The 144,179-nt window shown below is 43.5% G+C and overlaps 3 protein-coding genes across 11 annotated transcripts; all 3 read right to left on the reverse strand.

Annotated features, from left to right (window-relative positions):
- Nucleotides 1-537: 537 nt before the first annotated feature.
- Nucleotides 538-8,580, reverse strand: adamts1 (ADAM metallopeptidase with thrombospondin type 1 motif, 1). The gene is made up of 8 exons (XM_020482714.2): nt 7,026-8,580; nt 5,519-5,862; nt 5,140-5,272; nt 4,530-4,987; nt 3,863-4,049; nt 3,385-3,563; nt 2,938-3,113; nt 538-2,673 (listed from the first exon to the last, which is right to left on the reverse strand). The coding sequence occupies exons 1-8, from the start codon at nt 7,648-7,650 to the stop codon at nt 1,935-1,937; spliced, it is 2,841 nt and encodes a 946-aa protein (XP_020338303.1). The 5' UTR covers nt 7,651-8,580; the 3' UTR covers nt 538-1,934.
- A 4,517-nt stretch (nt 8,581-13,097) lies between these two features.
- adamts5 (ADAM metallopeptidase with thrombospondin type 1 motif, 5 (aggrecanase-2)) lies at nt 13,098-36,480 on the reverse strand. The gene is made up of 8 exons (XM_031824585.1): nt 35,008-36,480; nt 26,911-27,043; nt 26,135-26,302; nt 25,521-25,804; nt 20,921-21,104; nt 20,473-20,648; nt 18,342-18,517; nt 13,098-16,569 (listed from the first exon to the last, which is right to left on the reverse strand). Exons 1-8 carry the CDS (start codon nt 36,100-36,102, stop codon nt 15,897-15,899), a joined length of 2,889 nt encoding a protein of 962 aa, XP_031680445.1. The 5' UTR covers nt 36,103-36,480; the 3' UTR covers nt 13,098-15,896.
- A 9,063-nt stretch (nt 36,481-45,543) lies between these two features.
- LOC109890716 (sodium- and chloride-dependent GABA transporter 2) lies at nt 45,544-97,577 on the reverse strand. 9 transcript variants are annotated; one of them, XM_031824595.1, is made up of 16 exons: nt 97,244-97,574; nt 96,082-96,204; nt 93,113-93,360; nt 90,718-90,852; nt 83,365-83,505; nt 76,663-76,750; nt 76,172-76,304; nt 69,686-69,820; nt 55,851-55,954; nt 54,687-54,811; nt 52,506-52,618; nt 52,148-52,285; nt 51,357-51,459; nt 48,278-48,378; nt 47,836-48,006; nt 45,544-47,483 (listed from the first exon to the last, which is right to left on the reverse strand). In XM_031824595.1, the coding sequence occupies exons 3-16, from the start codon at nt 93,327-93,329 to the stop codon at nt 47,355-47,357; spliced, it is 1,833 nt and encodes a 610-aa protein (XP_031680455.1). In that variant the 5' UTR covers nt 93,330-93,360; nt 96,082-96,204; nt 97,244-97,574; the 3' UTR covers nt 45,544-47,354. The 9 variants fall into 9 exon arrangements, with proteins under 9 accessions (XP_031680455.1, XP_031680454.1, XP_031680448.1 ...); XM_031824594.1 differs by having other exon boundaries at nt 96,035-96,204; XM_031824588.1 differs by lacking the exon at nt 96,082-96,204 and having other exon boundaries at nt 90,695-90,852; nt 97,261-97,577.
- Nucleotides 97,578-144,179: the final 46,602 nt, after the last annotated feature.

Here is a 144,179-nt window from a genome sequence, read left to right on the forward strand (position 1 = left end):
TGCAAATCCTACATCAGGGGCCGTATTCATAAAGCTTCTCAGAATAAGTGTACTGATCTAGGATCAGGTTCCTGCTGTCTATGTTATCTATTAATTCATTATTGACTAAAAGGCTAAACTGATAATACATCAGAGCCTGAATAGGAGTGCTGAGATCATAATGCATAAGATTACATGGACAGGGGGTACTGATTTGAGATCAGCATTCCTATCCTGAGACCCAGCGGAAGTCCGGAGGGGCCATTGAAACACTGCCACCCAGTGGAACAAATGTTTATTACACATTGTCCATAAGGGAGACATGACCAGACATATGAGTATATAAGGGGATTATGTTTATTACACAAATCCCACCATATATTTGCTGACGAAGGCCATGTTTGTGAGTATGTTTGTGCGTGTGTGAGTGTGTGTGTGTGTGTGCACGCGCATAGAGTGGAATAGATTGAGGTGTATGTATAGAGTCGAATCTATTGAGCTGTGTGTGTGTAGGGATGCATAAGAGTACCAAGACACACCACACTTGTGACAACAGTGTATAGGTCAACGTGATACTTTATTCATAAACCTAGGACCATATATATAATACTGTATAAATACTCTATATACTCTACATCCTTCTGTTATTTCAATATAATAACAAATAAAAAATACAACAATAATAATAAAAAAGCAACAAGATTATATTTAACAAAAATAAATTATGTTTGGATATTCTGTACAAAACGTCATCATCATCAAAAAAAAAAAAAAAACCTTCTCGGAAGGCAGGAGAGACTTACTTATGAAGTAGTAGCAGGAGAGAAGCCACACACACGCGCGGTCGCTTGCTCACACACCTCTTTGGTCTGGGGCGGGGCCGAGTGATATGGCTTTGAAATTGGTTTTGTTCAGTCCGGGATGCATTTTGAATAATACGTCTATTGGAACGAGTCTATTGGGAGATTCTACTGGAATGTTAGCAGCACATACCAACTTGTTCAGGAATGACCCGAAGTTGATTGAAATGAACTGTATTGAGTTAGTTTGGTTGCGTACAAAGTTGTATGGATTAGGAGGGACAATTCGGATTGTCTTTTGTTCTGCAACCTTTGAAACAGGGAGTGCCTCCAACCGATACAGGGAGTGGAATGTGTGGCAGTGAGACCATTCATTTGTTTCTAATACATATACATACATCCTCACCCCAAGGTAGCCAATTCTGTACAGTGATACATCTGGCATATAAAGTCCCCCCAAGATGTCTGTCCAGTCCAGCTAGGACAGACAGCCCACACACGCACGCACGCACGCACGCACGCACGCACACACACACACACACACACACACACACACACACACACACACACACACACACACACACACACACACACACACACACACACACACACACACACACACACACACACACACACACACACACACACACACCACCACCGCACACACAAACACAAGCATGTCATTGGCACCTAAAGCAGCATGCTTTTTCGAAAGAGAAGTGTCCACTTAAACTCTTCCTCCATCTCAGCTCCACTGACATGGGTGTAGAGGGAGGGAGAAGGTCCCAGTGTGCCTGCATTGTGCCCCCATGCCAGCCCAGTGGGCAGCTGCACCAATTCTGTGTGGTGTTCTAGGGGTGGCAGTGGCACGGAGCAGACCCAAACAATACTAAAGTAGCTGGAGGGAGTTGAGAGAGAGGTTGTTGGCTCTGCAGTGTCAGTCAATCAGTCGGCCACATTGGACCCATTAGACCCCCCGAAAACACCCCGAAAGCACTCTGCTTGGGATGTAAACATTCTCATGATTGGTCAATGTATTATCAGGCGCAAAGTTCATGATGATATGGTTGTTTTAGTCCTTTTCATTCTATCTTTCTTTCTTTCTTTCATGAGCTGTTCTTCAGGGACGTAATAATGAGGTGAGTCCCGACAGTCTTAGCAGGTGCTCTGGTTGCACAAGTCCAGCAGAGGTCGAGGCCTGTCTTTGGGGTCGCAGCTCTCGTGGGCGAGCGTACGCCCGTTGTGTCCCACGCAGCGTAGCGGGCGCTTGCGGAACCCACGGCCACAGCTCTTAGAGCACGCCGACCATTCCCCCAGGAACCATGAAGGACAGGGTTGTGTGGCACAAGGGCGTGAAGCCAACGGGCGCAGCTCCTCCGGGCACTCCCGCGATGGCCGCCCCTGGGGATCCAGGCACAGCACCTCCCTCTGTTGAGTACCGCCCCCACAGCTCTGCGAGCATGGGCCCCACTCCCGCAGGGTCCACTCAGCGTCCCCCAGCTCCCGGATGGCATTGATGGACTGGCGGCGTGCCACCGTTCCACCACTAGGTGACGCCAAAGCGGGCCTCGGGGCAAAGTAGCTGTATTTGACACGGGGACGGGGCGAGTCGCCTACAGACAATACCTGGATGGTCAGGGCCTCGGGGAGGGGCGAGAAGCTGCGTAGACGCTCCAGGGAGGCGGAGCTACCGCTGTATCGTAGCAACGCCCCCTTGAGGGCGATGTCTGTTTCGAGAGTCATCAGCTTGTAGTCGCCGTTCAAGAGGTAGGTGCCGTCCTGGCGCAACACTGCCAGGTAGCTGTTGTCATGGCGACCACCACCGGGGGCACGTTGCTTCACGTCCAGGTGAGTGGCGCCAGCGGGGATGGTCACGACGTTCTGGTAACCAGGCCTGAGGGGCAGAAAAACACAAGGGTCAAACATAGCCAATGATAAAAAGTTATACATAAGTGTAAGAGTTAAGTTAATTGTAAGAGTAAGACACTGTGTTAAAAAGAGATGGCAGGGCTAAGAGGTTTAGAGTGATAGAGATAGATTAATTAGAGAAAAATAGGATTCTACAGACTGTAGTAAAAGTTAGTAAATGGGTTCAACTAGAAAACAGTAATTTCTAGTCAAAGATGGCTGTTTTGAGGTCATAGGTCATTGTTCTCACCTGGCACGCTCCAGGGCACCCGACACTTTCTTGCAGGTTGAGCCGTTGCCTCCGCACACGCCGCACTTGTCGAAGCGACGGCTAGAGCCGATGATTCGGTCACAGCCCGCCTTCACACACTGACCCTGCACACACACTGAGGTGGAGTCCGGGCTGCAGGGAGTACCGTCAGCCACCTGACGGTTGCAGAGAAACAAATGTTAGCCTAGTTAGCCCAGACAGCATTAGCTTAGTCTAGTTAGCCTAGAGATAGTGTTAGCCTAGTTAGCCTAGAAAGTGTTAGGCTAGTTTGCCTAGACAGCATTAGCTTAGCCCAGTTAGCCTAGAGACAGTGTTAGCCTAGACAGTATTAGCCTAGTTAGCCTAGGCCGTGTTAGCTAGTCTAGCTAGCATAGACAGTGTTTGTCTACATTTTTGCAAAAGTATCTGTGGTGTGACCTCACTTACCTTGGGTTTCAGAATGAAGAAGTAGCCTGTGCCCTTGGCCCGGCACACCAGCTTGCAGCGGTCTTTGGGCGAGACGCCGGCATATTTGGGAACCCACTCCACGCCCTCTCCCGAACCGAATGAGACCTGTGACGAAATATCGTTGTGGGCCAGACACTGCTCCTCGCGGAACGACACACCTACAGAGAAAGAGGGATGAAGAGAGAGAGAGAGGTGTGATATTCACTGTTAGATTAGCTTGAGCCTTATGTTAACTTTACAGTAGGCCGTGAAATTCAAATATGGCTATTCTCAAACGTGTCGAAAGTATAAGTATGGGTATAATATGCAAGTCAGTGGCCTATGTGTCTAAATAAGGTTGTATAATTTCAAAGTATAAATATATAAATATGTATGGGTAATGAGAGTAATTAGTGTATCAGCTATGTAATAAGCATGAACTAAGTATGTCATATGTGTGGCTAGTAGAGGCTCTTACCATTGCTACCAGGGCAGATTTCTGTGTTACAGGAGCGATATTGGATCCTCTTGCCCTCACAGTACTTGCCCCCGTTTTTGGGCATAGGGTTATCACAGTCCCTGAAGGAGTACTGCACCCCTCCGTCGCAGGTACGGGAACAGTCTCCCCATGGTCCCCATACTCCCCAGGCACCGTTGACTGGAGTCTGCAACAGGAGACGACATCATCGTCATTCATAGTCACACTCTAGCCCATATAACACTTCAATAGTCCTATAGGTAGTCCTATAGCTAAAAAGCTCATAGTTACACACACTTTAGCCCCTATAAGGGGTACTCAACTCTTACCCTATGAAGTCCGGAGCCTGCTGGTTTTCTGTTCTACCTCATAATTAATTGCACACACCTGGTGTCCTTGGTCAAAATCAGTCTCTGATAATAAGGCAGTGGAACTGGCTTCAAGGTCCAGATTTGAGTTTGAGTGTCCTATAACATTTCAACACTCCTATAGCTAGCCTGATATCTAAAACAAAAGACATAACATTGGACCTAATCCAATGTAGCTCAAACTAGCCAATCCCAAAGCTGCATTATACTTCCTTTCCCCCCGAATGGACCAATTCCATCACTCCCATTGACTTTAAGACTTTGTCATAGGGACGTGTTATAACAGGGTTAACACCCACCTGGTGACGAGCGGCCTCAGTCTTGCTCAGACAATGTCCCGCCAGGCAGAAGCTGTCATGGCCACACAGCGTCCCATCTGCCCACGGGAAGTTCTTGGTCTGACAGACCAGCAGTCCGTTGGTTGTGGTCACTGTGCACCAGAGTGCCACACATGTGGTACTCAGGTCGGGACAGTGCTGTGACTCCTCCCCGAAAGTCAGGCGACATTGGCGGTCAGCGTCGTACACGGTTCCGGGTAGCGTGGCAGGCAGCGGCTGGGATTTGTGGGGCTTGTCCAATAGGCACTGGCCGTGTCCGTTGTCCATGAAGGAGGTGACCATGAGGGCGGAGCAAGGCGACCAGGGCTGGAGTTGGTCCAGGTTGGACAGTGTGGATGCCATCATGTGCGAGCCCCAATGGTCACCGTTGACGCTGGCACACTGCTTGGAATCATCGTGGGGCATGTTGAACACGTGGCCTAAGCCACAAAAGAGAGGGAGGAATGGAGAGAGGGGAGACAAGGGGTTGGTTTGGGACTGAGAGACGAGATGTGTACTAGCGTGTGGCTAGTGACAGAGATGTGAATGTGTGGTGCATATGTGTCAGCTTGGCATCAGGGTATCATCTTACCAAGTTCGTGTGCCACGGTGAATGCCGCCTGCAGCCCGTCGTCCTCAATGATGGAGCAGCTCCTCTCCGGGTCGCACACCGTGCCCACATCCGCCATGCCTAGCGTGTCACAGGAGTGGGCGCCGCACAGGTCCTATAGGGGGTGAGAAGGGACAAAACACATCTGTCAAACTCACTGCTTTCCCACATACACACACAGACACAGAACCCATACCATAAAGCAGAACCCTGTTTCAAATCAAAAGTAGTGAGCTTATATAGCGAAATGGGTGCCATTTGGAAAGCAACCAAGTAGTTGTGAAGGTGTTGCTTGTTACCACGGTAAACATCGGTGTAAAAAGCATTGTGAAAACAGTGTTAAAACACAAAAGCAACATACCGTTCGGGTGAAGAGCACGGCCGTGTCGTAGTGCTCTGGGTGGCGGTCGCTGGGCGGGTTGTGCTGCCGCTGCCACTGGCAGAAGTTGCGGAGAGTCAGGGCAGCGTTAGACGACACCTGGGGGCCGCTCTCCTCCTCGTAGACCACCAAGAGCTTGACCACGGCTAGGCTGATGGAGTTGTGGATGGTGGGGTGACGGTAGAGGCGCGATGCCACCGCCATGATGGTGAGCAGGTAGGGCTTGAGTCCGGCACCGTGGAACTCGGCCATGGACTGATCGGCCACGATCATGATCTCCACGAAGCGGGGCGTGGACACGAAGCGTTTGGACCGCTGGTGGTGGGCTGGATGGAAAGAGAGAAGAATCGAGAGAGGTGAGACAAACTGGCCTAGAGTGAGACATTTAAGACAGTTATTTTGTGAGAGCCTGGTTTCTCTGGTTTAAAATTGATGAACTGTTAGTCTGTAAACAGTCTGATGAGAGATGAGAGACTTGAAGATGAAATGTCAAATTGCTTATGGCAAATATCTGAGTGGTCACAAGTGATTTTATTTGAGTTGTAACAAGTGATACTACAGGCCATCATGGATTGTAAGCTACAAAGTTGTATTTTCTAGGGCAGATGAAGAGCGCCTGAGCACTGAGCAGATCGACCTCTCCAGGTGTGTCTGGAGCAGCTCCAGCGGCTCTCATTGGGTGACTCAGCAGCCCCTTACTGAAAAACCACATGCATTTCACATGTGATTATTACATGTTTTAGTGTTCCAAAAACACGTTTTTACATGAGTTCCTCTGTGACATTTCACGTGAAATCGTTTTCTCTGTATGGTCGTCTCTTCGTAAGGACTACATTCCCAAATTTGACCTTCACTGGGCGGAAATTATATGTGAGAGGGGAGAAAAAAAAATCTGGGAAAATGTCTGACAGTGCTGACCTGCAACGTGCAGTACCAGGAAGCGGCGAGACTAGTTTCCACCAGCCCCCGTGCCCGGCCCGTACCTCCCTCCCTCGGTCACTCCCCGCTCACTTCCTCCGAGCCTTACCCTCCCCCTTCTCCCCTTGCCTGCGTATACTGTCAAAGCTGAGCCCATTCCCCGTTAACCCTAGCTGTGCACCGGTCAAAGTATCGACTTATCCACCCTTACCTCAACATTTAAATATATAGCCTTCGCTGTGTGTAATTATTAGAGGCTCAGATGTTTGCGTAAAAGTGGTATTTTACGCATCACTCCGAGACAGAAGATGAGGTAATTTGGATAGACAAATCCTCAAGGCTAAACTCTGCCCGTTCCAGAAATTGAAGCCCCAGGACACGGCTGGTACAGGAATTTGTCCTTTTCGTTTGCCATACATGATGTAGACACACAACACAACTAAGTTACTATCTGCAACAGCTTGGCTTATGTTTTTTTCTTACTAAAAGATGTAGGCCTATGAATATGATTTAAAGTCAGCATATTACTAAATGGACCCAAGTTAAAGGTTTTATAAGTGTTAATGCATACCTGGGTGGTCTGAGTTAGTGGTTCCATGGTCTACTTTTGTCTCCTGATTCTCTGGCAACCTGTCCTCGTCCTCGTTGACCCCACACTTTGAGCTGCTCTCCTCTGCAAAAGATGTCTGACCTCTCCGGCGAATGAGGTGGAGGTCCCCATCAATAGGCTGTGCATCAGTCGAATTATTGGGATAGATGAAGTACTCTTCACCTTGGAGGTAGAAGCCGCCCCGTAGTCCGTGGCACAGGTTGAGCGCAGCTGCGGAGTCCTCCTCCCCGTTCACCGTGCCCGAGAAGAAGCACTGAGTCTCGGCTGTGCTGCTGTCAGATTCCCGCTGCGCCTGCAACTCCGGGCTCCCCACCACATGGAACACAAACCCAGGTGCCAGGAAGGTCTGGTCCGGCTCTAGCTCCAAGACCACCCGTTTGCCAAATACGTCCAACCGGTAGACCCGCATCTCCGACTCCTTCTCTCGCTCCTCTACCGAAAGGGTCCGGCCCTGCTCGGCTTCCCTCTCCGGCCGAACCGGGTCGAGTCTGACCGGTACAACTGTACTTTCCTCCCATGTGCCGTGCGCCGCGCTCACGCACAGAGCGGTAATCAAACAGAACGAGACGCAAACGAACCACATCATATTCCGTGTCAAACCCTTCAAACTGAAAGATAAAATGATATTGAAGTGTCTGGCGGAAGCAAGTAAAATCCGTAAAAGACTCCACTAATTACTAAAAAATATCAGTCCAAGAACTAAAACACCTCCAGAAATTGTGTAAATGTAAAAAAAAAACTAAAACGGAAACAAATCCAGTGCAAAACCCATTCAAAATAGTCTACAGCTCAGACTTCATGTCTTGTTGCTTCAAGCTTGAGTCTTATATTCTCTTGGTCGAAAAAAGCTCAGCAGTAGATAAATTCCAACTCTTCTGGACGTTGGTGCTTCTTTCAGCCCTCTCTTGAATACTCAACAGCTGTTTGAGTTTCTATGTGACTTCGGGCGCAGGTTTTTTTCTACTGTGCCGTCTAGTTTCTGCTCTGATTTTGCCTTAAAGAAGGACAGACCCCGGCTCCCTATATATCCCCCTACTCAGGACCACCCCTTCCTGAAGCCCCTTTGATCTTTTAGAGACGAAATCTCGTGCGCAACAAAACGCAGACATAGAGACGTGCCATAATAATCAATCAATGTGGAGTGGGACGCGTTTGGCCCAGAACATTTTTTTTCCCCTGCTCTGCTTGTAGGCGGGACTACAGCCCTCACTCGTCTCCCCATACCCCCGTCCTCCCCCTAAACGTTCTCATCATTTACACAAAAAACTCTCATACTTTTCGCCCCTGCTACTTTTACGCTGTGCTCATATATCCTATAGGCTATACCCACACGTTGAACGTAAATTACACTTCATGAAGGTGGCAGTGGTTTATCTGTGGCAGTGTTGTGGTGTCTGTGAAACTGGAGATGTGGGGATAGCAGGTCAGACATGGCAACCGTCGCACCGGGGCTCGATACGGGGAGCGAGGAGTCGTTTGCATAGCCTCAGTGCCAAGCGAGCTGTGCGCGGTGGCGGCCTGGCGGGTTTCTGTAGCTCTTCGGGGAGAGGGAGCTCAGAGGGGCCGGTGGGTTCTTAAGGTGGAATAGTCCCTTGGACGTATCTCCTTCGCCACTCAATCCTCCGAGGCCAGGGCCCCTCTCCTTGGACGGACACCCCCTCCCCTCCCCGCGCTCGTCTTCCCAGCTCCTCTTCTCAAACATATGGTGCAAACCGCATCACTTGTATAAATCCAGTACTCTGGAACCTTTCCAAACGAATTATCCCCGGATTACTCGCCCCCTCCCAGTGACCGAGTAAATATTTGCTAAGTATTATAGATCACGTTTGAATAATGATACGTGACACACCAATAAAAGACTAAACCCAACCGTGTCTATGTATGGTAAGTCTATTTACATGTGCATGTTAGTCTATTCACCCAGATGACAGGACAGACAAGTGGTACATACCGTACGGGAACAAAACGAGACGTCACAGGTACAGCGCAGGAACACCAATAGCCAAGAGATAAAGATCAAGAGATAAGATGGAAAAAGTGCCATACACGGTGGTCTCAGCCTCTTAGTGAACTGCGAGTCTGTTATGAGTATGGCCAGGCAAGTAAAGTATACGAGGGAAACATTTCTAATTAATTCACTAAATGCGTTTTTAACGCGTTAGCTGGAGCCCATCGTACGCATTTAATTTACCGTTTCGAGGGGAGACTTGTGATGAGCCACCTTAAGCGCAACAGGTCGGGGAGAGGGAATTAGTTGTAGTGACATAGTAGTCCAACAGGTGTCAGACGTGGGCCGTGGAAAAAAGTAACAAAGGCTCTACTACTGCCATAAATCCAATACATGGCACATGCTAGTCCCACGTAAGACTAGACTCCTTTGGCTCAGCATTTGCATGTCACACATGTAAGGGGGAAAATATGAATTGGTTGTATGGAAGACCATCATTTCTATCTTTATTAACCCTGGTATGGAGGCATTAGGGATTGTAAATAAAAAAAAGGGCTATAAAATGAACAGGGCCATGATACCAGCCTCAACTGTACACCTCTCTGTGGCATAGAGGGGCATTTAGTCCCAATGTTTGTTTGAGGGGTCTTTGATTGCCAAAATCCATTATCTTTGAATTCATTCTGTATTATGAATGACATCTTGTCCTGTCTGGCTCAGTTGGTAGAGCATGGCACCTGCAATGGCGGGATTTTGGGGGGCCACCTATACGAAAAATGTATGCATACATAACTCTAAGTCGCGTTGGATGAAACAGTCTGCTCGATGGCATATACTTCAATGGGTCTGGCACCTCTGCGATCTCTAAATGACTTGTACTGAGGGCCAATGGCATTTTGGGAACACAAGTGAAGGCCATAGGCTGTTGTTGTTGCCTTGTTTGTATTGGGTGCTTCATTTAGGCACAGAAAAGAGTTTGCAAGGCGTAAGTCATGTAGTATTATTGTGTTGGTGGGGATCATTCATTGGTTACAAAAGCCCAATAGCCTGCAGATGGCAGCACAACATCACATTTGACCTCAGTGTTCTCAGACCTCAGTACCACCGGGACTGGAACTTCCATCAATTCGTACACTCTTCAGGGCCCCATAGGGACTTACGGTGACTCCACAGCATTCTTGCTAATCCCTAGATAGGAGCAACACACTAGAACATAGTGAACATATCAATCTGGGATTGCCACATCCATTTTGTAAACTTTGAAATGAGCGATCACTGAACCCCATGGTGCCTCTGTAAAGGGAGTCAGGGCAATTCTATAATATCATATGCAGCTACACCCTGACTCTTGTACACACGTCAGTTTCTTAAGGGAGTAACAGTTATTGTGCTATCTTCGTGGACGTGTCATACGGAGAGATGGAGTCCACTACACCACATTTATCACACATATTCATTTATATGAGGGCGTGAAGATTAATAAGTACACTCCATCCCCATTGGCTATAAAAATAAAAATAAATGAATGTGACCACATTCTAGAGTGTGTGTGGGTGTGTGTAGGCGTGTGTGTGTGTGTGTGTGTGCGTGTGTGTGCAATGTGGCGTCTGCACTTTGGCATACCACACTCCGCCCATTCTCATCATGGAGTGGATCATACCGTGTGCCCTATGCTCTTTCGATGTCTTTTTAAATAGCAACAGGGAAAACGCACGCACGCATGCCAGCACTGCACACACGCACACACTTCTACTCTCAATCTGACATGGGATTGTGGTAAAATGATCTATCATCGTCGTCATCAATCTTGTAGTGAAAGACAACACCTTAGTAAATGCAGGTACAGGGGGAAGAAAAAGTATGTGAACCCTTTAGAATGACCTGGATTTCAACAAAAATTGGTCACAACATTTGATCTGATCTTCATCTAAGTCACAACAATAGACAAACACAGTCTGCTTAAACTAATAACACACAAACAATTATAATTTTGTATGTCTTTATTGAACACACTGTGTAAACATTCACAGTGTAGGGTGGGAAAAGAATGTGAACCCTAATAACAGGTTGACCCATCTTTGGCAGCAATAACCTCAACCAAACGTTTTCTGTGGTTGCGGATCAGACCTGTACAACGGTCAGGAGGAATTTTGGACCATTCCTCTTTACAAAACTGTTTCAGTTCCGCAATATTCTTGGGATGTCTGGTTTGAACTGCTCTCTTGAGGTCATGCCACAGCATCTCAATCGGGTTGAGGTCAGGACTGACTGGGTCACTCCAGAAGGCGTATTTTCTTCTGTTGAAGCCATTCTGTTGTTGATTTACTTCTGTCTTTTGGATTGTTGTCCTGTTGCATCACCCAACTTCTGTTGAGCTTCAATTGGCAGACAGATAGCCTTACATTCTCCTGCAAAATGTCTTGATAAACTTGGGAATTCATTTTTCCGTCGATGATAGCAAGCAGAGGCTTCGAAGCAGCCGGTTGAGATGAGGTTTTGATGTTGGTGTGCTGTGCCTTTTATTCTCCACACATAGTGTTGTGTGTTCCTTCCAAACAACACAGCTTTAGTTTAATCTGTCCACAGAATATTTTGCCAGTAGCGTTGTGGAACATCCAGGTCCTCTTTTGCAAACTTCAGACGTGTAGCAATGTTTTTTATGGACAGCAGTGGCTTCTTCCGTGGTGTCCTCCCATGAACACCTTTCTTGTTTAATGTTTTACGTATCGTAGACTCGTCAACAGAGATGTTAGAATCTTCCAGAGATTTCTGTAAGTCCTTAGCTGAGACTCTAGGATTCTTCTTAACCTCATTGAGCATTCTGCACTGTGCTCTTGCAGTCATCTTTGCAGGACGGCCACTCCTAAGGAGAGTAGCAACAGTGCTGAACTTTCTCCATGTAGAGACAATATGTCTTACCGTGGACTGACTTTTAGAGATACTTTTGTAACCCTTTCCAGCTTTATGCAAGGCAACAATTCTTAATCTTAGGTCTTCTGAGATCTCTTTTGTTCGAGGTATGATTCACATCAGGCAATGCTTCTTGTGAATAGCAAACTCAGAATTTGTGAGTGTTTTTTATGGGGCAGGGCAGCTCTAACCAAAATCTAATGACTTCTTTTGGAGAAGTCATTAGACTAGGGGTTCACATACTTTTCCCAACCTACAATGTGAATGACGTATTCAATATAGACAAGAAAAATACAATCATTTGTGTTATTAGTTTAAGCACACTGTGTTTGTCTAGTGTTGCGACTTGGATGAAGATCAGATCAAATTTGATATCACATTTATGCCGAAATCCAGGTAATTCCAAGGGGTTCACATACTTTTTCATGCCACTGTATATGAGGTACAGCCATTGAATAGAGAGAAGGGAAGAGCAAGGGTATGGTCTTCCCTGAACTCCATGAGGTGAGGGTGACACTAAACAGCAACCAACTAGGTTTTTATGTTGCCTTTCTTAACTGTGACTTATGCTGTGATTTATAATGGTTATACATTTATCCCCTATCAGTTGTTTGCGCTCTTCTTCATAAAGAGTGGAAATGGTCTTTGCGTTCTTCTCTCCTGGCTGTTATACTGCTGTAGACCGGTGTAGTCTGGCTGTCCCGTCGCCATCGTGCTCGAAATTCCGATTGACAAAACGAAAAAAAGCCATTCATTGTCAATAATGATTTTTTTTAATGATTGAACTGGGATGTTATATCAGTCCACGAAGGGACTGATTACCGTATGTTCCATTTGACATGAGTGCATTGTCACGCGATCGAACAGGTGTAGTTCTGACCACATGGTGACGGGGCACTACTTCCGCTGTAGCCGCTGTATGTGTGGTTGCAGGACCGTATGCCATCATCTGATAAGATCTGGGAACTAAGCTTTAACCTCTTGTATGTAAAGTACAAAGTCTGAGTGAGTGAGTGAGTGAGAGAGAGAGAGAGAGAGGATACTTTGCTACGTTAGTTCAAGTCGCCCTTTCAAAAGAGGTTTCGTACCCCAAGGGTCTTTCCTCGTAAAATGTTTAAATTAAAAAAAAAAAAGTTCTGAACACGTCCAATAAATGAATGAAACCGACACAGAGCTTTTAAATATATACATTTTATGTACATATATTCATGTAGATGACTAGAAAACACAATTTTCTTCAAAATGAATTATTCTGCACAGTCATATTCTTAGTTAAATAGTAAACATGATACAACATTACCATAATAATAAATAAATTCATCACATGGTTCTTTTTTTCACATACCAGTTGTACAAACAATAAATTACAAGTTCAGTGCTGTGTTTCTGTCGTTCAACGAAAGGGTCTTTTCCCATGGGAAGTGTCAAACAGTAATACAGATACACTATATTGGTGTGTGTGTGTGTGTGCGCATGTGTGTGTTTGCATGCGTGCGGTGGAATTTTTTAAAACATATGTGTGTGTGCAAAATGTATTCTGTACATATGTGATACTGTTGCTTCTATCTAAATGTGTATTGTGCGAGTTAAAATGTGTGTGTACATATGTGTGTATTATGCGTTAATGTGGGCCTAATACAGTGAAAATACTCTTAATTAAGTCATTTGGGGGTGCTGTGTATTCTTTATGTGAATGTGTGTCTGTGCCTGTGTATGACAAACAGTGAGTTGTGCCTATGTTGCAAGATCCCATATGTATCCAGTATATTGCATGTCTATCACCACCCGTCAAAGGGTGTGTGGTTTCGCATTACAAGCTCATGAGGGACAGAGGGATGACAGAGAATGGATGGTAGTGGATGTCAGAGTGAGAGAAAGACTTGAGTGTGAGAAATGGATAGCTTAAACAAGAACGTGTCAATATGTTGAGAGAGAGAGAAAGAGAGAGAGAGAGAGACAGAGAGAGAGAGAGAGAGAGAGAGAGACAGAGAGAGAGAGAGAGAGAGAGAGAGAGAGAGAGAGACAGAGACAGAGACAGAGAGAGAGAGAGAGAGAGAGAAAGAGAGAGAGAGAGAGAGAGAGAGAGAGAGAGAGAGAGAGAGAGAGAGAGAGAGAGAGAGAGAGAAAGAGAGAGAGAGAGAGAGCTGTAGAAGTGTATTTGGTCAGGTATGACTGGGTTAGTTTCCCTCTTGCTGTATTTGCGAGTATCCAGTGCACACATTGTCATACTAGCAAGAATTGCTTTTTTCCTAATCAGACAAACAGACAGAAAGACAGACAGATAAACACAGTGACAAAATGGTAGCGACCCTCTAGCACCCGCATAGTGATACAAATGGAACTGAGGGTTAAAGTCCATTAAAAGAGTTTAGGACACGGAGTATGACAAAAACACTGTATGTTCACACTTGTATGTTCACAATATAAACAAACCCATACACACAAAGACAAAACACTCAAATGTCAAGCTTAGCCCCACACATCATGTAATCTTATATAATTACAACCTTTAACCTCCACAAAGGTCAGAGTTGAAGGTTCACCGTGGTCTCTTGGCCCAGTGTCACTCTATAGGTGTCACTGGGAATTGGCAGTTGGTAGTGCTGAGCGATTAGTGCTTTTTGAGGTCGGTTCGGTTTCGGTTCGATTATTAAAATATAATCATGGTTTTCGATTTCAAACCATTTTTGAAAATATTAAATGCACTATGTGGGTTGAATGCTGTAACACAGAATAAAACAAGTAATAATGATAGCGACTGCCCAGTACTACTTATCACTTACTAAAATATTTCAGTTGTGTATATTACATTTGTTTAATTTGATGATTTTATTATTTCATTCCAAGTCCTTCCTATAGAGCTGCTGCCTATGCGGTCTGACAAAATCAGTATTTTAGTCGTTCTTCAAAGTAAATAAGGCATACTTTTATGACTACTGAATACCAACTATCAACCCCTTAGACTATGCATTTTCAGGTAGAGATACTTCGCAAAGTAACTGCTTCCTTTCCCTCTCGAATGCGTCTTCTTCTGTACTAACCTGATGTAGCAGGCATATAAGAAACACACAGATCGGACAAGTACGCACGCAATCCATTATGATCATTGTAGTTAATTAGCATGTTTTCTGCACTAAACTATTTCCAATATTGGCCTGATGTAAACTACAACTCCCAACTCCATCGCATAGTTTGGGCTTGATCTGATTTATTTCTAGAGAAACTGCCCCATGTGCACATTGAGTTCACAGGAAAAAAACATAACTACATGGGATCCAAATAATTGAAACAAAGTCTGTCAAATTAGTTGTTTAAAAAACAAAATAATAAACAAAATTTAGGTTTAAAATCGCTCAGCACTAGCTGTTGGGCACAAGTCTGCCCCAACTCAGTCTATCACTGTATGTCCATTTTCTGACCTGGGATGTATGCAGTGCGGTTCAACCCCGGATCGTTTGCTCTTGGTTGTGCCCCCAGCCTACTTCCTGGTCCGCAATCCAAACAGGAAGTTGGATAGACCAAACGTATGTGGAGAATCGGCAGTGGGTAGAGCAAGAAGAAAAAACGGGGACCCCGAAAGGAAGTGGAGAAAAACTGCCCCTCGACAGACTAGCACGGAGGCCCATTGTCCGGAGGTGTGCAGTCACGCAAGACAAAGAGACAAAGGGGACAAATCATGAAAAACCCACAGTAACAAGAACATACAGAGAAGCAAACAAAACATGTCATTAACAGGGGAATACAAACAAAACCTTCCGATAGAGGAGGGATTTGACAAGTGGGTGGTTGCTGATTGGGCGGCTGCACTATTCGGAAGTGTTCACATGTGTCCGTCGTATGTCTGTAGCTGTGCCAAGCAGGGCCTGGCATAGTAGGGTGGGAGGGGTAAGGAAGAGGAGGGGTTGACTGTCAATAGCCAGTCTCTCTGTCTGTGTGTACCCCCTACTTTCAGGGGAGTCTAGTTTCTGGTCCTCTCAACACTTTTTCACCAGGCATTGTTTGAAGGCGGAGAGGCGGTCGCCCAGAGGGCAGCCCTTGGCCAGCTTGGCCTGTGGGTCCTTGCACTGCACCGTGCGGCTCTGCCAGCCTGTGTCACAAGTCCTGGAGCAGATCATCCAGGGGCCAGTCACCCACTGGGGCCCAGAGGCAGCCGCCGTCGACACCCCTGGGGCTGTAGAGAGAGCCAGGGACAAAAACGGGGCCGATATGGTTCTACTGCTTGATCTAGTAGAGGTGGTTGTTGTAGTAGTAGTAGTGGTGGGTGTAGTTGTGGAGGTGTGCGGGGGAGGTGGCGGCGGTGGAGCCGAAACACGACGGGGCATGAAGAAGCTGTAGCGGATATCCAGGGGCCTCTTGGCGTCCGTGGCCAGAATCTGAACTGTAAGGGCCTCTCTGAGGGCCCCAGGGCCCATGCTGTGTAGCCACTCGTCCCGCTGGCTCCAGCCACTGTAGTTGAGCACCGAGCCGTTGAGGGGGATGACCGTCTCTGAGGTAGAGATCATGAACTTGCCGTTGAGAAGGTAGTCGCCACTGGGACGACGCAGGGCCAGGTAGGCTGTGTAGCGGGGCTGGTCCTTGGGCTTGTGCTGGCGGACCTTGATGTGGGTGGAGCCTGCTGGGATCTTCACGACGTCTGTGTAGCCCTTACTGCATGGGGGAGGGAGAGAGGGGAGAAAGCAGTTACAGGAGAGTGAGGAGTGGGTGTGTATGTTCCCCGGTATGTTGTAAACCACATGGCCAAAAGTACGTGGGCACCTGCCTGTCAAACATCTCATTCCAAAATCATGGGCATTAATATGGAGTTGGTCTTCCCTTTACTGCTATAACAGACTCCACTCTTTTGTGAAGGCTTTCCACTAGATGTTGGAACATTGCTGCGTGGAATTGCTTCCATTAAGCCACAAGGGCATTAGTGAGATCGGGCACTGATATTGGGCGATTAGGCCTGGCTCGCAATTGGCGTTCCAATTCATCCCAAAGGTGTTAGATGGGTTTGAGGTCAGGGCTCTTTGCGCTTTGCGCATGGGGGAATTATCATGCTGAAACAGGAAAGGGCCTTCCCCAAACTTGTTGGAAGCACAGAATTGTCTCGAATGTCATTGTATGCTGTAGCGTTAAGATTTCCCTTCACTGGAACTAAGGGGCCTAGCCCGAACCATGAAAAACAGCCCCAGACCATGATTCTTCTTCCACCAAACTTTACAGTTGGAACTATGCATTGGGGCAGGTATTGTTCTCCTGGCATCCGCCAAACCCAGATTTGTCCGTTGGACAGCCAGATGTGAAAGCGTGATCACTCCAGAGAACGCGTTTCCACTGCTCCAGAGTCCATTGGTGGCGAGCTTTACACTACTCCAGCCAACGCTTGACAATTCACATGGGGATCTTAGGCTTGTGTGCAGCTGTTCAGCCATAGAAACCCATGTCATGAAGCTCCAGACAAACAGTTATTGTGCTGACGCTGCTTCCAGAGACATTTTGGAACAAGGTGGTGAGTGTTGCAACCGAAGACGGACAATTTTTTGCGTACTACGCACTTCAGCACTCGGCCGTCCCGTTCTGTGAGCTTGTGTGGACTACCACTTGCTCCTAGACGTTTCCACTTCACGATAACAGAACTTACAGTTGAGCGGGGCAGCTCTAGCAGAGGAGAAATTTGACAAACTGACTTGTTGGAAAGGTGGCATCCTATGACGGTGCCACGTTGAAAGTCACTGAGCTCTTTAGTAAGGCCATTCTACGGCCAATGTTTGTCTATGGAGATTGCATGACTGTGTGCTCGATTTTATACATTTGTCAGCAACGGGTGTGGTTGAAATAGCAGAATCCACTAATTTGAAGGGGTATACAGTATATAGTGTATGTCTATCTTCACCATTATAAGGTGTGATTTAGAATTACAAACTCATGACGTATTTAGAGATGAGGGAGAAGGGTGGATGTTAGAGGGATTGAAAGAGTGAGTGTGAGACATTGATATCTTAAAGAAGAATGTGTAAATGTGTTGAATGAAAGATGGAGAGGAAGACAATCTATAGACCATTCCTTCAAATGCACTCAAGATGTACATATACGTGAAAATTCCATTTACTCGCACCCTTTCACTTTACAACCGAGTGCAACAGAGCAGAAGGTTCCATTTTTATTTTTCAAAATAGTTTTAACGGCTATTTTTCCCATTTGGCACCTGCAACTTACTACATGTGAGATACATGACACAATAAACAAGAATTAGCCTCCAAGCAAATATTTAGAATTGTGAATAATTAAGAGAAGCCCATTTTTTTTTAACTTTCAAGTGAAAAATCTCAATTTCAGTTTAGTCTTTTCTTGGTGCTGTGCACGGGACAAAATACACATGGAAACATCAAATGTTCTTTCAATTGCAGGCGTGTCTATGTGTATGTGGGTTCCCTTACCTCTTCTTGGTGAAGTTCCCTATCACCCGGATGCAGCCGGTGCTGTCCCCTCCACAGATGCCACACTTGTCAAACTGCAGCTTGGAGCCGATGATGCCGTCACAGCCGGTACGCACACACTTGCCCTTCACACACACTGAGCTGCTGTACGGCCGACATTCTGTCCCGTCCGCCACCTGGAGAAGGAGAAATAAGGAGATATTATCATCTTTGCTGTGGTTGCAGTCTTCGTCGTCCTCATCGTAGAGGCTCGCCTCGTAGGAGATGGTTGCCGATTGCTGCCGAGGTGTGGCGGTCTCCCAGGCGCTTATAGCTGCCGAAGCATTACCCAGGTGGGTGTCTAGAGTCGGTGGTAGATGTTCTCGCCTTACCTACACAAAGGAAGAGTATCCGTGAACTTCAAAGACAGAGGTGCCTGATGAAGAGCTGACCGAATGCCTGACTGTCTGACTGGTATTTGTTTCCCTCGCTGGCTGTATGATGAACTATCGACGCCACCTGCACTCAACTCCACTTTACTGAACTACATCATCATTTATCTGTGGAAGACCATCTCCCCGAAATATAAACGACTGTGAGATTCCCGTGTATAAAATAAATATATCATCATCAGTATTCTCACAGTCATCATGGGTATATTATCATGTACAGTGCCTTCAGAAAGTATTCACACCGCTTGACTTTTTCACATCCTTTGTTCTTGTTACAGCCTGATCTACACACAATCCCCCATAAATGTCAAAGTGGAATTTTGTTTGTGGAACATTTTTTTGAAATGAATAAAAAGGAAAAGCTGAAATGTCTTGAGTCAACAAGTATTCAACCCCTTTGTTACGGCAAGCTTAAATAAGTTCCCGGAGTAAAACATCTGCTTAAAACACATAATGATTTTTGCATGGACTCACTCTGTGTTCAATAATTAGTGGTTAACACGATTTTTGAACGACTACCCCATCTCTGTAACCCACACATACAATTGTCTGTTAAGGTCCTTCAATCGAGTAAAGAATTTCAAGCAAAAGAAATGGCACCGATTGGTAGATGTGTAACAAAACAAAAAAACAGATGTTGAATAGCCTTTTGAGCATGGTGAAGTTATTAATTACACTTTGGATGGTGTATCAATTACACCCGGTCACTACAAAGATACAGGCATCCTTCCCAACTCAGTTGTCCGGAGAGGAAGGATTTCACCATGCCTGTATACCAAGCATGTACAGAATAAAAAAAGATTCCAAAACATGCATCCTGTTTGCAACAAGGCACTTAAGTAATACTGCAAAAAATGTGGCAAAGAAATGTACTTTTTGTCCTGAATACAAAGTGTTATGTTTGGGGTAAATCCAACACAACACATCACTTAGTACCACTTTTCATATTTTCAAGCATGGTTGTGGCTGCATCATGTTATGGGTATGCTTGTCATCGGCAAGGACAAGGTTTTTTTTTTTTGGGGGGGGATAAAAAGAAACAGAATACAGCTAAGCACAGGCAAAATCCTAGCGGAAAACCTGGTTCAGTCTTCTTTCCAACAGACAGAGATGAATTCACCTTTCAGCAGAACAATAACCTAAAACACAAGGCCAAATATACACTGGAGTTGCTTTCCAAGACGACATTGAATCCTGTTACAGAATAAGAAAAATTGGCAAATACTGTACAATTCAGGTGTGCAAAGCTCTTAGAGACTTACCCAAAAAGACTCACAGACTCACAGCTGTAAATGCTGCCAAAGGTGATTCTAACATGTTTTGTCTCGAGGGGGTGAAAACGTATCTAATCAAGATATATTAGTGTTTTTGTTTTATATTTTATACATGTTCAAATTTCTCTTCCACTTTGACATTACTGACTATTTTGACCAAAAATGACAATTTAATCAATTTTAATCCCACTTTGTAACACAACAAAATGTGGGAAAAGTCAAGGGGCGCGAATACGTTCTGAAGGCCCTGTATATATCATTATCATGGGTATATCAATATCATCATCATCATCTTTATCATTATCATACTAGCAGAACGGACACTACAAAGGCCGTGGACGAGTGGTAGTGGAAGAAAGCACTCCAAAGTACTGTACCCTCACTCGCACTCTTTCACTCCCCAGTGCCCTTCTCTTATTCACTCACCCTCTGCGAGAACACCACATAGTAGCCTGTGCCCTTGGCCCGGCAGGTCAGCTTGCACACATCTTTAGGTAGCACCCCTGCGAACTTGGGTACCCACTCCACAAAGGTCTTCACCCCCTTAGGGTCTGTCTGGGGGCCGTTCCGCAACTCACACTGCTCCTGGCGGAAACTCTTACCTGCGACAGGTAAGTTCCACCACATGTTAGAGTGGGAACATTAGAATTTCAGACTGTGTGTGTGTGTGTGTGTGTGTGTGTGTGTGTGTGTGTGTGTGTGTGTGTGTGTGTGTGTGTGTGTGAGAGAGAGAGAGCAAGAGAGAGACAAAATATTGATCTATTGTAAGCCTGTGTATTTGCATGATCAAATGTATACTTGTGTGTGCTTATGTGTGTCTATAGCACTATGTGATCACACGCGTCAGCCAGTCAATCTGCAGTACTACACTCACTGGGCGAGGGGCACGGGGTGACACTGCAGGACTTGTAGATGGCCCTCTTGCCGGTGCAGTAGCGCCCATTGTTTCGGGGCGGCGGGTTGTTACACAGACGCTGGGCAAACTGCACCCCTCCACCACACGTCCTCGAACATGCCCCCCACGGACCCCATGAACTCCAACTACCATGGTTAGATGCCTTGGAGAGGAGAATGGGAAGATGAAAGAGAAAGAGGAGATAGGAGAGCGGGAGGCGATATGAAAGAGATTGAGAGAGAGAGATAGAGAGAGAAAGAGAGATCAGAGGAGGAGAGGGATAGAGGAAGGGGAGAGATAAGAGAGTACTGTTAAAGTTGCCTAGTGAGCACGTTAAAAGTTGGATTGGCCTGCAGCCAAGCCACGTGTAAAATGTGTGTGTGTGTCTGTGTGTGTGATGCATGTGTTTATGTGTGTGTGTCTGTGTGTGTGATGCGGTTGTCTGTGTGTGTGTGATGCATGTGTTTATGTGTGTGTGTGTTTGATCCATTTGTGTATCTGCATGCACGTGGTTGTCTGTGCAAGTGTAATACATTGAGAGAGGTGTGGGGCGGCATGATGATAGAAATGAAAGTAATGTTCAAAGGCAACCCAGTACATCAAGGCAAAGTCAGACTGTAGCAATGTGCTATGCTAGCCTACAACAAGTTATCCCTAGATGCTGATCTTGGGTCATTTTAGCATTTTCCCAACTAATGGTTAAGGTTAGGATTGGGGGAGAGAAAGCTGATCTGAACTGTCTTGAATTTTTTACGTATTGTCTCTATTCGTCTTTGTTTATTTATTCTGTGTTTTTTATTTTTCATTTGCATTATTATTTTGTCTTAATTGCTGGGCCTACTATCATTGTAGAGGCCACAGATGTTGATATCATTATTACATCATCTAGAAGGTTAATATTTGTGATGACATCACAAAGATACATCTATCCTGATTTACCTCTTATGACATAACCATTTGCCATGGCAACGGATGGTGTAAACATTCCAGTGTTACGCCATCCAGGCACAAATCCGATTCCATTTACTTTTGGACCGCTACCAACACTATCTGCAACTAGCTGCAAACACCTGCGAAATATTCAACCTACTATTTAGCCTAATCTATTTCTATTTTATTGTACTCTATTTTTTGTACTTTATATATTTCCTTTTTGTTTTATTCGTTGCTTTGACTTTGTTGATTTCTAACTTTTTTTCTCTATATTGTTTGTACAGTATTTTGTATTGTTTTTGGTCTTGACGATGAAGAGGGAGGTCACGGAGGCTGGCAGTCTCTAAAGTGAGTTTAAAGTGAGTTTCAAAATGTATTTGATGTACTTTGTGTATTTGACAGTTTATAAACATCCATGCAATTATTAGACTAATGGTAACAAGTCCCTCATCACGGAAAGGTATAATGTTGTTAGTAGATCTGGGTTCAAATAGGCCTAGTATTTGAAATCTTCAAAGAAAATATTGAATAGTTTGCTTAAGCCTGTCTGAGGTGCCGGATGGACAGGGTTCACACTTTTGGGAGTATTCCATTGGTTCCAATGCGCCAGGCAAGCTCAATCAAGCACAGATTTAAACTCAGGTCGAGGTGTTAGATAGAATAAGAATGATTCATTCTACAGGTTCTCTTCATTCTCATTTTATAACACTACAACTAACAACCTATATAACTACAATAATTCATTTTAATTCTATATTCTATCACACTACACTTCAGCCTCTTGGTTTATTCTCTGGGTTCTATGTATTCTTATTCTATGGGTTGTTAGTTGTAGTGGGTTCAGACCTGGGTTCAGGACCTTGTGCTCGATTGAGCTTTCCTGGCTCAATAGACCAATAGAATAGTCCCAAAACGGTAAACCCAACCCATCTGGCACTCCAAGCAGTATAGAGCAACACTCAAAGTATTTAAAAGATTTCAAATAGTATTTGAACCCAGGTCTGAATGGGTCATCATGACTAGCGACTGACTGTTGGGCTGAGATAGGCTGTAAAATGAACATGTCCTCTCTTGCTGACTTGCGGAGTGTCATTCTTACAGACTGTCCTTCAGCTCAAAGCCATGGAGGAGGGTAAGAAAAGGGCAGAGTCCAACCAGAAGAAGGAGGAGGAGTTTAAGAGGAGGGAGGAGTTAACGGAGAAGAGGGAGGAGCATGTGGAGAGGAAGGAGGTGGAGAAGAGGGAGCTGCAGGGGAAGAGAGAGGAGCAGGTGATGGTGGAAAGGAGGGAGGTAGCGGAGGAGAAAAAAGGGGGTGAAGGAGGAGAGGAAGAAGGTGGGGGAGGAGCGGAAGGAGGTGGCGGAGGAGAGGAAGGAGGTGGAGGTGGCAAGGAGGGAAGTGGAGAAGAGGGAGGTGCGGGTGGAGAAGACTGCAGGGAGAGAAGGGACGATTCTGAGAAGGAGAGAGGCGGCAGATGGTTCTGAAAAGCGAGTGGCTGACGGAAGAGAGGATGGCTGTCAGGGAGGAGAGGGAGAATGTTCAGAACTGGGCAGATGAAGTGAAGGTGAAGGGGAGAGGAGGTGGAGAGGGTGAGAGCGCAGCTGGCAAAAGAGAAAGAGTTGACAGAGGGAAAGGGAAGCAAGATTGAGAAGGAGAGGCTGAGGAAGGAGAGAGAAGAGGTAGAAAGAAAGAGTGCGGATGGAGAGAGAGAGGGAGGATGGAAATGAATAGACTGGGGTAGGAGTCCAGCCAAACTCCTGGACATAAAGAACAGAGAGATAGAGAAGAGAGCAAATGACATCGCAGACAAGGAGTGGATGGAGGAAGGAGTTGGAGAGGAGGAAGGAGGAGCAAGAGGCATTGGTGAATGAGAGACAAGGGGCTGGTGAGTAGGATGGCCGAGAATGAAAGAGAGATTAAATCCCACAGGGGAAGTTGCTATGTAGCATTAAGGTGAGGAGTAGAACATTGTATAGCCCTAACCCAACACATAACCAATAAACTAACAATGGACTGTAACCCCTCACCTTTGATCCTAGGATTAACCTAACCCCCTTATGTCCTGTTTTTATTTTGTTGCAGCTCTCAATGGGTCGTTGTACCCCCCTCTTCACCCTTAGGACCCCTAGGGGGGCCCCCCTCCAGCAGGTGTGAAACCTCCTGTCCTCTCCTATGCTCTCTTCACCTATCCTCCCATCCTCGCCTCCCATCCCCTCCCCTCTCCCCATCTAAAATAAACAGCATATTTTCATTGAACATTTTGTTTGCAATTACTTTGAAATAGATGGTTGGTCTAAACAGATCTACTGTATATTCTAGTAAGTAAGTTGGTCTAGATATACAATATAGACAGTGTTTGGGAGTCTACTCTTAAGATATAGTTTACCAAGCTACCAAATAACTGCACACTGGAAGAAGTTAAGATACACTAAATCTACCCTTAATAAAAAATATAGTTTACTTAACTCAAGTTATTAAATCTGAAACTGCAAGAACAGATCACTCTGGAGTCATACTTTAACAGAGTGTGTAATATCGCCTATTAAACACAAAAAATGTGTTTCAAGTGAGAATTAGGCAGGTCTGCTGCTGAAAAAGAAAGGAAATTCTTGCCATCAACCATATAATTTTTTTAAGTAGTGTATATTTCCAGTAGTTAGCTACACCACTACATGGCAAAAAAAATTATTAACTCCTGAAAACACTAACAAGCTACTTTAAAATCTGGTTAAATTACGAGTTGCATTGCATGCAGTTCACTACTCCCCAACACTGAATATAGATGCCTAGTTGGTCTAGAACTATATTCTAGTTAGGGGACTATAGAATTTCATGACCACCTACGCCTGGCCATACCCCGTTCAAAATTCTTTCATCTTGCCCAGTCACCCTCTGAATGACACATGTCCACAATCCATGTCTCAATTGTCTCAAGGCTTAAAAATCCTTCTTTAACCAGTCTCCTCCCCTTCATCTACACGGATTGACGTGGATTTAACAAGTGACATCAATAAGGGATCCTACCTTTTCACCTGGTCAGTCTATGTCATTGAAAGGGCAGGTGTCCTTAATGTTCTGTACACTCAGTATATATCTCCTGTGACTCTTGTCCACACGTTCACCTAACTCCATCCCAGCCTCCCATTCTCTCTGTCCCTCTCTCTACACTCTCTCCCATCATTCCTCTCACCAAGTAGTATAATTTGAGAGACTTGTCTATGTTGTCACCCTATTTGGCAGGAGGTAGCCTAGTGGTTATAGTGTTGGGTGAGTAACCGAAAGGTCGCTGGTTTGAATACCTGAGCCGACAAAGTGAAAAATCTGTCGATGTGCCCTTGAGCAAGCATCTTAACCCTAATGTGCTCCAGGGGGGCAGTACTACTATGGCTGAACACATTTCCCTGCACCTATCCTGTGTTTGTGACAATACATTATATTTATTTCAATTTTTTGCATATTTATTATTATTATTATATATATATTTCTGTTTTTTCCTCCCTCCCTCCTTCCCATCTCTAGAGAATAATACATAATAATTAAGTTGTACTCTGCTCTTCCACTGTCTTCCACTCTGTCTATGCTGTCAGCCTATTGCGTTGTTGCTTCCCATCCCCTCTCCTCCCCTCCCTCCCTCTCCCCTGTCCTTACCGAGTAGTGTCTCTTGCGGGTCTTGTCCACACACTTTCCCTGGAGGCAGATGCGACCCTTGCCGCACGGCGTGCCCTCCACCGCGGGCAGCTTCTTGGTCAGGCACACCATCTGGCCCTGGCGTATCACTGCGCACCACAGCCGGGCGCACACGTCCATGCCCGGGCAGACCGTGTACTCGGGTCCAAACGCCAGGCGGCATTGGCGCACAGCGTCGTAGCTCTGGCCGGGCAGCTCCTCTGAGCCGAGCAGGGGCTGGCGGGGGGAGTCCAGGAGACACTCGGCTGTAGAGGGAGAGCCAAAGGCTGTTTGTCTGTCTGGTTTGTCAAGCCTCCGATCATTCTAATCTGCCACTCGATAGGTGTGAAGGGACATTGGATTCAATTTGGACAAAGACAACAGCACATTAACTATGCACAGTAGGTGAGCCCAACCCTCATTGTTTAACCAAGTAAGTAATTGAGGTTATTCTCCTGACTTCTACAATAAAGACTTGGTTACCTGGTTGGCCTGGAGTGCCAAAATACTTCTGGATTTCATTCTCTCCTCTTCTCATCCCCCTCAATCCTACCTTGACATTCTTCCCTGCTTTCCTCCCCCTCTTCATGTCTTACCGTTGCCATCGTCAAAGAAGTCCGTGATGGTAGCTGAGGTGCAGCGGCTCCAGGGTTTGGAGGCGTCGATGGAGGTCAGGATGGACGACATGAGACGCTTGTCCGCGCTAGCGCCGAAACGCTCTTCGCAGAACTTGGAGTCGTCGTGAGACAGGCCCAGCAAGTGACCTTTGGTTCACAGACAGAGAGACGGGCAGGTAGGCAGACAGAAATACAAATCATTTTTTGGGGGGAGGGGGTGGGTATTACACAGTGAGTATTGTGTTCTTGAGAGTGTGTGTTTGTATTTATGAAGAATCCCCATTAGCTGCTGCCAAGGCAAGTACAACATACAACACATTGTGACACCACTACTCTACCATTACATATCTACAATACAAAATGTATCATACCACAATAGAACAATGTTACAACATTACAATGTACGTGTGTTAGCGTGTGTCTGCATATGCGTGTGTGTGCCTGTGTTTGTGTCTCTTCAGTCAGCTTCGTTCCTTAACCTGTAGTTGTATCTGTTATTTAAATCAGATCTTACTGGAATAGAGTTCCATGTAGCCATGGGCCTATGTAGTACTGTGTGTTTTCCAGAGTATGCTCTGGATTTGGGGACTATGAAGAGACCTCAGGTGACAGTGATAGCAATAGAGTTTGGATGTGTGTTTGCATATGCTTACGTACATAAAAGAAATGTGTGGGTATGTGAGTGTGTATGCATGTATTGGCACGTAATTGAGTGTGTGTGTGTGTTTGTATGCAGGTGTGTGAGCGGTGCCCACCTATCTCGTGTGCCACGGTGAAGGCGGCATGGAGTCCGTCGTCCTCTATGACGGCACAGCTCCTCTCTGGTGAACAGATGGTGCCAACGTCGGCCATGCCCAGTGTGTCACACGAGTGGTGCCCACACAGGTCCTATACAGGGGGCACAAGCAAACGGGTTGGTGGAAAGGGTGAAATGACATAAAAAATACCTGCCGGCACATTATAAATATTGCTTTACTTTGCCCATCGCCTGAGATTGAATGTATGTATCATGTTAAATGTTGATTTTAAGTTAGTGTCAAGTTAGGGCAGACACATATACTGTAGAACTCACACATACACATCAAAACACAGACAATGCAAGGACAAGCCGGATAGTTTAGAGATGAGAAATGAGAGAAGATCAGACATTATTTGACCCATATTTTGTTGATGCTATTGAGTTCTCCATTTCTGCCCTCTTTTTCCTCTCTCTGTTCTCTTTCTCTCGCCAATCCTTGTTTCTCTCTCCCTCTCTCTCTTAGATACAGCACTGTGTATTGCCCAGTGTTCCAGCTCCCACACAGATCTATACAGATGATGCCCAGAGGCCTTGAAGCTACTCTGCTGTGTAAAGGAATCAATCAGTCAATCAAACACTGTGTCCCTATGCCATCGACTGTCTCGTTCTCCGAAACACACACACACACACACGCACACACAGACACACATAGGCATGCAAGCATGCACACACAAACACACACACTCTCACAGTATACATACATACGTTATTAACTGTAAAAGTGCACGTGTCATCTATGAATGAGATAAGGGCACACACACACACACACACACTCCTCTCCACTCCACCCACCACCCCAGGCTCCCCTCCCACACACACCCGTAGCATGCGCTCCAGCAGGTGTATCTCACTGATCATCCCTAAAGCCAACACCTCATTTGGCCGCCTTTCCTTCCAGTTCTCTGCTGCCTGTGACTGGAACGAATTGCAAAAATCGCTGAAGTTGGAGACTTTTATCTCCCTCACCAACTTTAAACATCTGCTATCTGAGCAGCTAACCGATCGCTGCAGCTGTACATAGTCCATCGGTAAATATCCCACCCAATTTACCTACCTCATCCCCATTTATTTATTTACTTTTCTGCTCTTTTGCACACCAGTATCTCTACCTGCACATGACCATCTGATCATTTATCACTCCAGTGTTGATCTGCAAAATTGTAATTATTCGCCTACCTCTTCATGCCTTTTGCACACAATGTATATAGACTTTTTTTTCTACTGTGTTATTTACTTGTTTATTGTTTACTCCATGTGTAACTCTGTGTTGTTGTCTGTTCACACTGCTATGCTTTACCTTGGCCAGGTCGCAGTTGTAAATGAGAACTTGTTCTCAACTAGCCTACCTGGTTAAATAAAGGTGAAATAAAAAATAAAAACCCTGGGGACAGGATGAATTCCTTGTTAAGTGGTGTTGACAGGCCCGCTGTGCCGTGTGTGAGAGACTCTCTGGGCTGTGTATTTACTCGTCTCGGATGAAACACTTTAGGAACAAACCCGTCTATGTTCTGTTCTGGGCTCTCCAACACATGACCAACAGGGGGGAACGCCTCATGCACTCACTCCAGACACAAACGCTGGCAGTGTCCGAAATGACACCCTATTCCCTACATAGTGCACTACTTTTGACCAGGGTCCATAGGGCCATCAGTGCCATTTCGGCCGTAGCCCTAGTGTGGTACCCGATTTACCCTATATAGTGAACAGGGAATAGGGAATAGGGTGCCATTTTGGACACCCTTTTTCTTTAGACAGAGACTCTTCAAAGAGAAAGTCCCCTACATACTAAAGGAGAGATAAAAACAAAGTCAAATGCAGTCCAGTCTGATTCCATTCCACTAAATGCATTGTGTTGGTCATTGTTAAGATTTTGCCCCCTGATGTGTGTGTAGATGGAGAGAATAGACATGACATGTTTTCAACTCCTTGTTGTCACCATCAGATGAACGAGCCAATCGGGAGGGACAATGAAGAAAGGGCTAATCTCCCTAGCCAATCGGGAGGGACATTGTAGAAACCAACATGTTCACCATAGATGTGCTGGTTTTCCTATTTCTTACTTACTAGCTGTCCCGGTTTCTCTTTCTCTCTCTCACCTTCACTCTCTTTTGTTCACTTGAACTTGTTGTCCCCGACTCTCTCTGCCTCCCACTGCCCCTTACACTCTGTCCCTGTCCCTCTCATGTTCCCTCTGCGTCTCTCTCTCACTTTCACTCTCAGTCCATCTCTCTTTTTTCTCCCCTCCCTCCCCGCTCTCCAGTGTGTTTCCAGCTTTGGTATTTTCCTTTTATCCCAAGGGGCTTTCACAGATCATATGAGAGGGTGAGCGAGAGAGAGAAAGAAAGCGGGCGGGTGAGAAAGAGAGAGCAAAAAGAAATAAAGTTATGGAATCAGACACCTGGGGAAAGGGGACGGGAGGATGGAGGAAATGAAAAAGGAGGAGGAGGAAAGAAGGGAGGGAATGGGCCGTGATGGAAATATTGAGAAAAACAACCTCAGCTCCGGTGGTAAGGTATTTAGGTCAGTAGACGATCATATAAGAAGACTGAGTGTGTGTGTGTGTGTGTGTGTGTGTGTGTGTGTGTGTGTGTGTGAGAAAGAGAGCCAGGGTGTGTTTGTGTTTGCGTGTACATGTACATGTACGTGTGTACGTGTATGTGCGTTTGTGTGTGTCTCGGGTCACACACCCTAGCTGCGTTCGAAAAACACACTCTGCCACTCTGAGTAAAGGAGCGCGTCAATCACAGACACACACACTGTCAGTTTGTGGCATTAGCGCGCATGCACACACACACCAAACACCGCAATTACTGTATCGTGGAGAGAGTCCAGAGAGACTAACCACAACAACTTGTCACTCAAAAATCCGTCTCAACAATGTAAGTGTCAACTAACCGTGAAAGGAATGGCCTGCCAATCATCGGTGAGAGTGACATTAGCCTATTAAATGGCAATCGTACTAGGCTAGAGCCCACCCCTAAACGTTTTTTCCTGGTCAGGCTCTGACAAAACTCCTGTGACCTGTGTCACACATCTAAGAGGCTACCTTCATCCAATAACCTGGTGGTATCCTTCATATTCAACCATATCAGCCTATCAGAGAGACGGTGATCGTCATTCCAGGGGTAGAGTTAAAAAAAAGGTTTGATCCTAGAGCAGCAATTCTACACTGAGATGCTTGGTGAATATCATCCCAGACCTTAACTGCTAGCTGATCATTTCAGTTCATGGCGTTGTTTTGTCTACTAAAACGAACCAGACAGCAACAGACGGACTCCCTTCCAAAACGTCCATATGTCCATACTCTTATCATTCCAACTCCAGTGCACATGCGCACATTCTATCATGTGCCGTGGAGAACTGAGTACGTACGCACGTGTTTTATTTGATTTGAGCAGAGTATGTCCTATGTGCTCTCCCGTCGCTTCTTCTCCTCGCTCATGTTTGTTGTGTGTATGTGTGTGTGTTCACAGTATGTGTGCGTGCATGTGTGTCTGCTTACAGTGTGTGTGTGTTCACAGTATGTGTGCGTGCATGTGTGTCTGCTTACAGTGTTTCTGCTTACAGTGTGTGTGTGTGTGTGCACTGTGTGTATGGTGTGTGTCTGCTTACAGTGTGTGTGTGTGTGTGTGTTCACACTATGTGTGCGTGCATGTGTGTCTGCTTACAGTGTTTCTGCTTACAGTGTGTGTGTGTGCACTGTGTGTACGGTGTGTGTCTGCTTAAAGGGCGTGTGTGTGTGTGTGTGTGTGTGTGTGTGCATGTGTTTAAGGTGTGTGTTTCCCAGTCCTCTCCTCCCATGGGTAGGACTATATCTCCTCTATTTGCTATAAGACTGGGGTATTTCACAGGTCCTGTATTTCGTGCCTATATAAACTCTGCCATTCAACTTTCGACCCATCACTCGGTCCACGTGACTGGTAAGGAGCATCTTGTTACATGCCATAGCTGCCTAGTAAGAGTGTGTGATAGGCTACTCTGCCTCAGAGATTATGAATTCACTTTTCAGACCCAGCAACTGCATAAGGTGATTGTGTGTTTTGTGTATAAAGTGAAAATGACCTAGGTGTTATTGGTTTGAGCAAAGCCACTGGGCTGCGCACCACTGGTCGGTCTGTTTGTCTGGTGAAACTGACAGGGACATCTGCAGGGCACTGTACATTAACAGAGACAACAATAATTGAACTTCTCATTATGAATAAGAGGGCGGATCTGATCCTAGATCAGTAGTCCTACTTTGGGACGTGTGGCGAATACGTGCCCTTAACCTTCAAACAGATGCGTAACCTTCAACAAAAACGGAGACGTAGCCTTACGTTTCTATGCTTTCTCTGCCCCCTGCAGTCACACTCTCAGAGTCCTCGCTCTGTCTCCCTCTCTCTTCCTGTCTCTTTCTCAGAGTAAACACACAATCTTGCTCCCTCCCTCTCTCTCTCTGTGTCCTCTCTCTATCACTCTACCCCCCCCCCCTGCTATATTTCTCTCTCTACCTCTCTCTCTGGCAACAAGGAAACCGTAAAACACGTATGTCCTAGTGCACGAGGGAACAATCAAAGTAAGAGGCTACAATAAACATGATCATCCCGAAGGATGTAATATTTATGGTGAATATTTCCATGCTGCATATTCATGTCATTAATGATGTTTTCTTGGCTATTTCAAGTTGATTATTTCTGGGCTCTGTCTGTCTCTCATTATGTCAGGGCTCCTTAACTGGAGGCCCATGGGACAATTTTTTTTTGGGCCTCCCAAGTTATCTGAGCAAAAAAACTCTTAGTGTTATTGTTGGACATAGACTGTAAAAACACCAGCAAATCAACTCCAAGTGATTTCAATTTTGGAAATCTGTTTTGAAGTATTCTCACACATAATAGAGAAACCTATGTGATCGTGTACAAATGTGAGCAAGGTTGGAAATGATTATGTTTTAGTCAAATATTATAATATGTGTTTGGGCTTCTTGCGGCTAATTTGCAGTCCACAAATGATTTGTAATTATGTCCCGGCCCCCTGAACATCTGCTCCAGAAGAAAATAGGCCCGCGGCTGAATCTAGTCCACGATCCCTGCTCTATGTTCTGTCAGTAGAGAGCTCTTCTCCTCACAGTGAGGCTTTGTTTAATGTCCCGGTCCCCCGGCGAGAGCAGTCATGCGTCCGGTCACACTGTGACGTAACACCTAATAATCACACACAGGCACGCACATACACACGCGCATGCACACACCCACAACTGCACACACATACAAATGACAAATGCATACGCACACGGAGTCCCCTCAATGTGTCTCTTGTTCTGTCGCGGCGCTGCATGCACAGAGCCCGGTGACACTGGCACATGGGTCTGCTCACTCAGGACATGGGGGTGTTGGGACCGGAGTAATTGGACCCATGCATGAATAACCGCATGTTCCAATAAACCCCCCCCTACATCGCCAAAGAATGGATGGGTCTCGTCTCTGACTGTGAGAATGCAGTCTGCTGATGGATTTGACTTCCATTGAATGAGCGCGACTCACCCAAGCTACGACATTAACTTCCTTGATGACAAGCTACAGCAATAAGAGACAAATGAATGGAAGGGTTAAAGACACAGTGATCTGACACTACAGCCAATCATGAAATCAGAGTTCAAATCCTATCGGCTGAGGGGGTTCACTGACCTTTAACCTTTTGATAAGTCATGACCCACTCCAAACACCTTGCAGGTGTTATCATGTTGTTATGCTATAGAGTTGTTCCTGTTGTTATGACCTGTCACTTGCCTCTGGGTAGTGCCAGCGCCAAGTATCTCCGTGCCCGGTGTGCCAGCCACTGTGCCAGCCATGCCACCCTACCCCCTGCAGGTGACACAGAGGGAAAGCACTGCCAAGTGGGTGGGAAGTCCATACCCATGCAGGTGGTGGTGGTGGTAATAGTTGGCGCTCCGTTGCTCTGCCAACCTACCAAGCCCAGGTATGCTCCCGTGGCACTGCCAACAGGATCCACCCGGGCGCCGGGGCCAAAAAAAGTTACCTCGGTTTTCCCTTGTAGTGGGAGCCGTCTCCAGCACAAAAAAACCTTGCATGACTTAGTTACGCGTACCACAATCCTGAGGCAAGAAAGATACCTGGCACCTCAACCACAGCCGACGGACCAAGAAACCACAGCAGAGGGGTGAAAAATGCAGAGAGTTTAGTGGGTTTGAGATGTGTGTGTGTGTGTGTGTGTTAAACGCAGGCAGATCGCTCAAGATTGACTTCGAAATTGGAGGTCTGTCCATGTCCTGAGGACATCCGTAAATACCTTCACAACCGGCCACTAGGGGTAACAGTGAGCACTATTACCATCATAATACCATGATTTGGATCCGTAGGTCATATATTCAATCCCTGTGGTAGACTTTGAGAAGACACCTCACAAGTCCTCAACTGGCATCTTCATTAAATAGTACCCACTAAACACCAGTCTCAACATCAACAGTGAAGAGGCGACTCTGGGATGCTGGCCTTCTAGGTAGAGTTGCAAAGAAAAAGCCATATCTCAGACTGGCCAATAAAAAGAAAAGATTAAGATGGGCAAAAGAACAGACACTGGACAGGGGAACTCTGCCTAGAAGGCCAGCCTCCCGGAGTCGCCTCTTCACTGTTGACGTTTAGACCAGTGTGTTGTGGGTACTATGTAATGAAGCTGCCAGTTGAGGACTTGTGAGGAGTCCGTTTCTCAAACTAGACACTCCAATGTAATTGTCCTATTGCTCAGTTGTGCACCGGGGCCTCCCACTCCTCTTTCTATTCTGGTTAGAAACAGTTTGCACTGTTCTGTGAAGGGAGTAGTACACAGAGTTGTACGAGATCTTCATTTTCTTGGCAATTTCTCGCATGGAATAGCCTTCATTTCTCAGAACAAGAATAGACTGACGAGTTTCAGAAGAAGAAAGAAAGTTATTTGTTTCTGACCATTTTGAGCCCGTAATCGAACCTACAAATACTGATGCTCCAGATACTCAACTAGTCTAAAGAAGGCCAGATTTATTGCTTCTTTAATCAGGAAACAGTTTTCAGCTGTACTAACATAATTACAAAAGGGTTTTCTAATGATCAATTAGCATTTTTTAATTATAAACTTGGATTAGCTAACACTACGTGCCATTGGAACACAGGAGTGACGGTTGCTGATAATGCACCTCTGTACGCCTACAAAGGTATTCCATAAAATACATCTGCCATTTCCAGCTACAATAGTCACTGTATTTCTGATCAATTTGATGTTATTTTAATGGACAAAAATGGCTTTTCTTTAAACAACAAGGACATTTCTAAGTGACACCAAACTTTTGAATGGTAGTGCATGTGTTTGCTTTTTTTCCAGTCCCAGCTCTGCTCAGAGAAAAACATGTAGGAGGGGGAAAAAGAAAAAGAAAACTGGAAGGGAAAAATTAAGGGAAAAAAAATTAAGGGTTGGCTGCGGTTTCTGGTTGAGAGTAACATTCTGAACTCTAACCAGCAGCTGATTTCAACTACATCCCTTCAACCGTGGAAGAATGTGCGTGCGCAGCGGGTGCGATAGATCACACAGGCTCGAGACATTGGTTGTCAGGGGACTGGGAGAGTCAGACGGAGGAGGCTGCCCATAAAAACACCAGCGGAGGAAACGCTATTTTTTTAGGGTTGTTATAAGACACACGCAGGAGCCCACACAGAGGAGGGAGGCTGTGCAAGGCAGACAGAGAGAACTAGAGAGAGAGTGACGCAAAATCACTCAAATTGGAAACACTATAAACCGAAGCAGATTTCTGCTTGATAACAAAAATGTAAATAACATATTTAGGGCCAAATGACTCCCCCGAATAACAGGTACGAGTACAGAAACGGTCTGTCACGCAAGCAGTACCATAACAACAACAAACACTGACGTCATGCTTGGGGTAACACCTCAGTGTAAAATGCGCTCTAGTCCAGTGAGTGGGAAGGGATTGACCTGGCGCGCAGTGGTATGTGTTTTCTCGGCCAGGTGATGGGGGGGGGGGGGGGGGGGGGGGGGGAGAGTCGGACTCTGGTTTTGGTTGTTTGTTTACCTGCCTGGTGAAGAGGATGGCGGCGTCGTGGTGGTGCTGGTTGTCGTCGTCCAGTGGGTTCTGCTGGTTCTGCCACTTGCAGAAGCTCTTGAGCGTGGCGGCTGCGTTCTTGGACACATCCAGCCCCTTCTCCTTCTCCGTGACCATGGTCACCTTCACAACGGACAGACGGATGGGGTTCTCGATGCTGGCATGGCCGTACAACTTGGAAGCGATGGAGGCCAGCGTGAGCAGGTAGTGGTGCAGGTCCTTGCCGTACTTCTTGGACATGGACTCATCTGCGACCAGCAGGAGCTCCACGTGCCTGGCGCGCGAAACCGACCTCTTGCGCCGACTTCCCAGTGAGGGTGGAGAGGCAGGTTTGGACAACTGCGTCCACCATCTTCTGCCGTGCGCTCTGCTGCGCTCCTCGCCCCTGTCCAGGGTGACACCATGCCGGTCGCGTTTCCCCTTCCCTCGACCCTTACGCCGGTGTTTCCTCGATGCATCCATGCGCCCGCGCCCTTCCTTGGTCCCACAGCTCTCGCTCACAGGCATGGCTTCGAAGCTGAAGCGCTCCCGCGTGAAGTAGTGGAGCGCGCTCTTCGCATCCTTGTCATCCAGCGAACGCACGTCGTTATCGTGTCCCTTGGTTCGGATGAGAAGTGTGATTGTGTAGCGTGCGTGTTTCAAAGCGAAAAATCCCTCTAGACCCCCACCACAGAGGCTGAAAACCGCCAGGGACTCGGGGTTGGAGTCCACGGTTCCCCTGTAAACACACTCCCGATGCAGAGGCGCGGCGCCTTCTCCCGCCCCCATCAGGGCCATCACATATTTCGGACTGAAGTGATGTGACAAAATTGACTCATCCCTCTCCATATCTAACTGAAACTTTCTCCCATCCATGTAGAGTAGGTAACCAACCTTCCCACCACCATGGTAAATCCGATCGACGGTCCGCACAACACCCTCTTGTGCAGGTGGAGCGAAAGCCCTGAAAGTGGTGAGACCGGCGGCGAGCACGGCATCGCAGCCAGTATGCAACTCCATGATGCACAGCAAAATAATGCGAAACACCATCATGACTCCAGCAAAAGCGCAAAAGACACGGGTCATCTTTACCCCAAAACAAGTAGTGCACGGCGAAACATTTATATTCCAACTAAAACAGTAATGGAAACGAAGAACAAACAATTTTCAGAACAGGTCCCGTTTGAATGCGCATGATCTCGATATCCAGAATTGCAATGAAAAGTGAAAAAAAACACAGAAAAATGAAGGCATCGGAGGGAATGGAAGAAAAGAGCGAAGATTGAAGAAAAGCGCAGCGGAGAACACGGCTTGAGGACCGAGCTGAACTTGGAGAACAAAACACAAAAGTTTCCTCTTAATAGAGTAGAGAGAAAAAGTCCTGCCCCTTTGCACTCACTCGCCACTCCACCCCCCTCGTCTCTCTCCCTGCTGTGTTCTCGTGTCTGCCGAAATCAAAGCAAAGTCAAGTGCTGGAGGCTTCCGAGTCTGCCGCCCCACCCAACTCCCCTTTTTGGTCCTGTCCCCGGCGCCGAGACGCAAACAGGAGAGTAAAGGAGAACTAAAACAATGCATTTTTCAATAGTCAACCATATATTCAGTATTCCCACTAGTTGGGACAGAAAGAGCGTGGCAGTCTGTCTGTGTGCGTTTTTAAGCGCGCGAGCGTGTGTGTAGTCTAAATATGAGCGCGCACAAGGGTTCAATTCGAAGGGGTCATCCCTCAAAATCTTCCTTTGTGAGATAAAAAAAAAGACACTCGTGTTTTGGAAGGAGATATAACAAAACGTGCCTTCATTTACAGTCACATGGAGTGCTATGTCATTTGCAGTCACTCTATGGACTGCTATGGAAAACCAGCGCTGTGCTACAACGCTCCAGCTACCCCAGTCGCCCGCGGGTTTAGCCTACTCTGTACAGAATAACGGCTATTGTGTGCTCGGAGCAGGGGCATTCACTCTGGTGATGTGTGGCTCTGTTGGAGCTCATTTCACTCAAGCGTGACATCATCACTACTAGCAGTCACACAACGTCAACAATAACAACAACACCAGCCACCACCACAACTCATAAGCTTCCGCTCTTGTTATAGTTAAATAAAAGGTTACATTTATTTTTTACAGTAGGCCAAATAGAAAACAGCACTCTTTAGCTCAGCATTCAAATGGGTGTATTTAACACTTGTCTGTTATTTTTAAACTTCCTAAGTGTGGCTTTTTTAATAATTGAAGGGGCAACTGTAACAGTGGGCTGGAGAGTGTCTGAAGTCTTAATTGTACAACTGTAGAGATGGATAATTTATGGCATTTTCAGAGTAGAAGTTCTCACAGTTCGACTGTCTCAAAAAGCGTGTGTGTGGTGTGTCCTGTATTCACAGTGCTGAGAACACGTCTTTCGCTTTGTGTGCGGGAGGAATTCCTTCAGCATCCTGACGTTGAATAGTCGCTGTCGTGTCTTCTTCACCACGATGTCCATGTGGCTTGACCATTTCCACTCCTCCGAGATGTGGAGGAACTGAGGAACTTGATGTTTTTGACCGCCTCCACGGCAGCCCCGTTGATGAGGATGGGGGGGGGGGGGGGGGGGCGTGGCCAGCTTGGTTCCTTCCTGAAGTCCACAATCAGTTCCTTTGTTTTACTGGATGTTGAGGGAGAGGTGGTTTACCTGGCACCACACCATCAAAATGCCTACCTCCTCCCTGTAGGCCGTCTCGTCGTTTTTTTGTTAATCAGGCCTACTACTCTCGTGTCGTCGGCAAACTTGATAATGGAGTGAGAACTGTGTGAGGCCACGCAGTCGTGGGTATACAGGGAGTACAGGAGGGGACTGAAGATGCACTCTTGTGGGGCACCCTTGGGGAGAATCAGAGTCAAAATCAAATCAAATTGTATTGGTCACATACACGTGTTTAGCAGATGTTATTGCGGGTGTAGCGAAATGCTTGTGCTTCTAGTTCCGACAGTGCAGCAATATCTAACATGTAATATCTAGCAATTTCACAACATATACCCTATACACACAAATCTAAGTAAGGGAATGGAATTAAGAATATCTAAATATATGGACGAACAATGTTAGAGCGGCATAGACTAAAATACAGAAGAAGAGTATAGAATACAGTATATACATATGAGATGAGTAATGCAAGATATGTAAACATTATTAAAGTTAAATTATTAAAGTGACTAGTGTTCCAGTTATTAAAGTGGCCAATGATTTCAAGTCTGTGTATATAGACAGCAGTCTCTCTGTGCTAGTGATGGCTGTTTTAACAGTCTGATGGCCTTGAGAAGTTGTTTTTCAGTCTCTCGGTCCCAGCTTTGACTCACCTGTACTGACCTCACCTTCTGTATGATAACGGTGAGAACAGGCAGTGGCTCGGGTGGTTGTGGTCCTTGATGATCTTTATGGCCTTCCTGTGACATCTGGTGCTGTAGGTGTCCTGGAGGGCAGGTAGTTTGCCCCCGGTGATGCGTTATGCAGACTGCACCACCCTCTGGAGAGCCCTGCGGTTGTGGGCGGTGCAGTTGCCGTACCAGGCGGTGATACAGCCCGACAGGATGCTCTCAATTGTGCATCTGTAAAAGTTTGTGAGGGTTTTATGTAATAAGCCACATTTCTTCAGCCTCCTGAGGTTGAAGACGGGCTGTTGTGCCTTCTTCACACACTGTCTGTGTGGAACGTTTGTCAGTAATGTGTACGCTGAGGAACTTAAAACTTTCCACCTTCTCCACTGCTGTCCCGATGATGTGGATCGGAGGGTGCTCCCTCTGCTGTTTCCTGAAGTCCACGATCATCGCCTTTGTTTTGTTGACGTTGAGTCAGAGGTTATTTTCCTGGTACCACACCCCCTGAGCCCTCACCTCCTCTCTGTAGGCTGTCTCGTCGATGTTGGTAATCAAGCCTACTGCTGTTGTGTCATCTGCAAACTTGATGATTGAGTTGGAGGCGTGCTTGACCACGCAGTCATGGGTGAACAGGGAGAACAGGAGGGGGCTGAGCACACACCCTTGTGGGCCAAAGTGTTGAGGATCAGCGAAGTGGAGGTGTTGTTTCCTACCTTCACCATCTGGGGGCGACACGTCAGGAAGTCCAGGACCCAGTTGCACAGGGCGGGGTTCAGACCCAGGGCCTCGAGCTTAATGATGAGCTTGGAGGGTACTATGGTGTTGAATGCTGAGCTATAGTCAATAAACTGCATTCTTACATAGGTATTCCTCTTGTCCAGATGGGATAGGGCAGTGTGATGGCGATTGTATCGTCTGTGGACCTATTGGTGCGGTAAGTGAATTGAAGTGGGTCTAGGCCTGACAGGTAAGGAAAGGTTGAAGAGATTATGTTGCTTACCTTCACCATCTGGGAGTGGCCCTTCATGAAGTCTAGGACCCAGCTGCATAGGGAGGAGTTCAGTCCCAGGTCTGTGAGGAGGGACTGTTTTGGGACTGTCAGTGTGTGTGTCTTGGCAATTGATTGTGTCTTCAGGGAAGTGTGTGTGTGCCAGCGGTGTCATGCCTGTGTGTTTGGAGAGAGCTGAGGCATACATAGCAGTCTAGGGCCAAACTCTCAGAGGGGAAGTGTGACTCTTCATGCGTCTCCAGCACTGTGTTTATTTGCTAGTTTACTGGTGGCTGAGTCACAGAACAGTGTTTTCCCATAGGAGCCATCCAAATACACAGAGAGGGAGGGAGATATGGAAACTTCCTTCTGTTTTGCTGTAAACACCCACGCAAGCACGCACCCATACACACATGCACCCATACACACACGCACACACAGTGTTGTACAACTAACCTTGTGGGGACACACAATTCAGTCCCATTCAAAATCAAATTTTCCCCTTACTCCTAACCTTAAACTTAACCCTAACCTTAACCCTAATCATAACCCTAGCTCCTAACCCTAGTTCCTAACACTAAACCTAATTCTAACGTTAACATTCATTCTAACCTTAACCCCAAACCCCCTAGAAATAGCATTTGACCTTGTGGGCATTGGTGGAAAAAGTACTGGTTCAATAGGGTCTGGTTCGGCAGATGATTGGATGGCTTTTAAACGTCTTTGAAATATGGGTGTGGCTATGATCTGAAAATTGAAATCTACTTCGGCTAATTTAAATAATCCTTCCAAATTTTGTCAAGTAGTGAAAGGTTTGGAGTGCAAAAAAACATACACAGCTTCCCACACAGATTGTAACTGAGAGAATCTCCATTCTGAAAACCTTAAATCAGCATTTTAGATTTTTATTTTACAGTTATTTAACTAGGCAAGTCAGTTAAGACTTGATGACAAGCTGAGCTTCACTGTTCATGTGGAGAACCGGCGCTCGGCATCGCCGGTCATCTAGCCATCATCGATCCACTTTTCATTTTCCATGTGTTTTGTCTTGTTTTTCCTCACACCTGGTTTAAATTCCCTCAATCATTTGTTGTGTATTTAACTCTATGTTCCCCCAATGTCTTTGTGTGGGATTGTTTATTCTAAGTGGCACGTGTTGATTGGTGCGCGATGGGTTTTGGTACCCAAATGTCGTGTTATTTTTACGCCGTGGGTTTTGCTATTTAACTGCTCCGGCTATTACCAGGTTCTGCTCTCCTGCGTCTGACTTCCCTGCCACCGATTACGCACCCTTTACACTTTCAGGTTATGTTGATATAGGACTCGTTTGACTGTGGATATAGATACTTTTGTACCGGTTTCCTCCAGCATCTTCACAGGGTCCTTTGCTGCTGTTCTGGGATTGATTTGCACTTTTCGCACCAAAGTACGTTCATCTCTAGGAGACAGAATGCATCTCCTTCCTGAGCGGTATGACGGCTGCGTGGTCCCATGGTGTTTATACTTACGTACTTTTGTTTGTATAGATGAACATGGTACCTTCAGGCGTTTGGAAATTGCTCCCAAGGATGAACCAGACTTGTGGAGGTATACAATTGTTTTTCTAAGGTCTTGGCTGATTTCTTTAGATTTTCCCATGATGTCAAGCAAAGAGGCACTGAGTTTGAAGGTAGGTCTTGCAATACATACACCTCCAATGGATTCAGGCTAATTGACATCATTTGTCAGAAGCTTCTAAAGCCATGACATAATTTACTGGAATTTTCCAAGCTGTTTAAAGGCACAGTCAACTTAGTGTAACCTTCTGACCCACTGGAATTGTGATACAGTGAATTATAAGTGAAATAATCTGTCTGTAAACAATTGTTGGAAAACATGCACAAAGTAGATGTAATAACCGACTTGCCAAAACTATAGTTTGTTAACAAGAAATTTGTGGAGTGGTTGAAAAACAAGTTTTAATGAGTCCAACCTAAGTGTATGTAAACTTCTGACTTCAACTGTATATGCAAGCCTCAACCACTACCCTGAGAGGACTTGATTCAGTATATCACGAGGCCCTCAGGTTCGTTACCAATCAAAAATGTTCAACACATCACTGTGATCTTTACAGCACCGTTGGCTGGTCGTCATTGACCTTGGGTAGGCATAAAACATCGGTATACACTGATTTATAAGGCCATATTGGGTAAAATGTCACTCTTGTTTTAATCAGGTCGGTAAATAAATATAAATTATGGTCCCATTCTCATTTGTTTTTAACAGTCCCAAGAATTAGAACAGATCATGGTAGAAATTGTTTTAATTACTCAGCTCCATGGTCCTGGATTTCTCTCCTGAACATTTACAAATTTGATGATCGAGTCACGTTGGTGGAGTTTAAACACTTGATCAATGTAAATATCATAGAAGAGTGTAATTGTCTTTAGGACAGCTGTTTTTTAGTCGTGACAGTGTTTTTTTTTTTAGTAATATGTAATTGTTGTGCTGTATGTGTGTCTATAGTTTTGTTTTAATGTTGTGTTAGTGTATATAAGTTGGTTTTCCTGAAACTTTGTTCCCCCTGCTGCTATTGGACCAGGTCTCTCTTGAAAAAGAGATGTTATCCCAATAATTAAAATAAATATTTTTTGTCATACTTGTAAAGATACCTTAATAATAAAAAATGACTCAAGTAAAATGAAAGTCATCCAGTAAAATACTACTTGAGTAAAAGTCTAAAAGTATTTGGTTTTCAATCTACTTAAGTATCAAAAGTAAGTTAAATTGCTAAAATGTACTTAAGTATCAAAAGTAAAAGTATAAACCATTTCAAATTCCTTATATTAAACAACCAGACGGCATCTATTTTTGCCAGGGGCACACTCCAACACTCACAGACATAATTTACAAAACGTGGCATTTGTGTTTAGTGATTCCGTCAGATCAGAGGCAGTAGGAATGACCAGGGATGTTCTCTTGATAAGTGTCTGAATTGGACCATTTTCCTGTCAAAATGTAACGAGTACTTTTGGGTGTCAGGGAAAATGTATGGAGTAAAAAGTTCATTATTTTCTTTAGGAATGTAAAAGTATAATTTGGCAAAAATAGAAATAGTAAAGTACAGATACCCCCCAAAACTACTTAAGTAATACTTTAAAGTATTTTTACTTAAGTACTTTACACCACTGCTTGTGGAGACCAACAAAATGTCCCGTTGGTCAAATTGTTGTTTGTTTACTATTCTTGTGTGGACTTCTGGTCCCCACAAGTATAGTTAAACACGTCCACACACACACACACACACACACACACACACACACACACGCACACAACCACCCTCCTTCCCACCCACCAGTCCCCATTTGTCCCCTTGAGAAATGCCTAGCTAAAACATTAGGTTATCGATAAATGTGCATTTGTTTGTGTGGGTGAACCCTACTCTCCTCTACCGAGCGCCCATCCTCCCCCTCTAAAACCCTGATATGTCCCTTGTCGTACTAATCCAGTAATATTGTGGCCTAGTATGAGAGAGGGAGAGCGAGAGAGAGAAAGAGGGTGTGTGTGGGTGGACTTCTTAGCATGGCCAAAACATTAAACAGAACACCATGTGCTGACTGCCACCCTAAGACTCTCCACCTCTCTCCACCTCTCACAGCTCCACATGCATGACCCACACAACCAATTGTGTGGGTCATGCATGTGCTGTACATTACAGCAGGTTAGCGTTTCTTCCTCATGAATCTTGTTCTGGAGGCAGCTCTGCAGAGTGGTCACTAGCTGGCACAGTCACAAAGTCATCAAATCTGATTTTAAACCTAACCTTAACCACACTGCTAACCCTAATGCATAACCCTAACCTTAAATAAAAAGAAAATGTTTGTTTTCATGAATTTTTACACATTTTGACTTTGCAGCTGGCCCATCTAGCGGAAATCGCTCCGTTCTGCCTCAAGGACAAGACCAATAAACGTCTACCTGCCACATTACAGGGGAAACTAAAGGGTCCATTGTTTCATGATGCCCCTCTCGATGATAAACAAACAAAAATAAATGCATGGTAATAGGTCACTTTTTTAAATATATTAATTTCAATTCTATGAACAATGCATTTCCTGAGTTAATCGTAACTTTCTCCTCCCCTGATAGCGGAGGTTTGTGTCAGACCCAATGATGTGTATAAACCCAGGTACTCTAGCGGTTAAGAGCGTTGGGCAAGTAACATCGAAAGGCTGTTGGCTTGAATCCCAGAGCCGAGCAGGAGAAAAATCTGCCGATGTGCCCTTGAGCAATGTACTTTCCCTAATTGCTCACTCTGGATAAGAGTGTCTGTTAAATTACTAAAATATTTCAGTCAATTTCACAAGCAACACATTTGACAACAAAAAAAGACACAAAAAAAGTGTAAATACATTGTAAACCACTGAGGTGAATTCAGAATACATGTGAATCTTTACATCTACACGTAAACCAATGACAGTCAATGCTACAGTCGGTAAATTTTGTGTTTGCTTACACTAAATCATGCGATTTGCTACACAAAGAACAACTTATAAAGCAATTGGTGATGGCAAAGCAAAAACTACATAGAAAGGGGAGAGAGGGTAGGAAAGGGATAGAAAGAGTAGCCTAGATGGCATAGAAAGAGGAAAAGGAGGTGGGTGGGCTACAGACAACCTAACCAATCATACGGTGTAGAGCTTGGGCATGGACAAACTGCATCTGCCAACACATCCTCCAATACGTTTCTGTCTTTCATTCCCCCTCTCTCACACACATGGCATCATTTCTAATCCTGTTCCTCTGAAACAGAGGATGTATGCCAGGGAACCATATGGGCCTGAACTAACCACCCCCTCATCTCCACATACACAGTACAATGATAGATCGCACGTTCTGCAAAGGAGTCCCATAGTATCTAAAATACTCATCACCAAAACAACGTGTGCATAACCACGCGTGCACAGACACGTGTGGAGCAGGGACAACCCGGTTCTATATATCATCCGCTGTGGGGGGAATCTAACACAGCTAATTGACACCGGACCCTTTTACACAACCAACTGGCTCAGTGATGGTGGATAGTTCCAGAATGAATCTCAACGACTTCCGGGACGTGTCCCAAATGGCACCCTATACCCTATATAGTGCACTATGTAGGGAATAGGGCGCCATTTGGGATGCACAGCACGCTCTTTCACTCACATGCTCTCCCTCCTTCACCCATAACAGGCCACTAAATGCCCGCTGGGATAGAAATGCATCCGATAAAGAACGTTAGCATAATAATGAGAACCCACATTTGTTCTCGAGTGATGGATGACAAGTTGATCCTTTCTAAAGAGGCCCCTCCCTCTCTTCATCCATCCTCCATCCATCCCTTCATCGCTATCTCTCGTTCTAAAGTGTGGTGTGCCTGTTCAGTGGCGCTCTCTCTTCTGTCATCCGTTGCCGTGGCAGCCAGGGGGGTTAGGTGACAAGTACAGGGTGTCCCCTAGGACCTAGGTCACAGAGGTAACGTACCTACGCCAGCAAAATAGGACTCACTAGAGCCCTTGCTCCCTTCTTCCATCCAGGACCTCTATATCAGGTGGTGTGAACGGAAGGCCTGGAAAATCGTTAAAGACTCCAGCCACCCAAGCCATAGACGGTTCTCTCTGCTTCCGCATGGCAAATGGAACCGGTGCATCAAATCTGACACCATGTCTCCTGAACAGCTTCTATCTCCAAGACATAACACTGCTAAATAGCTAACAAAATAATTACACACACTGAGTTGACCCTTTTTTTGCAGTCTCTATACAAACTCAGATGGCCCTACACACTCACCGACACTCCAACACACACTTCATAATTTGCTCACACACACACGCACATATAATTATCATATTTTCTGTTTATTATATATCCTGAGCCTCCAGCACCTCTGATTCAGAGAGGTTGGGTTAAATGCGGAAGACACATTTCACTTGAATGCATTCAGTTGTACAACTGACTAGGTATCCCCCTTTCTCTTTCCCTATACATAACTACCCCTCCAGTATCCCTGCACATTGTACATATGGTACTGGAACTGACTGACCCTGTTTATGTTCTACCGTATGCTATTTATAACATAAAACATTGTGTGCAGAGGACTAACACAGTCCTCTGCACACACACACACGCAGACACATACATATGCACACACGTGTTCAATACAACACAAGCATGTTTGTTTTTTATCATGTTTTTTATCATGAGTTCAATGAGAAAGTAATCAAAGAATATAAAGAGTCATATCCATGGCTCGCAATTTGTAAACCGAGATGACAGTGTACATTTCCAGCAGCTTTGAGAAGTAAAATTTAACACATTGGATCATGATTAGCCACAGTTTTCACATACTGTAGAACAAGAAAATAGTTACAGGGATTTTCACATGACTGAAAACCTTACAACATGCCATTAGATTGTATAAAGTAGAACCTCAAAGATACGAGCCTCAAGAGTTACAGATTGACCAGTCAACCGAACGGGCAATATGAAACGGAACTTCTGTCAAATGTAAATGTTGTTTACATGGTCTTAAAAACAAAATCAGATATTATTACAGTATCTAGATAAATGATTAGAAAACACATGTAAAACAATAAATATATATATGTATATAATTTCTATAACAAATCATTTATATAAAAATATATTTAATCAATATATTCGATAAAGGTTTGATGAGTTTTTAAAGTGAATTTCAAAGTTACGGACATTTCAGTGTTCTGAAGGACCTCCAGTCCAGACATGTTCGTATGTCGGAGTTCCTACTATACACTGAGAGTACAAAACACCTTCCTAATATTGAGTTGCACCCCCTTTTGCCTTCAGAACAGTCAAAATCACCAGGGCATGAACTCTACAAGGTGTCAAAAGCATTGCACATGGTTGCTGGCCTATGTTGACTCAAATGCTTCCCATAGTTGAGTCAAGTTGGCTGGATGTCCTTTGGGTGGTGGACCATTCTTGATACACACAAGAAACTATTGAGCGTGAAAAACCCAGCAGCGTTGCAGTTCTTGACAGACTCAAACCGGTACGCCTGGCACCAACTACTACCCTACCCAGTACATAGGCACTTAAATATTTTGTCTTGCCCACTCACCTTCTGAATGGCACAAATACACAATCCATGTCTCAATTGTCTCAAGGCTTAAAAATCCTTCTTTAACCTGTCTCCTCCCCTTCATCAACACTGATTGACGTGAACTTACTGTTATCATTATTATACCTTTATTTCAACAAGGAACACAGACTGAGACCAAGGTCTTTTTTACAGCTGGGCCCTGCGTATACATGTTTACACATACAGTTTAGGTACAATGACTTAACAAGTGACATCAATAAGGGAGCTTTCACCTGGATTCACCTGGTCAGTCTGTGTCATGGAAAGAGCAGGTGTTCCTAACGTTTCGTACACTCAGTGTATAGTGTCTCTCTGATTATTACTTATGTTTTCAACATGGTACTGCATTCACTTTACTCGATTCATGATTCAACACAATAAATAGCAAAAAGGAGAAAAATATATTTTACGGTATGATTTTCTTCACTACTTCCAATCCCAGATGAGATTTCTCATTTTCTGTAAACAGTTTCAGCCAATTACAGACTGAAATGGCACCATATTTCCTACATAGTGCACTACTTTTGACCAGAGCCCTAGCGGCCCTGGTTAAAGGTAATAGTGTACTATATAGGGAGGGAATAGGGTACCATTTCAGACCCAATCAGTCTGATCAAAATAGTCCAGTCAGAAACCATTGACTAGTCTGACTGAAATTATGATGAGGTCACTAAGTCCGGTCCACATATCCCAGGCCCATCACAGTTTCAACCACCATCCTGTCTCCATTTACCAGTGAGAACACAACAGAGGGGCAGAGGCCTTCCCATCTCCATAGAAACATCCCATGACCCCCGATTCTGATCTGTCCCATTGGTGCGCAGAAACCGTATCATTGGCTAAACCCAGGGTGGACGTCCCTAGATCACGTCTGCGATTGGCTCATTGGATTTCCGGCGGTGAGAGCCAGACAGGGTTCAAAGGTGAGAGAGGTGGTCCGGTGGTCCATGGCCAAATTGGAGTCGGGGGCAGGACGACACAGCCGACGGAAACGCTACGGGTCAACAGGAGAGATGGACGAGATGTTAGCCACACACAACCTATGCCTTAATGCACTGTACAGTATGTCTTATATGCTCAGTACAGTCTTGTGCACGGAATTACTGGCCAACCTATTCACTATAGCATGATGGGAAGGTACAAGTTATTTTCAAGACACACTAACTAATGTCTTGTGTAATCATGAGGGTAAGTCACAGGGGAAATGGCGGTAATTAAGTGTTGGAGTCAGTCCACATAGTGCAGTGTTGGACGGTAGGGGTAAGAGTAACAGTTAATGTGGGAGTCAGGGTTATGGTAGGGCCAAGTGTGGTAGTTGGCTGTTGGTGTAAAAATGTGTGACTGACCTGTGTTAGGCTGCCGGGGGTGGTGGCAAGGGCGTAAAGTGCACAGAGGGGCAGCAGGGAGACAGAGGAGAGGGTGAGGAGCCATCCCAGAGCTGTGGCCCACCCCGGGGCTACTATGCCCTTGCCCAGGGACAGAGGGGACCAGCACACCAAGGAGAACACAAACGTCGCCTGGTGAGAGAGAGAGAAAGAGTTGCACACACATTGCTTGTCTGAATAGGACCCAATGGATTCATCTTGAACCAGTGTATCAGTCTGATCCCTTTGTAGGGTAAGAAATGTACAGAGAAAAGTCCTAACTAGATTACGCAAAAAAATGTAACCAAATAATTCACATAATTACTCAAATGTGTACATAGATATAATGGCAGACACAATTGGGATATATGAAGATCACAGGGCTCTTCCCACACACAGGGGTCAAGGGTTAAAGGTCACTCACCGTGCACATGGCTGGCGTCAGATAGCGCCAGCACAGCTTGAAGAAGGGCAGCGGGCTGTAGCCAATCATGTGCTTAATGTTGTCATTGAACCTGTCAGGCCCTAAGGAACAGGGCGAGGGGTCAGGGGTTATTACATGGCTCTGTGGTCAAGGCTGGGTTCTGACCACAACAGTGGTTTAACCATGGTTCTGAATTGTAAGGATCAAACCAGGTCAATCTGAAGTCCAGGCACAATCGTAAAGACCAGTAATTGAAAACTAGAAAATGGTCTTCGAGGCCCCAAACCACTTAAATCGGAGACCAATATAAGACGGTAGAACTATAGCACAGGATATTGTCTAAGGTCCTGAACAGACCACCTTTAAATCCCATGGTCGTAATGACCATAGAGGAACTACTGGAGACCTGACCGCAGTCTAAACGACCATGGACAAATTCCATCTCCACAGGGATGCTCAGAGAGTAGTAAAGCATGGCTACCGCAACTCTCCCAAGTGCATTCAGAAAGTATTCAGTATTCAGACCCCTTCCCCTTTTCCCACATTTTGTTACATTACAGCCTAATTCTAAAATGGATTAAATTCACTTTTTTGTTCTCATCAATCTACACACAATAATGACAAAGCGAAAACAGGTTTTTAGAAATGCTTCTACATTTACATAAGTATTCAGACCCTTTGCTATGAGACTCGAAATTGAGCTCAGGTGCATCCTGTTACCATTGATCATCCTTGAGATGTTTCTACAACTTGATTGGAGTCCACCTGTGATACATTCAATTGATTGGACATGATTTGGAAATGGCACACACTTGTCTATATAAGGTCCTACAGTTGACAGTGCATGTCAGAGCAAAAACCAAGCCATGAGGTCGAAGGAAATGTCCGTAGAGCACAGAGACAGGATTGTGTCGAGGCACAGATCTGGGGAACGGTACCAAAAAATGTCTGTAGCATTGAAGGTCCCCAAGAACACAGTGGCCTCCATCATTCTTAAATGGAAGAAGCTTGGAACCACCATGACTCTTGCTAGAGCTGGCCGCCCGTCTCTGCAGCACTCCACCAATCAGGCCTTTATGGTAGAATGGCCAGACGGAAGCCACTCCTCAGTAAATGGCACATGACAGCCCGCTTAGAGTTTGCCAAAAGGCACCTAAAGAACTCTCATACCATGAGAAACAAGATTCTCTGGTCTGAAGAACCAAGATTTGGCTTGAATGCCAAGCGTCACGTCTGGAGGAAACTTGGCACCATCCCTACGGTGAAGCATGGTGGTGGCAGCATCATGCTGTGGGGATGTTTTTCAGTGGCAGGGACTGGAAGACTAGTCAGGATCAAGGGAAGATGAATAGAGCAAAGTAGACAGAGATCCTTGATGAAAACCTGCTCCAGAGCGCTCAGTACCTCAGACTGGGGCGAAGGTTCACCTTCCAACAGGACAACAACCCTAAGCACACAGCCAAGACAACTCAGGAGAAGCTTCGGGACAAGTCTCTGAATGTCCTTGAGGGGCCCAGCCAGAGCCCGGACTTGAACCCCATCGAACACCTCTGGAGAGACCGGGGTCCCGAGTGGCACAGCGGTCTAATGTACTGCATTTCAGTGCTAGAGGTGTCACTACAGACTCTGGTTCGATCCTGGGCTGTTTCACATCCGGCCGTGATTGGGAGACCCATTGGGTGCCGCACAATGGGCCCAGCGTCTTCAGTGTTTGGCCGGGGTAGGCCGTCATTGTATGTAAGAATTTGTTCTTAACTGACTTGCCTACTTAAATAAAGGTTAAATAGAAATTAAATAAAAAGACCTGAAAATAGCTGTGCAGACCCACTCCCCATCCAACCTGAGAGCTTGAGAGGATCTGCAGAGAAGAATGGGAGAAACTCTCCAAATACAGGTGTGCCAAGCTTGTAGCGTAATTGCTGTAGGCTGTAATCGCTGCCAAACAAAGTACTGAGTAAAGGGTCTGAACACTTAAATGTAATATTTCAGTTTAACATGTTTTATACATTAGCAAAATGTTCTAAAAAACGTTTTTTACTTCGCCACTATGTGGAGATAGATGTGAAAAAAAAATGTTGAATCCATTTTAGAATAAGGCTTTAACGTAACAAAAATAGTGAAGGGGTCTGAATACTTACCGAATGCACTGTAGGCAAGCATGTATGAGGTTACACACACACACACACACCTTAGGAATCCACCAGAGCAGAGAGGTTCCCACCTCACACAGACTGCTCCAATCCCCATCATCATTCCTATCTACAGCCCGTGTCTCTACCTTCTGGCTAGGGCTCTTAGCGTAAAACAACAATCCTATCTTACACTCTCAACTTACATGGAAACAAATTAAAGTAGATCACCCAAAATCCCTCTGCAGTTCCACTGTAGACTCTGCAGATTTTCACTCTGGCTTTTCTGTGTCTGAGCTTGTCTATGTTAGAGACTTCGTGTTAGCATTTGAGGCAGATCTATGCCCAAGCTTTTCTGTGTCTGGAACTTTTTGGGATGTTAGCGTTTCTAAGAAGATTTATGCTCAGGTTTTTCTATCACCGGAGTTTTTCCTGCGTTAGTGACTTAGCGCTAGCATGTTATCATCTAAGGGAGATTCATGCCTGAGCTTTTCTTTGCCTATGCTTTTTGTGTGTTAGTATCCGTTGCAGCTACTGTGGGCTCCCCAGGGCCCCATGGCTGAGACTGTGTGGCGACACATTCAGCGGGAAGATTTAGGGTCTGGGGAGACAGTGACTCATGAATAGATCTGGCGCTGGCTCGGTCTCCACTACACTACAGCTCACACCCGCAATAGACTACTCCAGATTCATATAGTGTTGACCTGAATAGGAATGTGAAAGGTACGGTGAGAGGACATACAAGATTTGTGCATAGTTAAACAACACCACCGTTCGCTCACTTGGTGCGTATTTGCACAATTGAGAGATATCTTGCTATGGCTAACAGAAAGTACAGTGTTTCGAGGGACACGTGTGTTCAGTGTACAGTGTTAAGTCTACATTAGGTTGAAAGATGTTGTGTTAAGGTTGTGATAAGGTATTTAATTGTGCACAACCTCTGGACTCACCATAAACCCAGCCCACGGCCACCGACTGGAAGATGGACAGGAGCAGCAGACTGGCCCCACTACAGGAGTAGTGGTCATAGATCTGGAACACATAGAGACCACCCTATCCAAAGAGATTGAGAGAACATGACATCACAGATTTATCACCACATCATAGATCTACACAATTGAAAAGACAGAGGGAGATCATTTAATTGGGAGAAGACATTTGGGTAATGTACTAATTGTAACAGAGTGTCTAACAGTAGGTGGATATGTCAACTAGTCGGGCATTAGGTCAAATAGACAGACAGGCAAGCAGACTGAGACAGACAGACAGTCAGCTAGCCAGCCATGCAGCCAGTCACGTAGACAGCCACCCAAGCTAACCAACCAGTCATGTGGCCAGTAAAACAGACAACCATCCATCCATCTAGCCTGACAACTCACACTAAATTCTTCTGCTGCTCTGTCATTCGCTACAGACTTTAGGGGCACAAGGGGCACTTTATAAAACAAAGTAATCAGCGATTGGATTGTCTCTAACCAATCGGGGTATCAAAGCCAAAGATGAATTTTCAAACTGCCGCTTTACCCACGTGTGCTTTGGCTGTGGCCCAACCCATCAGATTCTTGACCAATCAGACGGCCCTGAATGTGTTCGCATTTGGTGAAGGGTTGGGGAGGCACTCAAGATTCAGACTCCCAGAGAAGAAACTAACATCCAAGGGCGTGGGGTAGCACTTGGCCAGAGCAAGGAGTCTGGGGAGCCAAGAAATCATCTACCCATGCATCCATCCAACCAGACTCACCGGGGTGACCATGACCAGGCCAACCAGGAAGCAGACGACACACACCATCAGCAGCAGCAGCTCTCGTCGATAACCCCGCCGGATCACCGTAGGGTAGAGGTCAGTCACAGAGGTCATCAGGGCCTCCAGGCTCACAAACTGGACAGGGGGTGGAAGGGGGAAGGGGAACAGGGTAGGTTGGTGTGCGTAAGATGGCTGTTACATTGCAATGCTTGTCTGTTGCATACTGTGTGGGTGTTGTCTGTGTGTGCATGTGGATACGATGCTTGTTACAGTGTAATTCTTATTTGTTATACCCTGGATGCATGTGTGGAAGAGCCCCTGTGTGTTTGTGTGTGTGTGTGTGCCATACACACACCTGTGTGTCCAGCCCCAGCATGATGATCATGAGGAAGAAGCACACAGCCCAGAGCTGAGGGAGAGGCATCATGGCTACAGCCCGAGGGTAAGCTATAAAGGCCAGCCCAGGGCCTGGAGAGAAACACACAGTCAGACATACAGTCAGACAAACACAGCCATACAACACCGAGTCATACACATATAGAAAGTATTCAAACCCCTAGACTTTTTCCACATTTTGTTCTGTTACAAAGTGGGATTAAAATGGATTTAATTGTATTTTTTGTCACAAAAATACTCTGTAATGTCAAAGTGGAAGAATTAAAAAAAACATTTGTAAAACAATTATAAAAAATAAAACACTACTATATCTTGATAATATAAGTATTCAACCCCCTGAGTCAATACATGTTATAAACACCTTTGGCAGCAATTACAGCTGTGAGTCTTTTGGGGTAAGTCTCTAAGAGCTTTGCACACCTGGATTGTACAATATTTGCCTATTATTCTTTCTAAAATTCTTCAAGCTCTGTCAAGTTGGTTGTTGATCATTGCTAAACAGCCACTTTCAAGTCTTGCAAAATATTTTCAAGACGATTTAAGTCAAAACTGTAACTCGGCCACTCGGGAACATTCAATGTCACCTTGGTTAGCAACTCCAGTGAAGATTTGGTCTTGTGATTTAGGTTATTCTCCTGCTGAAATGTGAATTAAATCTCCCAGTGTCTGTTGGAAAGCAGACAGAAACAGGGTTTCCTATAGGATTTTGCCTGTACTCCTGTATTTATTTTTTATCCTAAAAAAACTTTAGTCCTCGCCCATGACATGCATACCCATAACATGATGCAGCCACCACCATGCTTGAAAATTTGAAGAAATGTGATCAACTCAGTGATGTGTTGTGTTGAATATTCCCCAAACATAACGCGTTGTATTCAGGACAAAAAGTACATTTCTTTGCCACAATTTTTGAAGTATTACTTAAGTGCCTTGTTGCAAACAGCATGCATTCTTTGGAATATTTGTTATCCTGTACAGGCTTCCTTCATCCACACTGTCATTTAGGTTAATATTGTAGGATAACTACAATGTTGTTGATCCATCTTCAATTCTCATATCACAACTAGGGATGTTGAGGTGACCGTATTAAATCGCCTCCACCAGCTAGGCCTAATATATTTATTTCTCAACTTTCCTAATATTAAGCTCATTGCTTATATTTACAACAGGAGTATAGCCTACCTGGCTGGCATAAAAATAAACCAGGGGGAAAAGCATCCTCCATTCGCTATATAAGTGCATAGATGACATGTATTTCTTCCGCTGCCCCTGGTTCAATACAGGTGCATGATACTGGTCCATTCTAAATCAAACAAATGTCACACATTATTTAGTATACGTAAAGACAAGGACCTTGTGAAGATGCTGGAGGAAACCGGTACAAAAGTATGTATATCCACAGTAAAACCAGTCCTATATCGACATAACCTGAGAGGCCGCTCAGCGAGGAAGGAGCCACTGCTCCAAAACTGCCATAAAAAGCCAGACTACGGTTTGAAATTGCACATGGGGACAAAGATCGTACTGTTTGGAAAAATGTCCAATGGTCTGATGAAACAAAAATAGAACTGTATAATGGGTCTTAAAAATCGTTATGTTTGGAGGAAAAAGGAAGACTTGCAGGCCGAAGAACACCATCCCAACCGTGAAGCACGGGGGTGGCAGCATCGTGTTGTGGGGGTGCTTTGCTGCAGGAGAGAATGGTGCACTTCACAAAATAGATGGCTTCATGAGGAAGGAAAATTGTGTGGATATATTGAAGCAACATCTCAAGACATCAGTCAGGAAGTTAAAGCTTGGTCGTAAATGGCTCTTCCAAATGGACAATGACCCCAAGCATACTTTTTTACACATCTACCAATCGATGCCCTTCTTTGCAAGGCATTGGAAAACCTCCCTGGTCTTTATGGTTGAATCTGTGCTTTAAATTCATTACTCAATTGAGGGACCTTACACAATGTATGTGTGTGGTACAGAGATGGGGCAGTCATTAAAAATCATGTTAACCACTATTATTGAACACAGAATGAGTCCATGCAACTTATGTGACTCGTTAAGCACATATTTACTCCTTAAGCTTGCACAAGAAAAGAGTTGAATACGTATTGACCCAAGATCCCCCCCCCCCCCCGTAATGTACCTGACTGGGCCACATCTGCAATGTCCACGCCCTGCTCCTGAGCCATGAAGCCTAGCACAGAGAAGATGGCAAAGCCTGCCAGGAAGCTGGTGCCACTGTTCAGCAGGCACAGGGATAAACAGTCCCTGGCAAACCACACAGACAATCACAATCAATCACTGAGTAAATATAGGGAACAGACAATCTCAAGCAATCACTGACTTCAAACTACTAAAAAAGAACAATTAATCAATAAATAAATTAAAACACAATCCGTCAGTTAATCAAAAATCTGATCTGCTAAATAAAATCGATAAATTGATTAATGAGACAATGTTAAAAAGCACACAATGGCAAGACGGTCCGTCAGTCAATACATCTGAATAAATTAATCTTTCAAACAATACTATACAGCCCCATACAATTGATCAACCCAATCAATCAAGACAGATCAATCAAATCAAAACATGAGTCATTCCATAGTGGCATAAAAAGAAGGGATCATGTTCAAAAGAGTAATCAATTATCTTTATGGTCTGGCGCCAGCTTCAACTTTCAAAGAGCTGTCCAGCTACAAAAGGAGCCTGGGTCATGTTTATTGTGCACCCCCCCCCCCCCCCCAAAAAAAAGACAAACAGGGAGGGACTACTTGGCCCTATCCAATAAGAAACGTACATTTTTGTTTTTCCGTTGCAAAGTGCTTTAAAACGTTTCCATTATGTTCCCTAATGAACACGACCCTGGGTTTGTAATTGCCAGGACCTGCATGTCAGTGTGGGAAACAGACAGTGTGGGATTTTGTTCTAGGTGGTGTACGGTGTCAGTGTTTTCCCTGTCATTCCTGGCATTCTTTTTGTAAAATATCTGGGGACTGGGAGTTGGGGGATGGATCCTAAATGAATCCCTATTACCTATTCCCCGGGTCAAAAGTAGTGCACTACATAGGGAATTGGGTGCCATTTGGAACAAAGGCAGGGAGTACCTTAAGAAAGCAAAAAGGTTCTACGGATAAATCTGCCAATTCATGAGATGAAAACTGAAAGGTGAAATTCTCCCCTTTGCTTTATTTGTCTTGGTGAGCTAAGTTGATGAAATTAGTACCACATTGTGTGTATTTGGTTTCTATCATTTACTGTGTGTGTGTGTGTGTGTGTGTGTGTGTGTGTGTGTGTGTGTGTGGCTCACTTATAGCAGTCGTTGTTGTATTTGTTGTAGCTGCCCAGGGCGGTAAGGCTCCCCAGACAGATGCCATAAGAGAAGAAGATCTGAGTCCCCGCATCCATCCATACCTAAACAGAGATGGACAGATCGAGAGGGACGGAAGGAAGGATGGAGAGAGAAAAAGTACAAATGAGGGAAAGAGAAAGGGAAAAAAAAAGAGAGAGAGAGAGCACGCAAGTCAAAAAGAGAGAAAGAAAGATAAGAAAGACAAAGACAGAGAGAGCATGGCTGCGTAGATAGACTGCATATTTTTACCAATGGGTAAAATGATATTTCTTTATTTAGGGGGAAGATCAACTTTAATATTGCAGATAGATTGTAGCTTTCATTAATGTAATTGTCTGCATTATTTCCAATCCCCCATATATCATTTTTGTAAATACACACACATATTGTATGTATGTCTGCATCATTTCCAATCCCCCATATATAATTTTTGTAAATACACACACATATTGTATGTATGTACAGTGGGGAGAACAAGTATTTGATACACTGCCGATTTTGCAGGTTTTCCTACTTACAAAGCATGTAGAGGTCTGTCATTTTTATCATAGGTACAATTCAACTGTGAGAGACGGAATCTAAAACAAAATCCTAAACTAAGTGTATGTAAACTTCCGACTTCCACTGTGTGTGTGTATATATATATAAATATATATATATTTTTAAATCATACAATGTGATTTTCTGGATTTTGTTTTAGATTCCGTCTCTCACAGTTGAAGTGTACCTATGATAAAAATTACAGACCACTACATGCTTTGTAAGTAGGAAACACTGCCGATTTTGCAGGTTATCAAATACTTGTTCTCCCCACTGTATGTATGCATGCATACACGCACACACACACACTGGCTTGCGAAAGTATTCACCCCCATTTTTCCTATTTTGTTGCCTTACAAACCCAAATGTTTATTACAAATGTTTATTACAGGTTGTATCATTTGATTTACACAACATGCCTACCACTTTGAAGATGCAAAATATTTTTTCTTGTGAAACAAACAAGAAATAAGACTAAAAAACAGAAAACTTCAGCGTGCATAACTATTCACCCTCCCAAAGTCAATACTTTGTAGAGCCAACTTTTGCAGCTGTAAGTCTATTCAAGTATGTCTCTATAAGCTTGGCACATCTAGAAACGGGGATTTCTGCCCATTCTTCAAGGCAAAACTGCTCCAGCTCCTTCAAGTTGGATGTGTTCTGCTGGTGTACAGCAATCTTTAAGTCATGCTACAGATTCTCAATTGGATTGAGGTCTGGGCTTTGACTAGGGCATTCCAAGATATTTAAATGTTTCCCCTTAAACCACTCGAGTGTTGCTTTAGCAGTATGCTTAGGGTCATTGTCCTACTAGAAGGTGAACCTCTGAAACAGGTTTCCCCTCAAGAATTTCCCTGTATTTAGTGCCATCCATCATTCCATCAATTCTGACCAGTTTCCCATTTCCTGCCGTTGAAAAACATCCCCACAGCATGATGCTGCCACCATGCTTCACTGTGGAGATGGTGTTCTCAGGGAGATGAGAGGTGTTGGGTTTGCGCCAGACATAGCGTTTTCCTCGATGGTCAAAAAGCTGACCAAAGTACCTTCTTCCATATGTTTGGGGAGTCTCCCACATGCCTTTTGGCGAACACCAAACGTGTTTGCTTATTTTTTTCTGGCCACTATTCCGTAAAGCCCAACTCTGTGGAGTGTACGGCTTAAAGTGGTCTTATGGACAGATCCTCCAATCTCCACTGTGGAGCTTTGCAGCTCTCTTTGCCTGGTCCATGAGTTTTGGTGGGCGGTTTGTGGTTGTGCCATATTCTTTCAATTTTTTATAATGGATTTAATGGTGCTTTTTATTTGGACATGAAATCCAAGTAAATATCAATTTAAATTACAGGTTGTAATGCAACAAAATAGGAAAAACACCAAGGGGGTGAATACTTTTGCAAGGCACTGATATACAGTGCCTTGCGAAAGTATTCGGCCCGATTGAACTTTGCGACCTTTTGCCACATTTCAGGCTTCAAACATAAAGATATAAAACTGTATTTTTTTGTGAAGAATCAACAACAAGTGGGACACAATCATAAAGTGGAACGACATTTATTGGTTATTTCAAACTTTTTTAACAAATCAAAAACTGAAAAATTGGGCGTGCAAAATTATTCAGCCCCCTTAAGTTAATACTTTGTAGCGCCACCTTTTGCTGCGATTACAGCTGTAAGTCGCTTGGGGTATGTCTCTATCAGTTCTGCACATCAAGAGACTGAACGTTTTTCCCATTCCTCCTTGCAAAACAGCTCGAGCTCAGTGAGGTTGGATGGAGAGCATTTGTGAACAGCAGTTTTCAGTTCTTTCCACAGATTCTCGATTGGATTTAGGTCTGGACTTTGACTTGGCCATTCTAACACCTGGATATGTTTATTTTTGAACCATTCCATTGTAGATTTTGCTTTCTGTTTTGGATCATTGTCTTGTTGGAAGACAAATCTCCGTCCCAGTCTCAGGTCTTTTGCAGACTCCATCTGGTTCTTCCAGAATGGTCCTGTATTTGGCTCCATCCATCTTCCCATAAATTTTAACCATCTTCCCTGTCCCTGCTGAAGAAAAGCAGGCCCAAACCATGATGCTGCCACCACCATGTTTGACAGTGGGGATGGTGTGTTCAGGGTGATGAGCTGTGTTGCTTTTACACCAAACATAACGTTTTGCATTGTTGCCAAAAAGTTCAATTTTGGTTTCATCTGACCAGAGCACCTTCTTCCACATGTTTGGTGTGTCTCCCAGGTGGCATGTGGCAAACTTTAAACAACACTTTTTATGGATATCTTTAAGAAATGGCTTTCTTCTTGCCACACTTCCATAAAAGGCCAGATTTAAGCAATATACGACTGATTGTTGTCCTATGGACAGAGTCTCCCACCTTAGCTGTAGATCTCTGCAGTTCATCCAGAGTGATCATGGGCCTCTTGGCTGCATCTCTGATCAGTCTTCTTGTATGAGCTGAAAGTTTAGAGGGACGGCCAGGTCTTGGTAGATTTGCAGTGGTCTGATACTCCTTCCATTTCAATATTATCGCTTGCACAGTGCTCCTTGTGATGTTTAAAGCTTGGGAAATCTTTTTGTATCCAAATCCGGCTTTAAACTTCTTCACAACAGTATCTCGGACCTGCCTGGTGTGTTCCTTGTTCTTCATGATGCTCTCTGCGCTTTTAACGGACCTCTGAGACTATCACAGTGCAGGTGCATTTATACGGAGACTTGATTACACACAGGTGGATTGTATTTATCATCATTAGTCATTTAGGTCAACATTGGATCATTCAGAGATCCTCACTGAACTTCTGGAGAGAGTTTGCTGCACTGAAAGTAAAGGGGCTGAATAATTTTGCACGCCCAATTTTTCAGTTTTTGATTTGCATTTTTTTTTTGAAATATCCAATAAATGTCGTTCCACTTCATGATTGTGTCCCACTTGTTGTTGATTCTTCACAAAAAAATACAGTTTTATATCTTTATGTTTGAAGCCTGAAATGTGGCAAAAGGTCGCAAAGTTCAAGGGGGCCGAATACTTTCGCAAGGCACTGTATATATATATATATATATATATACACACACACACACGCTTACATACACTCATCTTCAGAAGAATTATAAGAAGCTCTACAGTTGAATAAGTAGTTTACATACACTTAAGTTGGATTCATTAAAACTCGTTTTTCAACCACTCCACAAATTTCTTGTTAACAAACTATAGTTTTGGCAAGTCAGTTAGGACATCTACTTTGTGCATGACACAAGTAATTTTTCCAACAATTGTTTACAGACAGATTTATAATTCACTGTATCACAATTCCAGTGGGTTCGAAATTTACATACAGTAAGTTGACTGTGCCTTTAAACAGCTTGAAAAATCCATAAAATGATGTCATGGCATTAGAAGCTTCTGATAGGCTAATTGACATTATTAGAGTCAATTGGAGGTGCACCTGTGGAAGAATTTCAAGGCCTACCTTCAAACTCAGTGCCTCTTTGCTTGACATTATGGGAAAAACAAAATAAATCAGCCAAGACCTAAGAAAAACAATTGTAGACCTCCACAGGTCTGGTTCATCCTTGGGAGCAATTTCCAAACGCCTGAAGGTACCACGTTCATCTGTACAGACAATAGTACGCAAGTATAAACATCATGGGACCACTCAGCAGTCATACCGCTCAGAAAGGAGACGCATTCTGTTTCCTAGAAATTAACGTACTTTGGTGCGAAGATGCTGGAGGAAACAGGTACAAAAGTATCTATATCCACAGTAAAACAAGTCCTATATCGACAGAACCTGAAAGGCCGCTCAGCAAGGAAGAAGCCACTGCTCCAAAAACGCCATTAAAAAAAACAGACTACGGTTTGCAACTGCGCATGGGGACAAAGACCGCACTTTTTGGAGAAATGTCCTCTGGTCTGATGAAACACAAATAGAACTGCTTGCCCATAATGACAATCGTTATGTATGGAGGAAAAAGGGGGAGGCTTGCAATCCGAAGAACACCATCCCAACCGTGAAGCACAGCGGTGGCAGCATCAACATCTCAAGACATCGGTCAGGAAGTTAAAGCTTGGTCGCAAATGGGTCTTCCAATTGGACAATGACCCCAAGCAAACTTCCAAAATACTGGCAAAGTGGCTTAAGGACAACAAAGTCAAGGTATTGGAGTGGCCATCAAAGCCCTGACCTCAAGCCTATCAAAAATTTGTGGGCAAAACTGAAAAAGCATGTGCCAGCTAGGAGGCCTACAAACCTGACTCAGTTACACCAGCTCTGTCAGGAGGAATGGGCCAAAATTCACCCAACTCATTGTGGGAAGCTTGTGGAAGCCTACCCAAAATGTTTGATCCAAGTTAAAGAATTTAAAGGCAATGCTACCAAATACTAATTTAGTGTATGTAAACTTCTGACACACTGTGAATGTGATGAAAGAAATAAAAGCTGAAATAAATCATTCCCTCTACTATTATTCTGACATGTCACATTCTTAAAATAAAGTGGTGATCCTAACTGACCTAAGACAGGGAATTTTTACTGGGATAAACATCTCAGGAATTGTGAAAAACTGAGTTTTAATGTATTTGGCTAAGGTGTATGTGCACTTCCGACTTCAACTGTATAGTACTAGTCAAAAGTTTGGACACACCTACTCATTCAAGAGTTTCTTTATTTTTACTATGTTCTTCATTGTAGTGTAGGGAATACATCAAAACTATGAAATAACATATATGGAATCATGTAGTAATCAAAGAAGTGTTAAACAAATGAACATATTTTTTCCCCCTCCTACACGTTTTTCTCTGAGCAGAGCTGGGACTGGAAAAAAAGTAAACACATGCACTACCATTCAAAAGTTTGGTGTCACTTAGAAATGTCCTTGTTTTTGAAAGAAAAGCTCATTGTTTTGTCCATTAAAATAACATCAAATTGATCAGAAATACAGTGTAGACATTATTAATGTTGTAAATGACTATTGTAGCTGGAAACGACAGATTTTTATGGAATACCTACATTGGCGTACAGAAGCCCATTATCAGCAACCATCACTCCTGTGTCCCTATGACACGTTGTGTTAGATAATCCAAGTTTATAATTTTAAAAGGCTAATTGATCATTAGAAAACCCTTTTGCAATTACCTTAGCACAGCTGAAAACTGTTGTCCTGACTAAAGAAGCAATAAAACTGGCCTTCTTTAGACTAGTTGAGTATCTGGAGCATCAGCATTTGTGGGTTCGATTACCGTAATTTCCGGACTATAAGCCGCTACTTTATTCCCACACTTTGAACCTCGCGGTTTATACAATGACGCGGCTAATTTATGGATTTTTCCCGCTTTCACAAGATTCATGCCGCCAAAAAACTGAGCACCGTCACATAATGTGACGTAAATCGAGCGCGCTCAAACTTCCCATCATTCTGATTACGGTAGTAATTTTGTCACCCTCATCATGGCAAAGACACAGAGAAATGCATATGATGCAGCTTTCAAGTTGAAGGCGATAAATCTGGCTGTTGGAAAAGGAAATAGATCAGCTGCATGGGAGCTTGGCCTTAATGAGTCGATGATAAGACGTTGGAAACAGCAGCGTGAGGAACTGACTCAGTGCAGAAAGACAACAAAAGCTTTCAGAGGGAAGAAAAGCAGATGGCCCAAAGTATTTGCAGCGACTCGACATCAGTGTAAATCGTGCATTTAAGGTGGCGCTCCTTGTTCAGTGGGAGGCTTGGATGACAAGTGGGGGGAAATCCTTCACAAAAATGGGCCGCAGGCGAAGAGCATCTTATGGTCAAGTCTGCCAGTGGGTCCTGACAGCGTGGAGCATTGTCAAAAAATCCACTATCATCAACGGGTTTCGAAAGGCTGGACTGCTGCGTGTTGAAGGGGCAGCATGAGCTCAGCTGGGTATTTGCCTCCGGATGAAAGTGACGAGAGCGACAATGAAAACGATCCAACATCGGATGAAGCAATTCTGAGGCTATTCAACTCCGACACCGAAGGAAATGACTTCAGTGGTTTCAGTGCACAGGAGGAGGAAGATAGTGACCAATGACTTTCTTGGTAGGCTACTGTTTTAAATTTTGTTACAAGCCGTGTTTCGTTTAAAGGCTGTGTAAAGTTAATTTGTTTCAATGTACCGGTAGGCAGCTGCGGCTTATAGACATGTGCGGCTTATTTATGTACAAAATACATATTTTTTAATCATTCAGTGGGTGCGGTTTATATTCAGGTGCGCTTAATAGTCCAGATTTACGGTACAGGCTCAAAATGGCCAGAAACAAAGACCTTTCTGGTGAAACTCGTCAGTCTATTCTTGTTGTGAGAAATGAATGCTATTCCATGCGAGAAATTGGCAAGAAACTTTAGATCTCGTACAACGCTGTGTACTACTTCCTTCACAGAACATCTCAAACTGGCACTAACCAGAATAGAAAGAGGAGTGGGAGGCCCTGAGCAAGAGGACAAGTACAATAGAGTTTCTAGCTTGAGAAACAGATGCCTCACAAGTCTTCAACTGGCAGCTTCATTAAATTGTACCCACAAACTACCCGTCTCAACGTCAACAGTGAAGAGGCGACTCCGGGATGCTGCCCTTCTAGGCAGAGTTGCAAAGAAAAAGCTACATGGCTGGCTAATAAAAATAAAATATTAACATGGGCAAAAGAACACAGACACTGGACAGAGAAAGATTGGAAAAAAGTGTTATGGACAGACAAATCTAAGTTTGAGGTGCTCGGATCACAAGAAGAACATTTGTGAGACGCAGAAAAAAAATGAAAAGATGCTGGAGGAGTGCTTGACGCCATCTGCTTTGGTGGTGGTAAAGTGGGAGATTTGTACAGGGTAAAAGGGATCTTGAAGAAGTAAGGCTATCACTTCATTTTGCAACGCAATGCACTTAATTGGAGCCAATTTCCTCCTACAACAGGATGATGACCCAAAGCACAGATCCAAACTATGCAATAACTATTTAGGGAAGAAGCAGGTAGCTGGTATTTTGTCTATAATGAAATGGACAGCACAGTCACAGGATCTCAACCCTATCGATCTGTTGTGGGAGCAGTTTGACCGTATAAGTGCCCATCAAGCCAATCCAACTTGTGGGAGGTGCTTCAGGAAGCATGGGGAGGAAATCTCTTCAGATTACCTCAACAAATTGACAACTAGAACACCTAAGGTCTGCAAGGCTGTAATTGCTACAAAAGGAGGATTATTTGACGAAGGCAAAGTTTGAAGGACACAATTACCATTTCAATTAAAAATCAATATTTATAACCTTGTCAACAACTATATTCCCTATTCATTTTGCAACTAAATTTCATGTATGTTTTCATGGAAAACAAGTGACCCCAAACTTTTGAACGGTAGTGTATGTCTTCCCTATTATTCTACAATGTAGAATATAATACAAATAAAGAAAACTGTTGAATGGACACCTACTCAAACTCTTGACTGGTACTGTGTATATATCTTTAAAAATATATATTTTCCTTTATTATATTCCCCTAACCCTTACACCCCTCCCCTAATTGGAGTAAAATAATGGACAACAACACTTCCAACTTATACATACTATATGAATTTTACGGACACAATGTATTTTACAATAGTTATTTGGTTTAATCCCATCCTTCAGCTACCCTCAAACCCCTCCCATCTACCTCTTAACACAAACCAGTTTTCCACTTGTCATATATTTTTCAACTGTGCTGTTTCACAAAAGTTCTGAACCTTTCTCATAGGAAAATTGCCGCCGGGAAATTCGAGACATTATCAAGTGCTTGTCAAATTGAAAATGAGAGACAGATGAAGTGTGTACAGCCTGCGCAAAAACAAACAAAGCAGAGCTCATGCCTTCAAGCTACTTTTTTCAAATCATCATTAGAGACGCTTCATGTAGCCTTACAATGTATTAAAAATCCAAACATAGAGCCCAGTGTTTGTATAACAACTAAAGTTACATTGATAACTTAAATTAAGCATATAGGAGTACCTATTTCTTTGCTAACCGCACAACACAGAATAGCCACGTGTGCACTCCCTCAAATCATTCGGAGAAAATATCCTTTCTATTTTATTCAGCTATGTTCAATTGTATTCTTCATACCATAAAATAATGGCATGGAATTCTAACCAAATCTTGTCTGATAAATGAACTAGTGTAGCCCACTGCCATATGGCATAGCCCGATCAGGGGGAGGTAGCCTAGTGGTTAGAGTGTTGGGCCGGTAACCGAAAGGTTGCTAGATCGAATCTCCGAGCTGACAGGGTAAACATCTGTTGTTCTGCCCCTGAACAAGGCAGTTAACCCACTGTTCCTTGGCCAACATTGTAAATAAGAATTTGTTCTTATTTGACTTGCGTAGTTAAATAAATGCAACAAAAAAAAATCAGGACAAGTGTGCTATTCTTTTCTGAAATTGACAACATTTTCTTCGTATCATGTTTCTTCAGACCTGTCTAAAAAGAAATAATGGATTTTTTTGTGAAGGTTTAGGCTATTTTACATGGATCTATTAGAGTTATTAAAATTGAGATGTTCCAAAGGTCTGCATCAGTGGCTTGTAGTGGAAGTCAGGAGATGCTAAATGTGATGTTAATTAACGGTCAATAACCGGGAGATCGACAATTAGTTTCTTGACATTCACGGGCTGACAATTTTGTGACCGCCACAGCCCTAATTATGAGGACGTCCTTCAACTTATCAAATCAAATTTATTTGTCACATACACATGGTTAGCAGATGTTAATGCGAGTGTAGCGAAATGCTTGTGCTTCTAGTTCCAACAATGCAGTAATAACGAACAAGTAATCTAACTAACAATTCCAAAAAAAACTACTGTCTTATACACAGTGTAAGGGGATAAAGAATATGTACATAAGGATATATGAATGAGTGATGGTACAGAGCAGCATAGGCAAGATACAGTAGATGATATCGAGTACAGTATATACATATGAGATGAGTATGTAAACCAAGTGGCATAGTTAAAGTGGCTAGTGATACATGTATTACATAAGGATGCAGTCGATGATATAGAGTACAGTATCTACGTATGCATATGAGATGAATAATGTAGGGTAAGTAACATTATATAAGGTAGCATTGTTTAAAGTGGCTAGTGATATATTTACATCATTTCCCATCAATTCCCATGATTAAAGTGGCTGGAGTAGAGTCAGTGGCATTGACAGTGTGTTGGCAGTAGCCACTCAATGTTAGTGGTGGCTGTTTAACAGTCTGATGGCCTTGAGATAGAAGCTGTTTTTCAGTCTCTCGGTCCCAGCTTTGATGCACCTGTACTGACCTCGCCTTCTGGATGACAGCGGGGTGAACAGGCAGTGGCTCGGGTGGTTGATGTCCTTGATGATCTTTATGGCCTTCCTGTAGCATCGGGTGGTGTAGGTGTCCTGGAGGGCAGGTAGTTTGCCCCCGGTGATGCGTTGTGCAGACCTCACTACCCTCTGGAGAGCCTTACGGTTGAGGGCGGTGCAGTTGCCATACCAGGCGGTGATACAGCCCGCCAGGATGCTCTCGATTGTGCATCTGTAGAGGTTTGTGAGTGCTTTTGGTGACAAGCCGAATTTCTTCAGCCTCCTGAGGTTGAAGAGGCGCTGCTGCGCCTTCTTCACGATGCTGTCTGTGTGAGTGGACCAATTCAGTTTGTCTGTGATGTGTATGCCGAGGAACTTAAAACTTGCTACCCTCTCCACTACTGTTCCATCGATGTGGATGGGGGGGTGTTCCCTCTGCTGTTTCCTGAAGTCCACAATCATCTCCTTAGTTTTGTTGACGTTGAGTGTGAGGTTATTTTCCTGACACCACACTCCGAGGGCCCTCACCTCCTCCCTGTAGGCCGTCTCGTCGTTGTTGGTAATCAAGCCTACCACTGTTGTGTCGTCCGCAAACTTGATGATTGAGTTGGAGGCGTGCGTGGCCACGCAGTCGTGGGTGAACAGGGAGTACAGGAGAGGGCTCAGAACGCACCCTTGTGGGGCCCCAGTGTTGAGGATCAGCGGGGAGGAGATGTTGTTGCCTACCCTCACCACCTGGGGGCGGCCCGTCAGGAAGTCCAGTACCCAGTTGCACAGGGCGGGGTCGAGACCCAGGGTCTCGAGCTTGATGACGAGCTTGGAGGGTACTATGGTGTTGAATGCCGAGCTGTAGTCGATGAACAGCATTCTCACATAGGTATTCCTCTTGTCCAGATGGGTTAGGGCAGTGTGCAGTGTGGTTGAGATTGCATCGTCTGTGGACCCATTTGGGCGGTAAGCAAATTGGAGTGGGTCAAGGGTGTCAGGTAGGGTGGAGGTGATATGGTCCTTGACTAGTCTCTCAAAGCACTTCATGATGACGGATGTGAGTGCTACGGGGCGGTAGTCGTTTAGCTCAGTTACCTTAGCTTTCTTGGGAACAGGAACAATGGTGGCCCTCTTGAAGCATGTGGGAACAGCAGACTGGTATAGGGATTGGTTGAATATGTCCGTAAACACACCGGCCAGCTGGTCTGCGCATGCTCTGAGGGCGCGGCTGGGGATGCCGTCTGGGCCTGCAGCCTTGCGAGGGTTAACACGTTTAAATGTCTTACTCACTTCGGCTGCAGTGAAGGAGAGACCGCATGTTTTCGTTGCAGGCCGTGTCAGTGGCACTGTATTGTCCTCAAAGCGGGCAAAAAAGTTGTTTAGTCTGCCTGGGAGCAAGACATCCTGGTCCGTGACTGGGCTGGGTTTCTTCCTGTAGTCCGTGATTGACTGTAGACCCTGCCACATGCCTCGTGTCTGAGCCGTTGAATTGAGATTCTACTTTGTCTCTGTACTGGCGCTTAGCTTGTTTGATAGCCTTGCGGAGGGAATAGCTGCGCTGTTTGTATTCAGTCATGTTACCAGACACCTTGCCCTGATTAAAAGCAGTGGTTCGCGCCTTCAGTTCCACACGAATGCTGCCATCAATCCACGGTTTCTGGTTGGGGAATGTTTTAATCGTTGCTATGGGAACGACATCTTCAACGCACGTTCTAATGAACTTGCACACCGAATCAGCGTATTCGTCAATGTTGTTGGCTGACGCAATACGAAACATCTCCCAGTCCACGTGATGGAAGCAGTCTTGGAGTGTGGAGTCAGCTTGGTCGGACCAGCGTTGGACAGACCTCAGCGTGGGAGCTTCTTGTTTTAGTTTCTGTCTGTAGGCAGGGATCAACAAAATGGAGTCGTGGTCAGCTTTTCCGAAAGGGGGGCGGGGCAGGGCCTTATATGCGTCGCGGAAGTTAGAGTAACAATGATCCAGGGTCTTTCCACCCCTGGTTGCGCAATCGATATGCTGATAAAATTTAGGGAGTCTTGTTTTCAGATTAGCCTTGTTAAAATCCCCAGCTACAATGAATGCAGCCTCCGGATAAATCGTTTCCAGTTTGCAGAGAGTTAAATAAAGTTTGTTCAGAGCCATCGATGTGTCTGCTTGGGGGGGGATATATACGGCTGTGATTATAATCGAAGAGAATTCTCTTGGTAGATAATGCGGTCTACATTTGATTGTGAGGAATTCTAAATCAGGTGAACAGAAGGATTTGAGTTCCTGTATGTTTCTTTCATCACACCATGTCACGTTGGCCATAAGGCATACGCCTTATATCAGAGCTCTTGCAGCATGAACTGACATGTTGTCCATCCACTCAAAGGATCAGATAATGAATCTAGTATCGAAAGCATAAACTACAGCTAGCTAGCACTGCCGTACATAGTGTGTGGTGAATAGTTGCCTCAAAGAGAGAACGACAATAGTTGTACAGTTTTGAAAAAAACTAACATTTTTTTTCCTAATTTAAAGGAGACGCAGCAGAGGGAGAGCTAGCTATATTTTGTTGTATTGTTTTCTCTTTAGTTTACGTTTCACTTACTTAGCTAGCTAATGCAGATAATTTAGCATACTCAACAACCTGAATCAAACAGTGAGACGAATGCAATTTATGTTAGCTAGCTGGCTAAGGCTATCCAACACGGCAACTCTTCCAAGTGAAAGTAAGCTTTTAGTCATATTCATTTATTGCCAACGGAGCTGGCCAGTGTAACTGCTAAACAGCTTGCTGTACACTGTACTGTGTGATTGTACATATGGATTAGATTGTGGGTTTACTAATGAGTCAGTTCTAGTAGCTATGTTGACTATGACATTAGATAATATGGTGACAACGATGTAGGCAGTGTAGTGGTTAATGGTTATGGTATGAAGGTTGGAGAGGTTTTTTCACTTGGTCACAGACAGCTGTTGTGTTGTGCACTGAAGTCCACTAGCAAAGGGAAAAAGTGAGAGGAGGAGAGCGCATATATGCGAGAAGGATTTATACAATGAGGAAAGTGATGATGCTGTATATGGCTGCTAAGAAAGTGAACTGTTTGCGCGGGTGATCAGGGGTATACTTATTCCGCAGATTATGTTGCAAAATGTTTCCGAAATGGAAGCAAACGCAATGAAACAGGGAGAACCGAGCTGAATTTGTTTCAGTTGCAAAGCGGAAGGTTTTGCAACCGTTTTGATCAAATTACACACAAGATCAGCTTGATGCAGGCAAGAGGGTGCAAGATGGTATTGAATGTGTCACTGTCTGTCACCTTGATTACTCTCAACCTGTGCACCTATGTTATAAACTTTCACTTGTAGGCTAGGTTGTAGCAACCTCATGATGGGTATAGTGCAAATTTAAGTATCATGTAGTAGCCTAAACCTATGTTACATTGAGCTGGGTAAATGGAATATCCGTCATCCAATATGCTGTAATAGAAATAAGGCCATGCTCAAAGAAGAACTAAATCGTCCTCCCTAATCTTAAACGGCACCGACCACAACTGGTATGTCGCCCAAGCCGAATAATCATATTTGTCTTCGTAAAATGTGTTTATAACATAAGGAAGAGAAATGTCAACACCAAAGTGGTTTTCAACCACTCTGGGTCGAGTGGGTTGACACCCTACATAGACTGATTCAGACTAGACCTACTCCAATAGAGGGGCGCTTGGGACTGGCTAAAAAGCAGCCAGTCCAATCAGTATCCTCTCAGGAATTACCAGGGTCATGTTTATTAGGGCACACATTGAAAAACGTTCTAAAACGTTTCACAATGTAAACTTTTCTTTTGGGACAAGTTCTGGTAGTCTCTCCCTGTTTCAGTCAGTTTTCTTCAGTTTTGTGCCTAATCAAAAAAAGACCCAGTATGTTGGCGGGTATGGGTGTGGGTAGTGGGCGGGTATGAGGGTGGGTCGCAGGTACCTGTGGGTCTGCCAGGCGGGTGATGTTGGGATTGAGATAGTAGACGATGCCCTGGGCAGCTCCAGGCAGGGTGATGCCACGTACCAGCAGGATGGCCAGCATCAAGTAGGGGAACGTGGTGGTAAGGTAGACCACCTGGAACAACAGTAGGATAGCTTCTAGATCAATAATATCTGAAATCCAACCGAAAATGGCGTGATAAGTTCTAGAATCTAGATTCTATATCAATCACATATATGTAACTGTACATCTATGATACCTTATGTCAACCACATCTATACTGTACATTTCAATTCCATTTGAAAATGCTATAATACCTTCTAAACTAAGCAACAACAAAAAAAGTCCCCTTTTCAGGACCCTGTCTTTCAAAGATAATTCGTAAAAATCCAAATAACTTCAAAGATTTTCATTGTAAAGGGTTTAAATATTGTTTCCCATGCTTGTTCAATGAACCATAAACAATTAATGAACATGCACCTGTGGAACGGTGGTGAAAACACTAACAGCTTACAGACGGTACACAATTAAGGTCACAGTTATTAAAACTTAGGAAACTAAAAAGAGGTCTTTCTACTGACTCTGAAAAACACCAAAAGAAAGATGCCCAGGTTCCCTGCTCATCTGTGTGAATGTGCCTTAGGCATGCTGCAAGGAGGCATGAGGACTGCAGATGTGACCAGGGCAATAAATTGTATTGTCTGTACAGTGAGACACCTAAGACAGCGCTACAGGGAGACAGGACGGACAGCTGATCATCCTCGCAGTGGCCGACCACGTGTATCAACATGATCGGTACATCCGAACATCACACCTGCGGGACAGGTACAGGGTGGCAACAACAAATGCCTGAGATACACCATGAACGCACAATCCCGCCATCAGTGCTCAGACTGTCCGCAATAGGCTGAGAGAGGCTGGACTGAGGGCTTGTAGGCCTGTTGTAAGGCAGGTCCTCACCAGACATCACCGGCAACAACATTGCCGGTGGACACAAACCCACCGTCGCTGGACCAGACAGGACTGGCAAAAAGTGCTCTTTACTGACGAGTGGTGGTTTTCTCTCAGGTGTGATGACGGGATTTGCGTTCAACGTTGAAGGAATGAAGGTTACACCGAGGTCTGTACTCTGGAGCGGGATCGATTTGGAGGTGGAGGGTCCGTCATGGTCTGGGGCAGTGTGTCACAGCATCATCGGACTGAGCTTGTTGTCATTGTAGGCAATCTCAACGCTGTGCGTTACAAGGAGACATCCTCCTCCCTCATGTGGTACCCTTCCTGCAGGCTCATCCTGACATGACAATGTCACCAGCCATACTGCTCGTTCTCTGCGAGACAGGAATGTCAGTGTTCTGACATGGCCAGTGAAGAGCCCGGATCTCAATCCCATTGAGCACACCTTCCCCCCAGAAATGTCTGGGAACTTGCAGGTGCCTTGGTGGAAGAGTGGGGTAACATCTCACAGTAAGAACTGGCAAATCTGGTGCAGTCCATGAGGAGATGCACTGCAGTACTTAATGCAGCTGGTGGCCACACCAGATACTGACTGTTACTTTTATTTTTGACGCCCCTTTGTTCAGGGACACATTATTCCATTTCTGATTGTCACATGTCTGTGGAACTTGTTCAGTTTGTATCTCAGTTGTTGAATCTTGTTTTAATATTTGTATGAACATAACATGTTAAGTTGCTGAAAATAAATGCAGTTGACAGTGAGATGACGTTTCTTTTTTTTGCAGAGTTCACATTCTATAGGTATTCCCAAACAGGGGTATACCCAGGTATTCCCAAACTGGGGTACCCCCAGGGGCACGCGCAATGCCGTCGGGGGTACGCCAAATAAAAATGTGATTCACATTTTCAAACAGTATATTTCTTCCAACGGGGCTATACATTTTGGGTGAGGATATTTTCTCGCCTGAGTAGCCTCGTTGCACTGCCAAATATAAAATGAAACCATCTAGTGTTCAGTGAAATAACAACACAATGTGAAATACAGGTAGCCTAGTCAAATAATTTACATCCAATCACATTAACCCTCTCAAGGGAAACGTTCACTCTTGCGAAGACGTTTAGAAATGAAATGAAAAATAAGGAGGTTTTGAGCGAGAATAAAGATGACTTTCGAGTAGTAAGACATGTATAAAAGCAACAGATACCATTAATAAGAAGGGGCTAAAAGCGTCTTGTAAGGTGATCTACCCGAGTGGCTTGGACAGGCAAGCCCTGTTGTGGAGGACTTCATTATTCCTGCTGCTGTGGATATGGCTGGGACAAAAGGCCCCAAAAATTATACAGACAATGATTTCATCAAACACCTTTTTCAAAATGCATCAGTAACATGGTAGGAGATGTTTTGAAACTGTTATTGCTTCGCATACAAGCCAGTGAATTATATGCACTACAGCTGAATGAGTCAGACGTGGCGGGCCTGGCATAGCTTCTGGTATATGTCCGTTACGTTTATGGGGGGGGTCAAATAAGAAAGACATCCTTTTCTGCAAACCACTGGAAACCAGGACAACAGAGGATATTTCTAAGTACTGGACAGCTTTGTGACATCAAATGGACTTCGGTGGTCAAGACATGTTGGTATCTGTACTGATGGTGCAAAAGCCATGACAGGGAGACATAGTGGAGTGGAACTCTCGTGTATTTTCTGCATTATGCAATGATATGGGCAGCGACCATGTAACGCTTTTATCAAGGGGCAAAGTATTTTTTTACCTTTATTTAACTAGGCAAGTCAGTTAAGAACAAATTCTTATTTTCAATGATGGCCTAGGAACAGTGGGTTAACTACCTGTTCAGGGGCAGAACGACAGATTTGTACCTTGTCAGCTCGGGGGTTTGAACTTGCAACCTTTCGGTTACTAGTCCAACGCTCTAACCACTAGGCTACGCTGACACGTTATTTTGAATTGTGAGACGAGCTTAAAGTTCTCTTTACTGACCCTAATTTTCACTTGTCTGACCTCTTGCATGATGACGAGTTTCTCACATGACTGGCCTATCTGGGTGATATTTTTTCTCACCTGAATGATCTGAATCTAGGGTTACAGGGTCTCTCTGCAACTATATTCAAAATTGAGGCTACGATTAAGAAGTTGGACCTCTTTTCTGTCTGCATTAACAAAAACAACACACAGGTCTTTCCATCATTGTATGATTTTTGCATGCAGATGAACTCAAGCTTACGGACAATGTCAAATGTCATATAGCGAAGCACCTGAGTGAGATGGGTGTGCAATTACGCAGGTACTTTCCTGAAACTGACGACACAAACAACTGGATTCCTTATTCCTTTCATGCCCTGCCTCCAGTCCACTTACCGATATCTGAACACAAATTCCAACAAGCAGTTCTGTGAAAATGCAATTTAATCAAAAGTCACTGCCAGGTTTCTGGATAGGGCGGCGCTCAGAGTTTCTTGCCTTGGCAAATCACGTGGTTAAGAGACTGATGCCCTATGTGAGAGTGGATTCTCAGCCCTCACTAGCATGAAAACTAAATACAGGCACAGACTGTATGTGAAAAATGATTTAAGACTAAGACTCTCTCCAATACAACCCAGCATTGTAGAGTTATGTGCATACTTTCAAGCACACCCTTCTCATTAACCTGTGGTGAGTTATTCACAGTTTATGAACAAATTAGGTTGTATATGTAAGATGGCTAAATCAAGACGAAAATGATTGATTAATATTATTTGTGCTCTGGTACTATAAGAGCGCTTTGTCACTTCCCACTAACCGAGATGTGACAAAAACTCACACTCATTCTTATGTTTAATGAATGTATTGTGTAATGTGTGTGTGGCAGGCTTCAAATAATGACAAAACACAACATTTGAGAGTGCGCTGACCCTGGTGCTAGAGGGGGTACACAACTGGAGGTTGAATGTTTGAAGGGGTACGGGACTATAAAAAGTTTGGGAACCACTGTTCTATATCAATCACATCTGTTCAACTGTACATCTATGATACCTTCTATATCAACCAGATCTATACTGTCCATCTCCAATCCATTGGCCATGAAGGTTTAAGTGGAATCCTTCATGTACAGTACTCCCATAGCAAAGGAGGTATGATTACTGTTGGTCGATAGCAGGGTTGTTCAATTTCGGTTCTGGAGGGCTGAAACACTTCTAATTTTGGTTTCTACCTGGTAGTTAATTGCACTCACCTGGTGTTCCAGGTCTGAATCAGTCCCTGATTAGAAGGAGTGGATGAAAACCATACAATTTAGCCAGAATGGGTGTTGTGTGTGATGGCTTTTGGTCAAGCTCATTGGTGAGTGTTTTCTTGAGGTGGTTGCTGAAAATCAGTTTGGTCAAGCCTTTCTATGCAGTATCTGAGTCAGGAATTGCTCAGGGGGTGTGTTTGAGGGTTGGTGTGGGAGGCGTATATATATACACACATACATATAGTGGGGCAAAAAAGTATTTAGTCAGCCACCAATTGTGCATGTTCTCCCACTTAAAAAGATGAGAGAGGCCTGTCATTTTCATCATAGGTACACTTCAACTATGACAGACAAAATTAGAAAACAAATCCTGAAAATCACATTGTAGGATTTTTTATGAATTTATTTGCAATCAATTCAGTCCTTTCGTCTGATGAGTCCAAATTTGCGATTTTTGGTTCCAACCGCTGTGTCTTTCAGAGTTGCAGAGTGTCGTGGAAGGATCAGAATTTGTTGGTAACATTTGTAAGATGTTTAATATTCATCAAATGTGTGTAAGTTACTTCTCATCAGAATGGTATTTTTCTGTAATACTGTGGCAAGGTTGCAGTTATCTGTTCTATGTCAAAACTAAGTTGCATGGGCCGCTGAGAGGGGAGAGGTCAAAGTGTCATCATGTGTAAACATATCTTTCACTCCCTACCTTTTTCCCAGTGGAGAAAGGAGGGTGGCAGTATCTGGAATCATTCTATGCTCCCTCTAATGTTGTTTCTATCTTAGCCTATAGCCTCATTCTCCTCTCCGTGAGTTTGTCCAGGAGGTTGTATTTTGAGTTGGTTGTATCTAAATGACAATTTGATATATGCCTGTTGATATGGAGGATTTGGTTTATGGTTCTGGGGTTTGGGAAAGGAGACAAAGCTGAACAATGAATTATGTCTAGGCTGTCTGACTATGTGTGTCTTTGCTATTAAAGGAACTCAGTTGCATTGTAAGGGGGCTCTCAGAGAATTCATTGAGAGACACTGAATTTATCTGAGAGTCACAGGATTGTCACAGGATTGTGATAGAGCTCATATAATTAAAGATAACTCTGACGTGTGTGTGTGGTTTGCTCCCATGATTTGGTAAACAGAGGATATTTCCACGACAAGAGTAGGTGAACGGAGGATCTCCGCATGTGTGGTAGCCACCGTGAAGCATGGAGGAGGAGGTGCGATGGTGTGGGGGTGCTTTGTTGGTGACACTGTCATTCATTTATTTTGAATTCAAGGCACACTTAACCAGCATAGCTACCACAGCATTCTGCGGCGATTCGCCATCCCATCTGGTTTGCACTTAGTAGGACTATCATTAGTTTTCAACAGGATAATGACCCAACCCACCTCCAGGCTGTGTAAGGGCTATTTGACAAAGAACGGAGAGTGATGGAGTGTTGCATCAGATGACCTGACCTCCACAATCACCCAACCTCAAACCAATTGAGATGTTTAGGAATGAGTTGGACTGCAGAGTGAAGGAAAAGCAGCCAACAAATGCTCAGCATGTGGGAACTCCTTCAAGACTGTTGGAAAAGCATTCCAGGTGAAGCTGGTTGAGAGAATGCTAAGAGTGTGCCATCAAGGCAAAGGGTGGCTACTTTGAAGAATCTCAAATACATAATAAAACACTTTTTGGGTTACTACATGATTCCATATGTGTTATTTCATAGTTTTGATGTCTTCACTATTATTCTAAAATGTAGAAAATAGTACAAATAAAGAAAAACCCTTGAATGAGTTGGTTTGTCTAAACTTTTGACTGGTACTGTATATATAAGCACATCAATCCACGAAGAAATGGTTCATTGACCACAAAATTAACATTTTGCAATGGTCTCCGGACTTGAACACCATTGAATACCTGTGGTTTCAATGGAAGACGGCAGTCAATAAGAGCACACAAAGGACATCAAGTGTCTGGAAAGATTCTGTATGAAGGAATGGTCTCAGATCCCTCCCAATGTGTTCTCCAATCTCATAAAACATTTTAGAAAAAGCCCCAGTGGCGGTATCCTCGCCAGGTGAGGTTTTGAAAGGTTTTGCTACCTTTTTGCGGAGAAAATATTACTTGGTAAACAAAATAGTTTTCCTCTCAGAAATTAAGTTAGTATAAAATATTATAATTTCCCCCCCCAAAAATGTAATACAATATAGCTCAGTATTTGAATTATTTATTCTATACATCTTTTTTTTTTGCTAATCTCTGTCAAGGGTGTCAATAATTTCAGACCCCACTGTATGTATGTGTATTTGTGCTCACCTTGCCAGTGGATTTGACCCCCTTCCACACACAGAAGTAGCAGACGACCCAGACTAGCAGTAGACACAGAGCCAGCCTCCAGCTGACTGGCCCCAGCTCATCTGGTCCACTGGACAGCTGCAGGACCTCCCGCCTGGACGGACACACACACACACACACACAATTAATAATACCCCCAAATAGATACAAGGCTAAACATTAACCTGTTTAAAGCCACTGTAATGCCAAAGGTAGATTATGATCACTCTACTCTTGGTAAAACTGAACCCCCTTAAACCCAAACCCCGGTTGGAAATGTGACCCTACCTAGTCTACAATGTCTCCAGTCTTCTCTATGTCCCCTAAAACGAACTTTGGCAATTCACGGACACGACATTGTTAATACCTCACATTTTAAAATGCCAGCCAAAAAGCTGCATATAATGCCTCTTTACTTCATTTCTAAGGAAACAAAATGCAGTCGTGTTGTAAGGAACGTGGGCGAGACTCACTCCCAGAACTCGATGACAGGCGAGGTAGCGTTCTCTGGTAGGCCGGTCCCAGAGGTTAGGTTCTGACAGTCAAACAACACACAGGTATCTAGAAGACAGGCAGAACTTCAACACACAATCACCTTAATGATGTGACTTTGGAAAAAAAACGTTCCCGTAGTAAACGGGATATTTTGTCAGGACAAGATGCTAGAATATGCATATAATTGACAGCTTAGGATAGAAACCACTCTAACGTTTCCAAAACTGTAAAAATAAGGTCTGTGAGTATAACAGAACTGATGTTGCAGGTGAAAGCCTGAGAAAAATCCAATCCGGAAGTGCCCCATGTTTTGAAAGCGCTGCGTTCCAATGAGTCCCTATTGAGCAGTGAATGGGCTATCAACCAGATTACTCTTTCTCCGTATTCCGGAAGGTGTCTACAGCATTGTGACGTAGTTTTACGCATTTATGTTGAAGAATACCCGTAAGCGGCTACATTGCGCAGTGGTCACCTGATGCTGCCAGAGATTCTCGCGTAAAATACAGAGGTAGCCATTACTCCAATCGGTCCTACTGAAAAACGAATTGCCCCGATGGATATATTATCGAATGGATATTTGAAAAACACCTTGAGGATTGATTATAAACAACGTTTGCCATGTTTCTGTCGATATTATGGAGCTAATTTGGAATATTTTTCGCCGTTTTCGTGACTGCAATTTCCGGGCGATTTCTCAGCCAAACATGAAGAACAAACGGAGCTAGTTCGCCTACAAAAATATTTTTTTGGGGAAAAAAGTAACATTTGCTATCTAACTGGGAGTCTCGTGAGTGAAAACAGCCGAAGCTCATCAAAGGTAAACGATTTAATTTGATTGCTTTTGTAACAGTATAACTTTAGACCGTCCCCTCGCCCATACCCGGGCGCGAACCAGGGACCCTCTGCACACAACAACTGACACCCACAAAGCATCGTTACCCATCGCTCCACAAAAGCCGCGGCCCTTGCAGATCAAGGGGAACCACTACTTCAAGGTCTCAGAGCAAGTGACGTCACCGATTGAATTTAGCGCGCACCGCTAACTAAGCTAGCCGTTTCACATCCGTTAGACTTTTCTGATTTCCGTGACCAAGTTACCTGCTGCTAGCTGGACAAAGTGCTATGCTATCGATAAACATACACAAATGCTTGCCTAGCTTTGGCTGGAAAGCATATTTTGAAAATCTGAGATGACAGGGTGATTAACAAAAGGCTAAGCTGTGTCTCAATATATTTAATTTGTGATTTTCATGAATAGGAATATTTTCTAGGGATATTTATGTCCGTTGCGTTATGCTAATTAGTGTCAGGCGATGATTATGCTCCCGCATGCGGGATGGGGAGTCACTAGAGGCTCAACTAAACTCACCTTAGTTCAACTCGACTCATAATTATCACATACCGCTTTCTCTCCCCCCCCCCCCCAAAAAAAACTGGTTTACAGTTATTCCCTATTTGTGAAGTGCACCAGGCCCTCCTGCAGCAAAGCCCATTGTGTAGGTCTACAATCTTGTCCCTGACATCATTGGAGAGCTCTTTAGTCTTGGCCATGGTGGAGAGTTTGGAATCTGATTGATTGATTGCTTGCTTCTGTGGACAGGTGTCTTTTATACAGGTATCAAGCTGAGATTAGGAGCACTCCCTTTTAAGAGTTTGCTCCTAATCTCAGCTCGTTACCTGTATAATAGACACCTGGGAGACAGAAATCTTTCTGATTGAGAGGGGGTCAAACACTTATTTCCCTCATTAAAATGCAAATCAATTTATAACATTTTTGACATGCGTTTTTCTGGATTTTTGTTGTTGTTATTCTACCTCTCACTGTTCAAATAAACCTACCATTAAAATTATAGACTGATCATTTCTTTTTCAGTGGGAAAACGTACAAAATAAGCAGGGGATCAAATACTTTTTTCCCTCACTGTATCTATATCCACAGTACAACAAGTCCTATGTCGACATAACCTGAAAGGAAGAAGCCACTGATCCAAAACCGCCATAAAAAAAGCCAGACTACGGTTGGCAACTGCACATGGGGACAAAGACCGCACTTTTTGGAGAAATGTCCTCTGGTCTAATGAAACAAAAATAGAACTGTTTGGCCATAATGACCATCGTTATGATTGGAAGAAAAAGGGGGAGGCTTGCACCATCATGTTGTGGGGGTGCTTTGCTGCAGGAGGGCCTGGTGCGCTTCACAAAATAGATGGCATCATGAGGTAGGAAAATTATGTGGATATATTGAAGCAACATCTCAAGACATCGGTCAGGAAGTTAAAGCTTGGTCGCAAATGGGTCTTCCAAATGAACAATGACCCCAAGCATACTTCCAAAGTTCTGGCAAAATGGCCTAAGGACAACAAAGTCAAGGTATTGGAGTGGCCATCACAAAGCCCTGATCTCGGTGTTGCAATCTACTGCAAAGATAGCCTGCAGAGTTCTGTCCTACTATCCAGGTCTGTACCCAAACAATTTGAACTTCTACTTTTAAAAATCCACCTCTCTAAAAACAAGTCTCTCACCGTTGCCGCCTGCTATAGACCACCCTCTGCCCCTAGCTGTGCTCTGGACACCATATGTGAACTGATTGCCCCCCATCTATCTTCAGAGTTCGTGCTGCTAGGCGACCTAAACTGGAACATGCTTAACACCCCAGCCATCCTACAATCTAAACTTGATGCCCTCAATCTCACACAAATAATCAATGAACCTACCAGGTACCTCCCCAAAACCTTAAACACGGGCACCCTCATAGATATCATCCTAACCAACTTCCCCTCTAAATACACCTCTGCTGTCTTCAACCAAGATCTCAGCGATCACTGCCTCATTGCCTGCATCCGTAATGGGTCAGCGGTCAAACGACCTCCACTCATCACTGTAAAACGCTCCCTGAAACACTTCTGCGAGCAGGCCTTTCTAATCGACCTGGCCGGGGTATCCTGGAAGGATATTGATCTCATCCCGTCAGTAGAGGATGCCTGGATATTTTTTAAAAATGCCTTCCTAACCATCTTAAATAAACATGCCCCATTCAAGAAATTTAGAACCAGGAACAGATATAGCCCTTGGTTCTCCCCAGACCTGACTGCCCTTAACCAACATAAAAACATCCTATGGCGTTCTGCACTAGCATCGAACAGCCCCCGTGATATGCAGCTGTTCAGGGAAGCTAGAAATCATTATACACAGGCAGTTAGAAAAGCCAAGGCTAGCTTTTTCAAGCAGAAATTTGCTTCCTGCAACACTAACTCAAAAAAGTTCTGGGACACTGTAAAGTCCATGGAGAATAAGAACACCTCCTCCCAGCTGCCCACTGCACTGAAGATAGGAAACACTGTCACCACTGATAAATCCACCATAATTGAGAATTTCAATAAGCATTTTTCTACGGCTGGCCATGCTTTCCACCTGGCTACTCCTACCCCGGACAACAGCACTGCACCCCCAACAGCAACTCGCCCAAGCCTTCCCCATTTCTCCTTCTCCCAAATCCATTCAGCTGATGTTCTGAAAGAGCTGCAAAATCTGGACCCCTACAAATCAGCCGGGCTAGACAATCTGGACCCTTTCTTTCTAAAATTATCTGCCAAAATTGTTGCCACCCCTATTACTAGCCTGTTCAACCTCTCTTTCGTGTCGTCTGAGATTCCCAAAGATTGGAAAGCAGCTGCGGTCATCCCCCTCTTCAAAGGGGGGGACACTCTTGACCCAAACTGCTACAGACCTATATCTATCCTACCGTGCCTTTCTAAGGTCCTCGAAAGCCAAGTCAACAAACAGATTACCGACCATTTCGAATCTCACCATACCTTCTCTGCTATGCAATCTGGTTTCAGAGCTGGTCATGGGTGCACCTCAGCCACGCTCAAGGTCCTAAACGATATCTTAACCGCCATCGATAAGAAACATTACTGTGCAGCCGTATTCATTGATCTGGCCAAGGCTTTCGACTCTGTCAATCACCATATCCTCATCGGCAGACTCGACAGCCTTGGTTTCTCAAATGATTGCCTCGCCTGGTTCACCAACTACTTCTCTGATAGAGTTCAGTGTGTCAAGTCGGAGGGTCTGCTGTCCGGACCTCTGGCAGTCTCTATGGGGGTGCCACAGGGTTCAATTCTTGGACCGACTCTCTTCTCTGTATACATCAATGAGGTCGCTCTTGCTGCTGGTGAGTCCCTGATCCACCTCTACGCAGACGACACCATTCTGTATACTTCCGGCCCTTCTTTGGACACTGTGTTAACAACCCTCCAGGCAAGCTTCAATGCCATACAACTCTCCTTCCGTGGCCTCCAATTGCTCTTAAATACAAGTAAAACTAAATGCATGCTCTTCAACCGATCGCTACCTGCACCTACCCGCCTGTCCAACATCACTACTCTGGACGGCTCTGACTTAGAATACGTGGACAACTACAAATACTTAGGTGTCTGGTTAGACTGTAAACTCTCCTTCCAGACCCATATCAAACATCTCCAATCCAAAGTTAAATCTAGAATTGGCTTCCTATTTCGCAACAAAGCATCCTTCACTCATGCTGCCAAACATACCCTTGTAAAACTGACCATCCTACCAATCCTCGACTTTGGCGATGTCATTTACAAAATAGCCTCCAATACCCTACTCAACAAATTGGATGCAGTCTATCACAGTGCAATCCGTTTTATCACCAAAGCCCCATATACTACCCACCATTGCGACCTGTACGCTCTCGTTGGCTGGCCCTCGCTTCATACTCGTCGCCAAACCCACTGGCTCCATGTCATCTACAAGACCCTGCTAGGTAAAGTCCCCCCTTATCTCAGCTCGCTGGTCACCATAGCATCTCCCACCTGTAGCACACGCTCCAGCAGGTATATCTCTCTAGTCACCCCCAAGACCAATTCTTTCTTTGGCCGCCTCTCCTTCCAGTTCTCTGCTGCCAATGACTGGAACGAACTACAAAAATCTCTGAAACTGGAAACACTTATCTCCCTCACTAGCTTTAAGCACCAACTGTCAGAGCAGCTCACAGATTACTGCACCTGTACATAGCCCACCTAAAATTTAGCCCAAACAACTACCTCTTTCCCAACTGTATTTAATTTTTATTTATTTATTTATTTTGCTCCTTTGCACCCCATTATTTTTTTATTTCTACTTTGCACATTCTTCCATTGCAAAACTACCATTCCAGTATTTTACTTGCTATATTGTATTTACTTTGCCATCATGGCCTTTTTTTGCCTTTACCTCCCTTCTCACCTCATTTGCTCACATTGTATATAGACTTGTTTATACTGCATTATTGACTGTATGTTTGTTTTTACTCCATGTGTAACTCTGTGTCGTTTTATCTGTCGAACTGCTTTGCTTTATCTTGGCCAGGTCGCAATTGTAAATGAGAACTTGTTCTCAACTTGCCTACCTGGTTAAATAAAGGTAAAAAAAAAAATAAAAAAAAAAAAATAAAAATCTCAATCCCATAGAACATTAGTGGGCAGATCTGAAAAAGCGTGTGCGAGCAAAAAGGCCTAGAAACCTGACTCGGTTACAACAGCTCTGTTAGGAGAAATGGGCCAAAATTCACCCACCTTATTGTGGGAAGCTTGTGGAAGGCTACCCAAAATGTTTGACCCAAGTTTAAATTGTTTAAGGCAATGCTACCAAATACTAATTGAGTGTATGTAAACTTCTGACTCACTGGGAATGTGATGAAAGAAATAAAAGCTGAAATAAATCACTCTACTATTATTCTGACATTTCACATTCTTAAAATAAAGTGGTGATCCTAACTGACCTAAGACAGGGAATTTTTACTAGGATTAAATGTCAGGAATGGTGAAAAACTGAGTTTAAATGTATTTGCCTAAGGTGCACGTAAACTTATGACTTCCACCTGTATATTTACTGTATTTTTGCATTTTTACAGTATTCTGTTTGACATGTATTGAGTCATGTTGAAATATAAAACTTCAATTTTTGCATTTGTGTTCCTTTCTTGTTTGAGTACACACAAACAATATACAGTATATCAACAAAATCTTAGTCTTTACACTGAAATAGTTTCTGAGAGTAGTGTTTTGAATATGTCATTTTAGTGTGACCTTGGTTGTTCGTTTCATTTGATGTGTATACATTGATTTGTCTACAGAGTTTCACTTTGAGCAGGGAGTACATGATTTTGATTGCTATGTTTCATTTTGCAAGACATCTGTGGTTTTTGGGGAAATTGTTTTGTGTATCTTGGATGTAGTTTCAGCAAACGTGCATTAACAAATTGGGAAAAACTGCAATAGCAACTGCCGAAAAACGTGTCAACTGCCATTGGAAGATAAAGAGAAATATGTGAAATATTTCACAGACCTGGGTCAAATAGGTACATAGGCACCTGTAGGTCAAATACTTGGACCGGATAATTGAGCTGCGCTTGATTTAGGTTCTGGTACAATGGAATCGTCCCAAAAATGCAAACTCCAACCTAATCAAACACATCTCCAATGCATTCAAATAGTTGACACTAGTTGACATATGTAGGCCTATTTGATATTACCTCTTTGGAAATAAGATAACCCATCAACATCCCCAACTTCCAGTATGGTTCCAGCAAATATTGTGGATGCATAAACAGGCCAGCCGAGTACAGCTTGGCTCAGTTTGACTCAGTGTGAAAATGGTATCAGTACATGGTGTACCTGTGTTCCAGGTGTTGTTGCAGTGGGCCCAGGGCAGCTCTGACTGGAAGCTGTGCACCAGGTAGAAGAGAGCCCAGGCCAGGACCACAATGTAATACACACACCCGTGGAGGATCATCACCTGACTGGCAAAGCCCAGACCTGTGGAAACACATTCCAAATACTTTATCTATATCTACAAATCACATTCCAGGTCCAGGTCTCTCTTGAAACTAACCTGGTTAAATAAATGAATAAAACATTACAATCAAGGATTCAAACTTTTTTTTTTTGAGTCACATGGACTCTCATGGATACAAAAGTACCAAAAAAGTGTCTAAAACTTTGTCAGACCTTTACTGCATGAATAACTTTAGTTACACACCCACAGGCACTAAGACAACACACACACACGCACACACACACACAGACAAAACCTACACACTCAAACACGGGCAGAGGCACACAGACAACAAACACGCAGGCACAGGGAAAAAAAAAAACACTGATACATTCTAATGGATACACAGCTATGATTCAAATAAAACCGTTAGTGTGCATTCCCTGTGCTATTTCGTGAACAACGCACAACTTGGCTTTTAACCAATCACCTTGAGTGGTCGTTACTAACCGCTTGATAAAAACGCTAAAAACAGACACACAAAACTAACTCCCATGTAGATCATGGATTAACAAGGGTACAGGTAAACGTGCACATACATTTGCATAGCTTTTAAGAAAAGATTTCACCCTTAATATTTAGGACACACTAAAAAGAGCATGAACACGTGCACAGGCAGACAAGTCTAAAAACAATCTACTAGTACTAAATGTACCAAAACACAGATGCTGCAGCAGTGGTTGTCCCTCTGCTAACACATGGCTGTTGGCCATCACACAACTCGCTGTAAACATTCCACGCCTGCTGTCTTATCTGGGCTCTGTGTGTCTGTGCGAGCGGGTACAGTGCATTCGGGAAAGTATTCAGACCCTTTGACTTTTTCCACATTTTGTTACAATTACAGCCTTATTCTAAAATTTGATGAACTGTCCCCCCCCCCCCTCATTAATCTACACACAATACCCCCAAAGTAGGTTTTAGCAAATGTATAATAAAAAAAAATATTACATTTACATCATGACCCTTTACTCAGTACTTTGTTGAAGCACCTTTGGCAGTGATTACAGCCTTGAGTGTTCTTGGGTATGACGCTACAAGCTTGGCACACCTGTATTTGGGGAGTTCAGGTTGGATGGAGAGCATCACTGCACAGCATCTGGTTCTTGGTCACCTCCATGACCAAGGCCCTTCTCCCCTGATTGCTCAGTTTGGCTGGGCGGCCAGCTCTAGGAAGAGTCTTGGTGGTTCCACACTTCTTCCATTTAAGAATGATGGAGGCCACTGTGTTCTTGGGGACCTTCAATGCTGCAGAAATGTTTTGGTACCCTTCCCCAGATGTGTTCCTTGACACAATCCTGTCTCTGAGCTCTACGGACAGTTGCTTCGAGCTCATGGCTTGGTTTTTGCTCTGACATGCACTGTCAACTGTGGGACCTTAGATAGACAGGTGTGTGCCTTTCCAAATCATGTCCATTCAACTAAATGTACCACAGGTGGACTCCAATCAAGTTGTAGAAATATCTCAAGGATGATCAATGGAAACAGGATGCACCTGGGCCCAATTTCGAGTCTCATAGCAAAGGGTCTGAATACTGATGTAAATAAAGTATTATGGTTTTTCATACATTAGTAAAAATGTCTAAAAACCTGTTTTCGCTTCATCATTATGAGGTATTGTGTGTAGATTGATGAGGATTTTTATTTATTTAATACATTTTAGAATAAGGCTGTAACGTAACAAAATGTGGAAAAAGGGAAGGGGTGTGAAAACTTTCCAAATGCACTGTATGTGTGTGTGTGTGTGTGTGTGTGTGTGTGTACGAGCATGTAAGTGTGTCTGTGCAGCTGTTGGCCATATGAACAGAGAACAGCAGCTGTCTGTATGAGGGGGAGAGGAGGAGGAGGAGGAGGAGGAAGAGGCATGTTTACGTGAACCGGAAAGCTATCCAGAGGCAGAGAGTTCTAACACCAGCTTGTTTACAAGATAGACTACGTTTACAATATGTCGACCAGGTGGCTTTGCTAAGAAGCTAGTCATCTGGCTGCACCTGTAGAAAGTACCACACCCAGGTTGTGTTCAGCAGGCAGAGCCGGGGTACCAGTCTATTTGAGCCATCATGCCCCTCCCTGTCATGTAAAACATGTTTGGCATGACAAGGAGTGGCAAGGCGTGGCATGATGGCACAAACAGACTAGTACCCAGGTTACGAAACGGGACAGAACGGCACAAAAAAAAAAAGAGAATACGAGGCAATATCTGAACTTAATAAGATATGCGTGTTTTTGTTTTCTGTTGTCAAATGTTTCACTATGGTGTTTCCTCATGAACATGTCCCAGGTTGAACAGTTTAGACCAGTGTTAGTCACTAATATTTCAGAGGGAACAGCTTTTGTAAAACAAAATCACTTGGTGAGGCGCCATTCCCATTGGAGAACGGGGGTTGGAGGGGGTCACAAACTAAAATGGATTAATTGAAGATCTTAAACTAATTTCTACATAATACTTACATGTATTAACATGGACCTCCAAGCTATTTGATTACCTGATTCTCTACTTTAGGACATTTGGGGATATCAGAAACAAATGTAACGAATTGTTAGAATCTGACCTTATTGCCATACTCTCTATAATATTATCTAGCACAAGATATGTTAAATCAGGTAATGGCAAATTTCAGTCTGAAGAAAGCAGGCCTTGGAATGATTGAAATGCATCAGAAAGCTATTGTAATGTTTAGGAAAACATCAGGGATGGTCATCAAACAATCTTATGTATGCTTGTTTATGGAGAATCTATTAATTTCCCTCAGTTATCCTGTGCAAATTCATCACTCTCCCTTCTAAAAAAGTCCTGCACAGCTTGTGTCTTAGATGGAAACAGAAGACACATACTTGTTCCTGAAAGTCTTAGCTTTCAGGGATGGTAATAGCTCCAACCGTTGAAAATCTAGAGCCAAATTCGTAGGTAAAAAATTTCAAGATGCGCCAGAGGCACTAGAAACGGACACTGATACCACGATTCTATGAACTAAACGGCGTATGCGGCTGACTGAGGAAAACACATTCTTTCAGACTATTGTCACGAGTCACCAAATAAGTCGCCAAGAGACGCAGGCGTCTCGCGAGACACGCAATGACCGTGCCTGGTTTAGACAATGCAGTTGGGAGTAGTAGGATCCAGCGAGACTGAAAAATAGTTCCTAGACTCATCTACTTCTAAAATCATCTACGGGAGACAAGGAGACCATTTGAGAATAAGATCAAACGAGAGGGTTGAGTGTAGCTGAGTTTACCTATGCCTCTGCGCCACCTGAACAGTTCAATCTAGAGATTTAGCTATCATCAAGTCTGTGGCTTTAACTCATTCATTTCAGTCTGTCCAATCCAACTAAACATAACTTAAACCCTCTCACTGTTTTGTCAAAACAAACAATAACACATGGCACCACAGATGAGTGAGAGTGTGTGTGTGTGTAAGTCATTAAGGCAGTTGCGACCCCTCATTCAGGGCAGTTGGGGGTGGAGCCTGTTTTGCATGACATTAAGGGAAAGATAAGTGTCTCCACTCCAGGGAATGGTCCATGTGTGTAACACATCGATCTAATCAGGTCGTGTGGAAGCATCACAGGTTGTCAGCATGACACTGCATTTGAATCAATTCAAATTTTATTCATCAAGTACGGCATGTATAAAAGGTGCGTGTGTGTGTGTACGTGCGTATGACTTGAGTTACATAATCCATTGGATTACTTGAAATGAGTAATGCAATCTGATCATTTTTGGATTACTTCATTGGTTAGCCAGATGTAGACTATTCAAAGTTTGCAAAAACACGTGGATATTTCTGCAAAGATTTTAGTGTGATTTTTCCCGCTGAAACAAATTTAGTGGAGTAAATGTATGACTTGTTATGCGTGTCATCCCAGTGCTTAGGAAGTGAACAGGAAGGAGCTGTGTTGACAAATCAAAAAATGCCTTTTGAAACAATGATCCTGACGAAATTTGGGATGATCCAAGTCTCATTAAGTAAGGGTCTGACTTCAGTTTTTTGGTTAAAAGGTTTCTGTGGAAAGCCACCAAGGAGCAAATTTAGCAACAACAACAAAAATATTCTACATAGATTATAACAGAAGAGCAAAGCTTCCAATGACTGAAATGGAGTGAATAGAACGTTATCAAACATGGAAACCATGTGTTTGATGTATTCGATACCATTCCATCTACTTCGTTCTATGAGCCAGTCCTCCCCAATTACAGTGCCACCGGCCGCCTGTGGCTGCCACTGAAAGGTAACTACGATTAGCCAATGATCTTTCTCACAGGCTACAAGTGAAGACGGACACATCGTCCTTATCCAATTCCGAGGGGCATATTGGAGATATTGGAAGAACTGTCCATATTTACTTTTTGTCAGCCAACAAGATGAGTAGGCCTAATGAACAGCAAAAGCACTAGCCTACCTCAATCTACTATCCCCCATAGTACCAAAGTTGACTTTTTCTATTCTGTGCCAGAAACAAATATTCCAACCATAATCTGGGACATTTGTAAGCAATGAGGTTGACACAACAGCAAAACATTTTGTAAGCAATGAGGTTGACGTAACAGAACAGAACGTTTAGCTTAAATTGTTGGTAAACTATTAGGCTATTTCTTCACATTATAAGCGCAGCAATGCGTACACAGCAGTAGGATATCAGCATGAATGTTCCAAAATGTAATCAATTAGCTGGAAAACACCATTCTCAAAAGTGACCGAAATGTGATAGGCTCTACACTAGAGGTTGACCGATTTAAATCGGAATTGCTGATTAATTAGGGCCGATTTCAAGTTTATAACAATTGGAAATCGGTATTTTTGGACGCCAATTATTATATTTGATTTTTACACCTTTATTTAACTATGCAAGTCAGTTAAGAACACATTCTTATTTTCAATGACGGCCTAGGAACGGTGGGTTAACTGCCTTGTTCATGGGCTGAATGACAGATTTTCACCTTGTCAGCTCTGGGATTCAATCTTGCAACCTTACAGTTAACTAGTTCAACGCTCTAACCACCTGCCTCTCAATGCACTCCACGAGGATCCTGCCTGTTACGCAAATACAGTAGAACCGAAGGTAAGTTGCTAGCTAGCATTAAACTTATCTTATAAAAAACAATCAATCAATCATAATCACTAGTTAACTACATATGGTTGATGATATTACTAGTTTATCTAGCGTGTCCTGCGTTGCATATAATCGATGCAACGCTGGGGGATGATTTAACAAAAGCGCATTTGTTAAAAAAGCACAATCGTTGGACGACTGTACCTAACCATTAACACCAATGCCTTTCTTAAAATCAATACACAGAAGTATATATTTTTAAACCTGCATATTTAGCTAAAAGAAATCCAGGTTAGCAAGCAATATTAACCAGGTGAAATTGTGTCACTTCTCTTGCGTTCATTGCACGCAGAGTCAGGGTATATGCAACAGTTTGGGAAACCTGGCTCATTGCGAACTAAATTGCCAGAATTTTACCTAATTATGACATAACATTGAAGGTTGCACAATGTAACAAGAATATTTAGACTTAGGGATGCCACCCGTTAGATAAAATATCGAACGGTTCCGTATTTCACTGAAATAATAAACGTTTTGTTTTCGAAATGATAGTTTCCGGATTCAACCATATTAATGACCAACGGCTCGTATTTCTGTGTTATTATGTTATAATTAAGTCTAAGATTTGATATTTGATAGAGCAGTCTGACTGAGCGATGGTAGGCAGCAGCAAGCTCGTAAGAATTCATTCAAACAGGACTTTCGTGCGTTTTTCCAGCAGCTCTTCGCAAGCACAGTGCTGTTTATGACTTCAAGCCTATCAGCCTAATGGCTGGTGTAACCGATGTGAAATGGCTAGCTAGTTAGCGGGGTGTGCTCTAATAGAGCGAGTGACATTTGAAACCCTGAGTCTTGGAGTAGTTATTCCCCTTGCTCTGCAAGGGCCTCGGCTACAACCTAAAAGCTCTTACCTTGGAATATTGAAGTATCATGTTAAAAGGAACCACCAGCTTTCATAGGTTCTCATGTTCTGATCAAGGAACTCAAACGTTAGCTTTTTTTACATGGCACATATTGCACTTTTACTTCTCCAACACTTTGTTTTTGCATTATTTAAACCAAATTGAACATGTTTCATTATTTATTTGAGGCTAAATAGATTTGTATTGATGTATTATATTAAGTTAAAATAAGTGTTAATTCAGTACTGTTGTAATTGTCATTATTACAAATAAAATAAAAAAAATTATATCGGCATCGCCTTTTTTTGGCCCTCCAATAATCGGTATCAGCGTTGAAAAATCATAATCAGTCGACCTCTACTCTACACCCCTTGTAAATCGCATTAATGTGCTTAATTTTAAGAAGTTATTTGGCCACTTTAGTTATGATACAAACCTTTTATAATATATAGGCCTATGGGATAGGCTACATGAGGTGTGTGACTATGATTTGAACAAAACTTCACAAATTAAAAGGAATGTGCTGTTTCTTGCCTTACTGCACACAAGCTGGGCATCATTCACAAGTGATAGGCTAGTATTGTCACCCATCAGACTATTCCTGATTTAATCTTATCTTTACATATACTAAATAATATACGCTTTTTATTTAGAATGGACCATTATCATCCACCTGTCTTGAAACAGAGGCAGGGGAAAAAAATACATGTCATCTATCCAATTAAATAGTGAATGGAGGATGCATTTCCCATGGTTCATTTTCATGCCAGCCAGGTAGGCTATACTCCTGTTGTGAAGAGAAGCAATGTGCTTAATATTAGGAAAGTTGAGAACTAAATATAGTAGGCCTAGCCATTAGAAAGCTGATGGGAGCCTCCTCTTTTTAATAGAGGCCATCACTCTGTTTTCTCACGCAATTGCATAGCCTATAAAAATGTTGCACAACATCAGCTCATGGGCTCTTATGATGTTTGATTAAATTTGCAATGACATTTGCATTGCTGTCAGAGTGATTAGAGGGACAACAGAGTGCTGAATACCCAGCAGTTAGCAACTTTGGTAGGTTACTAATGACCATCAGCAGCATCAGAGCTTGGAGAAGCCTAATTACAGTGACTAAATGGTCACATGGAATTTGACTGCCGTCGTGATTCGTGACCGCTGTTGTGGCGGTAATACGGTCACCGCAACAGCCCTATTTGTACGTGGATGTATACCTTGGGGTGGTGTGTGTTTGTACCTCCGAAGAGTGGGCAGATGCTCCTCCAGGCACTGACCCCTCCCAGGCTGGTATACTGACCCAGAGAGGTCTCCAACAGGAAGAGAGGAACACCACACAGAACCAGAAACAACAGGTAGGGCACAAAGAACACACCTGAGAGAGAGAGAGAGGGGGATGGATGAACACAGATAAAGAGACGTATAATATACAGTGAGCAAAAAAGTATTTAGTCAGCCACCAATTGTGCATGTTCTCCCACTTAAAAATATGAGAGAGGCCTGTAATTTTCATCATAGGTACACTTCAACTATGACAGACAAAATGAGAAAGAAAATCCAGAAAATCACATTGTAGGAATTTTTATGAATTGATTTGCAAATTATGGTGGAAAATAAATATTTGGTCACCTACAAACAAGCAAGATTTCTGGCTCTCACAGACCTCTTTAAGAGGCTCCTCTGTCCTCCACTCGTTACCTGTATTAATGGCACCTGTTTGAACTTGTTATCAGTATAAAAGACACCTGTCCACAACCTCAAACAGTCACACTCCAAACTCCACTATGGCCAAGACCAAAGAGTTGTCAAAGGACACCAGAAACAAAATTGTAGACCTGCACCAGGCTGGGAAGACTGAATCTGCAATAGGTAAGCAGCTTGGTTTGAAGAAATCAACTGTGGGAGCAATTATTAGGAAATGGAAGACATACAAGACCACTGATAATCTCCCTTGATCTGGGGCTCCATGCAGGAACTCACCCCGTGGGGTCAAAATGATCACAAGAACGGTGAGCAAAAATCCCAGAACCACACGGGGGGACCTAGTGAATGACCTGCAGAGAGCTGGGACCAAAGTAACAAAGCCTACCATCAGTAACACACTACGCCGCCAGGGACTCAAATCCTGCAGTGCCAGACGTGTCCCCCTGCTTAAGCCAGTACATGTCCAGGCCCGTCTGAAGTTTGCTAGAGAGCATTTGGATGATCCAGAAGAAGATTGGGAGAATGTCATATGGTCAGATGAAACCAAAATAGAACTTTTAAGTAAAAACTCAACTCGTCGTGTTTGGAGGACAAAGAATGCTGAGTTGCATCCAAAGAACACCATACCTACTGTGAAGCATGTGGGTGGAAACATCAAGCTTTGGGGCTGTTTTTCTGCAAAGGGACCAGGACGACTGATCAGTGTAAAGGAAAGAATGAATGGGGCCATGTATCGTGAGATTTTGAGTGAAAACCTCCTTCCATCAACAAGGGCATTGAAGATGAAACGTGGCTGGGTCTTTCAGCATGACAATGATCCCAAACACACCACCCGGGCAAATAAGGAGTGGCTTTGCAAGAAGCATTTCAAGGTCCTGGAATGGCCTAGCCAGTCTCCAGATCTCAACCCCATAGAAAATCTTTGGAGGGAGTTGAAAGTCTGTGTTGCCCAGCAACAGCCCCAAAACATCACTGCTCTAGAGGAGATCTGCATGTAGGAATGGGCCAAAATACCAGCAACAGTGTGTGAAAACCTTGTGAAGACTTACAGAAAACATTTGACCTCTGTCATTGCCAACAAAGGGTATATAACAAAGTATTGAGATAAACTTTTGTTATTGACCAAATACTTATTTTCCACCATAATTTGCAAATAAATTCATTAAAAATCCTACCATGTGATTTTCTGGATTTTTTTCTTCTCATTTTGTCTGTCATAGTTGAAGTGTACCCATGATGAAAATTATAGGCCTCTCATCTTTTTAAGTGGGATAACTTGCACAATTGGTGGCTGACTAAATACTTTTTTGCCCCACAGTATGGGAGACAGAGGAAGGAAGGGGTAGTCATAAAAACATCATGTCAACACCTATTATTTCACACATGGAACTTATGTGATTTCTTAAGTCAAATTTTACTCCTGAACTAATTTAGGTTTGCCTAAACAAAAGAGGGTGAATACTTATGCAACAACTATATTTTAGTTATTTAATTAGTATTCATTTGTAAAAAATAAAAAATAAAAATCGATGGAATTTTATTTCCACTAACATTGTGGAATATTTTGTGTCGATCAATTGCAAAAAATAAAATCACAATTAAATCTATTTCCATCCCACTTTGTAACGCAACATAATGTGAAAAAAATCCAAGGTGGAACACTTATCATACCAACTGTACATGTAGGCCTACTTTAGTCTCGTGACAGACTCTTACCCTAACATTTAACTCTGGGTTCCAAGATAAGGCCTACATATTGTTATGTCTGTACAGTAGGAAGTCACGTGAGATGTTATTCTTACAGTGGTTGACCCTAGGGTTATTTTACGGCGCCCACTTTCTGTATTGTTCCGTTGACGTTATGATTAAAAAGAGTACAGTTATCTCTGACATCTGTGGTAACGTCTTTCCTTCAAAACTTAGTTTCTCACCTCCTCCGTTCTTGTAGCACAGGTAGGGGAATCTCCACACGTTGCCCAGGCCTATGATCTGTCCCGCCACAGCCAGCAGGAACTCTGCCTTGCTGGCCCACTGGCCCCGGGCCTGCAGGCCTTCCACTTTCCCGGCCTCCAGACCCTTCTTGCTCTTCATGTGCAGGCCACTGTTCAGCAACACACCTCCCTGCTCCGGAGCAGGCTGGGTCGACATGACGGGATCCAGTAGAGATACACACACACTCCTACAGAAAGAGAGGGGATGGATGAGAATAAGGCACACACTCCTACAGATGGGAAAAATATGAATTAGGCTAGAGTTAGTGAGATAGAGAGAGAGAGAGAGATGGCAGGGAGCTTGCATCTCTAACAGCGAAGATGAATGACCATTGAGGAGCCATTAGTGGGAAAAACAAAGTAATAATACAAATTTGGCTACAAAATGGGAGAGAGAGAGAGGGTTAACATGAGTGCTTACATCTCTGCCGCCTGCGATGGAGAGACCAACAACCTTAGTAGGGCGCTTCTCTGACGGTTGGGCCTGCCTGCGTAACTTATCTGTACCTCCCTTCTCATGGCCCGCCCTGTGTCGGGTGTGTGTCTGCTATCTGACTTCCTCAGGCTACACAAGGTCTACGTTCCAAATGGCACCTTATTCAAAAGTGGCACACTATGTAGGAAATAAGGTGCCATTTGGGACGCAGCCAAGGTCTAGAAGGTGTTTGTACAGTGCCTTGCGAAAGTATTCGGCCCCCTTGAACTTTGCGACCTTTTGCCACATTTCAGGCTTCAAACATAAAGATATAAAACTGTATTTTTTTGTGAAGAATCAACAACAAGTGGGACACAATCATGAAGTGGAACGACATTTATTGGATATTTCAAACTTTTTTAACAAATCAAAAACGGAAAAATTGGGTGTGCAAAATTATTCAGCCCCTTTACTTTCAGTGCAGCAAACTCTCTCCAGAAGTTCAGTGAGGATCTCTGAATGATCCAATGTTGACCTAAATGACTAATGATGATAAATACATTCCACCTGTGTGTATTCAAGTCTCCGTAAAAAATGCACCTGCACTGTGATAGTCTCAGAGGTCCGTTAAAAGCGCAGAGAGCATCATGAAGAACAAGGAACACACCAGGCAGGTCCGAGATACTGTTGTGAAGAAGTTTAAAGCCGGATTTGGATACAAAAAGATTTCCCAAGCTTTAAACATCCCAAGGAGCACTGTGCAAGCGATAATATTGAAATGGAAGGAGTATCAGACCACTGCAAATCTACCAAGACCTGGCCGTCCCTCTAAACTTTCAGCTCATACAAGGAGAAGACTGATCAGAGATGCAGCCAAGAGGCCCATGATCACTCTGGATGAACTGCAGAGATCTACAGCTGAGGTGGGAGACTCTTTCCATAGGACAACAATCAGTCGTATATTGCACAAATCTGGCCTTTATGGAAGAATGGCAAGAAGAAAGCCATTTCTTAAAGATATCCATAAAAAGTGTTGTTTAAAGTTTGCCACAAGCCACCTGGGAGACACACCAAACATGTGGAAGGTGCTCTGGTCAGATGAAACCAAAATTGAACTTTTTGGCAACAATGCAAAACGTTATGTTTGGCGTAAAAGCAACACAGCTCATCACCCTGAACACAACATCCCCACTGTCAAACATGGTGGTGGCAGCATCATGGTTTGGGCCTGCTTTTCTTCAGCAGGGACAGGGAAGATGGTTAAAATTGATGGGAAGATGGATGGAGCCAAATACAGGACCATTCTGGAAGAAAACCTGATGGAGTCTGCAAAAGACCTGAGACTGGGACGGAGATTTGTCTTCCAACAAGACAATGATCCAAAACATAAAGCAAAATCTACAATGGAATGGTTCAAAAATAAACATATCCAGGTGTTAGAATGGCCAAGTCAAAGTCCAGACCTGAATCCAATCGAGAATCTGTGGAAAGAACTGAAAACTGCTGTTCACAAATGCTCTCCATCCAACCTCACTGAGCTCGAGCTGTTTTGCAAGGAGGAATGGGAAAAAATTTCAGTCTCTCGATGTGCAAAACTGATAGAGACATACCCCAAGCGACTTATAGCTGTAATCGCAGCAAAAGGTGGCGCTACAAAGTATTAGCTTAAGGGGGCTGAATCATTTTGCACGCCCAATTTTAAAGTTTTTGATTTGTTAAAAAAGTTTGAAATATCCAATAAATGTCGTTCCACTTCATGATTGTGTCCCACTTGTTGTTGATTCTTCAAAAAAATACAGTTTTATATCTTTATGTTTCAAGCCTGAAATGTGGCAAAAGGTCGCAAAGTTCAAGGGGGCCGAATACTTTCGCAAGGCACTGTACATGTGTGTTTGGTGTTTCGGGGGGCTGTCAACAACTAACTGTAAATCGTGATTTAAATACATGTCCAAGTCGTAGACTGGCACCACATACGCTCCTGTGCCACGCATCAATTCTGCAGTCTGTTTGTATGTAAACGTGAGCAACTCCATTCCTAAATATTAACACAGGCCTATAAGTTCTTATGAGAAAATATCAGTCAGAACATGATCTTTAATAATTATAAAGCCCTTCATTTTCCAATAGGCTTTGTCTAACGAACCATGGCATACTTTTAAAAAATGTATTTACTTAACCTTTATTGAACTAGGCAAGCCAGTTAAGAACAAATTATTATTTACAATGACGGCCTACCGGGGAACAGTGGGTTAACTGCCTTGTTCAATGGCAGAACGACAGATTTGTACCTTGTCAGCAGTGTTGCCAACTTAGCGACTTGGTCGCTATATTTAGCGAGTATTCAGACCCCTCTAGCAACACATTTTCAAAAAAGAGACTAGCGACAAATCTAGCAACTTTTTCTGGTGTTATTGGGACTCTGACGTGAAAGCATGTATCGTTCTTACTCTTCTCAATGAGCAGCGGGTTCTACCGGGGGTCCCAAAGCACTCACAAGCGGCCCAGTCCTCTCGCACCAGTCCCTCCCAGCTGCAGTCAGAGCAGGAGATGTTCACCCCTCCACGCCCAGAATGCAAATGAATCGCGCATGCGGGAAGCCGCCGCGGTTGATCCCGCCCTGAATGTAAATGTAAATAAAATAAAACATTTAAAACGAAGTAACTCAGTCAGTGTCTCTTGCCCAGATAAAAAAGAAGGGTTGGAATTGCGACATAAAAAAAAAAAAAAAAAAAGAATCAACAGAAGAAATGTTTAGAACTACAAATAAACTATTTAGGGTGTTTTTTACTCACTTTTTGTCTCTCCTACAGCGTCCATCACAATTACATGCACATGGCCAATTATGCAAATTAGGCAATGACGTCATTTGGCGACTTCGAGTGACTTTTAGGACAACCAATAGCTACTTTCCTTACTGTGGAGTTGGCAACACTGCTCGTCAGCTCCAGGATTCGATCCACTAGACTATATGCCTCCCCGATTTACTGCCTAGACTTAGTGCCTAGGAAAGACACCGTGCTTCTACACCTGCATTGCTTGCTGTTTGGGGTTTTAGGCTGGGTTTCTGTACAGCACTTTGAGATATCAGCTGATGTACGAAGGGCTATATAAATACATTTGATTTGGACATTACATTGCTTTTTCTATTTTCAGCTGGGTTACTCAAACTGCAACTGTCATGTTACTACTATGTTACCACTGCCTTTGGTTGTTACGTGTGTCTAGTGAGATAGTGATGATAGTCAAGTACTTATATAACCCTGCTTTTTACGGTAGATGATGTAACCTTTCCAGGATTCATATAGGTTGAGGGACAGAGAGAGCAAAGGCACATGTTCAACACAAGGAGGAATTTCACCGTTTACAACGGATATGCAATAGCCTAGTCAGAAGACACAGGTCCCATTTTTGCATCCTTTTATACAATCAAGATGCAGAGCTAGATAGAGGCGTAGCTTGCAATTATTTTTGGGCTACAGTGTGGTCGCTGTAGCTACACTATTAGGCTAGAGGCGTAGTTTGCAATGATTTTTGGACTAGTGTGGCCGCTGTTGCTACACTATTAATATCTGTAACAGTTCGCATTTGGCCATTAACGATACACAATGAGGACATTTGCTTAGCTTTCCTATCAAGTGAAAAAAACGTACTTGTACCTGGTATGATAGCTTACAATGAATGTAGAGACGGATCTCCACAACATGCCTTCCTTGCGCCTTTCATAACACACCTCACGGGCAACACAAATAGTTGTGAGCATATGCGGACGGATGTAAAACGGTGAACTTTAGAATTACTGGGTTAATCATTTATAATAATCAGGTTTCAGTTGGTACGGTTATCGAAAACTTTCATACGCCATAGAACAGCGCAGATGAAACCACACAAATAAATAGCCTAAAAACAATGCGTTTTTCGTGGTCAACATTTAGCATTTCACAAGGATTACGACCGCGGTTATTTTAGCCTACCTAATTCCGAAGAGCAGCCTATACATTTGCCGCGTTCACGTGCTATTCGGAACTAGGAAACACTTAAATGTCCGACTTGCTAACTGGTTGTAGTTATACGCGTGCCGCGTTCAACCAGTAACAATTCCGGGTTTGTCTGAGTTTTCAAGTTTCCGACTTGCCCTTGAACGCAGCATTGGAAGCCGAAAGACGTTCACCAGTAGCGGGTCCTACAGCACTTACACCTCTGTCACAAAGAACAGTCGCCAATGCTAGAAACCCTTCAAGGCGAAAGGCATGAGTGTTACACAGGGAATAATGCGTCTTGCTGGGGTTCCTTTTGCCTGCTATATTTTTTACATTTTAAATTCTCCTCTAAAATAAAAAAAATATTGTAGTTATGAAGTTACAGTAACAGAATATGACTACAGTAGTATTGCAGTCTATCTGCAAAATGACCACAGTTCAAGTACAGTTTACTTGCAAACGTACTGCAGTAGACAGCACAGGTGATCTTCTATGGACCATAAGTGAATACACAACTAGTCTGATACTATTATTGTAGACATGAACACACACACACACACACACACACACACACACACACACACACACACACACACACACACACACACACACACACACACACACACACACACACACACACACACACACACACACACACACACTTAATAATACCCCCAATAGATACAAGATTGAGCATGAACTTGTTTATGTAATGCCAAAGGTAGATTATGATCACTCTACTCTTGGTAAAACCGAACCCCCCTATAATCAAACCCCTGAACTGGGACTCTACCTCATCTTTAATGTCCTTCTCGTCTCCAGGCTTCTCTAAGTCGCCTAATATGTACTTTGGCAATTCACGATCCTCTTCGCAATCCAAATGAGGCATTGTTCCGTGAAAGAAGGGACTTGTATAGGGTATTGTTTTCCTAACTTTTTTTTATTTTTTTTACAGGGGGAGGCAGGTAGCCTAGTGGTTAAAAGTATTCGGCCAGTAATCAAAATATAAAATATATATATATATATATATATATATATATATATATATATATATATATATATATATATATATATATATATTATTTTCACATTTTTCGCCTTTTTTCTAGTTGTCATGCAATTGTCAATAGTGCTCACACTGCACTTAGCCTAGGGCTTAGCCCTCCTTAGCCCTGGACTAAGAGAGCTTTTAGCCCAGGGCTAAGCGACTGCTTACACTTGCACATATTAAATCTAGGATAGCGCCAACCTTAGCCCAGGGTGAGCCAATCACAGTCCCCTAATTTGAATATTCTACTCCAGAAAAATGACAGTTGGTTTCAGTTAGCCCTGCTTATGTGAACACATGCTAAGCTAGCCCAGGGTCAGTCTTAGCCAAGGGCTAAGGTAAGCCAGGGGCTAAGAACAATGCAGTGTGAAAAGGCCTGAATAACTGTGCACTGAGTGGATTGAACTCTAAGCCTTTCAAACATTTCTGTGTTTGCACTTCCTCCTCATTGCCCAAGCAGGCAAAGCTTATAGCCTTGCAGGCTCTAAAATGTATTGACCAGTGCATAGCTTACCCATTTTATTCATCCAAGATGAAGACCTTAAATGGAATACTTAGTTTCTTGACTCAAAGTCCACATGTAATCTAGTGTGTTTATTCAATATTAAAGTAACAGTATACGACAAGCGCTCTATTAAATCAGAATAAATCATCGCCCACCCAAAAGCCATCAAAAAAGTACAAGATTGTTGGTGGATGGATGTAGGTTGAGCAACAGCTGAACGAAGTGTTAAGGCTAAAAGGAAGTGAGGTCGCTGCCACCTGGAGCTTTATCCCGTTCTTGCCACTTTGGGCACCTGCATCGGAAATGAACATAAGGCTCTGACTAGACTAGAGTGTTGTAGGTTAGCTAGTGGGTAGACATTTTTAGTGTCAACGGCATTCCTCCAGGTGTCTCCAGTCGTGTGTAAGACTTCCGAGACACCCATTACCCATTTGAGTAGAACAAACAACTTTGTTTTTAACAACATAAATATCTGCCTTTCCAAGTTTACATTCACACTTTCTCTACTGAATTTGTCAAGTGCTTTTGGCTGATGATGATTCTAAGCTGAGTCATGTCTGGTGTTCAGTATACTAGCTTCAGTGTGATCTCACATTCCATCCCTAGTGCACCTAGCATAACATGCCACAGCTACATACAGGTGACCTTAGCGGCTGCCACGGCCTCCTGCTACCGCCATCCCCAATGTCAACACTGGCCTCCTTCCTCCTGGGACTGAAAGAACATAAGAGAGAGTGAGAACCAATGTACCGAAATGCACTTCCACCTTCGACTGCAGTTGTTATTTCCATGTCAGTTGGTTTTGTTTTGGAAAAGCACACATAGTTTCATAAATTCCATCTGCCTGCTCTTACAAAGCGCAGGCCTGTGGACTTGCTTGTAGTGTGAGGGTAGACTTGCTTGTAAACCACGCATGCACACACACGTACACATGCACCCACAGACAAGACACTGACCACCTTAGATGTGTTACACCATCATTCTGTCATTAACGGATCACTATTCTGATCTGTCATCGGCTTCTTGGTACAAGTCTGTCATCTACTCTTTAATACTCGGTTAGATCATTGGCTGTTTACAACAGGGATCTGTCATATGGGACCCTCAACATTCTGAGCTGTTATCGTCTCACCATCCCAAGCTTTCAGTTTGCCTGGGATGCTAATTGCTTGCCTCAGTGCTAAAACTGTCTCCATTCCTATTTATTTTTATTTAACTGGGCAAGTCAGTTAAGAACAAATTCTTATTTACAATGACGGCCTACCACGGCCAAACCCTAACCTGGACGACGCTGGGCCAATTGTGCGCCGCCCTATGGGACTCCCAATCACAGCCGGTTGTGATACAGTCTGGAATCGAGCCAGGGTATGTAGTGACCCCTCTAGCATTGAGATGCAGTGCCTTAGACCGCTGCGCCACTCGGGGGTCCCAAAATTAAAGTATTAAAAAGCAAAATATTAGGACAGCAGAGAAGCCAAATTGATGAGCTTTGGAACACCATCTCCAATCTGGTGAGTTGAGAATAAAGAGTCATCCATCTGGGAAGACAAAGCTAGCTATAAACTAAATATAAATAATACGCTGCTCTTAGTTTTGGCTATTGTGGAGTCTGTCGTTCTATAAATGGCCTCTTTGCCATTTAGGCCATCCCAGGCAATTCTCAAAAAAGGTAACAGGCTGTGTCATTGTCTGTGCTCATTCAGCCTGCTTTTTATAGGCACCGTAAAACCAAGACTCCCGCCCATAATCTGCTCCAAGTCTCCATTCAGAAAATTACATTCCTGAGGTTGAGCTGGGCCAGGTTAGTTTACACTACATTCTTAGAAGAAAAAAAATCCTTGTAGAACCAGAAAGGGTTCTATCGCTTGCAACGAGAGCAGTTTTGACACAAAGCTCAACTGTACTAAATGTTCAGGCTTTGATGTGGTCTCATCTGGATTACTGTCCGGTAATATGGTCAGGTGCAGCAAAGAAAGACCTAGCAAAGCTGCAGCTGGCTCAAAACAAAGCAGAACGCCTTGCCGTTAACTGCACACACAGAACCAACATCAACAACATGCACGATAGTCTTTCATAGTTGAGGGTTGAGGAAAAATTCACTAGTTCTCTTCTAGTTTTTTTAAAGAAACATTTGTGTGTTAAAAATGCCTAACCACTTGTATAATCTTTTCACATACACTTCAAACAGACATACCCCACCAGACACGCTACTATGGGTTTCTTCAGGGTACCCAAACCAAAAACAGATTTAATGCGACGCTCAGTTATTTATACAGTCATGTCATGGTGGAATGCTCTGCCACCAGAGGTTATTCAGGCAAAAAGCAAGTGTAGCTTTTAAAAACATCTTGTATCTGTCACGACTTCCTCCGAAGTCGGTCCCTCTCCTTGTTCGGGCGGCGTTCGGCGGTCGATGTCACTGGCCTTCTAGCCATCGCTGATCCACTTTTCATTTTCCATTTGTTTTGTCTTTGTCTTACACACCTGGTTTCAATCCCCCAATTACTTGTTCATTATTCAACCCTCTGTTCCCCCATGTTTGTTTGTGAATAATTGTTTATATGTAATGCGGTCTGTTATGTGGGCTCTCTTTATTGTATTGTATTTGTCTATTTTGCATAAATTCCCTCCTATCTCTTTATTTTCAAATCCATTTCGCAGCTTTTCTCTTATTGAATTCAACTCTGACAGTGTCCTTTTTTCCTCCATTTGGCGATTGCTGTGTAGGCTATTTGGTGCATGTACAGTTAGGCCTTGAAGCTTAGACTTACGCTCTAATGCCAGATAGCTTGAAATAATGAAATAAAAACCTCAATGTAGCCTATAGATATAAATTGTACAGAAATTATACATGTATTTATTTTTATTGAACCTTTTTTCAACTAGGCAAGTCAGTTAAGAACAAATTCTTATTTACAAGATTTTGTAAGGTATTGTTTTCTCTTTATTCAACCCACCCGTCCTTCATCCCCACAATATTTAATGACCCTCAACCTGCCCACTCTGCAGTTGTGAGTCAACCAGCAAATCACAACAACACGTACTAACATAACACGACTCAGTGGTAATGCCATTCATCCACAGCAAAGCTAACTACCGACCTACACAGGCTGGTCTGCACTGGGCTGGTCACTGAGGGTCAAGAGTAAGGAAGTCTAAAAATCCACACACACTTACACACAGGTTGGTAATTCAAGATCCGCTTCAGACTCCGTTGGCGAGTGAAAGAAGGGACTATGTATCGTTTTGTTAATAGTTATGTACCTGTTAAACATTTGTTTGACAGAAAGACACACACACACACACACACACACAGATAAATCCCCCCCCCCCAACACACACAGATCTCACCCCAGACACTTTTTCATATCCACATTCCAAACCCAACTCCAGACTCCATTCAGCTACTTGGGACAAATCAAATACCAGCGTAAGAGTCTTTTCACACAGTGGCCATTGTTCTGTGCAGAACAGACCTGGAGTCCCTGTAAATTAGTGGCAGAATTCAGCCTAGGCACAATCGTAGGCCTCTACTAGCATCCCACTGGGCAGAAACTGGTTGAATCAACGTTGTTTCCAAGTCATTTCAACCAATATATTCAATGTGATGATGTTGAATCAATGTGGAAAACTAATTGGATTTGCAAAAAGTCATCAACAAATGAATGTTCTCTTTCAACCTAAATCCAATGACATGCTGAATTTATTTGTTGATTTTATGTTGAATTCACATTAGTTGACAACCAAATGTAAATCAAAACTAGACGTTGAACTGACGTCGGTGTCCAGTAGCATGCTTTATGGTGCCTTTAACTGATGTCTGGCAGGCAGGGCACTGGTTCACACATTCCCCATGTTGACACTACTAGACCCCCAGCATCACTCACTTATACACCACACACCACTCGCCTGGATTCAGCCCTATCACCACAGAGGTCTAGTCATTGGGGTATTGCGGTATTTTGGGGTCGGTAGGGGTAGCTGTGTATGAGGGATTTTCGTGTTAATACTAGACCTGAAAAAATGTATCTGAAATCTTTGCGCGAACTGTAGCAGTGCTTGATTGAGTTTGCTTGGATGAATTGAACCAATGGAATAGTCCTAAAAGTGCAAACGCCTGCCCATCTGGTACTCCAGGCAGACTCAAGCAAACAAACAAAGTATAATAACAACAACAAAAATACTGAATACAGTTGGTCACAGCTGGACATAATGTATTTGCTCTTTGTTGGTCCCGATTCAACATGTGATGCTAGCACTATGTTCTGTCCAACCCACTGAACCACTGTATCTGCTTAAGTTACATTTGCTACATACAGTGCATACGGAACCTCTTGACTTTTTCCACATTTTATGTTACAGCCTTATATTGTTCCCCCCCCCCCCCCTCATCAATCAACACACAATACCCCATAATGACAGTGCAAAAACATATTTTTTGCTAATTTATTGAAGCACCTTTGGCAGCGATTACAGCCTCGAGTCTTCTTGGGTATGACGCTACAAGCTTGGCACACCTGTATTTGTGGAGTTTCTCCCATTCTTCTCTGCAGATCGTCTCAAGCGCTGTACGGTTGGATGGGGAGCGTTGCTGCACAGCTATTTTCAGGTCTCTCTAGAGAGGTTTGATCGGGTTCAAATCCGCTACTCAAGGACATTCAGAGACTTGTCCCGAAGCCACTCCTGCATTGTCATGGCTGTGTCCTTAGGGTCGTTGTCCTCTTGGAAGGTGAACCTTCGCTCTGGAGCAGGTTTTCATCAAGGATCTCTCTGTACATTGCTCCGTTAATCTTTCCCTCGATCCTGACTAGTCTCCCAGTCCCTGCCGCTGAAAAACATCCCCACACCATGATGCTGCCACCACCATGCTTTAGGGATGGTGCTAAGTTTCCTCCAGATGTGACGCTTGGCATTCAGGCCAAAGAGTTATATTTTGGTTGTGCATTTTACTGAGAAGTGTCTTCTGTCTGGCCACTTTACCATAAAGGCCTGATTGGTGGAGTGCTGCAAAGATGGTTGCCTTTCTGGAAGGTTCTCACATCTCCACAGAGGAACTCTGGAGCTCTGTCAGAGTGACCACCGGGTTCTTGGTCAACTCCTTGACCAAGGCCCTTCTCCCCTGTTTGCTCAGTTTGGCCGGGCGGCCAGCTCTAGGAAGAATTTTGGTGGTTGCAAACTTCCATTTAAGACTGATGGAGGCCAATGTTTTCTTGGGGGCTTTCGATGCTGCAGAAATGTTTTGGTACCCTTCTCCAGATCTGTGACTCAAGAGAATAATTTCTCGGAGCTCTACGGACAATTCCTTCGACCTCATGGCCTGGTTTTTGCTCTGACATGCACTGTCAACGGTGGGACCTTTTATAGACAGGTGTGAGCCTTTCCAAATAATATCTAATACATTGAATTTACCACAGGACTCTAATACATTGAATTTACCACAGGACTCCAATCAAGTTGTTGAAACATCTCAAGGATGATCAATGGAAACAGGATGCACCTGTGCTCAATTTCGAGTCTCATAGCAAAGGGTCTGAATACTTTTGTATATAAGGTATCTGTTTTTCATTTTTAATACATTTGCAAAAATTGCTAAAAACCTTTTTTTTCACTTTGTCTTCATGGGGTATTGTGTGTAGATTGCTGAGGAAAATGTTTAATTTAAGCCATTTTAGAATAAGGCTGTAACGTAACAAAATGTGGAAAAAGTCAAGGGGTCTGAATACTTTCCGAAGGCACTGTACTGGTGGTCTGAGATCTACCCCGATTCTACTGACATTAGCAGAGTACCAGGCTGTACCACGCATAAGCGACAAAATCAGATTTATTTTGTGGGGGAACTCAGTCTTACTATTGACACTAAAAACACTAGAATACTCCATTTTGATGTTTGGTTGTCCATTATTCAACAATTTTCCTCTTGTTATGTCAGTCACTGACAGGACTAAATTAGACATAGATTGGCAGTAATTTTAGCCAACCATTTAAACCTTGAAGTAATCATGGCCGATGCCGATTTTCCTTTGGACCGCCTACAGATGACTATATCGGTTCTGCTGACACAGGACTAGAAAAGGCCCAGTACACTACTTTTGTTTTGATTCGGATTTTTCAGGGGGTGCTGCAGCACCCTCGGCAACCCTACTTCACGCGGCCATGCTCATGAGCTGTCCTAACCAGTCTAAGAGTTACCAGCAGGTGTCCTGATAATAGAAAAATGCTGCAAGTCATGGGGTCCCTTGCGCCACATTCAATTGCTTTGTTGTTCAAATAATGTTTTGATATTTCTATAGGCCTATGATCAATCCATAAATGATCTAGACCTACATGCAAAAAAGTATCTCTTGCGCCTTTGGACAATGACTTCACATTAGGCCCATTTCACATGATATGCATGAATACTTATAACCACTCGGCGAATAAATAAACACATTTTTCTTTTTGATGATTTAATTATCATGTTATTTGAAGTTATCCGTTTGGAGCGCAACATCGCGTGGTTAAAAACAATGTCTAAATTGGGCATGCCTATAAATTGGACAATTGAAAAGGCATCTATGGGCTTATGTTGACTTTGATTGTGTTCAAATTATAGACCTTTCAACATAGCTGCAGGAAGATGTTTTGGGGGGGGTGGGGCTTGATGCGATTTCATCACCGACAGGGTGGGGGCAAGAAAAACTGTTTCGGCACGGATATCGGTCCGCTTTTGTGAAACAATCAAATATTTCAATGTATTTTCTTTTCAGATTTTTCAAGTGATACTGCAGCACCCATACTTCCCGCTGCTCTGCCTTTCCAACATTGTACGCAAGGTTGTATGCAACATTATCGGCAAGTGACTTAGAGTTGTTAAAACGGGCCGAGACGAGTGTGTCTAAATAATGATGATTACTGTAAAAAATATAAAAAAATCACATTCATCGTGGTTGTTTGAAGTGTGCTATAGAGTTCACAGCTGACGATGCTAGCTGGTTTATCCTCAATTTGCAACCATGCCAATGAGCGTCATCACTATCTTTCCTTTGCGGTATCTCAAACTGTTGTGATTACCAGCCGAGATAAACTTTTATGTGTTGATTTTACTCCTGGCTCAGAGTTTGTCTGGGCAGTGTCTTAACGTCACTCTGAAACATACTCTTGAGCTGGGAGTGTTTAAAGTCTTAAAACAAGATTCCTAAGACCTTTTCTGAGATGCTTTGTGGATACAGGCCCGTGCTCTTCCCCTCACCACCGCTCCCCTGTCTACGACCCCCTTCACACATTTCCTCTTTCCCGGATGTGGCCAATACGGCTTACCCTCAACCCCCCCTGACCTCTATGTCAAACACACCAGGGGGAAAGCACTAATCTAATATTCCCTTGCAGCATTTTGCCCTAAACATTTGCTGTTGGGCAGGGCTCCCCTGAGGCGACCGAGGGAGGCCATTTAATGTTGTATTTATTGTGAATGGCGCTTTAATGCTAATAATCCTTCCTGGGGATTTTATGTGCTCTGGGCTGAGAAGGAGGGGGACTGACTACTACTCCCAGTCTGGAGTCCCTCTGAAACAATGGTCTCTCTCTCTCTCTCCTTGAATTAGAGTGGACAAACCCACTCCCACACCCCATCCTCCATCCAAGAGTGCTAATTGGGGTTAGGAGCTAGTTTAATGAGGCCAGACTAAGCAGGCTGGCCTATAGGCTGGAGACATGCGAGTAGGAAATAATGATGCACTCTCTCTCTATGGAAGTACATAGGGTAGGGACAGAGAGAGGACCAGATGTTAACTTTTAAAAAATCTGTGTGCATTTTTCAAATGTCCATGCAAATCTTCCATTGACATAAAGCATGATTTACAGTCTGAATCATGAGTGTCGGACTCAATTTAGGAGTCACAGGTGTTGATCTCAAGTTAGGAGTTACGGGTGTTGATCTCTTAGGTTCCAGTTGCTTATAAGAGTCAAAGCAAGTCAACATCTCTTCTCATCTCTTCCACTCTCTTCTGTAGCACACAAGGCCACAGCTTTCAGCAAGACCATACATTGCACAGTGCAAATACTGACACAGTCAATGGGGCCATACACAAAAACATCAACATGGATGATGGAGGTATGTGTGTGTTAGTTTTAGTGTGTACATGTGTGTCTGTGTACATGTGTGTGTACGTCTATGTACATGAGTGTAGTGTGTATTTGTGTACAGTATGTGTTTCCTTGTTAGTGTACATGTGTCTGTGTGTACATAAGTGTGTTTGTGTTGAATAAACACTTTGTGTCGACACACTGCACAAGCAAGATGGATGAGGACAAGAGTCGGCATTCCCAGTTCCCATTATATGGAATCCTATAGGATTCTCAGGAATGCTAGTGATCAGGAAGACCATGGATGGGGCAACATGTACAGACCACAGACCCACCTGGTGGTCAAATTCCCATCCCATGCTCCAGTGATCCGAGCTGGGAAGAGACGGATCCAGACAAGCCAAACAAACACAGATTCCTACTGCTCACTGATCCTGTAGCCTAGGTCTAAACAGTCTAACCACGAGACCAGGCTACGAACTGACACACACACATCCTACTGCTCACTGATCCTGGAGCCTAGGTCTAAACAGTCTAACCACGAGACCAGGCTACGAACTGACACACACACATCCTACTGCTCACTGATCCTGGAGCCTAGGTCTAAACAGTCTAACCACGAGACCAGGCTACGAACTGACACACACACATCCTACTGCTCACTGATCCTGGAGCCTAGGTCTAAACAGTCTAACCACGAGACCAGGCTACGAACTGACACACACACATCCTACTGCTCACTGATCCTGGAGCCTAGGTCTAAACAGTCTAACCACAAGACCAGGCTACGAACTGACACACACACATCCTACTGCTCACTGATCCTGGAGCCTAGGTCTAAACAGTCTAACCACGAGACCAGGCTACGAACTGACACACACACATATGCGCGCACACACATACACATCACATGCGCGCACACACATACACATGCATGCACGCAAGCATGTACACATACACAGGTATGCACGCAAGCACACACACACAAAGTTCCTCGGTGTCCACATCACTGAGGGCTTAACATGGTCCTCTCCCACCTGCACAGTCGTGAAGAAGGCATTGGCAGTGCCTTTTCTCCTTCAGGAGGCTGAAACAATTTTTTCATTTTACTTCACTACATTCCTAAAGAAAATAATGTACTTTTTACTCCATACATTTTCCCTGACACCCAAAGGTACTCGTTACATGTCGTGTGCTTAGCAGGACAGGAAAATGGTCCTGGCCAATTCACGCACTTATCAAGAGAACATGTGTTCATCCCTACTGCCTCTGGTCTGGCAGACTTACTGAACACAAATGCATTGTTTGCAAATGATGTCTGTTGGAGTGTACCACTGGCTATCCGTATATTTTAAAAACAAGACAATGGTGCCGTCTAGTTTGCTTTATATAAGGAATTTTAAATGATTTTTGATACTTAGTAATTCCTATCAGAATCAAGCCAGAGGGAAGATATCCATCGATGTTTAAATGTTATCACCCACAACGTGCACTCAGAATGACTGCTAAGGTGGACTTAACTAAGACTACCTAAACCACCTAAACTGGAACAACCATCTCAGTAATGAGTGTAGTAAAGCCAACCCCTTAGAGATTGGATTCGTTTATAAAGTTATTTATCTGTATTTCTTTCTTTCTATAGTATAACATCAATTAATCAAAGTCAGAGGTGGAAAAAGTACTAAATGATCATACTTGAGTAAATGTAAAGGTACTGTAACGATCTTCTTCATCTGAGGAACATAAAAGATCGGACCAAAACACAGCGTGGTATGTGTCCATGTTAAATTTAATGTAACTGAATAACAAAGTGAAACAACAAAAAATCAAACCAGTCCTGAAAGGTGCCACAACACAAAACAGGAAACAACTACCCACAAACACCAGGTGGGAACAGGCAACCTAAGTATGGTTCTCAATCAGAGACAACGATAGACAGCTGCCTCTGATTGGGATCCATACCAGGCCAAACACATAGAAAACACCACAATTCACGCCCCGACCAAACCAAAATAGAGACATGAAAAGGAACTAAGGTCAGGGCGTGACACATACCTTAATAGAAAATAGAAAAAGTAAAAGTAAAAGTCACCCAGTAAAATACTACTTGAGTAAAAGTCTAAAAGTATCTGGTTTTAAATGAACTTAAGTACAGTGGTGGAAAATGTACTAAATGTCATACTTGAGTGAAAGTAAAAAGTAAAAGCTATAAGTCAAATTCGATATATGTAGCAAACCAGACGGCACGGTTTCCTTATTATTATTATTATTTGACAGCCAAGGGCATACTCCACCACTCCACCACTCCACCACATAATTTACAAACTAAGCATTAGTGTTTAGTGAGTCTGCCAGATCAGAGGCAGTAGGGATGACCAGGGACGTTCTCTTGATAAGTCCGTGAATTGGACCCTTTTCCTGTACTGCTAAGCATTCAAATTGTAACAAGTACTTTTGGGTGTCAAGGAAAATGTATGGAGTAAAAAGTACATTATTTTCTTTAGGAATGTAGTGAAGTAAAAATTGTCAAAAATATAAACAGTAAAGTACAGATACCCCCAAAAACTGCTTAAGTAGTACTTTAAAGTATTTTTACTTAAGTACTTTACACCACTGATCAAGGAGCATGAGGAAATGTAGATACTGTATTATATCAAACTATTCTAAAAAGCAACCTGCAACAACGCATGCTGGGAAATATGATAATGTTCCCCCTCCCACTTCGTTTTCACTGAGTTAACAGAAATGAGTATTTTATTTTTATTGAACCTTTATTTAACTAGGCACATCAGTTAAGAACAAATTCATATTTTACAATGACCCTCACCTAACCCGGAGGATGCTGGGCCAATTGTGCACCGCCCTACCGGGACTCCAGATCACAGCCAGTTGTGATACAGCCTGGGATTGAACCAGGGTCTGTGGTGACACCTCTAGCACTAAAATGCAGTGCCTTAGACCGCTGCGCCACTCGGGAGCATCAACAACACTACACGATTGAAAATATTTATTGAATCAAATGTCCTGTTCAGTTTACCGCCATCGATAAAAGACAGTACTGTGCAGCCGTCTTCATCGACCTTGCCAAGGCTTTCGACTCTGTCAATCACCATATTCTTATCGGCAGACTCAGGAGACTCGGTTTTTCGGATGACTGCCTTGCCTGGTTCACCAATTACTTTGCAGACAGAGTTCAGTGCGTCAAATCGGAGGGCATGCTGTCTGGTCCTCTGGCAGTCTCTATGGGGGTGCCACAGGGTTCAATTCTCGGGCCGACTCTTTTCTCTGTGTATATCAATGATGTTGCTCTTGCTGCGGGCGATTCCCTGATCCACCTCTACGCAGACGACACCATTCTATATACCTTCGGCCCGTCTTTGGACACTGTGCTATCTAACCTCCAAACAAGCTTCAATGCCATACAACACTCCTTCCGTGGCCTCCAACTGCTCTTAAACGCTAGTAAAACCAAATGCATGCTTTTCAACCGGTCGCTGCATGCACCCGCATGCCCGACTAGCATCACCACCCTGGATGGTTCCGACCTAGAATATGTGGACGTCTATAAGTACCTAGGTGTCTGGCTAGACTGCAAACTCTCCTTCCAGACTCATATCAAACATCTCCAATCGAAAATCAAATCAAGAGTCGGCTTTCTATTCTGCAACAAAGCCTCCTTCACTCACGCCGCCAAGCTTACCCTAGTAAAACTGACTATCCTACCGATCCTCGACTTCGGCGATGTCATCTACAAAATGGCTTCCAACACTCTACTCAGCAAACTGGATGCAGTCTATCACAGTGCCATCCGTTTCGTCACTAAAGCACCTTATACCACCCACCACTGCGACTTGTATGCTCTAGTCGGCTGGCCCTCGCTACATATTCGTCGCCAGACCCACTGGCTCCAGGTCATCTACAAGTCCATGCTAGGTAAAGCTCCGCCTTATCTCAGCTCACTGGTCACGATGGCAACACCCATCCGTAGCACGCGCTCCAGCAGGTGTATCTCACTGATCATCCCTAAAGCCAACACCTCATTTGGCCGCCTTTCGTTCCAGTACTCTGCTGCCTGTGACTGGAACGAATTGCAAAAATCGCTGAAGTTGGAGACTTTTATCTCCCTCACCAACTTCAAACATCAGCTATCTGAGCAGCTAACCGATCGCTGCAGCTGTACATAGTCTATTGGTAAATAGCCCACCCTTTTTCACCTACCTCATCCCCATACTGTTTTTATTTATTTAATTTTCTGCTCTTTTGCACACCAATATCTCTACCTGTACATGACCATCTGATCATTCATCACTCCAGTGTTAATCTGCAAAATTGTAATTATTTGCCTACCTCCTCATGCCTTTTGCACACATTGTATATAGACTCCCCCTTTGGTTTCTACTGTGTTATTGACTTGTTAATTGTTTACTCCATGTGTAACTCTTTGTTGTCTGCTCACACTGCTATGCTTTATCTTGGCCAGGTCGCAGTTGCAAATGAGAACTTGTTCTCAACTAGCCTACCTGGTTAAATAAAGGTGAAATAAAAAAATAAAAAAATAAATACCGAACACTGATCTGAATCAAAGGTAAGGGAAGTCACATCCAGTTGTAACGACTAAATACACTCTCAACAGGATGATGGGAAAGTCAACACTGGTTTTAAAATCTGAAAACGTAGGAGATACTGAATACCGTAGGAGCTCTCCTGCTTTGAAACGGACAGGAAATACCTGACTAGTATGTGTTATTCTTACATTCAAAACACTGTGTTTAAGACGAGAGCACTTATTTGCTAATCTACATGCCAAATGTTTAAGTTTTAAAGATGTTTCGCTTATAAATGTGTCACGTGTTTCATGGTTTTTACAGTGTACGATTCTGCTAAAATAACGATTGATTAGATGTATTACTACCACTGCGCTGCTGTTCATTGATGATCTATCTATTTATCCTGGTGCTGGTCACTATTACTCCAGTTTACATGTAAAATCCTTTTTTAAACTGTCTCCTCCCCTTCATCTACACCGATTGAAGTGACATCAATAAGGGATCATAGCTTTCACCTGGATTCACCTAGTCAGTCTGTCATGGAAAGAGCAGGTGTTCTTAATGTTTTGTGCACTCATTGTGTATTACCATTCATATATTACCATAAGTGTTCATACATTCTTGCTACCAGTCACTTTTCAACCCTGTTTACATGTTTACTGAAAACAATATATAAAATGCAACATTCAACAATTTTACAGTTCAGAAAAGAAAATCTGTCAATTTAAATCAATTCATTAGGCCCTAACCTACAGATTTCACATGAATGGGAATACAGATATGCATCTGTTGGTCACAGATACCTTACTAAAAAAGGTAGGGGCGTGGATATAGTCAGGAAACCAGTCAGTATCTGGTGTGACCATCATTTTCCTCATGCAGCACGACACATCTCCAACACATAGAGTTGATCAGGCTGTTGATTTTGGCCGTGTGGAATGTTGTCCCACTCCTCAACAATGGCTGTGTGAAGTTTCTGGATATTGGTGGGAACTGGAACACGTTGTCATACACTTCGATGCAGAGCATCCCAAACAAGGTCAATGGGTGGCATGTCTGGTGAGTATGCAGGCCATGAAAGAACTGGGACATTTACAGCTTCCAGGAATTGTGTACAGATCCTTGCGTCATGGGCCTGTGCATTATCATACTGAAACATGAGGTGATGGCGGCGGATGAATTGCACGACAATGGGTGTCCGGATCTCGTCACAGTATCTCTGTGCATTCAAATTGCCAGTGATAAAACGCAATTGTGTTCGTTGTCTGTAGCTTGTGCCTGCCCACACTATAACCCCATCTCCACCATGTGATACTCTGTTGATAACATTGACATCAGCAAACCGCTCACAACGTCAAACACGTGGTCTGCGGTTCTGAGCCTGTTGGACGAACTGCCAAATTCTCTAAAATGACGTTGGCGGTGGCTTATGGTAGAGAAATTAACATTCAATTCTCTGGCAACAGCTCTGGTAGACATTCCTACAGTCAGCATTCCAATTGCACGTTCCTTCAAAACATGAGACATCTGTGACATTGTGTTGTGTGACAAAACTACACATTTTAGATTGGTCTTTTATTGTCCCCAGCACAAGGTGCACCTGTGTAATGATCTTGCTGTTGAATTAGATTCTTGATATCCCACACCTGTCAGGTGGATGGATTATCTTGGCAAAGGAGAAATGCTCACTAAGCACACACATCCATGGGTTGCTCATCTTTTCAGTTCGCTGCAGCTAGCGAATGGAACGAGCTGCAACAAACACTCAAACTGGACAATTTTATCAAATTTTCTTAATTCAAAGACTCATTCATGGACACTTACTGACAGTTGTGGCTGCTTTGCGTGATGTATTGTTGCCTCTACCTTCTTTCCCTTTGTGCTGTTGTCTGTATGCAATAATGTTTACAATTTTTTGTGCTGCTACCATGTTGTGTTGCTACCATTTTGTTGTCATGTGTTTCTGCCATGCTATGTTGTTATCTTAAGTCTCTCTTTGTGTAGTGCTGTCTCTTGTCGTGATGTGTGTTTTGTCCTATATTTCTATTTAATTTATTTTTATTTTTAATCCCAGCCCCCAGGAGGCCTTTTGATTTTTGGTAGGCCGTCATTGTAAATATTTGTTCTTAACTGACTTGCCTAGTTAAATAAAGGTTAAAGAAATTAAATAAACACTTTACATGTTGAATTTATATTTTTGTTCAGTGTGTATCCGCCTATCATACCTACACGGACACTGACACTGACACCCACACACTCACACTCACACGCTCACACTAACACCCACACACTTACACTTACACCGACACACACATACACCCACACACTCACTTACACACACTTAGACTAACACCCACACACTCACCACCACCACCATACACCCACCCATTACTTTTGCTCATGCCATACTGTTTACATATCTACCTCAGATACTCCAGTATCCCTGCACACTGTAATTTTGGTACTTGCACTGACCCTGAATATAGCTTCCTCTTTAATTTCTTATTTCTCATGTTTTATTTTAATATTTTATTAGTTATACTATTTTGATATTGAATACTGCTTGAGTTATTAAGTTATTAAGCATTTCACTGTACTTGACAAATAAAACTGAACGAGGGCTGCTCTTTGTAAACCAAACACACACAGCCGAGTATCTTGGTTTAGCAATGCACAACTCCTCGTTGTTGCCCACAAGACTAAGCAACAGGTGCATTAAACCACATAATCCCTTCACACAAATACAAATCAACCATGAACTAATACTACTACACATGACCAGCCAATATCCTTTCACTGCACCAGTACACACTTACTGTACAACGCAACCGACCACCAGATACATTGTGTCTTCAATAAAAACACATCACACGTGTCCCAAGCCCATTTGATAATGCTAATATGAATGTTTCACCCAAATACATTTTGTATCTGTCATGCCCCTGACCGTAGAGAGCTTTTTATGTCTCTATTTTGGTTTGGTCAGGGTGTGATTTGGGTGGGCATTCTATGTTCTTTTTCTATGTGTTTCTATTTCTGTGTGTTTGGCCGGGTGTGGTTCTCAATCAGAGGCAGCTGTCAATCGTTGTCTCTGATTGAGAACCATACTTAGGAAGCTCTTGCTCACATGTGTTGTGTGGGTAGTTGTTTTGTATCTTTCTGCACCAGACAGAACTGTTTCGGTTTCGTTTGTTGTTAATCAGTGTTCAGTTCAAATAATAAAGATGAACATGTACCACGCAGCACCTTGGTCCTCCACTCCTTCCAACAGCTGTTACAGTATCCCTTTAGCAATATTCACCCACACAGCCTCAACAAAGCCCCCCCCCCCCCCAAACACCTGTACAGGAATGGGTCAGAAGATGTGGTGCAGGCCTGCTGGAGGTCTCTGGGGGTCTGGATGATGGTTTGTAAGAGATCTTGAGGTTAGGTCTGGAGCTATGGTAAGGAATGCAGAACTACTCCTCCGAGCGCAATTTGATTATCTCGAGTAATTAATTAAACAATAGTCCCTTTCTCGGCCAGCTTCCACCGCCGCCAGTGAATAGAGTTTGTTTGTCACTCATAATGGGTGAACAGGGAGAGTAGATAAAAGCCTTTTGATTGTGCCAACACCGACGCCGTGAGAACCAGTGTTAGGGCAACCAAGGAGGACCATGGGAATTTGAGTCTACAATGTTCAACCAGACCAGCACCCCATTCCCAAAGAAACGTTTGGTAACCTGCATACTATTAACGTCCTTATTCTAATTCGGTAAGTACTATTGTTGGCCCTCGCGTTTCCATACTGTAAACATGATGTGGGGGGTTCCTATATAATAAATAAATAGTTTAATTATCGTCATTTGGCTTTCATTAGAGCAGGTTATTTATGATGATTTTTTCTTCAAGACCCAAATGAGAAATTGACGGCTCCTCCCATGATTCAAATTGCCCTCCAACTACCCAAATTAAGAATAAATAGTGTGTAATTATAGATGTATTCTTATAATTTGTGACCCACCTTTCCCGACCCATAGTTTAAGAAACCCTGCGTTAGTGTGTTATTGCATTATTGCGTGGCTATCGTCTCTGGCTCGCTTTGCAGGTTTGCCTTGGTTTTAACATTCCACAGACAGAGCCTATTGATATGCCTGGATACCAGGACCTTAACTGAGGCTAAGCACCTTGGTCAAGGGCTTTTGGCGAGTCGCCCCATTGAGTTATTTTTTTTTTTGGAGAGCCCCTGTGGCCTTGTTGACTAGGGGCTGAAACAATAACATTCTCTCATCAGAGGTTGAGAGGTTCACTGAGGTTGGGGCACTCAGACTGTTAAAAAAGCTAAAGGCTGAGTCATGGCCTCTGGTCAAATGTGTGTGTGTGTGCAACCCAGTCCAGTGTGCGTGTTGGGAGGGGGGTGTCCTTCATGTGATTTAGAGAGCAAACAAAACATCAAAACATTGTGTGGCCATAAGCCTGCCTGCAGTAGATGATCATACCTCCTGAGCCTTCCACTATTATTGCCCATGTGATCACCCAATAGTACCCTCAAACTCAACTCCGGACCTCAAAGCCAGTTCCACTCCTTTCTTTCATTGTTCCCCTCTAATCAGGAACTGATTTAGACTTGGACACCAGGTAGGTGCAATTAATTATCATGTAGAACAGAAAACCAGCAGGCTCTGGACCTCGTAGGGTAAGAGTTGAATAACCCTGCGTATAGTATATTACTTTTCTTGGAAAGAGAATGGAGGGTTAGGATTTCATGAGTCACACCTGGGTCTGACATAAAATGTCTTCACTCTCAGTTCTCCCTCCAGACAGATAAACACGAACAAGACCTTGTTGTTGGGGCCAGGAAGTGGAGGTGAATGGAGCAGCGTGTCAGGCCCGAGGCTTAAGGCCTAGGATAAAGGAACCAGGTAGGGGGGTTCATGGAAAGGCGGTGGGAGACGACAAGGAATTGGGCTTTGTCTGTTATTCCAAGCTGGGTTGGAGAACTTGGGTCTCGTTAGAAGATTTCTTACTTGCCATACAATAGCACGTCCTCCGGCCCAATGTACAAACAAAAACAAGGCAGGAGTGAAAGCAGAGCCGGCTTCAGAGTTGGAGCTGGGCCAGCAGCCTGGTCTGATAGACTAGGCGTAACGTAGTAAATGAACATCTGGGACACTCAAATTAATATGATATGTTACGTTTGGTATGGTTACACAAGACAGATGGTTACTTAAGTCAAAAGCTAAAGTAGGGTGGTTGGTCGAGGTGAATGGGTTAGCCTTAAATGCAAACGTCTATAAACCCAAAAGGTAGAGAGTTTGAATCTAATCACTGACAACTTTAGCATTTTAGCCAATTAGAAACTTTTGAACTACTTACTACTTCTTTAGCTACTTTGCAACTACTTAGAATGTTAGCTAACCCTTCCCCTAACCCTCACCTTAACCTAACACCTAAACTTAACCCTAACCTTAACCCTAAAATAAATATATTGTCTAAAGCAACAAAACACAATCTCATAAAAGTCCTTTCACTGTGAACTGTGTTAATTTTCAGCAAACTTAAACGTGTAAATATTTGTAAGAACATAACAAGATTCAACAACTGAGACATAAACTGAACAAGTTCCACAGACGTGACTAACAGAAATGGAATGTGTCCCTGAACAAAGGGGGGAGGGGGGGGGGTCAAAATGCAAAATGCATTAAGTGCTGCAGTGCATCCCCTCCTCATGGACTGCACCAGATTTGCCAGTTCTTGCTGTGAGATGTTACCCCACTCTTCCACCAAGGCATGTGCAAGTACCTGGACATTTCTGGGGGGAATGGCCCTAGCCCTTACCCTCCGATCCAACAGGTCCCAGATGTGCTCAATGGGATTGAGATCCGGGCTCTTCGCTGGCCATGGTAGAACACTGACATTCCTGTCTTGCAGGAAATCACGCACAGAACGAGCAGTATGGCTGGTGGCATTGTCATGCTGGAGGGTAATGTCAGGATGAGCCTGCAGGAAGGGTACCACATGAGGTAGGGGGACGTCTTCCCTGTAACGCACAGCATTGAGATTGCCTACAATGACAACAAGCTCAGTCCGATGATGCTGTGACACACGGCCCCAGACCATGACGGACCCTCCACCTCCAAATCGATTCCTCTCCAGAGTACAGGCCTCGGTGTAAGCCTCATTCCTTTGACAATAAACACGAATCCGACCATCACACCTGGTGAGACAAAACCGTGACTCGTCAGTGAAGAGCACTCTTTGCCAGTCCTGTCTGGTCCAGCGACGGTGGGTTTGTGCCCATAGGCGACGTTGTTTTGGTGATGTCTGGTGAGAACCTGCCTTACAACAGGTCTAAAATCCCCCAGTCCAGCCTCTCTCAGCCTATTGCGGACAGTCTGAGCACTGATGGAGGGATTGTGCGTTCCTGGTGTAACTCGGGCAGTTGTTGCCGTCCTGTACATGTCCCGCTGGTGTGATATTCGGATGTACTGATCCTGTGCAGGTGTTGTTACACGTGGTCTGCCACTGCAAGGACGATCAGCCATCAGTCCAGTTTCCCTGTAGCGCTGTCTTAGGCGTCCCACAGTACGGACATTACAATTTATTGCTCTAGCCACATCTGCAGTCCTCATGCCTCCTTGCAGCATTTCTAAGGCACATTCACACAGATGAGCAGGGACCCGTGGCATATTTCTTTTGGTGTTTTTCAGAGTCAGTAGAAAGGTCTCTTTAGTGTCCTAAGTTTTCATAACTGCGACCTTAATTGCCTACCGTCTGTAAGCTGTTAGTGCCTTTACTACCGTTCCACAGGTACATGTTCATTAATTGTTTATGGTTCATTGAACAAGCATGGGAAACAGTGTTTTTGACCCTTTACAATGACGATCTGTGAAGTTATTGGGATTTTTATGAATCATCTTTGAAAGGCAGGGTCCTGAAAAAAGGGCAGTTTCTTTTTTTGCTGAGTTTATGACCCTCAAGGCAGCCAAACCATAATAATACCGTTACCATTGAATTCAGTAGGAAGGATAGAAGTTGAAAATAGCTCCAGCATTTGACTCAACATGGTCCCAAGGGTTCCCAAGGGAACCCTATGCCTCCAAAAGATCTACGCATTCATTGTCCTCCCTTCCATTCTGGTTGCACTTCCAAACAGGAGACCAGATTTTTTAGCTGAAGGGCTCAGCTTCCATCGCTTTCAGTTATTACTTTACGATTCAGCCATAAACGCTCAAAGAGAACGTTTCAAGAGGCATCTTGCCCACTGCTGGCCAGGGTCCCACTACACTAGGCCACTTAATAGCAAAGTTAGCAAACACGGAGCATGTGACTGCAAAAGCCAAAGAGCTGCATCAGCAGTATGGGTTTAAGAAAGAGAAGAAGAAAGAGAAGAAAGAAAACCCGATGGAAAGTCGCTCTAACCAAACATCCGTGGTTGGTTCTCGATCCTGGCTCAGAAAACTTAAATAGGACCACAAATAAAACACACATGCTGTAAGACAAAATTATGTCACTGTGTAATAGCACTGTGAGGAAGGAGGGGGGGAATGCTGCTTTGGCACATCCATGCAGTCATTCGATTTTATGTGTAATGCACATGTATTGTGTATGGTAATTGGCCATTTGGAATAGGCAAGCAGCCATAGGTCACTGTTGGGAACGCCAGCTTGTGATCGTAGCCGCGAGAAGTAGGGGTGCTGAGGGTGCCGCAACACCTTTTTCCTTCCACAAAATGTGTGAACTAGGCCTTTAGTACTCCTCTATGAGCGGTGAAAAATACTCCTTAGCAGAGTGGAGAAGAATACTACTCAGCCCCACCGTCAACATCACCCCCAACCCTAAACATGTTCCCGCGGCCATGCTTGTGGTTACAGCCCGTATTCATGATTATATGACATTTCGTTCTATGCCTTAAACCAGTACCACTCCAGTGTTTTTTCTTACCCTTACTAAGGCTAAGGTTGAATGTTTTGAACACCATACACTCTACAAGGGCAGGAAAAACATTGATTTGTTTCACATACATTAAGCATACATTATACATTACTTACCACCTTTTGTCCCCCAAGCTGTCTCCCTACGGACAATCCATTGGCAAAATGTTAAACGTATAGAGAAAGGAATATAATCTAGATATCATGTTTCCCTCTCTAAGATACACAACTTCAATTACCTATATTTAACTAGGCAAGTCAGTTAATAAGAAATTCTTATTTTCAATGACGGCCCAGGAACTGTGCCTTGTTCAGGGGCAGAACAACAGATTTTTTTTACCTTGTCAGCTCAGGGATTCTTTACCATGTCAGCTCAGGGATTCGATCTTGCAACCTTTTGGTTACTCGTCCAACGCTCTAGCCACTAGGCTACCTGCCGCCCCAATGAGGTGGAACGAGACTTGAGCCACATGCTAGGCCAGAGACAGTAGAGAGCTTGGGATGTCATCGTTCATCTCACACTGGGCTGAACTGGAGCCAAAACGGTCGCTGAGGGGCCAGGTAATGACTCAGCCATTTGACGTCCCTCTGGTAATTCGGTTTCACAAGGCCCAAGATAAGACGTCTTAGAGACATGGCTGTCAGACTCCGACACTACATGCTATACAATACACCTCACTCCTCAAGTTCAAGGGCCTCCTTTGGCCAGACAGTGATGAAAGGAGCGTGTGTGTCTGTGTCTTTGTGTGTGACAAAAAAAAAATCCTATGCTGCTGATGTGTTGTATCTGGAGATTGTCAAGCCCCAAGATAAGGCTAGATAAGATGGGTGGTCATATGCTGGGGGATCAAATAAGGTCCACGGTGGTCCAATACAACTCTCCCTCGACTGACATTTGTTTTTCCAGTAAAAAAGCCACAGCCTTACGGGGCCCCTGCCTCACTTGACAGTCTGTGGTCTCTCAGTATGCATGTGTATGGGTCAGAGGTTGGAACCACATTTTTTCCCCCCAATCGACCAGCTCTGAGCCGGTTCGAACCCAAAACAAGTACCGGTTTATATCATTTAAATAATTCCTTTTTAACCTGTGAAATTAAATGCTTTTTTACATTTATCTCATTAAATTAATTCACCAATCAGTGTGTATAGAGCAGGCAAGCTAGTTGTTTATATGGACAGGCAAGTTTAGCCTATGAAGCAAGAGACAACTTCAATTTTGCGAGTGGGGAGAGAGAGGGAAGAGGTTTGAAGGGCTGTGCATCTTGTTATGACATACATTATATGAATTAGGTCCTCAGAATTATACCTAAGAGCGGCAGCTTCTATGGAGGAACATTAAAATTCCTTTGAGCTAGCTAGCTAACAATATTGTGTGTGCAAAGCGGCACCAGAATTTAAAAACACGTCTTAGCTTTTTGTAGTTAATAAATCCAACGTGAAACGTAATAACTCAGTTTATAGTATCCTTACCTAGCATTGAAAAAGTTAATCCATTCTTCTACAGCTAATCAAAAATCTCTCTCCCCATCTTCTCATTGAAGCTTGTAACTTCAGCACAGTAGCCTATGCTTTGGAAGGGGGAGAGGCATGTAGCCTAAGCATGCAAGGGCAAAGATTTTCAGCTTACAGTAGGCAGACACTGGAATAAGTTTCTGAGTGACAGAGTGAGGGCTTATTAACCACATTTAAAATAACGGGTTCTGTTCCCAAACGGTATGGATCACTTTCGTTCCAGGTTATGTTTCTGTTCCTTAAAATATGTATTATTTTCCGTTTTTCAGTATTGTTCCCTGAACAGGTTCCAACCCCTGGTATGTGTGTGTGTGGTTATGACATGGACATGATTTACAATTACAGTTCACGCCCTAAATAAATGACATGGTACCGCAGTAAAATCATTATGTAACGATCGTCTGTGGTGGAAGATGGTGAGGACCAAAGCGCAGTGTGGTAAGTGTTCATATTTTTTATAAAATAACTGAACAAAACAATAAACGACAAACGAACAGTCCCGTAAGGTAACACTAAACAGGAAATAATCACCCACAAAACACAGGTGGGAAAAGGCTGCCTAAGTATGATTCTCAATCAGAGACAACGAATGACACCTGCCTCTGATTGAGAACCATACCAGGCCAAACACAAAATCACAACATAGAAAAAAGAACATAGACTACCCACCCCAACTCACGCCCCGACTAAACTAAAACAAAGACATAACAAAGGAACTAAGGTCAGAATGTGACACATTATAATTTCCTCGACAACAGCACTGTCTTCTTATCCAAATATCAAAACATGCTTATGCTCCATAAAGATGTAGGATCTTAATTTGAGAACCCTGCTGCAGGAGAACGTGACTGCAACTGCGTTTAAATGTATTTGGCTAAGGTGTATGTCAACTTCCGACTTCAACTGTATAATTCACGGACTTTCCTGTGATGTCAGAAGACAGTTTTTTTTGTATTTTTTTGTGGGCTAATAGCTACTGTTTGGCCCCATGTATTTTGTGGGTATTTTCATTTAGCAGACACTCTAATCAGAGCAATTTACAGTAATGCGTGCATATATTTGTATACTTTTTAAATGCTGTTCCCCCATGGGAATCTAACCATGCTCTACCAACTGAGCTACACTGGGTAGGGTGCAGATTTAATAAAGATTTAATAAAGTGCCTGCCACATCTTTTTCACTTTTACTGAAGTCAGCTACAAGGTGTGGTTGTCAATTACTTTGGGCAAGTTCATAATTAAAGCTTATCAAACTGTTTTTTTTTTATAGAGTCCATCATCAAGTTTAAAGTTCATTTGCCATGTGTTGACTTACTCCTTTCAGCTCCCAGTGCACTGTAAAAAAATATTTGTTGAGTCAACTAGGATTATTATAATAAATATTTTATTCAACTAATGCAATGACTGGAAGTCTAAAGGAACAACTAACATGCTAGCTGTTCCTGTAGACTTCCAGTCATTGTGCTGCGTTTTTATGGTGTTGGAGCAAAGGGTTCATGTGTAATAAATAAATATATTGAAAGTCACCAGAGCTCTATATTGCTCAGCAGAGCTCTGATAATACAAACAGCATACAAACTGCAAGAAATACACAATGTACAACAACTAGCAAGTAAATGGTAAAGCTGATATACATTAAGTAGTTGTACAGTAAAAAAGGCCTATGTGCAATCAGCCATTCGGGACAGCTTTACTGCCTGTGGGAAACCCTCTGGGAACATCCTGAACATCAGAAAAAGTAAGAGTCTATTGACACACCCGTGCATCAATCTAAGTAACATAATGGCATAATAAAAAAAACCACATAAAAATCTGTCAGTTTAAGCTGCGTCCCAATCGACTGCATCCGCCTGTCCACGTCGTGGATAGGAAAATCAGCGTGGATAAGAAAACCAGTCAGTATCTGGTGTGACCACCATTTGCCTCATGCAGCGTGACAAATCTCCTTTGCATAGAGTTGATCAGGCTATTGATTGTGGCCTGTTGAATGCTGTCCCACTCCTCTTCAATGGCTGTGCAAAGTTGCTGGAAATTGACGGGAACTGGAACACGCTGTTGTACACGTCGATGGCGACAGGGTAGCCTAGTGGTTAGAGCGTTGGACTAGTAGCCGAAAGGTTGCAAGTTCAAATCCCCGAGCCGACAAGGTACAAATCTGTCGTTCTGCCCCTGAACAGGCAGTTAACCCACTGTTCCTAGGCCCTCGTTGAAAATAAGAATTAGTTCATAACTGACTTGCCTAGTTAAATAAAGGTTAAAAAAATATATAAAAAAATAAATGAGTGGCACTACAATGGGCCTCGGGATCTCGTCACAGTATCTCTGTGCATTCAAATTGCCATTGATAAAATGTAATTGTGTTCGTTGTCCATAGCTTATGCCTGCCCATACCACAACCCCACCATCATCATGGGGCACTGACATCAGCAAACTGCTCACCCACACATTGCCATACACGCTGTCTGCCATCTGCCCAGTACAGTTGAAACCAGGATTCATCCATGAAGAGCACACTTCTTTCTCCAGCTTCTCCAGTGGCCATCGAAGTGGCATTTGCCCACTTAAGTCAGTTACGATGCCGAACTACAGTCAGGTCAAGGCCCTGATGAGGATGACGAGCATGTAGATTAGCTTCCCTGAGACGGTTTCTGACAGTTTGTGCAGAAATGGTTTGGTTGTGCAAAACTCCAGTTTCATCAGCTGTCTGGGTGGCTGGCCTCAGATGATCCCACAGGTGATGAACCCGGATGTGCAGGTCCTGGGCTGGTGTGGTTACATGTTGTGAGGCCGGTTGAACGCACTGCCAAATTCTCTAAAACAATGTTGGAGGAGGCTTATGGTAGAGCAATTAACATTCAATTATCTGGCAACAGCTCTGGTGGAAATTCCTGCAGTCAGCATCCCAATTGTATGCTCCCACAAGACATCTGTGGCATTGTGTGAGAGAACTTCACATTTTAGAGTGACCTTTTATTGTCCCCAGCACAAGGTGCACCTGTGTAATGAACATACTGTTTAATCAGCTTCTTGATCTTCCACACCTCTCAGGTGGATTGATTATCCTGGCAAAGGATTAATGCTCACTAACAGGGATGTAAACAGATTTGTGCACACAAGGAGAGAAATAAGCTCTTTCTGTGTATGAAACATTTCTGGGAACTTTTATTGCAGCACATGATACATGGGACTAACAGTTTAGACGTTGCTTTAATGTTTTTTTTCAGTGTACATACACAAACCCAAATATACACAATATACACAATAACCCAATATAGCTGACCACTTGCAGAGAACATTGCAAACTGGAAAGAAAACGCATGCCTTTAGAGGCCATGCAATTCAGTACTCATCTCTAAAACAAAAGCAATTTAGGTCAAAAGAGTGCATATTAAATCCTCTTAAGGATCGGACCCTTTTTTTCATTTTCCACCTAAAATGACATACCAATCTAACTGCCTGTAGCTCAGGCCCTGAAGCAAGGATATACATTTTCTTGGTACCATTTGAAAGGAAACATTTTGCAGTTTGTGGGAAAATGTCAAAGGAATGTAGGAGAATATAACACATTCGATCTGGTAAAAGATAATACAAAGAAAAAACAACCGTTTGCAAGAGAAAGGCAATAATGTATTATTTCAGCCCAGGTGCAATTTAGGTACATTTTAGTCTAATCCAATGAACCATTGCATTCCTGTTCAAAAGTTTGCATCAAGACTGCCCAAATAGGCCTAATTTGCTTATTAATAACTTTTCATGTTCAAAACTGTGCACTCTCCTCAAACAATAGCATGGTATTCTTTCACTGTAATCGCTACTCTAAATGGGACAGTGCAGTTAGATTAACAAGAATCTAAGCTTTCTGCCAATATCAGATATGTCTATGTCCTGGTAAATGTTCTTTTTACTTATAACGTCATACTAATCGCAATAGCCTACGTTATCTCAACCGTCCCGCCGGATAACCCACCAATCCTGAATTAACATGACTTTCTGTACAACTGTTAATTTTACATTATTAATAGAAAAAAATCCATACGATTATCTTTGGTTATTGGAGATGGAGGAGACTGAAACGAAAACACATCATTTGCTTCCTCTTTCAAAATATCGCTTGGTGAATCATGGGTGACTCCATCATTTGTAACAAGTTTCAGTCAATTATTTTTGTTAAGTTGAAAATTAAGAAATTATTTAGCAAATATTTACCCATATTCCATCCAGTTCGCTTTATTTAAAAAAATTATATATTACACTTAATTGTTTAAAAATTCAAAAAAAAGTGTCAAATGGAGAAGTGGTGTGTGCATATGTATTCATCCCCTATGCTATGAAACCCCTAAATAAGATCTGTTGCAAGCAATTACCTTCAGAAGTCACATAATTAGTTGAATAAAGTCCACCTGTGTGCAATCTAAGTATCACATGATCTGTCACTCATCTCAGTATATATACACATGTTCTGAAAGACCCCAGAGTCTGCCACCACTAAGCAAGGGGCACCACCAAGCAAGTGGCACCATGAAGACCAAGGAACTCTACAAACAGGTCAGGGTTGGGTGAGAAAAATATATCCGAAACTTTGAACATCCCACAGAGCACAATTAAATCCATCCTAGAAATTTGAAAGAACATGGCACAACAACAAACCTGCCAAGAGAGGGCTGCACCCCAAACTCATGTACCAGGCAAGGAGGGCATTAATCAGAGGCAACAAACAGACAAAAGATAACCCTGAAGGAGCTCGACAGCGGAGATGGGAGTATCTGTCCATAGGACCACTTTAAGCTGTACACTCTACAGAGCTGGGCTTTACGGAAGAGTGGCGGGAAAAAAGCCACTGGTTAAAGAAAAAAATAAGCAAACACGTTTAGTGTTCGCCAAAAGGCATGTGGGAGACTCCTCACACATGTGGAAGAAGGTACTCTGGTCAGATGAGACTAAAATTTTGCTTTTTGTCCATCAAGGAAAACTCTATTTCTGGCGCAAACCCAACACCTCTCATCACCCCGAGAACAGCTTCCCCACAGTGAAGCATGGTGGTGGCAGTATCATTCTTTGGGGATGTTTTTCATCGGCAGGGAATGGGAAACTGGTCGGAATGGAAGGAATGATGGATGGCACTAAATACAGGGAAATTCTCAAGGGAAACCTGTTTCAGTCTTCCAGAGATTTGGGACTGGGACAGAGGTTCACCTTCCAGCAGGACAATGACCCTAAGCATACTGCTAAAGCAACAGTCAACTGGTTTAAGGGGAAACATTTAAATGTCTTGGAATGGCCTAGTCAAAGCCCAGACCTCAATCTAATTGAGAATCTGTGGTATGACTTAAAGATTGCTGTACACCAGTAGAACCCATCCAACTTGAAGGAGCTGGAGCAGTTTTTCCTTGAAGAATGGGCAAAAATCCCAGTGGCTAAATGTGCCAAGCTCATACAGACATACCCCAAAAGACATGCAACTGTAGTATTGCTGCAATAGGTGGCTCTACAAAGTATTGACTTTAGGGGGGTGAATAGTTTTGCAAGTTCAAGTTCTCATTTTTCTTTGCCTTATTTCTTGTTTTTTCACCCCCAAAAATATTTTGCATCTTCAAAGTGGTAGGTATGTTGTGTAAATCAAATGATACAACCCCCCCCCCCCCAAAAAAATCTATTTGAATTCCAGGTTGTAAGGCAACAAAATAGAAAAATGCCAAGGGGGTGAATACTTTCAACAAGCCACTGTTCCGGTTCCATGGCACATGGTTTATGAACTGATACACAAATCAATACCGGATTCAAAACTTTTTCTTTTAAAATTATTATACAACATTCTTGCAACCAATAGAATGTTATACACTGCTCAAAAAAATAAAGGGAACACTTAAACAACACAATGTAACTCCAAGTCAATCACACTTCTGTGAAATCAAACTGTCCGCTTAGGAAGCAACAATGATTGACAATAAATGTCACATGCTGTTGTGCAAATGGAATAGACAACAGGTGGAAATTATAGGCAATTAGCAAGACACCCCCAATAAAGGAGTGGTTCTGCAGGTGGTGACCACAGACCGACCACTTCTCAGTTCCTATGCTTCCTGGCTGATGTTTTGGTCACTTTTGAATGCTGGTGGTGCTTTCACTCTAGTGGTAGCATGAGACGGAGTCTACAACCCACACAAGTGGCTCAGGTAGTGCAGCTCATCCAGGATGTTACATCAATACGAGCTGTGGCAAGAAGGTTTGCTGTGTCTGTCAGCGTAGTGTCCAGAGCATGGAGGCGCTACCAGGAGACAGGCCAGTACATCAGGAGACGTGGAGGAGGCCGTAGGAGGGCAACAACCCAGCAGCAGGACCGCTACCTCCGCCTTTGTGCAAGGAGGAGCAGGAGGAGCACTGCCAGAGCCCTGCAAAATGACCTCCAGCAGGCCACATGTGCATGGGTCTGCTCAAACGGTCAGAAACAGACTCCATGAGGGTGGTATGAGGGCCCGACGTCCACAGGTGGGGGTTGTGCTTACAGCCCAACACCGTGCAGGACGTTTGGCATTTGCCAGAGAACACCAAGATTGGCAAATTCGCCACTGGCGCCCTGTGCTCTTCACAGATGAAAGCAGGTTCACACTGAGCACATGTGACAGACGTAACAGTCTGGAGACGCCGTGGAGAACGTTCTGCTGCCTGCAACATCCTCCAGCATGACCGATTTGGCGGTGGGTCAGTCATAGTGTGGGGTGGCATTTCTTTGGGGGGCCGCACAGCCCTCCATGTGCTCGCCAGAGGTAGCCTGACTGCCATTAGGTACCGAGATGAGATCCTCAGACCCCTTGTGAGACCATATGTTGGTGCGGTTGACCCTGGGTTCCTCCTAATGCAAGACAGTGCGTCAGCAGTTCCTGCAAGAGGAAGGCATTGATGCTATGGACTGCTTTAGTCCAGATCTGGGAGGAGATCCCTCAGTAGACCATCCGCCACCTCATCAGGAGCATGCCCAGGCATTGTAGGGAGGTCATACAGGCACGTGGAGGCCACACACACTACTGAGCCTCATTTTAACTTGTTTTAAGGACATTACATCAAAGTTGGATCAGCCTGTAGTGTGGTTTTCCACTTTAATTTTGAGTGTGACTCCAAATCCAGACGTCCATGGGTTGGTAAATTTGATTTCCATTGATAATTTTGGTGTGATTTTGCTGTCAGCACATTCAACTATGTAAAGAAAAAAATATTTAATAAGAATATTTCATTCATTCAGATCTAGGATGTGATATTTTAGTGTTCCCTTTATTTTTTTGAGCAGTGCATATAGAGGTCTCTTTTGCTGCGAAGACACCGAATCATTAGATCATGACAAGGTAAAAATCTATTGTTCTGCCCCTGAACAAGGCAGTTAACCCATTGTTCCTAGGCCGTCATTGTAAATAAGAATGTGTTCTTAACTGACCTGCCTAGTTAAATAAAAGGTTGAATGAAACATGTAAATAATTTTTGTTTTAGTGTTGTAGCTCTGTTTTGGTCGCAGGTCAAGGAATAGTTGAAGAAGTGGAACATTTACCTGGAGATACCTCTGCAGATACTGTAGCACTACTGGGTGATTTGAAAAGTCATAGTCAACCGATCAATAACACAATAATACTTTTAGCAACAGTGTTTCTTTTTTATTTACAATCTGAATAAAGTTCAGAACTTCTATGAAACATCACAGTTGTAAAATATATGGCAAATAGAAATAAAAAAATGTTTGGTTTTAAGAGATAGATGGGAGTGGTTGATGGTGGCTGAAGGATGGAATTTGAAGCAAACAAAATATAACTATTGTAAAATACATAGTGTCCGTAAAATGTATATAGTATGTATAAGCTGGAAGTAGAAGCCTAAGTGTTGTTGTCCATTAGTTTACTCCAATTATAGAATGGAAGGGGGGGGGGGGGGGGGGGGGTTAGGGGAAAATGTATGTATATACAGTGCATTCGGAAAGTATTCAGACCTTTTGACCTTTACCACATTTTGTTATGTTACAGCCTTATTCTAAAATGGATTAAATAGATTTTTCCCTCCTCAATCTACACACAATAATGTTTAATAATGACAGAGCAAAAACTGTTTTTTAGAAATGTTTGCAAATTTATATGGAAACATGAAATATGACATTTACATAAGTATTCAAACCCTTTACTCATTACTTTGTTGAAGCACCTTTGGAGCGATTACAGCCTCGATTCTTCTTGGGTATGACACTAAAAGCTTGGCACACCTGTATTTGAGGAGTTTCTCCCATTCTTCTCTGCAGATCCTCTCAAACGCTGTCAGATTGGGAGCGTTGCAGCACAGCTATTTTCAGGTCTCTCCAGACATGTTCGATCGGGTTAAAGCCCGGGCTCTGGATGGGCCACTCAAGGACATTCAGAAGCCACTCCTGCGTTGTCTTGTCTGTGTGCTTAGGGTCATTCTCCTGTTGGAAGTTAAACCTTCGCCCCAGTCTGAGGTCCTGAGCGCTCTGGAGCAGGTTTTCATCAAGGATCTCTCTGTACTTTGCTCTGTTCATCTTTCCCTCAATCCTGACTAGTCTCCCAGTTCCTGCCACTGACAAACTTCCCCACAGCATGATGCAGACACCACCATGCTTCACCATAAGGATTGTGCCAGGGTTCCTCCAGACGTGAAGCTTGGCATTCAGGCCAAAGTGTTCAATCTTGGTTTCATCAGACCAGAGAATCTTGTTTCTCATGGTCTGAGAGTCTTTAGTTGACTTTGTCAAACTCCAAGTGGGCTGTCATGTGCTTTTTACTGAGAAGTGGATTCCATCTGGCCACTCTACCATAAAGCCCTGATTGGTGGAGTGCTGCAGAGATGGTTGTCCTTCTGGAAGGCTCTCCCATCTACACAGAGGAACTCTATAGTTCTGTCAGAGTGACCATTGGGTTCTTAGTCACCTCCCTGACCAAGGCCCTTCTCCCCTGATTGCTCAGTTCAGGAAGAGTCTTGGTGGTTCCAAGCTTCTTCCATTTAAGAATGATGGAGGCCACTGTGTTCTTGGGGGCTTTCAATGCTGCAAACATTTTTTGGTTCCCTTCCCCAGATCTGTGCCTCAACACAATCCTGTCTCGGAGCTCTACGGACAAATCCTTCGACCTCATGGCTTGGTTTTTGCTCTGACATGCACTGTCAACTGTGGGACCTTATATAGACAGGTGTGTGCCTTTCCAAATCATGCCCAATCAATTTAACTTACCGCAGGTGGACTCCAATCATGATGTAGAAAAATCTTGAGGATGATCAATGGAACAGGATGCACGTGAGCTCAATTTTGAGTCTCATAAGCAAAGGATCTGAATACTGTTTTTTTAATGATTGGAAATGACGCAGACAATTACATTGATGGAAGCTACAATCTATCTGCAGTATTAAAGTGGATCTACCCCCACCAAGCCCTTAAATAAAATAATTATAATTAAGGAAACCCATGGACATATACTGTGTGATGAAATCCTCTCTAGTGGCTTCATTTGCACATTGGACACTTTTGTACTGAGGCTCAGAATACAAAAAAACAATACTACTTGTGCCTTGAAGCAATAACAAACCATGCTCTTACAATTGTGTACATTTGACTTAAGGATTACAAAGGCTAGATATGTCGACTGGCCCATGTCACATCTGAGCAAAGCAAGACGAACTGCTTGCAACCATTTTATGCCAGTGGAAATCTCGAGTAGGCCTGAACCCGAGATGTTTTTGGTTCTATCCAGTGAACCCTCGCTGCAGTTACGAGGGCTTCTTATATAAGAACTGGGTGGAGTGTGAAAATTAAATGAATTCCAAATGTAGCACTTCATCACACATTCTTGTACATTTACACACTGAAAAATGTCTTCTGCCAAAGTAACCAGTCCCTCTCTTTATGGGGTTTATCAAGGGTGGTGCATGTGAACTCTGACCTTTGTTATGTCTCCGGTGTCCAGTTATGACAAGTGGAAGGGGGAATATTGACCTCATCTTTGTGTGACACATCACTGACTTATGATTGATATTGTTTGCAGGACAAAGGACAAGTCATCATGAAATAGGCTACAGTATATCTTGCCTTTGTGTGTTCAAGACAGCTGATCTGAAGACAGACTGTGAACGTCTTTTAACCCTCTCAAGTTCTTCTCTTTTTTTATTCTCTCGGTCGTCCAGCAGTGTTTTGGTTTAGGGTGTGCACTTCCATTTGCTGGGCCTACTATGTCTCAAGAGGTCTTGCATTCGTGTGTGTGTGTATATGTGTAAGTGTGTGTGTGTGTGTGTGTGTGTGTGTGTGTGTGTGTGTGTGTGTGTACAGTAGAAATAATGTACTTCATCCAGTAGGTCTGTTATGCATGTTAACGCAGGTCTCTGTGTGTGTGTTCCTGTGAGTTTTTGATGAAACAATGTATGTATGTGTCTGTCAGTACCGTATGTGTCACACTGCAAGCTGTTTACAGGCCCTTCATACAGGCCCTGTAACACAATAAACAGAACTTGAGGACCCCTGGCCACAGCCTTCTTTCTAAGAAGCATGTTACAGGAGGGCTGGGGAGGAACCAAGAACACATGTGTATGGCTTCCTGTCCCCGATCCCATCATGAAGGACATTCCCGGCCTCTCTCTGTAACCAGACTGTTTAATTTGGACCCCATACACACTCCCCATAGCACCATAGAGTTGGTGTCAACTCCATTTCAATTAGTCAGCTGAGGAAGTACACTGAAATTCCTATTTCAATTCACTTCAATGCATTTTAATGAGGAAAATGTGGAATTGGAGTTTCATTTACTTTCTAAATTGACTAGAACTGAAATTGACTTGACCCCAACCCTGATACTCAGTAGCTTACATACTTGAAACTAGCTGCTACGCCCTATAAGCACTTGTGTCGCTAGGCTTAAGCAATATGGCGAAAATTCCATCCAGTCAAATTCCATCTAGTTAGATCTAAATCAGAGGGATAGGTGTAGCTACTACCTTATTGCTTATACAAATCCCATTCTTTCAGAACTACACAAGCACAAAGAGGGCTAGTGGCTAAGGGCTAGGGGCTTCTGGATAGGGCCACTGACTCACTTGGCTGAAGAGGAGCCAAAAGCATTCATGTAGTGTAATGTAATGTAATAGACAGAACAGGGCAGTGAAACACAGCAGAGGCTCAGCAGACAGCTCTGATGTCATGTGAGGTGTGCTACACTTGTGAAGCCCCTCCAGCCGGGCCAGTCATTACCGTGGCACAGTGGGTTTTCCCCCTACATACCAGGAAACTAAGCTACAAGGACACACACCGAAGGACTCCATTGTGTGCTGAATACATGCATGGTTTGCGTCAAACGTGCTTTTGAGTGAAACTAGCTAAGATTTCTTTCTTTCTTGTTTATGCTATTTCTGTGTGGAACCCAATGTAAAACATAAGGAAGTTATTACCTGAGTCGAGTGCTCTGCAAGTTTGTATTTATATGCCCCTTTAATATATTTACGACAACAGCTGTTTACAATTGGGTGCAAAATGAAACCGGGGGCATATCAATGATCTTTTTCACCAAAAGAGGAAAAAAGTCCCCAAACCACTTTGATTAGCGAGGAAATAGCACTGGGATGTCGCTCGTTAGCGATAATGCTATGTGTGTCTTTAAAATAGTTAATTTTAGCTTTTTGGGAATCCTTAAAAAAAAACTCTAACTTTCTGAGCGGTAAAACTACACTTTGTGTTGAATAAATACAACTTTATTGTCCATGACTCCATGTAAACGGAAATCTGTTACCAGGCTGTCAATGCTGCTTCACAAATGATGCGGAGTAGCTCTCATGTAAAATGACATATGATTGTGTTTAACAGTCAGTCGATATCAACTTGTGCTCTATAGATACTGTAAACACAGCTCCAATCAATGCAGTGTTTAACAGAGATGGATGATGGTAGATAGTGGACATTATGCCAGGTCTATGTTACACCCTCTGACTAAAAGTTCCTCTGACCCTGTTAGCCTGATGATTATAATGGGTACACACACACACACACACACACACACACACACACACACACACACACACACACACACACACACACACACACACACACACACACACACACTGTCACTATTGCCAGCAGTGACAAGGTCCATCACTTAACAACCCGGAGTGTGCCATGACGACAAGGGTTGGCTGTAAATGATCTTGTCTCCATCCCTAATGGCACCTTATTTCCTACAAAGTGTACTACTTTTGACCAGAAACCTATGGGCCTTGTTCAAAAGTACTGCAGTATAAAGGGGATAGGGTGCCATTTGAGATGGAGGAAAAGATCAATTGCAGCACACTGATCGTCATCATTCAGTGATGACTTCACCCCAAACAAGTGAGAAACATCACTGTGGGGCAATGTGCTTTATCCCCCATCATAGACGTTGTTTATTCGTCATCACTGCCAGTGAATGAGAACAACACCAGTCATATTAACTTCAACACAATAGGTGCTTTGAGTGCTTCAGTTGCTTACTGAAGGGATGGTTTGTTTCTTATCCTGGCATGCTTCCTTTAGAATCCCCCTCTTCGAGTGGTTCTCAAGTACTGGCCTGCTGGGCACTAGCATCGAGGTCAGATGTACAGAGACCCCCTGGCAGAGAGACAGACAGATATTGGCCTACAAGGCGAGGCTTTGTCCGCCGACCACCACTAGAGAGAGGCTATGTCAGAGAGAGTGTGTGTGTGTGAGAGAGAGAGAGAGAGAGAGAGAGGGCAGCATTTCAGAAATCAGATCAATGTAATTGAATAATCCATAGAATATAACCACTCCTGGAAAAATGGGAACACACAAAGACAACACGAATAGTTATCTATCCAAAACTAAGATTTGTAGATAAACCACTTCTCTAATCTTTTTGGCTCTATAACAAAGAAGAAAAAGCGAAAACATATACTGTACATGATCATTTACAAATATTAGAATCAGCTATTTAAGACTACCAGAACCAGCTGGATTCTCAATTTCATTGAATGAACTAGAGGACAAAATACAAACTCTCCAACCCAAAAAGGCCTGTGGTGTTGATGGTATCCTACATAAAATGATCAAATATACAGACCACAAATTCCAATTGCCAATAGTTAAACTCTTTAACATCATCCTCAGCTCTGGAATCTTAACCAATATTTAGAACCAAGGACTGATAACCCCAATCCACAAAAGTGGAGACAAATTTGATCCCAATAACTACCTATTTGCATCAACAGCAACATTGAGAAAATTCTATCATTAGCAGACTTGTACATTTCCTCAGTGAAAACACTGTACTGAGCAAATGTCAAATTGGCTTTTTAACAAATTACCATACGACAGACCACGTATTCACCTTGCACACCCTAATTGACAAACAAACAAACCAAAACAAAGGAAAAGTCTTCTCATGCTTTGTTGACTTCAAAAAAGCTTTTTGACTCAATTTGGCATGAGGGCCTACTATACAAATTGATGGAAAGTGGTGTTGGGGGAAACAAATATGACATTATAAAAACCATGAACACAAACAACATGTGTGTAATATTGGCAAAAAACAGACATTTCTTTACACAGGGCCCTGGGGTGAGACAGAGATGCAGTTTAAGCCCCACCCTCTTCAATATATATATCAATTAATTGGCAACGGCACTTGAATAGTCTACAGCACCCAGTCTAGTCCTACAAGAATCTGAAGTCAAATGTCTACTGTTTGCAGATGATCTGGCGCTTCTGTCCCCAACCAAGGTCGGACTACAGCAGCACCTAGACCTTCTGCACAGATTCTGTCAGACCTGGGCCCTGACAGCAAATCTCAGTAAGACAAAAATAATGGTGTTCCAAAAAAGGTCCAGTTGCCAGGACCACAAATACAAATTGCATCTATACAGCGTTGCCCTAGAGCACCTCTGCCTAAACTCGCTAATGATCAAAATCCAGAAAATAGATGTTAAATTCTACACCCACCTAAAAGGAAGTGATTCCCAAACCTTCCATAACAAAGCCATCAGCTACCGAGAGATGAACCTGGAGAAGAGACCCCTAGACAAGAGTGGTCCAGATTCACAAAAACTTCTTATTAATAAGAAATTTCTTCTTAACTGCTATTTTTTCTTTAACTATAGACTCAATAAGAAAGTTAAGCAAAGTTGCTATTCCTCAAAAATGTCATTGGAAATTTTCTTGGGCTATTTCTTATGTTACTCCTTAAGCAAAAAGTTAAGAAGAAGTTAGATTCTTGAAAATATAGTTATTGGAAATGTTCTTAAGTCCAAGATAGCTAAACCCTTGTCTTAAACTAAACTTAAAGGACAGTGAGAGAAATAGCTCATGAAAGCAATTGAACATGTGTAATTGACTCACAAACTTCATCTGAAACTTTCAGTATTTATTATTTTTTAGAATAGTACTCTCAGTAAATATGCTAACATGATTGCTATTGCTAGCTAGATAAAACAGTTGCCTAGCAACAAACATCTTCAGAAGAATTATACGAAGATCTACAGATGAACAAGTAGTTTACATACACTTAAGTTGGATTCATTAAAACTCATTTTTCAACCACTCCACAAAATTCTTGTTAACAAACTATAGTTTTGGCAAGTTAGTTAGGACATATATCTTGTGCATGACAAAAGTAATTTTTACAACAATTGTTTACAGACAGATTATTTAACTTATTATTCACTGTATCACAATTCCATTTGATCAGAAGTTTACATACGCTAAGTTGACTGTGCCTTTATACAGCTTGGAAAATTCCAGAAAATTATGTCATGGCTTTAGAAGCTTCTGTTGGCTAATTGACCTAATTTGAGTCAATTTGGAGTGTATGTGTGGATGTATTTCAAGGTCTACCTTCAAACTCAGTGCCTCTTTGCTTGACATCATGGGAAAATCAAAAGAAATCAGCCAAGACCAGCCAAGAATAAATTGTAGACATCCACAAGTCTGGTTCATTCTTGGGAGCAACTTCCAAATGCTGGAAGGTATCATGTTCAACAATAGTATGCAAGTATCAACACCATGGGACCACGCAGCCATCATACCGCTCAGGCAGGAGACGCGTTCTGTCTCCTAGAGATGAGCGTACTTTGGTGTGAAAAGTGCAAATCAATCTCAGAACAGCAGCAAAGGACCTTGTGAAGATGCTGGAGGAAACAGTTGCAAAAGTATATATATCCACAGTAAAACGAGTTCTATATCGACATAACCTGAAAGGCCGCTCAGCAAGCAAGAAGCCACTGCTCCAAAACTGCCATAAAAAAGCCAGACTACGGTTTGCAACTGCACATGGGGACAACGATCGTACTTTTTGGGGAATCCTCCTCTGGTCTGATGAAACAAAAATAGAACTGTTTGGCCAAAATGACCATCATTATGTTCGGAGGAAAAAGGGGGAGGATTGCAAGCCGAAAATCACCATCCCAGCCGTGAAGCACGGGGGTGTCAGCATCATGTTGTGGGGGTGCTTTGCTGCAAGAGGGACTGGTGCTCTTCACAAAATAGATGGCTTCATGAGGTAGGAAAATTATGTGGATATACTGAAGCAACATCAAGACATCAGTCAGGAAGTTAAAGCTTGGTCGCAAATGGTCTTCCAAATGGACAATGACCCCAAGCCTTCTTCCAAAGTTCTGGCAAAATGGCTTAAGGACAACAAAGTCAAGGTATTGGAGTGGCCATCACAAAGCCCTGACCTCAATCATATAGAACATTTGTGGGCAGATCTGAAAAAGCGTGTGCGAGCAAGGAGGCCTACAAACTCAGTTACACCAGCTCTGTCAGGAGGAATGGGCCAAAATTCACCCCAACTTATGATGGGAAGCTTGTGGAAGGCTACCTGATACATTTGACCCAAGTTAATTAAACAATTTAAAGGCAATGCTACCAAATACAATTGAGTGTATGTAAACTTATGACCTACTGGGAATGTGATGAAAGAAATAAAAGCCTAAAGAAATCATTTTCTCTATTATTATTCTGACATTTCACATTCTTAAAATAAAGTGGTGATCCTAAGGCAATGAATTTTTACTATGATTAAATTGTGAAAAACTGAGTTTAAATGTATTTGGCTAAGGTGTATGTAAACTTCCGACTGCAACTGTGTGCTTGTTTATTTTCCTTTTAGTACTCAAACTATTTGCACATTGTTACAATGCTCTATACAGACATAATGACACTTGAAATATCTATTATTTTGGAACTTGAATGAGTGTAATATTTACTGTTCACTTTTTATTGTTTATCCATTTCACTTTGGCAATGTAAGCATATGTTTCCCATGCCAATAAAGCCCCTTGAATTGAATTGCGAGAGAGAGAGGCCGACAGACAAACAGACAGACAGACATGAACATGAAAGCAGAACATTGCTCTGTGGAACATGGGGCACACAATCGCACCCAATGCAAAGAAAACAACTTTTATAATAGCGTGGAGACTGAAAACGATCTGACTTTTTGATTGTCATCAAAAAGCACGAGGCATTCCTCCCAGCCCTAGAGCTCCTGCGAAAGCCATAATCAGATCCGACGCCATAAAGTGCTCAGACCTCAAAATGACAGGCTTCCCACAGCGACCAATGCATTAGCAAAAGGGTTGCTCTTTAACCACACGACCTATGTGGGAGATGATAGCATTCTCAGGCAACCAATCAGCCAGTAATACATGGCCCCTGTGGGCTGAGTCAGCTGAATGGAGGGGCCTCAGGAAAAACATTCCCTCCCTCAATGCTCCCGTAACCCTGATACCGCTCTCGTGAACATTTAATACGTTGTCAACGGTTCCCGCAAGGTGCTGATTGAGCAAGCACTATGCAGGGATCTTTTCATGATTGACTGTGTGCCATCATGTTGCTCAAGGTCAGACAGGACGTTTTCTCTCGCCTACGTTTTCAGCTGGAGACTGGGTTGAAGTTGCACGGCCGGTTGTGTCCCAACGCTACAATGCAAGGCTGGATTTCACAAGCCTGAGTGGTAACCACAAAGCACACAGTAGGACTATTGGTTAGTTCAAACCCCCGAGCTGACAAGGTACAAATCTGTCGTTCTGCCCCTGAACAGGCAGTTAACCCACTGTTCCTAGGCCGTCATTGAAAATAAGAATTTGTTCTTAACTGACTTGCCTAGTTAAATAAAGGTAAAATAAAATAAAAATACCGAAAGGTGTTTCTATAGCAACTCCTTCTGGCCATGTGACATTGTACTTGGCTGATTGTGGGAAGGTTCTGGAGTTGAAGAAATTGTAGTCGTGTGTGTGTGTGTGTGTGTGTGTGTGTGTTTCTCAGAGAGTTGTATGAGTTTGGGCTCTGTCACTGTAAGTAAGTAGGCTTGTGTGAGCTGGAAGGGCTCATAGGAGCCTGTTTCCTGTAGCAACGAGCCCTTGGCAGGGGGATCAAACTTTCAAATCTCAGGGTGGACACTACAGTGACTATAGTAACATATTAACAGTAGACTTCTGCTTTATACCAGTCCTGTAATGTATTATTACTAATGTATTATTACTATTATTGTATTATTATTATTATTATTATTATTATTACACAGACCGTGTCTGTGCCTCGACCTAGGTTGGGCAAAACTAAACATGGCGGTGTTCGCCTTAGCAATCTCACTAGGATAAAGACCACCTCCATTCCTGTCATTACTGAAAGAGATCATGATACCTCACATCTCAAAATAGGGCTACTTAATGTTAGATCCCTTACTTCAAAGGCAATTATAGTCAATGAACTAATCACTGATCATAATCTTGATGTGATTGGCCTGACTGAAACATGGCTTAAGCCTGATGAATTTACTGTTTTAAATGAGGCCTCACCTCCTGGCTACACTAGTGACCATATCCCCCGTGCATCCCGCAAAGGCGGAGGTGTTGCTAACATTTACGATAGCAAATTTCAATTTACAAAAAAAAAAAATTACATTTTCGTCTTTTGAGCTTCTAGTCATGAAATCTATGCAGCCTACTCAATCACTTTTTATAGCTACTGTTTACAGGCCTCCTGGGCCATATACAGCGTTTCTCACTGAGTTCCCTGAATTCCTATCGGACCTTGTAGTCATAGCAGATAATATTCTAATCTTTGGTGACTTTAATATTCACATGGAAAAGTCCACAGACCCACTCCAAAAGGCTTTCGGAGCCATCATCGACTCAGTGGGTTTTGTCCAACATGTCTCTGGACCCACTCACTGTCACAGTCATACGCTGGACCTAGTTTTGTCCCATGGAATAAATGTGGTGGATCTTAATGTTTTTCCTCATAATCCTGGACTATCGGACCACCATTTTATTACGTTTGCAATTGCAACAAATAATCTGCTTAGACCCCAACCAAGGAACATCAAAAGTCGTGCTATAAATTCACAGACAACACAAAGATTCCTTGATGCCCTTCCAGACTCCCTCTGCCTACCCAAGGACGCCAGAGGACAAAAATCAGTTAACCACCTAACTGAGGATCTCAATTTAACCTTGCGCAATACCCTAGATGCAGTTGCACCCCTAAAAACTAAAAAAATGTCTCATAAGAAACTAGCTCCCTGGTACACAGAAAATACCCGAGCTCTGAAGCAAGCTTCCAGAAAATTGGAACGGAAATGGCGCCACACCAAACTGGAAGTCTTCCGACTAGCTTGGAAGGACGGTACCGTGCAGTACCGTAGAGCCCTTACTGCTGCTTGATCATCCTATTTTTCTAACTTAATTGAGGAAAATAAGAACAATCCGAAATTCCTTTTTAATACTGTCGCAAAGCTAACTAAAAAGCAGCATTCCCCAAGAGAGGATGACTTTCACTTTAGCAGTGATAAATTCATGAACTTCTTTGAGGAAAAGATTATGATTATTAGAAAGCAAATTACGGACTCCTCTTTAAACCTGCGTATTCCTCCAAACCTCAGTTGTCCTGAGTCTGCACAACTCTGCCAGGACCTAGGATCAAGAGAGACGCTCAAGTGTTTTAGTACTATATCTCTTGACACAATGATGAAAATAATCATGGCCTCTAAACCTTCAAGCTGCATACTAGACCCTATTCAAATCAAATCAAATTTATTTATATAGCCCTTCGTACATCAGCTGATATCTCAAAGTGCTGTACAGAAACCCAGCCTAAAACCCCAAACAGCAAGCAATGCAGGTGTAGAAGCACCTGCACCTGCAAAATATAAAAAACTATCGGCCTATATCGAATCTTCCATTCCTCTCAAAAATTTTAGAGAAGGCTGTTGCGCAGCAACTCACTGCCTTCCTGAAGACAAACAATGTATACGAAATGCTTCAGTCTGGTTTTAGACCCCATCATAGCACTGAGACGGCACTTGTGAAGGTGGTAAATGACATTTTAATGGCATCGGACCGAGGCTCTGCATCTGTCCTCGTGCTCCTAGACCTTAGTGCTGCTTTTGATACCATCGATCACCACATTCTTTTGGAGAGATTGGAAACCCAAATTGGTCTACACGGACATGTTCTGGCCTGGTTTAGATCTTATCTGTCGGAAAGATATCAGTTTGTCTCTGTGAATGGTTTGTCCTCTGAAAAATCAACTGTAAATGTTGGTGTTCCTCAAGGTTCCGTTTTAGGACCACTATTGTTTTCACTATATATTTTACCTCTTGGGGATGTTATTCGAAAACATAATGTAAACTTTCACTGCTATGCGGATGACACACAGCTGTACATTTCAATGAAACATGGTGAAGCCCCAAAATTGCCCTCGCTAGAAGCATGTGTTTCAGACATAAGGAAGTGGATGGCTGCAAACTTTCTACTATTAAACTCGGACAAAACAGAGATGCTTGTTCTAGGTCCCAAGAAACAAAGAGATCTTCTGTTGAATCTGACAATTAATCTTAATGGTTGTACAGTCGTCTCAAATAAAACTGTGAAGGACCTCGGCGTTACTCTGGACCCTGATCTCTCTTTTGAAGAACATATCAAGACCATTTCGAGGACAGCTTTTTTCCATCTACGTAACATTGCAAAAATCAGAAACTTTCTGTCCAAAAATGATGCAGAAAAATTAATCTATGCTTTTGTCACTTCTAGGTTAGACTACTGCAATGCTCTATTTTCCGGCTACCCGGATAAAGCACTAAATAAACTTCAGTTAGTGCTAAATACGGCTGCTAGAATCCTGACTAGAACCAAAAAATTTGATCATATTACTCCAGTGCTAGCCTCTCTACACTGGCTTCCTGTCAAAGCAAGGGCTGATTTCAAGGTTTTACTGCTAACCTACAAAGCATTACATGGGCTTGCTCCTACCTATCTCTCTGATTTGGTCCTGCCGTACATACCTACACGTACGCTACGGTCACAAGACGCAGGCCTCCTATTTGTCCCTAGAATTTCTAAGCAAACAGCTGGAGGCAGGGCTTTCTCCTATAGAGCTCCATTTTTATGGAACGGTCTGCCTACCCATGTCAGAGACGCAAACTCGGTCTCAACCTTTAAGTCTTTACTGAAGACTCATCTCTTCAGTGGGTCATATGATTGAGTGTAGTCTGGCCCAGGAGTGGGAAGGTGAACGGAAAGGCTCTGGAGCAACGAACCGCCCTTGCTGTCTCTGCCTGGCCGGTTCCCCTCTTTCCACTGGGATTCTCTGCCTCTAACCCTATTACAGGGGCTGAGTCACTGGCTTGCTGGGGCTCTCTCATGCCGTCCCTGGAGGGGGTGCGTCACCTGAGTGGGTTGATTCACTGTTGTGTTCATCCTGTCTGGGTTGGCGCCCCCCCCTTGGGTTGTGCCGTGGCGGAGATCTTTGTGGGCTATACTCAGCCTTGTCTCAGGATGGTAAGTTGGTGGTTGAAGATATCCCTCTAGTGGTGTGGGGGCTGTGCTTTGGCAAAGTGGGTGGGGTTATATCCTTCCTGTTTGGCCCTGTCCGGGGGTGTCCTCGGATGGGGCCACAGTGTCTCCTGACCCCTCCTGTCTCAGCCTCCAGTATTTATGCTGCAGTAGTTTATGTGTCGGGGGGCTGGGGTCAGTTTGTTATATCTGGAGTACTTCTCCTGTCCTATTCGGTGTCCTGTGTGAATCTAAGTGTGCGTTCTCTAATTCTCTCCTTCTCTCTTTCTTTCTCTCTCTCGGAGGACCTGAGCCCTAGGACCATGCCCCAGGACTACCTGACATGATGACTCCTTGCTGTCCCCAGTCCACCTGGCCATGCTGCTGTTCCAGTTTCAACTGACCTGAGCCCTAGGACCATGCCCCAGGACTACCTGACATGATGACTCCTTGCTGTCCCCAGCCCACCTGGCCATGCTGCTGCTCCAGTTTCAACTTCCACCTGACTGTGCTGCTGCTCCAGTTTCAACTGTTCTGCCTTATTATTATTTGACCATGCTGGTCATTTATGAACATTTGAACATCTTGGCCATGTTCTGTTGTAATCTCCACCCGGCACAGCCAGAAGAGGACTGGCCACCCCACATAGCCTGGTTCCTCTCTAGGTTTCTTCCTAGGTATTGGCCTTTCTAGGGAGTTTTTCCTAGCCACCGTGCTTCTACACCTGCATTGCTTGCTGTTTGGGGTTTTAGGCTGGGTTTCTGTACAGCACTTTGAGATATCAGCTGATGTACGAAGGGCTATATAAATACATTTGATTTGATTTGATTATTATACCGTATGTAATGTGTCCTCGAACAGAAACACCAGACTCTGATTTTTACAGGGCCGGGCTATACTCTCTTTCTGGCTTCATGTAAACACTGTTTAATGATATTGGGATCATGTGTATGTGTGCATGTGTATGTGTGCATGTGTATGTGTGCATGTGTTTGTGTGTGTGTGCGCCCAAAATGACTGTGGCATTTTTGTAATGGATATGGTGTTCTGGAAGTGCCCATGATTGAGTTCTGGCTGTACACTCTTTCCTGGGTTGTTTTAATACTTCAATTAGCTTTTTCTTGATGAATATTTGATTCCTGTTGGAATCTAGCAGAAGTTGGAGGGGAGGATATGGACCCATAGGAGTTATGTCTACACATGCCCAATGTGCATACTGACTGCATTGTAAAAAATAAAGTGCTACCAAGAATAGTACTCTATACATTAACAAAAATTGTCCGTGTAGGCTTTAGTAGCTGGTGTAAATTCTATCCGTTTCTGAACTGCTGAGCTCTCTGTGAAGCTAAGAACCGGACTCACTAGAGAGAGAGAAAGAGATCTGCGCTAACAGCCTGGGCTGTCATTAGGTTAGGAGGCTTGTCAACGAGACCAACATACTATATTAAGCAGAGCTCTCTCTTTCTCACTCAACACACACATGCGCGCACTCAGACACACACATGCATGTACATACACATTCCTGTAATAACTTATCCGCACTCTGGGAAGGTCTGACCTAGATGGGCTAGCCAGTAACATGCTAATTAGCTATCTGGGTCTTTTGTCAAAACAACATGAACAGCTAGCATGGAATGGCGAACAATCGTCGTGATTGCTGCGGTCTCAGTCAACACATAAGGTTTGAGAGGCTTGTATGGAATTCAGACACCAGACAGCCACAGTTGTCTTTCCCCACCCTGACGAGTTGCAACGTTATAATGTTCTGGCTGCCTGCTAGTGTTGCCCCAGTCAGTTTCCCTCTCTGGATGTTGGCAAAGCGCTACAGTCACCATCTCTTTCCCAACAGGGTGTTGTGCAGTTGTGATTTCCTATCTTCCCCTTCTCTCCCTCCCTCTCTCTGCCTCCCTCTCTGGCTGGTGTTGAACGGACGTCCTGTCAGGGAGTTGTATTTGTCCTCTACCCCTATCCCCTCATTCGGTCCCTCCCTGTCCCACAGGCCCTGTCTGTATGTCTGTCCAGTCTGGGTGACAGACACATAAACTCAGTGGGCTGGAATGTGTGGTGAAGTTCAGACAGCAAAACAGTGCACTCACTTGGTACATAGTGGGTGCTCTGCATGTTTATAATCAGCAGAAGAAAGTGTAGAGAGATGGAGAGAGCGAGAGATAAACAGAGGGAGAAGCAGAAAGTTGGAGCTGGCTGGGCATCATGTGGGTGCAGAAGTGTAGAGGAAAGAGAGAGGG

This window comes from Oncorhynchus kisutch, linkage group LG5 (assembly GCF_002021735.2).
Source record: "Oncorhynchus kisutch isolate 150728-3 linkage group LG5, Okis_V2, whole genome shotgun sequence".
NCBI lineage: Eukaryota > Metazoa > Chordata > Actinopteri > Salmoniformes > Salmonidae > Oncorhynchus > Oncorhynchus kisutch.

What these genes read in the sequence shown, in the direction of transcription:
- adamts1 (XM_020482714.2), bottom strand. Translation starts at nt 7,650, where the DNA reads ATGATGTGGTTCGTTTGCGTCTCGTTCTGTTTGATTACCGCTCTGTGC. An exon ending in CCGTGCTCTTCACCCGAACG is followed by an intron (nt 5,273 to 5,518) that starts GTATGTTGCTTT and finishes CACCCCCTATAG; the next exon opens with GACCTGTGCGGCGCCCACTC. An exon ending in AATCTGCCCTGGTAGCAATG is followed by an intron (nt 3,564 to 3,862) that starts GTAAGAGCCTCT and finishes CTTTCTCTGTAG; the next exon opens with GTGTGTCGTTCCGCGAGGAG.
- adamts5 (XM_031824585.1), bottom strand. Translation starts at nt 36,102, where the DNA reads ATGACCCGTGTCTTTTGCGCTTTTGCTGGAGTCATGATGGTGTTTCGC. An exon ending in ATGTGGTGTTCTCGCAGAGG is followed by an intron (nt 18,518 to 20,472) that starts GTGAGTGAATAA and finishes CTCCTTCTCCAG; the next exon opens with GTGGCGGACGGGACAGAATG. An exon ending in GGGAACTTCACCAAGAAGAG is followed by an intron (nt 16,570 to 18,341) that starts GTAAGGGAACCC and finishes TCCCCCATGCAG; the next exon opens with TAAGGGCTACACAGACGTCG.
- LOC109890716 (XM_031824587.1), bottom strand. Translation starts at nt 93,479, where the DNA reads ATGCAAGCTCCCTGCCATCTCTCTCTCTCTCTCTATCTCACTAACTCT. An exon ending in TGCTGGGGCTGGACACACAG is followed by an intron (nt 52,286 to 52,505) that starts GTGTGTGTATGG and finishes CCCCCTGTCCAG; the next exon opens with TTTGTGAGCCTGGAGGCCCT. An exon ending in CCCCCGGCAGCCTAACACAG is followed by an intron (nt 47,484 to 47,835) that starts GTCAGTCACACA and finishes GTTGACCCGTAG; the next exon opens with CGTTTCCGTCGGCTGTGTCG.